The sequence below is a fragment of the Sarcophilus harrisii genome, chromosome 1, assembly GCF_902635505.1.
Source record: "Sarcophilus harrisii chromosome 1, mSarHar1.11, whole genome shotgun sequence".
In the NCBI taxonomy this organism is placed as follows: Eukaryota; Metazoa; Chordata; class Mammalia; order Dasyuromorphia; family Dasyuridae; genus Sarcophilus; species Sarcophilus harrisii.
Window position 1 is genome coordinate 70,239,708 of NC_045426.1, and position 144,179 is coordinate 70,383,886.

Below are 144,179 nucleotides of genomic sequence, written 5' to 3' on the forward strand. Positions count from 1 at the left end.
ACCAATATTTAGCAGCTTTCACTTTAAAGGATCAGAGGGCCCAGAATTTGATATTCCAAAAAAAAAAAAAAAAAAAAGAATTTAGATTACAGCAAAGAATCAACAACCCAGCAAAATTAAGCATTGTCTTTCAGGGTAATACATATACAAAAATATCGATTTCTTAGATTAACCAAAGAGGAAATAAATTACTTACATAGTCCCATTTTAGAAAAAGAAATTGAACAAGCTATTAATCAACTCCCCTTAGGAAAAGTCTCCAGGGCCAGATGGATTTATTTACATGTGAATTCTACAAAACAGTTAAAGAACAATTAATTCCAATACTATGCAAACTATTTGGAAAAATAGGGAAAGAAGGAGTCCTACCAATTCCTTTTATGACACATATGATGCTGATACCTAAGTTAGGGAGGGTCAAAACAGAGAAAGAAAATTATAGACCAATTTCTCTAATAAATATTGATGCAAAAATCTTAAATAAAATACTAGCAAAAAGATTACAGAAAATTATCATCAAGATAATACACCATGAACAGGTAGGATTTATGCCAGAAATGCAGGGCTGGTTTGATATTAGGGAAACTATTAGCCTAATGGAGTATATCAATAACCAAACTAACAAAAGTCATATGATTATCTCAATAGATACAGAAAAAAAAAATTAGACAGCATCAAATACCCATTCCTATTAAAAACACTAGTATAGGAATAAATGGAGTTTTCCTTAAAATAAACAATAGCATTTATTTAAAACCATCAGCAAGCATCATCTGTAATAGAGACAAACTAGAACCATTTTCAATAAGATCAGGAATGAAAAAAGGTTGCCCACTATCATCATTACTACTCAATATTGTATTAGAAATGTTAGCTTTGGAAATAAGAGAAGAAAAAGAGATTAAAAGAATTAGAGTAGCTAATGAGGAAATCAAATCATCACTCTATGCATTTGGTATACTTAGAGAATCCTAGTGAATCAACTAAAAAAACAACTAGAACAATTCACAACTTTAGCAAAGTGACAGGATAAAAAATAAATCCACATAATGATCAGCATTTTTAGACATAACTAACAAAGTCCAGCAGCAAGAGATAAAAAGAAATAATCCATTTAAAATAACCATAGATAACATAAAATACTTGGGAATCTATCTGCAAAGGCAAAGTCAGAAACTATATGAACATAATTACAAAATACTTCCTATGAAACTACTACTTTATAATATAGTTTATTTTTTCAATAATTCCCTTGAAATTATTGACTTTTTGTATTTCAAGATGAATTTTGTTATTTTTTTCTAGATCTATACATTAATTTAAGTAGTATTGTCATTTTTATTACAGTACTTTGGCCTATCAATGAGCACTTGATTTTTTTCCAATTGATTAGATCTGATTTTATTTTCATAGGAAGTAGTTTTTTTGTACAAACAAAACCAATACAGACAAGATTAGAAGGGAAACAATAAACTGGGAAAATATTTACCAAAAAAAAAGCCTCATTTCTAAAATATATAGAGAATTGACTATATATATATATATATATATATATATATATATATAAAATATAGAGAGAATTTATAAGAATTCAAAGCTTTCTCCAATTGATATATGGTCAAAGGATATGAAAAGGCAATTTTCAGAGGAAGAAATTAAAACCATTTCTAGTCATTTGAAAAGGTCTGATCACTCTTGATCAGGAAATTGCAAATTAAGACAATTCTGAGGTACCACTGTACACTTCTCAGATTGGCTCAGATGACAAGAAAAGATAATGATGAATGTTTGAGGGTATGTTGGAAAACTGGGACACTGATACATTGTTGGTGGAATTGTGAATGGATCCAACCATTCTGGAGAGCAATTTGGAACTGTGCTCAAAAAGTTACAAACTGTATATACCCTTTGATCCTGAAGTGTTACTACTGGGCTTATATCCCAAAAAGATCTTAAAGGAGGGAAAGGGACCCACATGTGCAAAATTGGTTGTGGCAGCCCTTTTCATAGTGGCTAGAAACTGGTAACTGAATGGAAGGCCATCATTTAGCAAATGGCTGAATAAGTTATAGTATATGAATGGTATGGAATATTATTGTTCTGTAAGAAAACCAGCAGGATGATTTCAGAGAGGTCTGGAAGATTTACATGGACTGATGCTAAGTGAAATAAGCAGATCCAGATCATTTTACATGGTAACAGAAAAATTTTATGATGATCAATTCTGTGGGAAGTGGTTCTCTTCAACAATAAGATAATTCAGACCAGTTCCAATGGTCTTGTGATGCAGAGAGCTATTTTCGCCCACAGAGAGAGCTATGGAAACTGAGTGAGGATCACAACATAGTATTTTTACTCTTTTTATTATTTGCTTACGTTTTGTTTTCTTTTTCATTTTTTCCCTTTTTAATCTGATTTTTCTTGTACAGCATGATATTTATGAAAATATGTATAGAAGATTTGCACATGTTTAACATATATTTGGATTACTTGCCATGTAGGGGAGGAGGTGAAAGGAAGAGAGGGAAAAATTTAGAACACAGGATTTTGTAAAGGTGAATGTTGGAAATTATCCATGTATAAATTTTGAAAATAAAAGAAAAGTATTATTTCATTGTATTGGAATTATTCATTTTAATTGCCTTATTCAAAGTTTTGAACCCTGAAAAATACTAAATGAATTGTGTTCTTATGTTCATTTACTCATATTTAGATTAAGACTAAAAAAAATTTATTTTGCTTTAAAGTTTCTATTGAGAAAAATCATCTCATGTTCTTTTCTTTAATGGAGATCTTCTTGGCTCATACAACAAGTCAGTTAAGACTCATTGGTCAAAAGATATTGTGGAGTCTTTTTTCATGGATAGAAGCAGTTCCATCAAGGCTATTTGGAACAGAGCCAGACAGATAAAAGTTCCCAGGAAGTAACAAAAGTGAAAGAAGAATATAATGTATTAGGACCCTGGAAATATAAAGAATGCACAAGAGAAGGGTAAGTGTTTAAATTACATAAAAATCTATTCTGAAATTAAGAAGCAAAGCAATTTTTTTCTTCATGATTATTCAAAAGTTTTCCAAGAGCAGTTAGTCTATCTCTCTTCTTTGGATCTGTCATACTGTATTATACTTAATGTGTATGTATGTATGTAGCTATGCAAACTGCTCTATAAACTATGAATAAGTGACAACTTATCCAGAACTCAAATCAATTTTCTGAAATGCTTATTTATAGATCAATATTAATTATATGTTAGTCTGTACCAGTTAAGAGTACAGACATCTATGAATAACTATTGCAAGACAAAGGAAAATAAGTTAAAATAATAAGATAATTAATATGTGATTAGAATGACCTTGCAAATTCTCAAGAAAGAATGGAACCATAGCAGAATGTTCCTAAATAGCTTAAAACAGAAATAAGACTTGTAAAGGAAGAATTTTTGATGTGGATATGGAAATAATTGGCAGAATAGAAATAAACTTGCATTATGGCAGCATGTCTCACCAAAGGAACCAGAGAAAATAACAGATTGGTGATGCAAATATACAGAAATGGAAGACAATCCAGAAGAGAAGCAAAAACATAGGAGCCAAGATTTCTGAGTATAAGGGGCAAATCGCTGAACTCTCTCAATATCCACCAGCTGTAGAGCCAGGGATAAACAGGGGAAGGAGATAATATCAAGAATCAATGAATAATAAAGGACAAAGAAAAAAAGGATTAAGAAAAGTATTGCATTTGTCAATGAGAGAGTCATGATAAGAGCAGCAGCAATTTTGGGAGCTCACAGCCCAGAAATGATGAGAGGTTTGGATGACTGTTCAGAAAGAAATTATGGCAGATCTTTGTAAGTCCTGAGTGCTGCTGCCACTGATTGCCAAAACTTGTCCATACACAGTTCTGAGTCACATTTCCAGCACAGAGAGAAGCACTTGTGCTCAGTCACAAATAAGTAGGAGCTATGGTCTTAGTTTCAAAGTAAAAAAACAATTGAACTTGTGTTTGCCAAGAAGAGCACTACTAGTAGTTGTGACTATAAAGGAATAGGAACCTTTCCTGGGTGAAGACCTGAGTTCAGATCAGGTGAGCAGTGACAATACATCTTCCTGGGTCTCACCAAAGGTTTGCAGACTCTCAGATCTAACATTCAAAAAGACAACGCAAAAAAACCCAAGCTTAGAACAGCATTTCCCTAATCCCCAGGTGAATAAAGCCCAACTTTAACATAAATTTTGAAATCAAGAAATAGGTTGGATTCATAGGAAAACTATAGCAAACTTTTTTTTAATTGATACCATATTACTCAAAAACTAAGAACATATCATGCCAGATTCCATTTATGAGACAACTATTGGCTTAATAACTAAACCAGGATAGGAAAAGCATAAAACTATAAGCCAATATCATTAATCCATATCAATTAAAAATTTTTAAATAAAATTCTCAAAGTAGACTCCAACACATCCAAGAAATCATTCATCCTAACCAAACTGGACTTATATCAAGATTAAAGGAATGATTCAATATTTTTAAAAGTCAATTATCATACTTATAGTTTTAAAAATATATCTCAAATTCAGAATCTTAACAAGCTAGCTTATTTTTTCAATGCAATGAAATCCTTTTTTAGAGATTAGCATATACATCTACAAGAGGATATACTTGAAAATATGAAAAGAAATCAGATAATTGCTATAGTAATTTTTAATATAATACAGCATCATAGTCACCCACTTAACTAATAGGTGTCCAGAATATAATATAAGATTATGATATTTATTAGTTAGCTAGCAAAAAAAAAAAGATGTTAAATTAAATAGTAGTACCCAGACTGTCCTGATTTAAAAATGCAGATTGGATGAAATAAATTTAAAATTTTCTAAATGATTACATTCACTTGTCATCAGCCATAGCCATCACTCAGAGAAGGGTTGGTCACTAAGAACAAAATTGTGAAATTAGGTTGGAAAGGCAGATTAGAATTAGATTGCCATAGGCTTTGAATTTCATGAAAAAAATGGCAATTTGGGGATAGGAGTATTGACAGTGAAGAACTCCCTACATGTTTTTGGATGAGGATGTAATTTAATCATACCCACATAGTATGAACATTATTTTAGGAAACATGTAAAGGGTGACTCAGGGAAAGAGAAACTAGAGGCTATGAAACCAATTAAAATTACAAGACAATTATCTAAATGAGAAATAATGAGGATACAACTCAGGAGCTAGCAGTGCAAGTAGAAAGGATCATAGCAAGGTAAAAAAAAATTTCAAAAGGAATTTACAGAACATGACAAATGATTGCTTGGATTTAATGGGAGGGGAGAGAAAATTCAAGGATGATACTAAGGTTTCAAAATTTAGTGATTTTGATGTCACCAAAATTAATAGGAAAATTAAAATAGGCATTTTTTGAGGGAAGAGATACCTTAGATTCAGATATGTTCAATTTGAGGTTTTTATGGGATGACTAGGTAGAAATGCCTACAAAACTGTTGAGCATGCAGAACTGGAAATATTTGAGAGTCATCCAAATAGAAGGGATAATGAAAGATATAGGAATAAATGAAATTGACAATTGAGACAATGTAAATAAAGGAAAAAGGCAACTCAAGAGAGAACCTTGGGAATCAAAAATAGAGGGGAGAAAGAAAAATAGAAGGGAGAAAGAAGACTAAAAGGAAGCAGTTAAGGAGGAGAACTCAAAGCACCATGGGAATAAACAGAGAAAGGAGATAATATCAAGAATCAATAGAATAATAAAGAACAAGGAAAAAGAGGATTAAGAAAAGTATAACATTTGTTAATGAGCAGGTCACTGGAAATTTTGGTAAGAGCAGGTCTAGTAGAATAATGTTGATGGAAGCTGTCTTGCAAGGAGTTAAGTAATTTGTATGGAGGTTTGTTAGGAATTTACAAATTTCAACTAAAATAAATCAAGCAAATTATTTAATATCTGGAGAAAATGGTGAACTCCTGATAGTTTGGTAGCCTTGTTTTGTAGCTAATTAAAAACAATGGAGCTGAGGCAACAAAAAAAAATATTAAATCTAAAAAAGTTGAGAAGCAGAGAAATAGGAGATTTTTTAATCTGATAAATAGGACAAAATTAAATACTCTGTGCTCCAGAAACATTATGCATCTGAGGATAATTTACCCTGAGACTGACTTCATGATTAGTATGTAACTCCTAATCTGGAACCTCCACACCATCAGAAATCTCAGCCAAGGCTGCTCATTTTCCTATTCTTCTTATCAGCTGTCTTACTCCCATATTGGTATAACCCAGTTCCCTTATTCTTTTCTGCCTTCCCTCTTAGCCCACTAGAGTGCAAGCTTTTTGAAAGTCCAGACCATCTTTTGTTCTTGTTTTCTATTCCCAATATTTGTCATTGTGCCTGAAACATAAGTGCTTGATCTCTTATGTTCTATCATGTCTATCGACAAATCTACCTCACTACATCTTATTGACTTAACTATCCAACTTTCTACTTATGTACCATCTATCTATTGGTCATTTTATACAAATCATGGGAGAAATTAAAGCACTATAATATGTTAATACTTATATTTTAAGAAGTTGAAATGGAAGGTGTGGAGTAAAGAACAAAAAGGAATATTATCCCCAAAATTATTTTGAAGTTGTTTTTCACATCTACTCCTTTCATTCTCTTTCTTTTCTTCCCTTCCTTTTTCTTGTTCTCTCCTTTCGCTCTCATCTTCTCAGAATCATCATTAATCAAGGTTGTCTATTTGAATTAGGGGATAAGAATTAAAGAAAAATTTTTATGTAAATATTACATATTTTCTCCATTCCCATTTTAAGAATCAGATGCATGTTTTCAGGATTCCTGGAAGATTCTGCATAAATTATACCATATCTAGAACCATATGCTTTGGCTGAGAAGTCAACAGTTTGATGAGGACTTCAAGCTGCTTTGATGCCTGATAAAGATCAGACTGTTTGCAAAGAAGGAGTTGTAGCTGCCAAGCATACTTATGTACCTTATGTTCATATTAGTGACAAAAGAAAATTTGGTGTGTTCCAATACATTGAAATGTGACCAACAATTAAATCCAGCAGATGAGACAGCCTGCTGCTACCCTTATTATAATTTGAAAGTTAAAGAATGTTAGAAGGAATCTCAATAATAATAACATAACCCAATTCCCTCATTTTGTAGATGAAGAAATTGAGACTACAAAATAAAAGTGGCATTCCTAAGGTTACACATGAAGTTAGTGACTGAAATAGGATTCAAACTCAATTCTTCAAAATCTATACATTTTTTTGTGAATCTCATATGAGATTTCACTGGGCTGACACTGGAAAGGTTATAAGTTCCATGTTCCAAACATAGTTTTCTACAAATGGTGCAACTGAAAAAAAAAGAAAAAAAAAGTTAGCACAAGGATCTGAATTCAAATTCCAACTCTTTAATTTACTACATTGTGCAAATCAACTTACCTCTCTGGACTGTGCTTTCTTCATATGAAAAAAGAGGGTGTTAGGTCAAATAGTTTTTAAGTCCCTTCAACCTCTAATCCTGTGAAATATATTTTGATTGGCATCCTTTGTATCACCACTTTTTTATTTTTATTTTTCCACTTAATTGTATTTTTTCCCTAGTTACACATCAATATAGTTTTTACATTTATTTTTGTAAAGTTTTGAGTTTCAATTTTTTCTCTCTCACTCCCTTCCTTCCCAACTCCCCAAGACAGCAAGCAATCTGATATAGGTTATATACATATGATAATTTTAAGCATATTTCCATTAGTTGCATTGTGAAAGAAATATCAGCACTAAAGGGAAAAACCACAATAAAAAGTGAAAATAAAATGCTTTGACCTGCATTCAGTTTCCATAATTCTCTCCCTGAATATGGATGGCCTTTCCCCACCCCAAGTCTATTGGAATTGTTTTGGATCATTGTATTGGTGAGAAGAACTAAACCTATCATAGTTGATCATCATAGTCTTGCTATAACTGTTCTTCTGGTTCTGCTAACTTCATTCAACATCAGTTCATATAAATATTTTCTGGGTTTTTTTCTGAAATCACCCTGTTCATCTATTCTAAAAGAAAAATAGTTTCCCATTCATTCATGTACTACAACTTATTTTTTTATCTATTTCCCAAATAATGTACATTCAATTCCTTGCTCCCACAAAAAGCTTACAATTAAGAGTCACTTCCAATATTAATTTCTTTTTACCTTCACCAGAATCCCCCTGGCAACTGTACCTCAATACCCAATTAGTTAATAGAATAAAAACATTCTAATACCAAAAGGAAATAAGCATCTATCCATGACACAACTGCTTGCTATAGCCTAATCTCTCCTTTTAGGTACATAACTCTCAAAATTTCCTGAAGAAAAGTTTTATTTGTAATTATGTTCTTTTCCCCAAAACTAAAAACACAAAGTACATGATACCATATCATTTCAGGAGGGAACCTAGTACTGCATGATTTTGACAGACAGAAAGAAAATGAAAAGAAGTTTAGGATATGGAGTCATGTCCAGAAACTGCAGATCCACATAGGAATTTCTGGTCAATCAGTGGAAATATGAATAGCCTGAATATTTATGTTAAAAGGTGGAAACTTTAGGGAAGGAAAAGCAGAAAATGGCAGAGTAAGACTCAAATGGGAGAAAGGGCACAAAAAGAATAGGTGACTAAAATCAGATTTTTTTCCTTCTCTTTTATCTATGTCTTTTTGGTTGTATCAAATGCCTTAGATCAAAAGTATCAAACTGGTGGCCAAGCCATCTATAGCCATCCCAGTGTGTCAAGAAGCAGATTAAATTGTAATTGGGAAATAATTAGCAAAATAAATAAATATAAAGTATAGATAATGTTAATTTGTGGTTTTCTAAATCAACATACCACCTGCCAGGATCTAATTATATTTGAGTTTAATACCACTGACTTGGAAAACACTACTACATTTCAAAGACACTTAGCCCTCTCTTCCCTCAATATTCTTGAGTCTTTTGCTGTTTGATGGCATATTTACTTTCACTTCACCTTTACCAATTGGTTCCTCTCTTCCATCTCTAGGGGCATACTTAAAAGTATAGAGGGACCAGAAAAGAGGGAAGGCTTTAGGAAGCATAAGGTCACAGCAAGAAAACTACTAAGAAGGACTCTTTTCTCCTCAGCTTCAATTGCTATCATGACTATTGTTCAAAGACTGTATTACAATGATATGTTTATTGTTAAGATTATGAAGGGGAAAAGATTAATGAATTGGGCTTGCAACTAAAAAAACTAAAAAAAGACCAAATTAAAAACCCCCAATCAAATACTAAATTTGAAATTCTAAAATTAAAAGGAGAAATTAAAAATATTGAAAGTAAAAAAACTATTGAACTAATTAATAAAACTAAGAGTTGGTTCTATGAAAAAGCCAATAAAATAGATAAGCCTTTGGTAAATCTGATTAGAAAAAGGAGAGAGGAAAATGAAATTAGTAGTCTTAAAAATGAAAAGGGAGAACTTTCCACCAATGAAGAGGAAATTAGAGAAATAATAAGGAGTTATTTTGCTTAACTTTATACCAATAAATTTGATAACCTAAGTGAAATGGATGACTACCTCCAAAAATATAGACTTCCCAGACTAACAGAGGAGGAAGTAAATTGCTTGAATAGTCCCATTTCAGAAAAAGAAATAGAACAGGCAATTAAACAACTCCCTAAGAAAAAATCCCCAGGACCAGATGGATTTACATGTGAATTTTACCAAACATTTAAAGAACAATTGGCCCCAATGCTATATAAATTATTTGATAAAATAGGGAATGAAGGAGTCCTACCAAATTCCTTCTATGACACAGACATGGTACTGATACCTAAACCAGGTAGGCTGAAAACAGAGAAAGAAAATTATAGACCAATCTCCCTAATGAATATTGATGCTAAAATCTTAAATAAGATATTAGCAAAAAGACTACAGAAAATCATCTCCAAGATAATACACTATGATCAAGTAGGATTTATACCAGGAATGCAGGGCTGGTTCAATATTAGGAAAACTATCAATATAATTGGCCATGTTAATAACCAAATTAACAAAAACCATATGATCATCTCAATAGATGCAGAAAAAGCATTTGATAAAATCCAACATCCATTCCTATTAAAAACACTTGAGAGTATAGGAATAAATGGACTTTTCCTTAAAATAATCAGCAGCATCTATTTAAAACCATCAGTAAGCATCATATGTAATGGAGACAAACTGCAACCATTCCCAATAAGATCTGGAGTGAAACAAGGTTGCCCACTATCACCGTTACTATTTAATATTGTATTAGAAACGCTAGCTATAGCAATAAGAGCTGAGAAAGAGATTAAAGGAATAAGAATAGGCAATGAGGAAGCCAAATTATCACTCTTTGCCGATGACATGATGGTATACTTAGAGAACCCCAGAGATTCTGCTAAAAAGTTATTAGAAATAATCCACAACTTTAGCAAAGTTGCTGGTTATAAAATAAACCCACATAAGTCATCAGCATTCTTATATATCACTAACAAAATCCAACAGTCAGAGTTACAAAGAGAAATTCCATTTAAAGTAACTACTGATAATATAAAATATTTAGGAATCTATCTGCCAAGGGAAAATCAGAAACTTTATGAGCAAAATTACAGACCACTTTTCACACAAATTAAGTCTGATCTAACCAATTGGAAAAATATTAAATGCTCTTGGATAGGGCGAGCAAATATAATAAAGATGACAATATTACCTAAACTAATCTATTTATTTAGCGCTATACCAATCAGACTCCCAAAGAACTCTTTTAATGACCTAGAAAAAATAACAACAAAGTTCATATGGAAAAACAAATGGTCAAGAATTTCAAGGGAATTAATAAAAAAAAAAATCAAATGAAGGTGGCTTAGCTGTACCAGATCTAAAATTATATTATAGAGCAGCAGTTACCAAAACTATTTGGTATTGGCTAAGGAATAGATTAGTTGATCAGTGGAATAGATTAGGTTCAAGGGATAAAACAGTCAACAAATATAGCAACCTAGTCTTTGACAAACCCAAAGATCCCAGCTTTTGGGATAAGAACTTACTGTTTGATAAAAATTGCTGGGAAAATTGGAAACTAATATGGCAGAAACTAGGCATTGATCCATACTTAACGCCGTACACCAAGATAAGGTCAAAATGGGTTCATGACCTAGGCATAAAGAATGAAATTATTAATAAATTAGAGGAACATAGGATAGTTTACCTCTCAGACCTGTGGAAGGGGAAGGTCTTTATGACCAAAGCAGAACTAGAGATCATTACTGATCACAAAATAGAAAATTTCGATTATACCAAACTGAAAAGTTTTTGTACAAACAAAACTAATGCAGACAAGATTAGAAGGGAAGCAATAAACTGGGAAAATATTTTTACAGTCAAAGGTTCTGATAAAGGCCTCATTTCCAAAATATATAGAGAATTAACTCTAATTTATAAAAAATCAAGCCATTCTCCAATTGAAAAATGGTCAAAGGATATGAACAGACAATTCTCAGATGAAGAAATTGAAACTATTTCTAGTCATATGAAAAGATGCTCCAAGTCATTATTAATCAGAGAAATGCAAATTAAGACAACTCTAAGATACCACTACACACCTGTCAGATTGGCTAAGATGACAGGAAAAAATAATGATGATTGTTGGAGGGGATGCGGGAAAACTGGGACATTGATGCATTGTTGGTGGAGTTGTGAACGAATCCAACCATTTTGGAGAGTAGTTTGGAACTATGCTCAAAAAGTTATCAAACTGTGCATACCCTTTGATCCAGCAGTGTTACTACTGGGATTATATCCCAAAGAGATTATAAAGAAGGGAAAGGGACCTGTATGTGCACGAATGTTTGTGGCAGCCCTTTTTGTAGTGGCTAGAAACTGGAAACTGAATGGATGTCCATCAGTTGGAGAATGGCTGAATAAATTGTGGTATATGAAAATTATGGAATATTACTGTTCTGTAAGAAATGACCAACAGGATGATTTCAGAAAGGCCTGGAGAGACTTACACGAACTGATGCTGAGTGAAATGAGCAGGACCAGGAGATCATTATATACTTCAACAACAATACTAGATGATGACCAGTTCTGATGGATCAGGCCATCCTCAGCAACGAGATCAACCAAATCATTTCCAATGGAGCAGTAATGAACTGAACCAGCTATGCCCAGAAAAAGAACTCTGGGAGATGACTAAAAACCATTACATTGAATTCCCAATCCCTATATTTATTCACACTTGCATTTTTGATTTCCTTCACAAGCTAATTGTACAATATTTCAGAGTCTGATTCTTTTTGTACAGCAAAATAACGTTTTGGTCATGTATACTTATTGTGTATCTAATTTATATTTTAATATATTTAACATCTACTGGTCATCCTGCCATCTAGGGGAGGGGGTGGGGGGGTAAGAGGTGAAAAATTGGAACAAGAGGTTTGGCAATTGTTAATGCTGTAAAGTTACCCATGCATATATCCTGTAAATAAAAGGCTATTAAATAAAAAATTAAAAAAAATAATAAAAAAAAAGATTATGAAGGGGAATTTCAAACTATCTATAAAGTGTGCTCAACTAAGCAAATTTAAATTCTATTGCCAGTTATGTGACCAAAGGTCACCAGTCCTCAGACATTGAGATGCTCAGTAGAATATTTCAACTTTTGTCAAAATTAAATAGGGTTATTGTTTTTTTCCTGAAAGTTTATGAGGCACTAACAATAACAACAACAACCTCAGCACTTTAGAGAAGAGATAGATAGATAGTATATTCTCTCATATTCTGAGGGAAGATCTATTTTTTTCAACAGAAAAGCAATATTTTTTAACCTTAAGGACAATCTCATCTTTGAGGGAGCATTATAAATTGACCCCTTTTTACAAGATGAAGTAATCAACTATTAATTATTCAAAGAATTTAATGATCCACAAAATCTGTTACATTTCCAAGTATGTTTCTACTTAAACATATGTAAATGATAGAAGCAGTAGTATGTAAACCAGCACTTAATTTCAAGTTACAATATATTTCAAATTTTTTCAAAACCAAAAGTATTAAGGGAATCATTCCTGAAGTAATATATTCTTTATCTAATATTTTGCTTATATCTTAAAGAGTTTTAGGAAAAGGAATATATTTTATGACTTTTTCCCTTAGAAATAGCTGATAGTTTTTGAAAAAATCAAGACTACAAAATGAGTTTAAATTCATTTCATTTTAAAACAACTGGCAGTAGCTCCTTAAAATGTTTTTTATTAACTTTAGCACTAATTTTATTAAATACTAAAAAAGTGAACAAGATTGCTACCATACTTAAATATCATTTATGTATGTTATGAAAATAAGAATTCTCAAAACATACATAACTGCTGAAGAAAAAACACTATTATTAGAAAATTATTACAAACCTACATAATTAAAATTTTAAATGATCAAATGTTTGCATAGATACATATTTCTTAAATATTTAAAATGTCAAAATTATCTCAAATCTTATGTTAAGCAATTTGTTATATTTTCTGGATAATGATTCATCTTAATAAGATCTATTAACAGTGGATATAACAATTTAAAATGTATTATGCAAAATGACTCTCTGTTAATTCTAAACACTACCAATTCTATGTGTGGTGGCAGCTTTATCACTAGAATTTTTACTTTTAGTTTTTTTGCTTCTAGAGTAAATGGCACAAAGATTTTGTGGATATTTGGATATTGAAAGGATAGGGCCAAGATAAAATTTCATCTAGTATAAGTATAGTATAATATAGTATAGTAAAAGACCTAGTAGGTCAGTTTGCCAGGGTAACTGAGATTCTAGGAGGATCTAAGTTCAAATCCTGCCTCTGAAAATTACTAGATTTATGATCCTAAACAAGTTATTTAACCTTCCCAGTACCTATCTGGAAACAACTCCAGAAATGTGGGAAGAAACAAAATTTCTATGGAAATTACATGTAAGGGAAATGGACCCTTCAACATAGCCTTGATTTCCAGCTTGCATTTTTACAGTTTGAGGAATTTCCCATTCAGTGAAACCTTGACACCTCTCTCTCTCTCTCTCTCTCTCTCTCTCTCTCTCTCTCTGTCTCTGTCTCTCTTTCTCTCTGTCTTTCTCTTTGTCTCGTAGTTTCTTTCTCTGTATCTCTTTCTCTGTCTCTCTCTTCTCTCCCTCTTTTTTCTGTCTCTGTCTTCTCTTTGTCTCTGTCTCTCTCTTCTCTGTTTGTCTCTTTCTTTGTGTGTGTGTGTGTGTGTCTCTCAGAGTCTATTATTCTAAATTATATACCTTCTCTGGCTTCTTTTTGCTATTGTTTGCATAAATGGTTTTACTCATCCTTCAGTATTTGTAATGCTCTGCAGTGTACTAGGATTTGATGTAAATGTGTCAAAATCTAAATTGTAAGCTAAAGTCTACTTTCTATCATTTAAAGGATAGTGACCAGGAAAGTTAAAGTCTTTGTTTGGAACCTAAAAATTATGTCCCTGAATCAACAATATTTAGAGTATCATAAATATAATTTTAGTCTGGTGATCTTTTCCCTGCTCTCCTCAAGGCAGGAATAATAGTCATTCTTGGAGAAGGGAGATAAGATTCTAGAGATATTTATGAATGCTTCCTATTAAGCCTCCTATCCATGTAAATATCAACATGGACACACACATTGTGTATATGTAATGAGATTTGTAAACCTTAAAATACAATATAAATGTTATCTATTAATATTATTCTCACAATTCACCACCCAGAGCAATAACTTAGGTAAGACAAGTAGGGATTTATTATAGGATACTAAAATTTAGAGCATGGTGATGAATTCATTTGATCAAATTTCTTTCTGCATTTCTGAATGACCTACAGAGAAGCATAGCATAAGATAAAGTTGGACGGGATGTGAGGGGTCTACTTTTCATTTTAAATGTGCTACTTTTCCTTGAGGTATGTGGAGTCCAACCAACCACAGATTATCTGGTTTGTCTTTTTGCCATTCAGTGATTTTTTTAAAACTTTTGATCAACTATTTGAGACTAAATTTCCTTGTAAAGATTTAGTGTAGAGACTGAGGCTTCATTTATAAGGTCCAGCTCTACAAATTCACTTATCATATTTCTCCCAGGCCCACAATGCTACTAACATCACCTCAAATGACAACACAATTATCCAGCAAATTAGCAGCTATTTATCTCTTCAACTGGCACATTTAATAATTGTGACCTTATAAAGGAAGTAAAGACACAATTCTTTCCCCAAGAAGCAAATGGGGACCCCTGATATTCTTCAGTTTTACAGGGCAATAGAAGTGAGTCCCAGGAGCATTTCACAGTTTGTAGAAAGTAAGCTGGTAGTTCCTATCCATCAAAGGCATTCTTTGACTTGATGATTAGCCTGGATTTGAAATTTAATCAATCCTCTTTGAAAAAAGGATCTCAAAGTCTAGAAATCAATTTCCTGGTGGTCCTTCAGAATCCTGTGGAGTAGTTTGAAGATCTACTATCTGGTTATGTTATGTGACACGTGAGCTGAGAGAAAGAGAGAGAGACACACACAGACAGACAGACAGAGAGACAGAGACAGAGATGGAGACAGAGAAATAGAGGGATAGAGACAAAGAAAGAGATTCAGAGAGGGAAAGACAGAGACAGGGAGAAAGAGGAAAGAGACAGAGACAGAGAGAACTTTTTAAGTCTCTATTGAAAATTATTTATTTTGGATTCTACTGATGCCAGTGGAGTGTTCAGCAGTTTTGGAATGCTTTAGAAGAGAATACTTTATTAATGATTTATCAGTTGGAATAAAAGCTATAAATATTTAATGGTCTTTAAATGAAATACAGTTAAAACATCACAGTTTTCTTCTTCATTGTTAAGCTGCCACTGACATGGATTGGAACCTGGTTGACAGTTTCTTCCATTGGGCTTGCTTGCTGTGTGACTGCCTCAGAGGACCCATCATTTCTCCTCACAATGAATGGCTTCAGCAGTAGGCACAAACATTCTTGGTAATAAAACAGTTTAAAGAGGAACAAACATTTCACTTTATGAGGACAAATGTCTCTTAGGATACGATCATTTCAACTCAGTGACTGAGGAAAAGAAGGGTAGTTTTCCTTTAGTTAAACTAACAAACATTTCATATATCAACTGTCTTTTTGTGTGCTATCAAAGGTGGAAGCAGTAGTAGTCATGGTGATTCAGAAAGATAGGACTTGATCATGATGGCGACTGAACTGGGCAGGTGACCTCAGTGAACTATGTATTCATTCCTCTGTCACCTTTGCCCCTTCTCCTTTGGTTCTTGAAGGCCATCATCCTCTGCTTTTCTTTACACCTCCTTCCCCATACCCTTCTTATTTTATCATGTCTTTCTTCCTCCCAGATTCCATTTCCGCACCATTTCATTGGATCATGCAATAGAACCATAGATTTGAGGATGAAAGGCTGAGATTATTTAATCCACACTTTTATTTCATATATGAGGGAAAATCTCTTTCATCCCAGCTCATCATGTGTCTTTTTTTAGACTTTTAAGAGTCTTCAAAACAATCAATAGCATTTGAATCCATTCAGCTCTCTCGCATCTTTTACTTCTAATAACTGCTAGTCTTGATCCTGTGCTGCTAATATTCTTATCATTGCTTGTTTGGAAAGTATGGACCGCATGCTTTTCAAACCTGCAAATGCCATGAAGCTAGAAGGAATAACTAGCATTTTAGAGGACAGAGTCAAAATTTAAATAATAATAAAGTAATAATATTCTCACAGATTAAAATATTCTGAATCTAATGAAACAGAATCAAACAGAAAATCCTTGCTTTTTTTCCCCCTTCCATGGCAAGCTAGTTAAGGAAAAGAGACTAGTGAGTCAGAACCAATTCATTATCAATAGGGAATGTCTGGTGTTGTAAAATTACACTCCCCAATGCAGATTAGAAATTCTCATAATTTATAACCTTAAAGAATTTCCTAGAAAGGCACTGAAATATTAAGTGCCTAATGTCACAGTTATTATATGGAAGGGACTTGAACACAAGTCTTTCTAATTGCAAAAATGGACTTCTACTCATAAGCCACACCACCTCTGATTGAATCTTGTGTACATGGTAAAACTGTTGAATTGAACTGAATTCTGATTTTCTTTTCTGTTTTCTTTTTCTTCTTACTTTGTTCTTTTAACCTTTTAAAATCTTTAAAAATATGCATTAGGTGGTATTTTGAAATAACTTTTCAAAGTTCAATCTAATTTTTTTTTCTTCTGAAACAACTAACATGCCTCAAAGTTGAGAAGCAGAGATTTAAAAGAAGGACTAAATGCCAGGGCACATCACCATCCCCTGAACCTCTGGGGGAAAAAAATCACAAGGAAGTAGAAAAAGGAACCAATTTAACATATAGAGTATATTTTTAAGGTTGGAAATATAAATATCTGAAGTAGATGGCATAGTTTGGCTATATCCCTAGAAAAATTAGTTTGACACCTTCCCTCCCCCCCCCAAAAAAAAAAAGAATTTCCTCTATTTCCTTATTTAATTTTTTCATAAAATGATCACAGAATTTAAAACAAAAAGAATCCCCAAAAGATCATTTGTTATAGTGCCTTGCCTTTAAACTAATTCATTACTAGAGATATTAACATTTATTTGAATTTATATTTAAATTATTATATACAATCAAAATGTGTGTCCAAATTTTCATTTTTATGCATTTCTTATTGGGATAGAGAGGAATGCACAACCATGTGCCCTCATAAAAGCTTTTCCTTAAATGGGTGGCATTCTTTAAAGTATGATTTACTTTGTAATTATGAATCCATTTGTTTCACTTAACATACTAAAGTGAGTCTCCTCTAAGCACATGCTAATAGTTAGCTTTAAAAAATGCAGCAATAATCTATTTAATAAACCCAAGTGGCTGATAAAGCTGACAGTAATTTCTTGGAAAGGATAACAAGAATAATCAGCTTGGCAAAGTCAGTCACGTATCTTTTAGAAGTGGGAGTGGGGAGGGATGCCATGATAAGCCTGAGTGGAATGAACATTTTGTTTCATTTGCATGATGCCAAAAGCCTAGCATATGCATTCTCTGGGATGATTTGAATCTTATGAAAATGACTGTCATCCCAATAATTGAAATGGAGCTCATTATGATTCATTAAGTTTGGTCTTGCTTCAAGGAGACAGACAGTTGTCAGAGATAACATGATCAAACCACCACCCAGTGCAAGACAGAGAAGCCATCAGGCTAAAAATGGACCATTTGCTTTGGGTTTAAAAAAAAAAAAAAAAAAGCAAGAAACTGGATCCCTGGACCAAAGTCTACTGTCTCCAAGAGGCTAGAACTAGAATAGTTGATGAAACTCACTAACAGGAATATTTAGGCTTAATGTAAACTGCCTCAGGAGGTAAGGGAATTAGGTCATTAAATAAGCCAGATGGCTACTTGTCAGAGATTTTGATGGAGGGTGAGATATTCCTGTTCAAATAGAGATTGGATTAAAGGACCACTAAATTCCCTTTGAACTGTGAAATTCTATGATATGATCCTGCAGACTCTCCCTCATGTCTGGAATTCTCTCCTTCCTCATCTCTATTGCCTGCTTCTCTTACCTCTTTTAAGTCTCAACTAAAAACCCTTTTTCAAGAAATCTTTCCTCCTTTAATGCTGGTGTCTTTTCCCACCGAGAATATTTCTATATAACTATACACAATGTATCATGCATGTTTGTATGTGAATGTATGGGTATGCATATAATATATAAAAAATATGTGTACATGCATATATATATGCACATATGTATATATGCATGCATATGTATATATATATAATATATATATAAAATGTGTGTATAGACCCTATTTGTATTTTTCTGTTTCCATGTCTCCCCTATCCCCAATGAACCATGAGAAGGCAGCACTGTTAAAGCCTTTCTTGTATACTGATCACTTAGCACAATGTTTAGCACATGGTAAGTGCTTAATAAATGCTCAATAATTTATGTATTCATATTAGTTTACTTTCTGTTGTCCTTGGACAAGTTACTTAATAAAAAGGAATTTAATCAGTGGGTTTCAGTTTTCTCATCAACAAAATGAGGGGATTGAATATGATTTCCAAAATCTGTTTTAACTCTAGCTCCTAAGGAAATTCTGTGTGAATTTCACCTATTTTGTTGAATGTCCATTTTTCCACTGAAAGATAATGCTTAATTTTGCTGAAAAGTTGATTCTTAGCTGCAATCCAAGTTACTTTATCCTTCAGAATATGATAATATAGGTCCTTAGATCCTTTAAAGTGGAAGTTGTTTGGTCTTGGGTTCTTGTGGGTCCTTGATATTTGAATTGTTTCTTTCTGGCTGCTTGAAATATTTTCTCCTTGATCTGATAATTCTGAAATTTAGCAACAATAATCCTTGGAGTTCTCATTCTGAGGTCTCTTTCAGGAGGTTATTGGTGAATTCTTTCAATAGATATTTTACCCTCTGGTTCTAGCACATCAGAGCATTTTTCCTTGATGATTTCTTAAAATGATTTCTTTTCTAGGCTTTTTTTTTTCCAGCATGGTTTTCAGGGAGTCCAATAATTTTTTGATTGTCTTTCCTAGATCTATTCCCAGGTCAGTTTTTTTTTTTTTTTTTTCCAATGAGGTATTTTACATTTTCTTCTATTTTCTTTTCTTTTCTTTTGGTTCTGTTTGACTGATTCTTGATATCCCATTGACTCATTCACTTCTATTTCTTCAATTCTGATTTTTAGTGAATTATTTTCTGCAGTTAGCTTTTGTATCCCCTTTTGTGCTCGGCCAGTTGAAGTTTTAAATGAGTTGTTTTGTTCATTTTTTTTTCCTTATCACAAATCTGTTTTTCCATGAGTTAGTTTCTTTTTTCCATTTCATCAAATCAAATTTCTCTGAATCTATTTTAAAGGAGTTTTCTTCATATAATTTTTGTGTTTAGTTTTCCAAACTATTCTACAAAGATCTCATTTCCTTTCCCATTTTTCTTTTAACTCTATTTTATGATCCTTTTTGAATTCTTCCACAAAAGCCTTATGAGATGGAGAACAACTCTTATCTCCTTTTTGGGCTTCATCTGGAGATGATTTGCCTTAGTGTCCTCAAGGTTTGTAGTCTGTTCTTCTCTGTCTCCATAAAAGCTATCTAAAGTCAGAATTATTTTTGCATTTTTGCTCATTTTTAAAAGTTGAGGTCTACTCTTAGGGCAAAGGGGAGATTGTCCCAAGCTTCCACTGCAGGTGACAGTAGATTCATGCTGCCCTGGGGCCAATGCCACTAATCTGTGCTACATGAGTGTAGCCAAGTTCTGAATTATTCTGGGGTTCAGGGGCTCACAATTTGCTTTCTGTAGATGTGTTGGAGGTATTCCAGCTAGTCTTCTGATCCACTGGTTTCTGAACCAGGACAGAGTAGCCAACACTGCCATATTTTGGCTAAGAGCCTCCTGGTAGATTCCCCTTGTACACAGGCTACACCACCCTGAGACCTTGAGCTTGACCTACCTGTACAGGGTCACCCCCCATCTTTTCCTCCCCCCCACCCCAGCCTCCCCCTGATTGAAACAAACCTTTTCTGGAGTTCTTTTAAAATACCTTTGCTGAAAATTATTACACTTCAAAATTTTGTGTGTTCTGAAACTCTAAAACCAATTCAGAGCCTTGATCTGGTGTTGATCTGAGGGAAGCCAGAAAAAAACAGACAAATAAAGCATATGAACAGATAATTTCCTGATGAAGCAAACTATTTCTAGCCATATGAAAAGGTGCTCCAAATCATTACTGATCAGAGAAATGCAAATTAAGATAACTCTGAGATACCACTACACACCTCTCAGATTGGCTAAGATGACAGAAAAAGATAATTATGAATGTTGGAGGGGATGTGGAAAAAATGGGACACTGATATATTGTTGGTGGAATTGTGAACAGATTCAACCATTCTGGAGAGCAATTTGGAACTATGCTCAAAAAGCTATTAAACTGTGCATACCCTTTGATCCAGAAGTGTTATTATTGGGCTTATATCCCAAAGAGATCTTAAAGAAGGGAAAGGGGTCCATATGTGCAAAAATGTTTGTGACAGCTATTTGTGTAGTGGCTAAAAACTGGAAATTGAATGGATGCCCATCAAATGAAGAATGACTGAATAAATTGTGGTATATGAATGTTATGAAATATTATTGTTCTGTAAGAAATGACCAGCAGAATGATTTCAGAAAGGCTTGGAGAGATTTACATGAACTGATGCTAAGTGAAATGAACAGAACAAGGAGATCATCATAAACTTCAACAACAATACTACATAATAAACAATTCTGATGGACATGGCTCTTTTCAACAATGAGATAATCCAAACCAGTTCAAATTGTTCAGTAATAAAGAGAATCAGCTATACCCAGAGAGGAAATTATGGGAAATGAGTATGGACCAGAACATAGCATTTCCACTCTTTCTGTTATTGTTTGCTTGCATTTTTGTTTTCCTTCTCAGACTTTTTTTTACCTTCTTTATAGATCTGATTTTTCTTGTGCAGCAAGATAACTGTATAAATATGTATACATATATTGTATTTAAGGTATACTTTAACATATTTAATATGAATTAGACTACCTGCCATCTAGGGAAGGGGATAGAGGGAAGGAGGGGAAAAGTTGGAATAGAAAGTTCTGCAAGGGTCAGTGTTGAAAAATTACACATTCACATGTTTTGTAAATAAAAAGCCATAATAAAATAAAAAGAAAAAAAAAAAAAAAGAAAACTTCAAAGACCTGTTTGCTCTCTGCCATCTCAGCTCTGTCCCAAAATTTCTGTATGTAAATATTTTATTTCTATATCTAGATTCTGTCTATGTGTGTATTTATGTATACATATACATATATATATAGTATAGATAAATACTAGATAAATTGATAAAACTATAAATAGAAGATAGAAGGTCAACAGAATTTTTTTAACAGTAATATTTTAGGGGTAACTTCTGTGTGAAGTTGAAATGCAGTAGCTAGATAACTATGGATCTAGACAAAAACCTTCAAGAATCTCCCTTCTCAACTTCTGGTAGAGTTTTGTTCTGATCTTTTTTAAAAATCATTTAATCATTTATTTAATATTTTTCCCAAGCTATATTCAAAACAATTTTTTTACATGTGTTTTTAAGATTTTTAAGTGCTAGGTTCTCTCCCTTATCCCCACCCATTATCCCCACAATTAAGAAACCATATGTGAAGTTATGCAAAACATTTCCAAAAAAGCTAAGTTGTGAAAGAAAACATAGATCTCCCATCCTATTGAAAATAAAAACCCTCAAGAAAAAAAAATTAAGTTAAAAATAAAGAGAGAGATAGAGAAAGTAACAATGTTATGCAGACAATGACTTGCTTCTCTGGATTTTTATCATAAGTCCTTCAGACTAGGTGTGGATGGTTGTACTACTGAGAATAACAAAAACAAAGTCATGTACAACTAGTCATCTGAGAACATTGCTATGACTTTGTACACAGTATATTTCAATTTGTTCATGAAGGGCTTTCCAGGTTTTGCTTTGTTTTATTTCCTGAGAGCATCCTACTCATCATTTTTCAAAGAATAATAATATTCCATCAGAGAAAATTGCTTCAATTTTTTTTATAATTTTTGTAAATTACTATTACTTTTGCTAATTGAATTCCTCCCATTTATTTTCTCTCTCCTTTCACCCTGTTCCTCCTCAAAAAGTGTTTTGCTACTGACCACTCCCTCCCCCAATATGCCCTCTCTTTTATTACCTTCCCTCCCTTCCCATATCCCATTCAGCTTCTATTTTCTTGCAGGGTAAGAGAGATTTTTATATGCCTCTTGTTATTTATGTTATTTCATATTTGAGCCAATTCTAATGAGAGTTAGGTTGACTCATTTGCCCTCTCATTCCTTTCCTCCCCTCCACTGTAAAAGCTCTTTCTTGCCCCTTTTTTATGGCGGATAATTTGTATCATTTCACTTCTCCCTTTCTCTTTCTCCCAGTACATTCCTCTCTCACCCCTTATATTCATCATTTTTTTAAAAAGTTATCATCCCTTCATGTTCAACTCACACCCATACCATCTATACACATGCCTTCTAACTGCCATAATAATGAGAACATTCTAATGAGCTACAAGTATCATCCTCCCATGTAGAAATGTAAACAGATAAACCTTATTAAGCCCCTTTTCCAGAGTCCTGCAATTGAAAATCAGATTTTCCATTTAACTCTGATCTTTTCATCACAAACACTTGAAAATCTTCTGTTTCATTGAATAGCCTTCTTTTCCTTTGAAGGATTATATTCAGTTTTGCTGGGCAAGGGATTCTTGGTTGCAATCTTATCTCTCATGCTTTCTGGAATATCATGTTCCAAACCCTCCAGTCCTTTAATGTAGACTGTTAAATCTTGTGTTATGCTGACTGTGACTTCACTATACTTAAACTCTTACTTTCTGGATGCTTGCAATGCTTTCTCCTTGACCTGGGAGTTCCAGAATTTGGCTGTAATATTCTTGTTTGTTTGTTTTTTTTGTTTGTTTTGTTTTGTTCTGGAATCTCTTTCAGGAGGTGATTAATGGATTCTTTCAATTTCTACTTTACTCTCTGGTTCCAGAATATTAGGACAGTTTTCTTTGATAATTTCTTGAAAGACAATGCCCAGACTCTTTCTTTTTATCACAACTTTTAGGTAGACCAATAAATTTTAAAGTATCTCCTGGATCTAATTTCCAGGTCAGTTGTTTTTTCCAATGAAATAGTTCACATGTTTTTTCTATTTTCTTTTCTTTTCTTTTCTTTTTTGGGGGGAAGGGGTTGCTTATGTGTCTTGATTAAAGTTATTAGCTTCCAGTTGCTCAATTCTATTTTTTAAGGAATATATTTTCCTCAGTGAGCTTCTGTACCTCCTTTCTCAATTGTCCAGTTTTGCTTTTTAAGGCATTCTTCTCATTAGGTTTTATTTTTTAAATGTTCTTTTGCATCTCTTTCAATTCTTGTCTTAATTTTTCCTCTTTTTGAGCTCTTCCATAGCCTGAGCTCAAGTCTTATTTTTCTTTTTAATATAGGAGCTTTGATGTTGTTGTTTTCTGAGTGTGTTTTGGTCCTTCTTGTCACCATAATAACTTTCAATAGTCAGAAACTTTTTTTTTGCTGTCTGCTCATTTTTCTAGCCTATTACTGTGATTTTACTCTTTGTTAAACTAGGGTTCTGTTCTCAGAGTGGAAGGTATATCCTTCCCAAGCTTCAGGGGTTTTGTGCAGCCGTTTTTAGAAATCCTTCTGACCATAAGCACTTTTTTTTCTGCCCTGAAACTGTTAGGTGTGTCTCTGCTGTAAGATGTAATGTATAGTTGTAAGATCTAGTGTACTGCACCTGTCAGATTGGCTAAGATGACAGGAAAAAATAATGATGAATGTTGGAGGGGATGCAGGAAAACTGGGACACTGATGCATTGTTGATGTAGTTGTGAACGAATCCAACTATTCTGGAGGGCAATCTGGAATTATGCCCAAAAAGTTATCAAACTGTGCATACCCTTTGATCCATCACTACTGGGCTTATACCCCAAGGAGATACTAAAAAAGGGAAAGGGACCTGTATGTGCCAAAATGTTTGTGGCAGCCCTGTTTGTAATGGCTAAAAACTAGAAAATGAATGGATGCCCATCAACTGGAGAATGGTTGGGTAAATTGTGGTATATGAATGTTATAGAAGATTATTGTTCTGTAAGAAATGATCAACAGGATGAATACAGAGAGGCTTGGAGAGACTTACATGAATTGATGCTAAGTGAAATGAGCAGAACCAGGAGATCATTATATACTCCAACAACGATACTGTATGAAGATGTATTCTGATGGAAGTGGATTTTTTTGACAAAGAGACCTAATTTAGTCTCAATTGATCAATGATGGACAGAAGCAGCTACACCCAAAGAAAGAACACTGGGAAATGAATGTAAACTGTTTGCATTTTTGTTTTTCTTTCCAGGTTATGTTTACCTTCTGAATCCAATTCTCCCTGTGCAACAAGTGAACTGTTTGGTTCTTCACACATATATTGTATCTAGGCTATACTGTGACATATTCAACATATATAGGACTGTTTGCCATCTAGGGGAGGGGGTGGAGGAAGAGAGGGGAAAAATCGGAACAAAAGTGAGTGCAAGGGATAATGTTGTAAAAAATTACCCTGGCATGGGTTCTGTCAATAAAAAGTTATTATAATATTTTTAAATAAATAAATAAAAGAAATCATATATGATGTAAAAGGGGAAAAATAAGATCTAGTGTGCTGGCTGAGGTTGGAGCTCAGCTGATGGAAGGTGTGCTGATTTCCACCCCATTGTTACAGACCCTCTCCACTGACTTTCCTATCCCTCATTGCTGTCCCTGGGCTAAAAGGTCCAAAAGCCTCCCACACTGCTGCTGGTTCAGACGTCCCACCTTGTTGATGCTGGATTCTGGACTGGAGCTGGGTCCAGCTTGTGCTTGGATTGCACACTGGGCTCTGGTTCCACAGACCTTTTATGCTGACCTTCTAGGTCCTCTTTGGTCTTTGGGATGAGAGGTCTGGAAAACCACCAGTACTGCCCCTGAGTCAGAGGTTGGGCCCAGGTAGGGCTGGAGCTGGAAGCAAAGCTGTATTGGCATGTCCTGACTCAGAATTCCCACCCTGGAGTCACAGATTTTTTTCTGTTGAGCTTCTGAGTTGCCTTCTGTTGGAAAATGTTCTACTTTTTTGGGGGTATTCTGGTGCTCTAAAATTTGGAGCAGTTTCAGGGAGAGGTTAGGTGAGTGCCTGCCTTTTTTCTGCTATCTTGGCTCCACCCTCCGCCCTGATCTTTTTGATAAAAAAATTTATAGGAACAAGAATCAAGAATAACAAAGAAGCTGAAATAATGGTAGGTGGGAAGTTCCCAGTATTAGCAGGGAATCCCAAACCAGAATATGATAAAGCAGAGAGAGAAGTGACTTTATCCCTACCATCATGAACACCATCACAACCAACATCATTGTGATCCTTCCTTCTTTTTGGAGAAGAAACTTGTTCTTCCTTGAAACATATTTACCTTCCTTTAAAAGATTTTTTGACTAGAAAGAATAGCTATGAGAGAACTCCTCCACCTCACCCTTGCCTGAAGGTAGGAGGTCTATAGGTATTATACATATATTGTCTATATTTTCAAACTTTTTCAATACTTCAATAAATTTCAATTTCAATAAAAAATCAGTTGTGGTCATTCTTCCCCTTTTTTCTTTGTATTTTATTTTATTCTTTTAAAATATTATTTCAGATTGCTCTCACGGGGGCAAAGGAGGATGTTGTAAAAAAAAAACTATTATAATATTAAAAAAACCAAAAGACATTTTATAATAATCAATTTTAAAAGTTTATGATTTTTTTTCTTAAATTAGCAAATTTAATTTAAAAAAATAACTACTGTTGGCCAATATAATCGCTAAACTTTTTGAGCGGGGGGAGGAAGTGGCAGAGAGAAAACCTGAGAGGGAATATTAATTATTGGGATTTATTTCTACAAAATTGAACTTGGAGCGTTTAGAGTGAACTTTCAGTCTGGAGAGATTCAAAGAGGCAAGGATTAGGAGAAATATAATCCAAGTAGTCCAAGTCACATGTGAGTGTTAGACACATAATTAGCAACAGTCTTTTTTTTTTCTCCTTTGCCCTGAAAGCCTTCACTAAGCTTGAAAGAGAAAGCCGAGTGCTTCTGAAGGGGCTGCTCGGGAAACCCCAGTAACAAGAATGAAGGGAAAGTTAATTGTATTAGCATACTCAATGGGTCTCTGACTCAGTCAATGGCTGATAACTGATAGCTCAGTCTAATTATCTGGACAATGTTACCAAGTAGTTATATCATTAGATTTTAATCTCCTAACCCCAAGATGTTGGAAGTGCTTAATAAGACACCACAGACACATCTACATCATAATATAAGGCTAGTTTACTAAAAGTTAACTGCTGTGATTTATTAGCAATGCTGAACTCCAGAGGGAAACTTTGTGATTCCTATCAGAATTATAACAGAGGTGATATGCTCACAATGTAACACATTGTGATGTAACACAATGTAACAAACACATTATCTTGTAGCATAGGATAAACCCTTCTTTTTCTTACCTAACACTTATACACAGTGGTGTTTTCCCATTGGCTCATAGGTGGAAGGATGTTGTATGTGCATGTGGTGAGAGACAGACCCCATGTCATTGGCAGGATGGCCACAGCTGAGATGAATTTCTGGTATCCTGCCCAGAAAATAGAGGCTTCATAATACTTGCCTGTCTATTGTAAAAACTCCTATGACTCTATTTCTGACAAGCCTATAATCACAAGATAATGTGCAATGTGTGGCCTTCCATGCAAGACGATGGCACTATTATTGACTTATTAAGTGACATCTCTTGTGGTCTCTATAGGCATATATATATATGATGCATTAGGAGGAAGGAGAGACTCTACAGCTGCCTAAGAAAAACACAAGGCTGGTGTGAGATGGAGCAGGACAGGTAGCATGTCTGGAAAAGAAAAAATGGGAATAAAAAGAGGTTGAGAGCATAGGATGATGATGAAGAATGAGCTGGAGAAGGATGAAGGAAGGTACCATTATATCTTTCATTTATGCCTTTTCTCTTTTCTCTACTCACAATCACTAACCTTTTATAAGCACTTTTTACCTCATCTCTGCAATATTTCACTAGCTTTCTGGTGGGACTTTCTGTCCTATTCTCTTCCCAGTCTAATCCATCCTGCACTCAGCTGCCAAGGTGATTTTACAAAAGTGCAGATCTGACATATCAGCTTCCTACTTGATATTAATAACAATAATAATTATAATAGCTAACATTTACATAGTGCTAACCAGGTACCAAGAATTGTGGTAAGCACTTTACAATTATTATATTATTTGATCTTCACAACAATTCTAGAAGGTGTTATTCTAGGTAGGTACTATTATTATCCCCATTTTACAAATGAAAAAATTTTGACAAGCACAGATTTCAACTTGCCTAGTGTCACATAACTACTGAGTCTCTGGCATCACATTTGAACTCAGGTCTTCCTCACTTATGACCTCATATTCTAGCTGTTCCAGGAGAATGTTAGCTTTTGAAGATAGAGACTATGGGTTTGTTTTTCCTTTTTTTTTTTTTTTTTTTATCCCCATCACTTAGCCTGGAATGTGGTATGTACTTAATATTTAGTCACTAGATGATTAATCTTGATGTTCAGCAGAATCAATCAGTCAATTAAGCACTTCTGTTCTGGGCATTTTCCTAATCAATGGGGATGAAACAATCTCAACTCTGAAAGAACACAAAGTCTAATGGGAAGAAGATAAGAACATATATAAGTATATATCACTGGAGGTGGTGGTATTTTTAGTACTGCTGCTGTTATTCCTTCTCCAGTTCATTTTACAGATGAGGAAAATGAGGTAAACAGGGTTAAGTGACTTGCCCAGGGTCACACAGCTAATAAGTACCTGGAGGCTGGATTTGAATTCAGGTTTTCCTGACTCCAGGAGTCCAGAAACACCTTCTCTGGAGGGATTAAGCCTCAGGCTTCCAGAAACAGAATTAGATAAGCAAGAAGAGAATAGTTGGGAAAGGAAGGACTTAAAACCTTTGACTTTTGAATGATCCAGTATTAGGTCATCTATGATCCACAGAATCCTTGGGCCCTATAATATGCTTACTGTTGTAATCCAATTTGAGCCAAAATGCTAATAATGTTCCTTATCTTCTAACACTCCACCAAGATTCTCATAGGCTCTCAATCTAAGAATAATCTGAAATGGAGACAGACATTCAAGGTTTCTATATTTCTAGGGAAATATAGGGTTCTTTCTCTATAATAGGGAATATCTCCTAATTCCACCCCAGATTATGCCTAAATCAAAACATGATGTGAGAATATTTTATAGACCATGTAGTTTAAATGACTCAGTCTCACTGATGAAGCTGAAGCCCACAAGGAGGAAATGGCCACAGAATATATATATTCATGGTAGAGGACCCAAACTCAGACTTTCTCACTCCAAGTTGAGAGCTTTTTCCAAGCTTCCTTTGATTTATCAAACATGGGATAGAATTGAATCAGCCTCAAAAACAAAGCCACACTTCATGCTGACTGAACTGAATCAGGTCCAGCTCTACCTCTAGCCACTGGTAAGAAGGAATGAGAGATCAAAGCTTTTGGATATTTTCATTTGAAAAGCAAAAGATTCCATAGGATTTTTTACATGCCCACTTTTGCCTAAAGCAGGACTAACAAGTCAAGTTTCATCCATATCCTGGAGGATCCTGTTTATATAATTCTGAACTCATATGCACTAATGTTGTGGGATTTTTTGTTTTTGTTTTTTGATAAGCACATCCCTGACTAACAAAAATAGATACGTGATTAATGCCGACTGTACCTCTGCAGATGTTCTCTTACTGATATTTATTCCCACTCTTTGCAAAGCTTCCTAAACAGGCATTAGTTGTTCCTTGTCTTTGGAGTTGTAAAATCCCTTTACAAGCAATAGTTATCTTGATAATATTAATCCCTAATAAGCAACAAATGTTCTTCAAAAATAATGCAAAAATACCACAAGACAGGAGTCAGATTAGGGGAAAGACACTGTCACAAAACTGGGTTAAAGTTGCTTCCATTCTATTGAAAATCCAGAGCTTCAGAAATGCAATCCCATTAAATCCATAAAGCTGGTATTAGGCACCTACTATGGACCAGGCACTGGAGAATTATAAAGAAAAAAATGAAATAATTCCTCCATTCAAGCATTTTGCATTCTACTGGGAAAATACATGTAAAAAAAAATCCATTCTGTACATATAGATGTCAAGATTTGATCATTGTAAAAATTTACCCATGAGGAAACTCCCTTCTCCAATACAAATCAGCACATCCTCTGTACATCTTAGCTTAATGAATTTCCTGGAACAGTGAAAGGTTAAGTTACATTCCCAAGATCTAATAGGAAGCATGAGCCAGTGGTAATATACAATTTTATATCCCATTGGGCATAGTTCCAAATTATTTTCTAGAATGGTTGAAATAGTTCACAATTCCACTAACAATGCATTAGTAGGGGTATTTTTCCATATCTACTCCATCATTTATAATTTTCTACTACATTGTTTCTTGATAAAAATCTAGAAATGGAAATGGAGATGGAGATGGAGTCTTGACAGACTAGAAAATTAGATAGACAAACCTAGATGTTTGAAGGAGAAAGATAGATAAGAGAGTGAATAAAGATACACATCCACATTTGACCAGTCACACCTTTCTGGGAATCAGTTTTATCATTTATTTGTAAAATTAAGGGGTAGAATTGGATGACCATTAAGGCCCCTCTCATCTCTAGAACTACTGTTCTATGGTCCCAACTTCCTTGGATTATTGCACATCATCCATCCAAATTGACCTCCTTGAAGTTTCTCCTGTCAGATGCATTCCCTTTAAAAATAAATTTAAGTATTGATTGTCTCCCTTAGGTATCTAGTTACAAAGATACAACACTAAGCATCAAATTCTTAATTACAGGCTAATCTAATTAATACATTGATTATTAATTACCCAGAAACTTTGTATCTTGGGCTTTTTATTTATCTAGAGGAAGGAACAAGGAAGGAAGGAAGGAAGGAAGGAAGGAAGGAAGGAAATATACTTTAACTAAGATTTTATTGATTCAAGTATTTTTACATAACAATGTCTGCTTTGTAGATCAGGAGCTTTTCTTAACAAATGTCATACTTTCTGAGATTCCCTGGGCATTAAGGAGTTACTTGTCTAGGATCATGGAGCCAATATATGTCAGTGGCATAAGAAATAGAGTACTGAGGGACAGCTAGATGACACAGTGGATAGAGCACCAGCCCTGAAATCAGGACAGACTTAAGTTTGAATCCAGCCATAGACACTTCACACTTACTAGTTGTGTGACCCTGAGCAACTCATTTAACCCCAAGTGCCCCACAAAAAAAAAAAAAAAATTAAAAAGGAATATAGAGCCGCACTGAGACTCAGAAAAATCCAAGGTCAAATACTCCTTCTGACACACATATACAAATGGTGTATGGTGACATAGAAACAGAGATAGAAATGGTGATAGATGTATGTGTGTATCACTCTTTGGGGAGTGAGGGGAAAGATGAATAAGTAGAACAGAGTCATTACCAAAAATGGTGTATGAACTTTGAAAGCATTCTAAGAGACAGAGATGGCTGTCAAGCATAGAGAATGCATTGTTATATATGAGGAATAGCAAGTAAGGCAAGTTAAATGCAAAGATAGTGTGTCTGTTGGGGGTAGGGGAATGAATTGCACTGAGTCTGGAAAAGTAGGCTCAAAAGATTGTAGTTAGAAATTGAATGGATCTTAGAAATCATCTTATTCAATATTTCATTTTACAGATGAAGAAACTAAGGCCCAAATAAGTATGATGATTGGTCCAAAGTTACAAGGCATTGAAGGAGAATAACATTATGTGCATGCCAACTGTAATAAAAGTATAATAAAAATAGAAGTGCCTGGGGTCTGCCTTATATGACTGTTCTAAAGCCAGGTCTTCTGAATTAAAGGCCAATTCTCTTTTCACTATACTGTGCTTACTTCTAAAGCTGAAGCCAAATTTTAAAGGATTTTGAATAGTTAACTGTGAAATTTGTATTTGATACTAAGAGCAATTGTGATGGTCCCTGATCAGGGAATTGATGTTGTCAGACTTTTGTTTGGGGAAAATTATTTTGGCAGGTACATAGAGCAGAAGTGTCAAGCTTACAGCCCTGCTGGCCAATACTCCTGAGTAGTGGGAACCAGATTAAAATGTAATTGGAAAATATTTGACAAAATATAATAGAACAGATAATGTTAATGCATGGTTTTCTAAGTTAAGATATAGCTGGTGGGTTTGATTATATATGATTCAGTGGTCTTTGTTTCTATTTGATGTAGTGGGTGACTTCAAGAGGACCTCTACTGAAAGGAGTAAGACAAATTAGCAGGTGATGAGTGTCTGAAAATTTTTTCCTTCCTTTTTTCCTTTCATTCTTTCTTTTCCTCCTTCCCTCTTTCCTTCCTTTCTTCCCTCCCTCCTTCCCTCCTTTTCTCCTTTCCTTCTTCCTTCTTTCCTCTATCCTTCCTTCTTTCCTTCTTCCTTCCTTCCCTCCCTCCCTCCTTCCCTCTCTGTTTCTCTCTCTCCCTTTGTCTCCTCCTCTCTTTCTTTCTCTCTCTTTCTCTCTCTCTCTCTCTCTCTCTCTCTCTCTCTCTCTCTCTCTCTCTCTCTCTCTCTCACACACACACACACACACACACACACACACACACAGTTTCCTTGTACAAAATTATTACTAATATGGAAATGTTTTACCTAATTGCACATGTATAACCCATATGAGAGATGTTTGCCCATGCTTGCCCAACCCATGCCTGTCATCTCAGGGAAGGGAAGGAAAGGAAGGAAAGGGTACTATTTGGAATGCAAAATGGTTTTTTGTTTGTTTTAAGAATTGCTTTAAAATGTACTTTGGGAAAAACAAAATGGTATTTTTAAAAGAGATAAAATAATGGATGTGAGTTATATTGAGGAAGTAAAGTTGATAAAGCCTTGTAGATAGTTGTAAATAGGAGGAGTGGTAAAAGATTGGGAAGAGTTAAGGAGAAAAAGAAGTACTGAGACCTGAGATTCTTGCCAAGTGTTACAATTGTACTCCAAGTTTGAATTAAGTTTGAAAACTGGGGCATCATCAAGCAGAATAAAATAGTGACTGTATGACCCAAGTCAAAGAAATTCTGAGGGAAAAAAAAACTGAAAGAAACTGGCAAATTAGACCACCAGTACAGTTATCAGAGCAAAGAAAAGAGCTAAAGATGGGCTAGATCTGGGATAGACTTTGCTTTATGCAAAATCAGCCTATACATGTCTGTAACAATTGTTCTACTTTTTAGAAGTTTAAAGACAAGAAAGTTCTAGTCCACATAGAAGTAAATGCTAGAATTAATTTTCTTTCTGTTATTTTACAGATGATTACTTCATCAGGATAAAGAACAACAGCATACTATGTTATCAACAACCCTAATTTGGCAGAGGTGAAGATATCATTGATTGTACTTTTTAATTGTGTACATTTTTCCTTTCTTTGTATCTCTCTGAGTGCTTGCCATACTTCACTGTTCACATAGTAGGCATAGTTTTGAATGTTCTAAGAATGTTCTTTCTTTTTTCCTTTCTCTCTCTCTTTCTTTCTTTTTTCTTCCTATTTTTCCTTCTTTCCTTCCTTTCTTTCTTTCTTCCTTCCTTCCTTCCTTCCTTCCTTCCTTCCTTTTTATCTTTTCTTCTATATTATGGCTTTTGAAGGACCCTTTAAGCCCTATGAATTCCTGAAATTTCTACCTCTTGTGTGCTTTTGCTGAGATTCAAAAATAAGCTCTGGAATATGGTTGTTTTCATTGTTTGGTGTTTCCTTTTTTTCCTTTTTCCTCCAACAGCAAATGATGTTATATACCTCCTACTGCTAGCAATCTTTAACTCTTCACCAAGCTGTGTTTTAATCCAGGAATGATAGTGTATGTCTGTGATTCCTGATGGTACAGAAGCTAAAGCTGTTAGATTGTTTTAGCTCAGGGGTTCAGAACTAAAAAAGGGTTAAACCTGATTTAGTATCCACACTAAGCCTGGCACCATTATGGTCGGTGTGGGAGAAAGGAGGAGTGTATAAGGCTGCCTAAGAAGGCTTAAACCGGTCCAGGTTAAAAAGAAAGCATCCCAAAGCTCTCATACTTCCCAGTAGTAGGAAAAGTCCCATGAAGTGGCCACTATACTTCTCTCTTGTATGAGAAAGGTAGATATAATCTCAAAATAATAATCATCATCATATTGATGATGGTGATGACTGTATAGTGAGTTATGACCATAATTATTATTGTTGTAAATAAATAAATTCTATTTAGCATAAAACAAACAAAATAAAACAATGGCAGCATGGATGTGAGCTACACAGCATTGTATACACTGCATACACTTGTCTTCTGAGAAGTAATACATAACCCAACAAAATGAAAAGCCTGGAAGTAATAAAATATTATGTTTGAATATCTTTTGCCTGGACCAATAGTTAACAGAAATCTAATGACTTGGACAAGAAAAATTAAATGTAAGACCTGGTTCCTTCAATTTTGGAGACTTATTTTTTTAAAAACATCGTTCTCAAGTACATATCAGCAATGATTTGTAAACCTTAGCTAGCGTCTCTTAGCATGTCATATTTATGAACAATCTAAATCTCATATTTGAGTGAAAAGAATAATAGTTTTAGAATCAGACATTCTAGGTCTCAGTCTCAATAACACTACTTAGCCCTTTATCATTTTCACTGTCACCCCAGCTTCATTGGGATTCATTTTCATTATATACACAATAAAGAGTTTGGATTTTTAAGTCTGTTTGACTATAATCCCATGTCATTAGATTTGCAGAGGTAGCTAGGGAAGATAATGGCAAATCACTGTAGTTCTTTGCCAAGAAAATGTTAAATAGGATCACAAAGAGCTGGAAATGATTGAAACAACTCAACAACAAAAACAACATTTCCAGGAAGCAGCTAAATGGTGCTGTGGATGGAGCATCTGGAGTCAGAAGGACTTAAGTTCAAAATCAGCTTCAGACACTTAACACTTCCTAGCTGTATGTCCCTAAGCAAGTTACTTAACTTTGATTGCCTCACCAAAAACAAACAAATGTTTCCGGAAGTAAACAATTTATGCTAAGCTAGTTTTTTATCCAGGTGTAGATTTGCAGATCAAATAATACCTCGACATATTTTGGGCACTCAAGAAATCAGTAAAACTTGCAAATAATGTCAGGTACATTATGGCATTAGTAGATTTAGCAAACTCTCAGTCATGTTTAAGCAATCTATTTAAGATTAGCTTATATCAAAGACATTCTGAGGACATGTACTCCCCACCAATTCTGCCCCAGCAGACATGATCCTTATAATGGCCAATCAAATTCTAAAAGACACAATTGAATTTCACATTTTGTCCTATGACATTTCAAATTTCAGGCTCTTTTTTTTTTCCCTTTTGGTTTGTTTTTATTTTCTACTGTGTCCTCAAAATTGGAGATATTCCTAGTTTCACATATATTTTTTCCATTCTATTCAGATTAATTAGTATTCATTAATGTCTCCTACATTCTAGGTAGGTGCTGAGGTTACAAAGACAAAATTAAAACAAACTGTCACAGGCTTACTTTCTATTGAGGTATACAACATATAGAGAGATAAATAAACACAAGATAATTTGAGATGTAGATAGCACTAATGATTAGGAAAATCAGGGAAAGCTTTCTGAAGAAGGTAATGTCTGAGCTGTTTTGAAGAAATCCAGGAATTGAAACTGACAGAGATATAGAAAATGTACATTTTAGTCTGCAGGTAGGGACGAGGTGGGGAGGTTATATAAATATAAAGACAATAAATGTAATGTCAAGGACAGAGAGATAATAGTTCAGTTCAGCTAAAATACAGTTTGTGATATAGGGTATCAAAATAAGAAATATGGCTAAAAAAGATGGTCAGACTATCTTGTTTTTAAAATGATAGCTTTACAGACTTTTTTGCACTTTATCTTTCTGCATTGCAGGGGTGAGACACCTGGTACGCCACAGTTTGGAAAATTTATATAAAATATTTTGCCATTGCTTTCTTTCTAAAGAAGATCTGATTTTTTTTTTCTTTTATGGTTATTTACAATACCTTCTTGTAAAATTTGGGTGAGTATTTGATCTTTGGCTCTGAGTTGTCTGTTGACCTTCATCTTCAATTTTCATTTCCACCAAACTCCCAAAACATTTCCATTTAATTTCTTATGCCAAGCCACACTTTGTTAAACCCTGATGGGGAAAGTTGTGATGTGGAAGGGAAAACTGTATCTTATCGTGGTTGGATATTCAGAGGTAGGTGTCATCTCCATAGAAACAATAATTGAACATATGAAAGTTAAAAAGAGCATCGAGTAAGGAAGTGCAAAGAGAGAATAGAAGATGGGAGAAGGATAGGATCGAGACCTGAAAGATACCTATAATAATGGAGGAATTAGATAATGATACAAAGATGGCTAAGAAGAATTCATACAGGTAGGAGAGAGGGGTCATAGAAGTCAATAGAAGAAAGGAGATATAGAAGGCAAAGGTAGTCAACAGTACCAAAATCTGCAGAAAAACTTACAAAGATAAGAGAACTAAAAGAAAGTCATGAAATTCAGCAGTCTTAATACAGTCAGTAACATTTGAAAAAGAAGTTTGTAAGAATAAGTTAGATTGATAATAGATTATAAGAGGTCAAGAAACAAGTCAAGGATGAGGAAGTGAAAAAAATTGGTCCATAACCTTGATAGTAGGAGGAGTGAGACATCTTATATAATTTTAGTTCTTAAACACACCTTTCTGACTCATCTAGTGTATAGAAGAGGAAGGAGGAGAGAGAGAGAAAGGAAAAGGGAAGGAGAGGAGGAGAAGGAAATAAAGAAAGGGAAAGAGACAGAGAGATGGAGGGGGGGAAGAAGAGAGAAAGATAAAGAGGAAGAAAGAGGAAAGGGAGAGGGAGAAGAAAAGGAGTGGAAGAGAGAGATGGAGAGAGAGAGAAAGGGAGATGGGAAAAAAGGAAAAGGAAAGGGCCAAGGATAAAGAGAGGGAAAGGAAGAGGGACTGAGAGGAGGAGAGAGAAAGGGAGAAGAAAAGAAGAGGGAGAGGAAAAAAGAGAGGAAGAGGCCAGAGAGAGGGAGAGGAAGACAGAGAGGAGAGGGAGAGGGAGAGGGAGAGGAAGAGGGAGAGGGAGAGGGAGAGGAAGAAGGAGAGGGAGAGGGAGAGGAAAAAGGGAGAGAGAGAGAGAGAGAGAGAGAGAGAGAGAGAAAGAAAGAGAGAGAGAGAGAAAGAGAGAGAGAAAGAAAGAGAGAGAGAGAATAAAAGAGTGATTTGGACCAAAGGTACCAATGACTGTAGGTGGTAGCAGGTGTGCACTTCAAGTAGACAGCACAGAAATATACTTATTAAATGAATTGAAGTATTCTGTCAACTTTTAGTGTTCAAAACCTTTCTGACATTGCCTTAAGCATGTTATGATTTCCCGTGGAGGGAACAAATAACAGCTTGCCTTCTTGAGAGCAAAGAACAAACTTTATTTGAGTAAACCCATTTGGTTTATAGCTCTCTGCTCTCCAGGAAACAAGCTGCTCTTCTTTTCCTTGGAGAAAGCTTAGAACTTGATAGGTGAGATGTCAGGGATAATTAGCCAAAATGGCAGTTTAAGGCCCAACAGAAAGAGAAAAGGAGAGAAGGAAATATTTTGAATTATACCTGGCAGAAATATTTGCTCATGCCAGCATTGCTAAAGTTTTATCCTTCCTGTGGAGTGGAAAATAACACCCATAAATTATGTATGGATAACACTATTACAGTAATAAGCTTAGTCTAGTTTGTATTGCTAAACAAGAAATAAACAAAAGTTAGTTTGGGATGGAAGAGAGAAAAGTTCCATGAAACTCAACAATTTCTGAGTAGTCAATATATATGTGTATGTGTGTGTGTGTGTGTGTGTGTGTGTGTGTTATTAGGGAAATGTATGATAGGAAGAAAAGATGTATTGATCCTGCAACAGGGTGCAGATAAACAATCTTTATGCTACAGAAGGATATTTGTGAAATCAAGAAAAAGACAGAAAAGCCTTTAGATAAATATGAGATTTATTCTGTGAGTAGAGTACAAGTCACACAGAACGGGCAACCATGGAATTGATATCTACATCATTGGAGAGATCATCCAAATCTACGAAATTCACAGATCTCTTTAAATACATCAAATAAAATGAAACATTTTATTAAAGCATCCATAAGAAGACCTTTTGGGGTCAACTATGAAACTTGTGATTCAGCCAAATCATATGTGGATGTTTTTTGTTTTTTTTCTCCTGGAACGAACACAGAACATTGGGCAAGAAAAATCAACAGACAGCTGTGTGATACCATTTTTATCTGTAATGAATATGGAGGAAATCCCATTTCAAATGGTTCTGATTCCAAAAGTTGAACATTTGGCTTGAGTATTGAATCCCATTTTGATCTACATTTCTTTTAACAGACACCTTGAGTTGTATTTGAAACAACTGCAATGACAGAAATTTGTAACCATTCCCTGTTCTTTAACAATGTGAGCATTTAAAGTAGCTACAATTAATGTGATCATTAGGGATGGGAGCAAAAAGTGAATATTTGCACTGGGCCAAATCTATGTTTTAAGCAGCAAGCAATTAGCAAAAGGAAATTGGTAGTCTCACATGATTCTAATTAGACACACGCTTAGAATCAGCAACAAGGTAAGGAGGAACCTTAGGTCTCATTAATGAGTGGGAAAGCCGTTGTGAATTTCTGAAGTCTGGGAATCAGCCAGTGTCTGAGTATTATAAAAAGTTAATCTTCCACATCTCTCAATGACTTTGACAATGGTAGTTTGGTTTCAATCATTTGAAAAATAATCCTGAGATGACTGACAAGGTGACTTACTGAAAAGACCTCCTAAAGCAGACACATTTATGTAATAAAAATCATTTCGTTAATGAACTTTTTTTTTTTAAAGCCATAGTGGCTAGAAATGACTGTGTCCTTCTCTGTCAGAGTCAAAAACAAAGACAGGGCAAAAATAAATGAGCTTCAAAATTGTCCAAACACTAAAAAAGACTTTAGGGCTGATTCTCTTGAAATGGGGCCAAGCACACATGTTTGTATTGAAGACAGAGTGGTAATATTCTTTGGCAGAAAGAAATAAACTCCAATAAACAGACCTAAATCTGATTCATATCTAAAAGGAGCAATACAAAGAGTAAATTTCTTATGAAAGATTGTCATTCCAGCTAAAATAAATATTTCCATAATGTGGAAAATGGGAAACAGAAGAGAATAATCTCATTTCTCTTTTAAAAAAAAAAAGTTTATCTTTTTGAATCCCTGAACTTTGATAGGATAGACACTTTTTATTGTATTGTCATATAATTATAATAAAATCCATTATTTGTTAAGTACATCCTTTGTTATGATTAACTCATTGATGGAGTACCAGTTTGTCAAATATTTTATTCCATTGTTTAAATGTCACTATAGATAGATATGTAAAATTTACCCTTGACTATTTCTGAATGAACATTTCACTAGGCTTTCTTAGCTTCATTCAGTGATTCCCAGTCCTGTGCCTAAATCCTTACTGCAACACACCAATTCACTCAGCAGCAACATAGAAGGAAATGGACTGGGCAAAGAAGGCAGGGATGAAAAAGTACCCTTATGTATAACTAGATAGTGCAGCCTATACTAATGCTCTTCCTAACTTACCTTACAGTTAAATTCCTTTGTTGTTGCTGTTTGTTATTGCTATTGATTCATCTTAGTTATGTCCAACTTTTCGTGAGCACTTTTGGTTTTCTTGGCAGAAATATAAGAGTGGTTCCCATTTCCTTCTCCAACTCATTTTACATTTCAGGAAACTAAGGCAAACGGGATTAGATGGCTTGCAGGATCACACAACTAGTATATAAAACTGGATTTGAAATCAAAGATAAGCCTTCCTGACTCCAAGCCTAGCACTATCTATTGTACCACCCGGCTGCCCCAAACTCCATGTACTTTGGTTCAATTATTTCTCCTTTCCTCCCTCTATTCTGTAACCTTCATTGACCTAATCATAGATTCTAAGAAAAGGCAGACTTTCTTCTTCTAATATATCTTCAGAATCATTGCAAATGATTGAGCCAATTTTAAATCATTAATATATAGTGTATATAATTATTTAATGACTCATTCCTTCTTGAATAAGCATTTATAGGGTATCTAAAGTGGGCCCCAGACCAAACAGGTTTTAAAAAAAGAATGACTCTAATTGATAAATAGTCAAAGAATATAAACGGACAATTTTCAGATGAAGAAATTAAAACAATTTCTAGTCATATAAAAAATGCTGTAAATCACTATTAATTAGAGAAATGCATATTAAGACAATTCTGAGGTATCACTACAATCCTCTCAGATTGACTAAGATGACTGGAAAATAATAATTATAAAAGTTAGAGGGGATGTGGGAAAATTGAGACATTAATAAATTGTTGGTACAGTTGTGAATTAATCCAACCATTCTGGAGAGCAATTTGGAACTATGCCCAAAATACTACCAAAATGTGCATATCCTTTGATACAACAGTGTTTCTATTGGGTTTGTATCCTAAAGAGATCATAAAAAAGGGAAAAATGACCCATATGTGCAAAAATATTTGTAGCAACCCTTTTTGTAGTGAAGGAACTGGAAACTGAGTGGATGCCCATCAATTGGAGAATGACTAAGTTATGGTATATGGATGTTATGGAATATTATTTTTCTGTAAGAAACAATCAGCAGAATGATTTCAGAGAGGCCTGGAAGGACTTACAGGAATTGATGCTGAGTGAAGTGAGTAGAACCAGGGGAACATTGTACATAACAACAAAAATTATGTGATGAGCAAGCCTGATGAATGTGACTTTTTTCAACAATGAGGTGATTCAGGCCAATTCCAATTTGTGATGGAAAGAGCCATCTGCATCCAAGAAAGAGGATTGCAGACCTCTGAGGGTAGATCACCACATAGTATTTCCACCTTTTTGTTGTTTTCTTGCTTTTTTTTGTTTTTGTTTTTCTTTCTCATTTTTCCCTTTTTGATCTTTCTTGTACAGCATGATAAATATAGAAATATGCATAGAAGATTTGTACATGTTTAACATATATCAGATTGCTTGCTATCTAGATGAAGGGACTGGGGAAAAGGGAGGGAGAAAAACTTGGAACACAAGGTTTTGCAAGGATGGATCTTGAAAACTATATTTGCATGTATTTTGAAAACAAAAAGCTATTTAAAAAAAGAAAGAAGAATAAATGAAAAAAATATTTAAGTACTTAAATGCTCAAAGCATTGTGCTAAGTGATAGAAATACAAATTGAAAAGCAATACAGTTCCAGCTCTCAAGAAACTCACATTCTTAATAGAGGAAAGCATACCTACAGGAAATGTCAACTTCAAGTCAAATAAAAAGGCCCACACACTGATCCTTAGAATATAGAGAAAATGATAGCCTCTTTCTTGAGGAACTATAATTTAACAGGGAGACAATATTGACATTAAATACACAACTAGAAAACAAAATTAGATTTACAATAATGGAATCTAAACTGTATTCATAAGTGCTGAAGTAATGGGAGTGGACCGATATGCTAAAAAAGGCATTGGATTACAAGCAGAATAACAATATTGTTGTACAAGCTTTACCACTAAGTAATCATATAGGTTGGGAAAAGACAACTTCTTTGAGCCTCAGTTTCCTTATCAGTATAGTGAGGATAATCATACATGTTATTCCTACTTTATAATCCTGATGTGAGAATCAATTGAGATAATATATATTAAAGTGCAAATGTACAAGACCAATATATGGGAAATGTATTAATATTTTATTAATATCAATTATGAGAAGTAATACAATATAATAAAAAGAAAATTTCCCTCAAAGTCTGATTTAATTCCTCACTGAAAATATTCTATACCAATTAAATCACAATTTCCTGTCCAATGCATATATGTGTGTCTGTGTATATACACATTCTTATCTACCTATACATACATATGTGTATATATGTATATTCCATTATTTTGTGTTGATAGATATATTCAATCTATAAATAATCCATTCTTATTATTCCTCTATTTTGTATTATATCCATATATGTATGTGTGTGTGTGTGTGTATACACAGACACACATGTCTGTGTTTTAGAGAGATACACATCATAATACAAAATAGTGGGACAATAATAATGGATTTAGCATCACAAGAGAAGCTGAAAGTGGCTGATGGTGCCAGAGCTAAATAGTAGAAAAGGAGGAGCAGTGATATATCTTTAGTTTCAGGGTGAGCTAGGTGCTTACTATTCCATTGAACTACCAGGGACAGAACAGAAAAGTAGTCTCAGAGCTGGTATCAATCACAAAGTAGTTGGAAATTTCAATGGATATAGTGAAGGGATGGGCATTGAATTAGACTTTAATTCTAAGTTCTATTTTTAGTGCTGTTTTGTTTGTGACAAAATAAACTTTAAAAATTGAGTGAGAAGATCTTGGGACCAAGGAGTATACACAATGTAGAATATCTCAATGGCCAAAACTCAGGCTTGCAATCTAGGAATGACTATGTCACTGAGCTACCAGGTCCCAGCTGTTCTTAGGGCCTTGATCTGAGAAAAAACTTTGTGGGAGGATATTATTGGAGGAGGTAATATGGTGATCTAAATCAAAGCATCTCTTACCAGCCAGGAAAGATCAGTCATGAAGCTAAAAAGACATATTTTGTTTTATGAAATACATCTGAATGATAGATTCTTGAACTCTTCCAAATTCCTTTTGGGATGAGATTCTTCTAAAATAGCAAGGGAAAGAAACTACAGTGACCCAAGGTGATAAAGAGCAGGAGGAAATCATGACTGGAATTGACGTTTTCTTGACAGAAATTCTCTTGAAATGTTTGAGATTTAAGGCAATTCATAAAGGAGGCGAGGGACACAGATCAGTGGAGGGGAAAGAGGAGACACTTGAAGTTGGAGAACAGAATGAGTAATTGTTCAAAGGAAGAAATGAAGAAGATATTAACTGTGAAATTATATGAAGGATTGAATGACTGAGCCAAAAGGAACTATGTTGGGAATAATGAGATGCAGGTGGATAGCAATGGGATAGCCACTTAATGAACAGCCTCTAACCCAAGACAGGTATTTCATCTAGTTGTGAGAGGATATAAAGAGACACTATAGGTTTCCAGTAGGGCAATGATAAAGTGAAAACGGTTTGTGAAAAAGATGATCCTAGCAGCTGCATGACTATAAGTCAGCATGTGGCTCTATAGGATAAGCCAACTTAAGACATCTTTCCAAGTGAGAATAAGGCAAGCAACAATCATTTCCTTTTGAGACCTAAGGAGCCGAGTTATTTTTGGAAACAAACTTGCATTCTCTTTGACAATTGGTTTCTCATTGAAATATGATCATTCTTTGAAGTTGTACTTGGAGAGAAAATATAGCGTGCGCTATGCTCAGCAGAGAAAATATACGGTGTTGGCTGATACACTAATCTCATTTTCTATGCACATGATATTTCACTGAACTAACAAAGCTATGCACAAAATCTCAAGAAATTCAGTTTAGGAAAGTAGATTAGATAGAGCCAAAGCAAAGCTAAAAATTATATCTTCCTTGAGGAAGAAATTCTTTTCAGATATAAAGAGACCTGTGGAATGAACTAAATGGTTCAGTTTTACTATTGTGAACAAACTGGTGAGAAGAAAATGAAGCTGTTCAAGTATAATCTTCTCTTTGCTAGTTAGATTTTCATCACAAAAACTGACAATGATTTTATTCAGATGAGTAATTTGTATAAAATACTAAAATGGAATTTAATTTGTTCTATTCTTAAAACATCAACTCTGTTCTCTTTTATATTAGAGTGTATATAATTTCACTGACACAGCAAGTGTTGAGCACTAAGGTTAGCTGGTTTGGAGGTAGCCTTTGGCCCAGCCATTTCCCAGAAAGTGTCAGGAGGCAGATGTCTGAGTCCAGGAATATTGAAGGACCTTTGCTAATAAAGAATGCCAGCATTGGTTGTGCTACAGAGGTGTAACCCTAGGTGAGAAGAAACCATTACATGCTAAGTGAGTGCAGAAGCAGTGGGCAGGAATGCTGCTGCCTGCAGGCACTTATAAGAAGGTGGAGTTCTTAGTCTTGGGTTCCAGACCACAGAAAAGGATGGAATTCATTGATCTTCTCTTTCTCTATTTTATGCAAGCATCTAGAGATATAATATTTTCCCTAAGAATTTCTTTGTCTGCATCCCATAAATTTTGATATGTTGTCTCATTACTGTCATTCTCTTGGATGAAATTATCAATTGTGACTAATTTGTTGTTTTAACCACTAATTTCTTTAGGATTAAATTATTAGTCTCCAATTAAGTTTTGGTCTATTTTTCCCTGGTCCTTTATTACATTTGATTTTTATTGCATCATGATCTGAAAAAGGTACATTTACTATTTCTGCCTTTGTGCATTTGATGGGAAAATAAAATAATAAACTGAAAAAAGAATTGGGGAAAAGTAGGAGTCTGAAGGCAGAAGGAAAGCAATAAACATGCAGATATTGAAGTGTAATGAGGCAGTGAAGATGAAAGAGAGGGCAATATGCTACAGAAGATAGCATGGGCTGGAATCAGAATACATGAAGAAGGGTTTGTCTTGGGGAAGAATAGGTTTACCTATTCAAGAGAGGCAGGTATATAGAGGAGATAATAGGAAAAGACATATATGTTATAAGATAAGGAAGAAGAGAGAAGAGGGACCAAGAGAATCCTCTCAGTATGGGATCAATTTTTTAGAATAGTATAAGATTTTGAGTAGAGATTATAAATGGATCTAAGATCCCAGTGAGGACAAAGAACAGAATTAATCATTTAAAAACTAAAATAATAAAACATTATAAGATAAAGAAAATTTAGATTTCATAAACATGTGAGTGGAATACAGGTGGCTAAGGGCAAGATCAAGGTTACATGTCCATCTCTGTGTGTAGTTACAGTGAGGTAGAGGAGCAGGTCAATGGAAATTATTAAATTGTGGAATTGGGTGAAAGAATAACTGGAAAAGGAAGAAATTTAATTAAGATAAACAAATTAGCAGGCTATTGAAATTGTTGTTGTTGTTGTTGTCTTTTGTTCTTGAAGAAGACCATGACATCAGGGAGGTGACAACATGACATGTAAGTCATTGGATTTAAGTGAAGGAGGCCTGTGCAAGGTCACCTGTCTCCCTTTCCTCTCCAGAGCCATCTTGGTTCAGTGGCAAGATATAGATCAGGACAATTTGAGATGGCCCTGGAAGCAATGGGAGACCTTGGCCTTTTTAAGATATTCAACAGGTCTCTGTTTCACTGATTAAGTGATTCTGTGATTGAGGCTAGGTAGCCACTGAGGCAAAGAATCTCATCATTCACCTAGTCCAAAAACAAACAAAACTAAATAAATAAACAAATCTGGGAAGAAAAGACCTCAAGGTTTTTGGCCAAAGGAGAAATGACTGCTATTTAATCTTAGTCAATTAGGACTGAAACAATAAGGCATATAAACATATATAAATGATTTTAAAAATAATTTTTACTAATAACATCAATTTGTAATAAGCCATCAGTGAAATATAAGAATTGTACCTACAATTTTACTAGGGATTTATTTATGATTTATTAATTTATTATTATTAATTTTCCTAGATAAGGAAATTTCCTTCACCTGTTCAAGGCAGCATCTTAGAGAAATGAAATGTGCTTTTTAAAAATAAGTTTAAGGTTTACAACATACCTCACACTAATCTTATGAGGTTGATTGTGTTTGCATTATTTTCCTCATTTTAGAGATTTAAAGATCTAAAGCTCAGATCTGTTCAGTAACTCACTGAGGAGCACACAAATACCCAGTGTCAAGGCAAGGATTTGAATTCAGTTGTCTCCTTGTGTTCCCACTTTACCACGTGGAAATGACTAGATTGCTAACAACCCAGGTTTTAGTGAGTGCAAAAAGATAAAAAGAACATGTTGAAGATGTGAGTAAATGTGTTAACTATGGAACAAGCCTCTTGGAGAGCACAATGGAAGGAATCTATATAGAGTGTGGGAGGGGACATGGAAGGTGAGAAGCAATAATTGAGGGGAATGAGAGTAAAGGAATAAGCAGTAAGGAAAAGAGTAATGGAGTTTGGAAAATAACTATCAAGAGTTCATAATCATCAGGGCCTTTTTATGTCCACACCTTAGATAAATTGGTAGCATGCTAGTCATTGAGTAATGAATCCAGACAGATGGAGTTTCGGTGACTGGAAACAAGTTAGCTGAGAATGATTAAGATAATATGAGTGAGTGCTTCATGTAACATCTAGTCGGAGGGAGAGACCATCATTATCTCCTAGTTTGTGTCCATATTATCTAGAAGAATGGGATTTGAAGAGTCTGGTATAGGGGTAACAGGGAATTGTATATTAGGAAGATATAGCTAACAGCAAGCAATAGTATACATTGGAGTAGCCAGACATGAAGATTAGAAGCAGAAAGAGCAATTAGAAGTCTGTCAAAGTAGCCCAAGAATGAATACACAAGGACCTGAGTAAGAGACACTGACATCATTTCAGTTCAACAAGATGTAGTTAATTCCTACTTGGTATAAGGGTAGAGAGAGTGTGACATAGTAAATAAGGAAAAAGTCTTCAAATGATAAATATCTGGACTCAGTTTCTGTCTTTGCCACATACTGATTGTATGCCTGTATGGTGTCACAGGTAACTCTATTAAGACTATAAGTTAGAGAAGATTTTCAAGTCTACATTGATTGAGTCTTTTCCTGGAAGTTTGTTATATCAATGAAGGTGACTGAGAGAATAGTAGACCCTTCAAAAGAAATGGGGCAATTTGGATGAGAAGCAGATTTGAATAAGTGGAATAAGTAGAAAAGATGATCAGTTCTGTTTTCAACATTAAAACCCTTTAATTATCATCAAATAGCACCAAGACTCAGATAATATGAATATGAGCACTTCCTTTGGTTTCACACACTTATTTGTTATTATCTTCCTCTTTTTTTCATTACATCCTTATATTTCTGTTTAATGCCTTAAATCCATATAAATATGATTGACATAAAGAGTTAATCCACTTAACTTGCCCAATTCCTTCTTTTCCTGTCCCAAGCAATATTTGGTTTCTAAACTTTTTGGATAATTATTTTTAACTTTTTACTTTCCTTTGACTGTAGACACAAGATAAATGTCTGTATGTACTGATCAAAGATATGTCAACAGTCAAATTTTAAGATCTTTTATGTAGTTCAGTCCTATCTTATATATTACATTGAAAACAATGATAGTGAGTGACACTAATGCACACAAAAAGACATGATATGATGGAGTGACTTTAGAATGACAGATTCAATCAAGAAGACTTGGATTCAAAGCCTGCATCTAATACAAGTTGGCTCTGCTGCCCTGGGCAAGTTATATGTAACCTCTCAGTCACATAGGCAACTCTCTAAAACTGTTACTTATAAAACCAGTGCAGATTGGTATCAGTAGAAAAAAAATTCTTCATTGGGAATTACCTGTATCACTGAACAATAGGTCTGATTTGCATATGCAAAGTATCACATGAATATGAACAGTGAGTGAAACATCTATATGTGAATAGGACATAGACTACTGAACTGGGAATCAGGAGATTTGAGTTCTGGAACCTATCAACAAAGACAAGTAAATTAGTGTCTCGAAATCTCAGTTTTCTTATTTGTATAAAAGTATAATCATCCTTAACCTATATAATTTGTTATATTTATAATAAATTTTTATATTTATTTATTATATATATTTATATATTGTATTACATATAATATATAGTATTTATAAATCATTATAAGAAAATTGTAAAAAATGAAGAATTATGAAAATGCTGCATTATTATTTTCATTACAATTACTATTACTACAATTAGTATATGTGGTTAGGTGTTTGTGCATTATTGACTGCGCAAAAAATTACTGATGCATTAAGAATTAGACAAATAATTATATAGCAATGCCATACAGTTTAAATAATTGCCATTTTGTACATCCTAAATTTTAAAATGCTATTTTAAGCACAAAGCTCCTAGAATAAGATTTTTTTTTCATTTATTCCTGCTTTGATACAATTTAAACTTCAGATAGTTTGGCAATTAATCTGTTTATAAGAAACATTTATTCATATATTAAAATTTATAATTTTATACATATATATATAATTCATGCAAAGTTGATCTCTTTGAAAAAAGGTACACTAAGTCACAAATAGCTAATTTCAGCCCATTTACTTCTCAATATTGCCATACATTTCTAATAGAAGATCTAAAAGCAACTTTGTATTATTTGTACTGTACCATAATTAATTGTTGTAATAATAGCCAACATTTACATGGCATTTTAATATATTTACATATATTCTTTTATGTAAGGTAGGTGCTATTAGTATCTCTATTTTACAGATGAGGAAATTGATACCAAAAGAGGATAAATCCCAGAAGTTAAATTATATATTTAAAGTGAGTCTGAGGCAAGATCAGAACTAGGGTCTTTCTGATTCAAAATCCAGCACTTTACCTAAAGCTACATTTTGGCTAAATAAACAGAAACCCTGAGGGTCTTCCCCTTTCATATTTATTTATTTGGGTTTGTTTGGGTTAGTTTTCTTTGACTTCATTAAAGAAGCCATTCTTTGCTTCAATTGTTACCAAACCTTGTTCACTAACAGGATATGAACATCAGTCAAACTGAAAGCTGTTGAAGACCTTAGCTTAAAAAGACCAAGGCCTCCCACTGCATCCAGGGCCATCTCCATTATATATGACCACTGGACCCATATGTCTCTGAAGGGGAAAATAAGGCAGGTGACTTTGCACAGACTTCCCTTATGTAAATCCAATTTACTTGCAAGTCATGGCAACACCTCCCACATGCCATGGTCTCCATATCTAGGCACTTAACCATAAACTTCTAGCACAGTTTTTATTTTCTGATCAGCATGGCTTATTGTAATGTCAAAGTAATCTGCTCACTTAATTCCCAAACAGAACTATACCAGACCACAACCGTACCTCCAGCTCAGCTGCAATCAAAACTCCAGTGGATATGGCTTCAGGAGCCCATTTCTGTTAACTCTGACAGCTGAAAAGGCCAGAGAATTCATCACTGTTAATGCAAAAACCAGACCATTAGAGGAGAGCAAGTTGAGAAGTCTCCTGAGTGCCTTGAAGAAAAACAAAAACAAAAAAAAAGCAAATATATTTGAAGCCTGAAGTGGAGCTGAAATCGATAGACTTGAACTGACGGTGCAAGGTTATTCATTCACTTGAAACCATTTGAAAACTGAGCTACTTGCTCAGTCTGAGTTCAGAATAGCTCATGTATTGTAAAATTGAAAGGTCAAAGCTTTAAGTTTTCTCAGGAAGCTGACCTGTATGTGACACATAAGCCTGTAAAGTGAACTGGTTTGTTTTTGGTTTCGGTTATTATTTTTTTTTTTTTACTGCATTATGTGTTTTGCATCAGTGATTCAGAAGAGTTTATCTTTTCTCTGTATCATCCAGAGAAATACACTCTTAGTAGTGGGGGGAAATGAGTTTCTTTTCAAGTGACCTGTGTCCTCCAGAGTTCACATTCAATGACACAAGAAATACCATTTCAGATCTTATTACCATATGAAGGTCTAAGAAAGAATCACTTATCTTGAAGTAATGGTTTCAATTACACCATTTTAGAGTTCTATTTTCTATTAGTATAACATCGTCCCCTCAAGACAAAACAAATCTGCATTATTATATAAAGAAATGGAGATACAGGGAAATTTTAAGAACTCACCCAAAGTCATACAGCTATTTAGTGACAGAACCACAATAGAGGCCTTCCTGATTTCCAGTCCACTGTTCTCATTACCTATGAGCATTATACACTTTTAATTCCTTTTTAATTCCTTGCCAGAGTGGTGATATTTTATACTGCCAATACTTTTAGTTCTTCAACAACATAGAAAAAACTAAGCTTAGCACCCCCCCCCAAAAAAAAAGGTCTTTCTTATGACTGATTAGAAATTCAATAAAGTTTGCTCCCAGTAAATTCCATTTGATATTTAAATATGCAAAAGACGCTCTTATAGGAAAGTTTTTGTAAAATACAAGCATTTTACCAAGAACTCTAAAAATTCACTGATGAAGTCAGGTAAAGATTTTTATTCACTATCTTGTAAGAACAAGTGTCCCTGAAACAGGTAACATCCCTTAAAGCGCCCATATCTTTTTGTACTCCATCCCAAAATGCAAGTCCCTCTTTTGATTCCTGATTGGCTGGGTACTTTAATTGGTATAGCCTATCCAGAGCACTTAGTTCTCCCACATGAGTTTGAGTCCCCACCCCTAATTATATCTCCACATATAGCTCTATATTTATAAATATATATAGATATATACATATTATATCTATATTTAGTATATCTCTATTTTTATCATCAATAAACATAAAAGAAAATATGATCTTTTATTCTTTCAACCTTCCAACCAATTAATTCACATCCATGCTATGGCATCACCTTCCTGATGTCATAGTCCTCTTCAAGAATGAAAGGCAAACAACAATATAACTGTAAAGATGTCATGAAGCTAGAGAACAGTGTTTTAAATACACATTTGTTCTATTCTCATAACTTAATCAAGACTGTCTTCTATGTATGTAGAAATTATTCTAGGAAATTACTGTGATGATGGGAAAATAGACAAATAGCTTAGTAATTATTAATATCTTCCAAGTCACTTCGTAATACAGTTAATAATAAGGTCTAAGATCTTTGTTGGCTTGTTTGTGTGTATGTTTTTAAGCTTTTGGTATCTTTCCCTATTTTAGATACTATAAGATTCAAACCCTCAAAATCATGTCACTTCCACCTCTGTGGATATTTAAACAAATTCAGCTGCTTCTCCCATCTCTGCTCTTTTAAATGTCATTTCTTCTTCCTCATGAAGCATATGTGGGCCTGATAGTAATAGATATATAGGTTAAAAAAAAATTAACAATTGGTTCTCTTAAAAAAAAAAAAAACATACACAAGACAGACCTTTAGGTTTAATCTGAATTATTAGCATTTTCTCAATCATTTTCTTAAGAATAGACAATCACCAATATAATATATCAAGCACTAATTTGTAGTGTTTAATCATTCCTAAAGTATAAATGTTCACATTGAAATTTTAACAAGTGGTTTTATTAAAGTTGGTTGTCACAGACTCCTTATAGGACAGTTATACTGCAATGGCTACATATTGATTGAAAAATTGTTCTGATGCAAAAATCTTTATGTCTTTTGCATTTCTTGCCTATTCATTGGTCTTTCCCTTTCATTTTTAATTGACCTGGTGGTGGTGCTGTTTAATTGTTGCTCTCACTAGGTTTTCTGTAACTTGAATTTTTTCCCCTTATGGCTTCTTAGTGTTTTATGAGGCAATACTCTAAATAGTTCTCCACCATTCTCCACAGTAACGATTTTACAAACAGATAGTCTAAACTAATATTGCCCTTGGCTAACATATCTCTCCCCTAAACAAAGAGGTCAGTTGTTTGCTGGTTGATGTTGTTTGTAAGTGTTTTTCGTTTTTCCCTTGGCAGTTACTTTGAAGTCTTAGGCCATCCTTAGGACATGATGATAGTCTGTTTTTATGTCTGTTAATTTATTCCTTTCCCTCCTTTGTATTATCACTAGTTTGTTTAAATAGTTTAGTTAGGAGTGTTCTTTTTATTTCTTTGTGTTTTTCTCTGATAGCTGTTTTTTATCATATGCAGTAGTTTTACTATATACAGAGAAGTCATTGAGAACTTTCATTTTTGTGATCAGCTATTTCCTGTCTATTTAAATTCAACTGATTTCATTTTTGTGCTGTTTTTGTTTTGGATATGTGTTTTGGTTTGCTTTTTTGATTGGTTGGTTCTTGTCCTTCATTTTGAAAGAGGAACAAAATAACATCACTATGTTACAGTCTAGTTACTATGTGTTTGATTGTGGTTGATCAGACCAATATAATGGTCTTTGCCACAGGTCAGACCCAAATATTCCCTATGAACATTTGAGGTGGAGTCTCTAATTATAGGAATCTCTCATTTTTCTGAGACAATTAAATTATGCTTTGCTCATAAAGCATAGCACCTTCTCTGATGAGGGCACACCATGCTGGGTGATCCTATGCCAGCGTCTCTTATGTCATACAATCTATTTTAAAGTTTTTAAGAGAACGTGAAGGTGTCCTTGCATCACTTCTTCTGACTCCTTTTGAGTGCTTGTCCTGTGTGACTTTTCCATAAAATAGTCTTTTTGGCAAGTGTATGTTTGGCACTTGAACAATGTGGCCAGCCCAACAAAGTTGTGCTCTCTTCAGTAGAGTTGCAAGGCTTGGCAATTTAGTTTAAGAAAGGACTTTAGGGTTTGGTATCTTCTCCTACCAAGTGATCTTCAGAATCTTCCTGAGACAATTCAATTCAAATGGAAGCAATTCAGTTTCCTGGCCTGGTGCTGCTATACTGTCAAGTTTCACAGGCATACAACAATGAGGTCAGAACAACAGCTTCATAGACCTGCAGTTTGATAATCAGTCTAATATCTCTCCTCTCCCACACTTTTCTTTGGAGCTTCCCAAACACTTAGCTACCTCCAGCAATATGTGTGTCAATCTCATCAACGTGGATATCTCTGAAAGTATACTGCCAAGGTAACTGAATTTATCCACAGCACTCAGAACTTAGTACTTACTGTGTCTGACATTTACTGATTCTTCTCAAAGAAAGTATTCATGATGTATGACTTTGTAGATTCCATATAATAAGCCTTGGTTGTCCCATTTTCTTTCAAACCTAAACCATATTTTTAAATTTTTTAAATATCTTTTCCTGTGCTTACCTTAATTTTAAATGACCAAACATATTTGTTGATTTAATATTTCAAGTTCTTTATGGAATTTTTCTACCTTTTTTGAAAATAAAAAATTTTGCCATGAGCACCACTGTAATGGGCTGAGGTTTGAGCTGATGCACTGAGGTCCCAAGTACATGAGGCTAGATAGTAATTGGGCTATACTCTATTAATATACATGATTGGATAAAGAATGGTCCCTGCCCACTGCAAGTCCTGATGTATTGTATAGGAAATGGCGATTTTGGTGGGTGGAGGCAGAGAGAGAGGGAAGAAGACAAGCTGGGAGAGATTGGGCTGGGTTCGAGACTCCGAGCTGCTGGTTGTGTGGCTGCTGGTCGAGCTAGCTTCTTGACTCAGCTGCACACATTGCTATCGCCGATTCTCTTCCACCTCTGATCCTTCTTCACTGAGAATAAAGACTGACGATTTTCCCCTAACCTGAATTCCTGTCTCGTGCTGATCTTAAAATACACGATCTTCACACACCACAATACATGGTGACCAAAAATCTTGTGACATGATGTTTCTCATTTTCCTGGGACATAACAAAAACTCCAACAATCCTTTTGTTTGAGTCTTCAAGGACAATCTGTTAGACATTCTTCCATTTAACTATAATTTAACTTTTTTCCCCTATTTTTGTTTATTTTAGGTATATAGATATATTAAGAAGTAAATCTCAAGATATGATTAAGAGACTGGCCCCCTCATGGAAGGTAAAGAGAATCAGTATAGAATTTGTAATTTTCCGAATTTTTGTTAAATCAGGCCCCCACAAGTTAGTTGTTCTGCTTGAATCTTTCTTGTTGACTTTGACTAGTCCCAGTGCAACAGTTCTTGCTTTATCGCCAATTCTTATCTTTTAGATTTGCTTTTATTATCACCTAAGTTCATGAGTATGACAAAAAGAAGGTGAGAAAATTGAAACACTAAAGCACTCTAGGTAGAGTTGTGAAGTAGTTCAACCATTCTGGAGAAGAATTTGGAACTATGGCCAAAGAGCTATTCAATTTTGATATATACTTTTTGATCCATCGATACCACTACTAATTTTGTATTGCAAAGAGATCAAAAATAATATGAGGATTGAGGAAGGAGGACCTAATTATACAAAAATATTTATAGCAGTTTATCTTATAGTGGGAAAAATTAGAAATTGAGGGGATATCCATCACTTGGAAAATGGATGAACAAATTGTGGCATATGACTATAATGGAATAGTGTTATACAATAAGAAATAGTGAACATGTGGATTTCAGAGAAATCTGGAAAGACTTATATAAACAGATGCAAAATGAAATAAGCAGAACCAGGAGAACAGTATATGATCACAGCTATATTGCACGATGATCAGCTGTGAATTACTTCACTATTATCAGTGATACATTCATCTAAGACAATTAATTCCAAAGGACTCATGATGAAACATGTTAACCACATCCAGATAAAGAACTTATGCAATCTGTACATAATCTTAATTATTTTTTCACTTTCTGTATTTTATTTTGTTGTGCCAGTTTCTTTTTGTTGTCCTTCCCTAAATTGTTCTGCCTCAGTTTCCCTAAATTGTTTTGCCTTGGTTTCCCTGAATTGTTCTGCCTCAATATCCCTGGTGCAAACACCCCTTCCTGACTATTAGGACTGATATAACTTAGGACTGGCTACTCTAGGGTCATAAACTGTAAATGTTTAATCTCAGATAAGGGGGAGTTAAGACATCCTGGCTCCTAGGTCCTCCTAAATTATCAAGAATTTATGGTCTTACCCCCAACTTATCAGAATCAAATTGATGGTGCCTTCCTGGAAATTCCCACGCTCACCAATGTTCGGACTCCACCCCTTGCCTTTTTCTCCCCTGATCTCTAGAGCCATATAAAAATCATTGGAATCTCACATTTGATACTGAATTCTTTGAGATGAAAGTCCAATTCAGCCCTGGGGGGAAGAAATGGAATCTGATCTGGCTCCCACAAAATCTCTCTCACTCAGAAACTCAAATGAAATACTAAAAACTCTCTAATCTCTGTCTTGCCTCAGTTTCTCCAGCTATATTTTGGAGGTCCCAGCAAGATATGAGAGCAGGATTAGAGATTAGAAACCTTTGGATCTCTGCCTTGGGTCTTGGGATGGCTGAGGTCTGGGCTTTTTGTTTGGAAAGACTGGCCCTCTGGATTGCTCCAGAGTTTCTGGAAAGAGATCAGTTTTCAATCCTGATGAGACTCATTGTGGACACCTTCATTTGGTCAAAGGAGAGTCTGTTTTAAAATCCCCACAAGGTAAGTAATTTTCTGTCTGTTCTGTGCTAGCCTTTGGGTCCCAGAAAAATAAGACTCTGATAGGCTTAATAATCTGGAGGTAAGAGCTGGAAGCAGGCATGGTACCATTAGTTTTGAGTGTCTTTTAAGATATAGCTGATCTAAATATTCTTCCAACAATAAATCTGGCTCGGTGTTCTGGCACCATATGGTTCTGAGTCTGGTTCTGGGTGCCTCCAAGCACAATCATGGTTCTGGGTATTTTTTATAAGTGGGCATTCTCTGTGAAGGCATTCTCCAAACTGGAGTTTGGAAACCTATTTTAAAAAGGCCTCCGTTTGAATTTCTGAGGGAAGAGTTTGTATGTGTTGAATGTCTTGGCAGTCTATGTTTGTGGTTTGTCTGTTTGTTGATTGAAGAGCTCTGTTAAGTAGTAAGAACAATGATTAAGAAATTTGGGAATTGGTCATTTCAATGTTGCAAGTGTGTTTAGCATAAAAAACTGCTTGTGGTTTCTAACTTCTTAAGATATTTGCACTAATTTGAAAGTAAAGGAACAGGAAAAAGTTTAGCTACCTTAAATTCTGGCAGAAAAGCCTACTAATTGGAGTAAAGGGAAAAGAACAATAAAACCTTACCTGATTCAAATTCAAGCTTTGCCTGGGCTAGGGAAAGATAAGAGAGACAAAGAAGTTGACGCTAATTGCTTTGGGGTGGGGGGGTGGGAGAAGGGGAAGGAACTCAAGCAGGACAACTGGTAATTCAATTTGAGTGCAACATGTGATTAGGAATTTTGGGAACTTAGTTTATTTTAAAGCAGTACTATGATTCTGAAATTGTGGAAAATAATTTTACTGTTTCCTTGCATATACTAGATTTATTCTGAGTATAAGATCTTAAGAATTTGTTTGAATATTGAAATCTATACTACTGAAGAGAAAAACTTTTGTAAAGCTGTATTTGATTTGCTTCAATTTAGGAAAGCTGAGTGAGGGTCGGAAAGCATTATTTAAAGGGCCTCTGAAAATGATAGGTTTTTTTTTTTTCCTTAGGCCTTTTGAAGATATTCCTTTTATGGATAATGTAAAATTTGGGGTTTTTCTATGTATTGGGTATTTTACAACAAAATGATATGTATAATGTTCACTTATGAAACATCTTCTTAGATATGAAAGATAATTGTGTGAACTTTCTGGGACAAATTTCTTACTGTTATCAATATAAGATCATAGTAAATATCTGTTTAGGATTTATCTGAAACTTTGGTTAAGGGGATCTGTTATTAGAAGTAAAATTTCTTGGGCCTTTAGCTAATACTATTTGGGAGTTTTAAAAGCTCCACCTTCTGAACGTTATTGGAAGATTTACCTGGAATAAAACTGAGTTAAGGTTATTTTATCCTGTATGCTGTATGTGCTGAACTATTAACACAATTCAATTATGTAATACTTTACTTTCCAATATGATTATATGTAATCATTATATCCTAAATACTTGGGCAAATGAGTATTTAGCTGGGTCAAATACTGGATATTTGTGTCTGCAGATATTCAGGGCTTTTTTTTTAATAACTTTTTATTGCCAGAACCCATGCCAGGGTGATTTTGTACAACAATATCCCTTGCACTCACTTCTGCTCCGATTTTTTCCCTCCCTCCCTCCACCCCTTCCCTAAGATGGCAAGCAGTCCTATACATGTTAAAGAGGTTACAGTATATCTTAGATACAATATATGCATGCAGAACTGAACAGTTCTCTTATTGCTCAGGGAGAATTGGATTCAGAAGGTATAAATAACCCGGGAGGAAAAACAAAAATGCAAGCAGTTTACATTCATTTCCTAGTGTTCTTTCTTTGGGTGTAGCTGCTTCTGTCCATCCTTGATCACTTAAAACTAAGTTAGATCTTCTCTTTGTCGAAGAAATCCATTTCCATCAGAATACATCCTCATACAGTATCGTCGTTTGTGGTATATAATTATCTCCTGGTTCGGTTCATTTCACTCAGCATCAGTTCATGTAAATCTCACCAAGCCTCTCTGTATTCAAGATATTCAGGTTTTTAAAGGTTTCTAAATAATGACAGAACAATTACCAAGTGGTCTGTGAGACCTAACTGCTGTTTTGTTTATTGGGATTATAGCCGTTTGAGGCAAATTTGTTTCTTAAATGGCAAACTGCTATCCAGTTTATACTGGGCTCTTCACATCTTGTAGCAGTCCTTGCAAACCAATCTTTCTATCTCATACTATTCTAACCTCTATTTTTTGGATTTGTTGTTAGATTTTGGTCAAGTTACAACTATATACAACTGGGACCTGGATCAACTCATTGAATGCTTTCAGCACACCGCACCCATCTCCCTCCCTGGACTGAGGGTCAAGCTCTTCACCCACCCTCAGCAGGAAGCAGCTCCTAATGTACTTTGGACTTTGATATGGGGAAACTGAAAAGTGGTTGATGAATGACTATTAAACTCTGGCTGGGTCACCTATTACTGTGTGTTTAAGATTTGGGATGGAAAATGTTAAAATTGGATAGCTGTTTCTGTTCAAGATGTTCCCTTCAAAACATGTAATTTCTTTTTTTTTTTTTTTTCTTGATTTCAAGTCTAGATTTTTTTTATTTAATAGCCTTTTATTTACAGGATATATACATGGGTAACTTTACAGCATTAACAATTGCCAAACCTCTTGTTCCAATTTTTCACCTCTTACCACCCCCACCCCCTCCCCTAGATGGCAGGATGACCAGTAGATGTTAAATATATTAAAATATAAATTAGATACACAATAAGTATACATGACCAAAACGTTATTTTGCTGTACAAAAAGAATCAGACTCTGAAATATTGTACAATTAGCTTGTGAAGGAAATCAAAAATGCAGGTGTGCATAAATATAGGGATTGGGAATTCAATATAATGGTTTAGTCATCTCCCAGAGTTCTTTTTCTGGGCATAGCTGGTTCAGTTCATTACTGCTCCATTGGAAATGATTTGGTTGATCTCGTTGCTGAGGATGGCCTGGTCCATCAGAACTGGTCATCATATAGTATTGTTGTTGAAGTATATAATGATCTCCTGGTCCTGCTCATTTCCTCAGCATCAGTTCGTTAAGTCTCTCAGGCCTTTCTGAAATTATCCTGTTGGTCATTTCTTACAGAACAGTAATATTCCATAATTTTCATATACCACAATTTATTCAGCCATTCTCCAACTGATGGACATCCATTCAGTTTCAGTTTTAGCCACTACAAAAGGGCTGCCACAAACATTCGTGCACATACAGGTCCCTTTCCTTCTTTATAATCTCTTTGGGATATAATCCAGTAGTAACACTACTTTGGATCAAAGGTATGCACAGTTTGATAACTTTTTGAGCATAGTTCAAACTACTCACCAAATGGTTGGATTCGTTCACAACTCCACCAACAATGCATCAATGTCCCAGTTTTCCCGCATCCCCTCCAACAATCATCATTATTTTTTCCTGTAATCTTAGCCAATCTGACAGGTGTGTAGTGGTATCATAGAGTTGTCTTAATTTGCATTTCTCTGATTAATAATGACTTGGAGCATCTTTTCATATGACTAGAAATAGTTTCCATTTCTTCATCTGAGAATTGTCTGTTCATATCCTTTGACCATTTTCAATTGGAGAATGGCGATTTTTATAAATTAGAGTTAATTCTCTATATATTTTGGAAATGGGCCTTTATCAGACAACTTTGACTGTAAAATATTTTCCCAGTTTATTGCTTCCCTTCTAATCCAGTCTGCATTAGTTTTGTTTGTACAAAACTTTTCAGTTTGGTATAATCGAAATTTTCTATTTGTGATCAGTAATGATCTCTAGTTCTGCTTGGTCATAAAAGACCTTCCCTGCCACAGGTCTGAGAGGTAAACTATCCTATGTTCCTCTAATTTATTAATATTTCATTCTTTATGCCTAGGTCATGAACCCATTTGACCTTATCTTGGTGTACAGCGTTAAGTATGGATCAATGCCTAGTTTCTGCCATATGTTTCAATTTTCCCAGCAATTTTATCAAACAGTAAGTTCTTATCCCAAAACCTGGGATCTTTGGGTTTGTCAAAGACTAGGTTGCTATATTTGTTGACTATTTTATCCTTGAACCTAATCTATTCCACTGATCAACTAATCTATTCCTCATCCAATACAAAATAGTTTTGGTAACTGCTCTCTATAATATAATTTTAGATCTGGTACAGCTAAAGCCACCTTCATTTGATTTTTTTCATTATTCCTGAAATTCTTGACCTTTTGTTTTCCATATGAACTTTGTTGTTATTTTCTAGGTCATTAAAATAGTTTTGGGAGTCTGATTGGTATAGCGCTAAATAAATAGATTAGTTTAGGTAATATTGTCATCTTTATTATATTTGCTCACCCTATCCAATAGCATTTAATATTTTTCCAATTGGTTAGATCAGACTTAATTTGTGTGAAAAGTGGTCTGTAATTTTGCTCATAAAGTTTCTGATTTTCCCTTGGCAGATAGATTCCTAAATATTTTATATTATCAATAGTTACTTTAAATGGAATTTCTCTTTGTAACTCTGACTGTTGGATTTTGTTAGTGATATATAAGAATCTGATGACTTATGTGGGTTTATTTATAACCAGCAACTTTGCTAAAGTTGTGGATTATTTCTAATAACTTTTTAGCAGAATCTCTGGGGTTCTCTAAGTATACCATCATGTCATCGGCAAAGAGTGATAATTTGGTTTCCTCATTGCCTATTCTTATTCCTTTAATCTCTTTCTCAGCTCTTATTGCTATAGCTAGCGTTTCTAATACAATATTAAATAGTAACGGTGATAGTGGGCAACCTTGTTTCACTCTGGATCTTATTGGGAATGGTTGCAGTTTGTCTCCATTACATATGATGCTTACTGATGGTTTTAAATAGATGCTGCTGATTATTTTAAGGAAAAGTCCATTTATCCGTATACTCTCAAGTGTTTTTAATAGGAATGGATGTTGGATTTTATCAAATGCTTTTTCTGCATCTATTGAGATGATCATATGGTTTTGTTAATTTGGTTATTAACATGGCCAATTATATGATAGTTTTCTAATATTGAACCAGCCCTGCATTCCTGGTATAAATCCTACTTGATCATAGTGTATTATCTTGGAGATGATTTTCTGTAGTTTTTGCTAATATCTTATTTAAGATTTTGCATCAATATTCATAGGAGATTGGTCTATAATTTTCTTTCTCTGTTTTCCAGCCTACCTGGTTTAGGTATCAGTACCATGTCTGTGTCATAGAAGGAATTTGGTAGGACTCCTTCATTCCCTATTTTATCAAATAATTTATTGGGGCCAATTTATTGGGGCCAATTGGGGCTGAATAAGCATTGGGGCCAATTGTTCTTTAAATGTTTGGTAAAATTCACATGTAAATCCATCTGGTCCTGGGGATTTTTTCGTAGGGAGTTGTTTAATTGCCTGTTCTATTTCTTTTTCTGAAATGGGACTATTCAACAATTTACTTCCTCCTCTGTTAGGTTAGGAAGTCTATATTTTTTGGAGGTAGTCATCCATTTCACTTAGGTTATCAAATTTATTGGCATAAAGTTGAGCAAATAACTCCTTATTATTTCTCTAATTTCCTCTTCATTGGTGGAAAGTTCTCCTTTTCATTTTAAGACTACTAATTTCATTTCCTCCCTCCTTTTTCTAATCAGATTTACCAAAGACTTATCTATTTTATTGGCTTTTCATAGAACCAACTCTTAGTTTTATTAATTAGTTCAATAGTTTTTACTTTCAATATTTTTAATTTCTCCTTTTAATTTTAAATTTCCAATTTAGTATTTGATTGGGGGTTTTAATTTGGTCTTTTTAGTTTTTTAGTTGCAAGCTAATTCATTAATCTTTTCTTTCTCTGTTTTATTCAAGTAAGCCTCTAAGGATATAAAATTCCCTCTTATTACCGCTTTGGCTGCATCCACAAATTTTGGTATGATGTCTCATCATTGTCATTATCTTGAGTGAATTATTAATTGTATCTATAATTTGCTCTTCACCCAATCATTCTTTCAGATGAGATTGTTTAGTTTCAATTACTTTTGGTCTATTTCCCCCTAACTTTTTGTTGAATGTAGTTTTATTGCATCATGATCTGAAAAAGCATTTACTATTTCTGCTTTCTTGCATTTAATTTTGAGGTCTTTATGTCCTAATATATGGTCAATTTTTGAATAGGTTCCATGAACTGCTGAGAAGAAAGTATATTCCTTTCTATCTCCATTCACTTTTCTCCAAAGATCCAACATACCTAATTTTTCTAATATTCTATTTGCTTCTTTAATTTCTTTCTTATTTGTTTTGTGGTTTGATTTGTTTAATTCTGAGAGTGCAAGGTTGAGATCTCCTACTATTAGAGTTTTGTTGTCTATTTCTTCTTGCAACTCTCTTAACTTCTCCTTTAGGAAGTTGGATGCCATACCACTTGGTGCATATATGTTTAATATTGATATTGCTTCGTTGTTTATGCTGCCCTTTAGCAGGATGTAGTTTCCTTCCTTATCTCTTTTAATTAGATCAATTTTTTACTTTTGCTTGATCTGAGATAAGGATGGCTACCCCTGCTTTTCTGACTTCACCTGAAGCATAATAGATTTTGCTCCAGCCTTTTACCTTTACTCTATATGTATCTCCCTGCTTTAAATGTGTTTCTTGTAAACAACATATTGTAGGGTTCTGACTTTTGATTCAGTCTGCTATCTGCCTCCTCTTTATGGGGGAGTTCATCCCATTCACATTTACAGTTAGAATTACTAAATCTGTTTCCTGCCATCCTAATAACCCCAGATTGTGCTTTACTTATTCTTGCCTCCACCAGCCTCTTTCCCCTTTTAAACTTATGTACCCCTCTTGTCACGATACTTATCCTCTTTATAATCCTTCCCTCCCCCTTTCAGTCATTCACTTCCTTCCCTTATTACTCTTTTCTTTTCCTTTTCCTCTCCCCGTTTTAATGGGGTGAGAAAATTTTCTCTAAAACAAATGTCAATTATTTTTCTTTGAGCCAACTCTGATGAGAGTAAGATTCACACTGTTCCTCCCCTCTCTAAATTCCCTCAGATATGATAAGTTTCTTTTGCCTCTTTGTGGGATGTGGTTTCCCTCTTTTTATCCCTCCTTCCCACCTTATTCTGCCATCATCCCTTTTCCATATCTACTTTCCTTTTTTATGTTATATCAGTACAATCAAATTATACATGTATTCTTTTTGTATATCCACAACAGAAATACAATTCTCAAGAGTTATTTTACCTTTTCTGCATCTCTTGAGGTTCTATGGTTGGAGATCAAATTTTTGTTTAGTTCTGGTTTTCTTCAGAAACAAATGGAATTCATTTGTTTCATTATATCCATCTTCTTCCTGGAGAAAATGCTCAGCAAGCTGGGTAATTTATTCTTGGCTGCATCCCAAGTTCTTGTGCCTTTCGAATATCATATTCCAGGCCCTTCTTTCCTTTAATGTAGGCAGCCAGATCTTGGGTGATCCTTATTGTGGCACCTTGGTATTTAAATTGTTTTTTTTGCTGCTTGTAAAATTTTTTCCTTAATCTGATAGTTCTGAAATTTTGCCACAATATTCCTTGGGGGTTTTATTTTAGGGTTTCTTTCAGAAGGTGTTCGATGAATTCTTTCAATGCCTATTTTACCTTCTGATTGTATTACATCTGGCAGTTCTCTTTGATGATTTCTTGTAAAATAGTATCTAGGCTCTTTTTTCATCATAGTTTTCGGAAAGTCCAATAATCCTCAGATTATCTCTCCTAGATCTATTTTCCAAGTCTGTCGTTTTGCAAGTAGATAATTCATGGTTTTTCAGTTTGGCATTTTTTGTTTTGCTTTACTGATTCTTGCTGTCTCAATGATCATTAGTTTCTATTTGTTCAGTTCTAATTTTTAAAGAATTATTTTCTTCATTAGCTTTTTTACTTCTTTTGTATGTTTATGTCAATTGGTTTTTAAATGTATTGTTTTGGTCTGTGAATTTTTCCATTTCACTAATTTTTTTAGTGAATTATTTTCTTTTTCCAATTCACAGATCCTACTTTCTTGCGTGTTCTTTGTCTTTTCCAATTCACAGATCCTACTTTTTTGCGAGTTCTTTGTCTTTTCCAATTCACAAATCCTACTTTCTAGTGAATTCTTTATTTTTTCCAATTCACAATTCTTACTTTCCTGAGATTTTTTTACTTTGTCCAATTCACAAATTTTGTTTCCCTGCACTTCCTGGAATTTTTAACTTTTTCAATTCATATTTCAGGAAGTTGTTGCTCTCTTATGAGCTTCTCTTTCCTTTCCCCATTTATCTTCTAACTCTCTTTTTGAGACTTTTAATGGTCTCTTCTTGAGAGCATCATGTAAAGGAGGACAGTCTGATGCATTTTTGTTGTTTGAGGTCTCTTCAGGTTTGCTGACCTGCTCTTTTTCTGCATAGAAGCTGTCGATCGTTCTTTTCATCTTTTTATTCATGTTTTAAAGCCTTTAGGGTAGGTCTCCTAGGCAAGGGGGTTACCAGCTTCCTCTGCAGAGCAGGGAATGTAAACCGATTTCCGGCTCTGAGGTATGGGAGTGCTCTGAGTGAGAGTTTTCCCTTCCCCCAACAGGAAGTGGATTCAGCACTGGCCGAGCTATCAAAGTGCCCAGTAGGGCTGAGTGGGTTAGCGATTGCCCTCGGCTAGAGACTAAGGGGTGAAAGTGTCACTGCCCCAGGCCGGAGCCTCTTGTGGGACTGTGAGTATTAGCAGCTGACCGCAGACCGCAGACTGCCCCAAACTCTGCCCCAGTGTCTCTGCCCAATGCAAATCGGCCCTGGAAAAGCTCTATGGCCCCAAGCCGAGCCCCCCACTGTGCAGATTGGAGGCTAACCCGGGCTGCGTCCTCCTGCCGTGCAGGATCACAGCTGCCCCAAGGAAAAGCCCCGTACTGCGGGTTGGGGCTGCCAGCTTGTGCTGAGATCTGTGCTTTCACTTTGGTTTTGAGACTCTCCTCGGAACCTAATTTCTCTCCCTGTCTGCGCTGATCTCCCCCCTGGCCCCGGAACCAACCTTTTTTGGCAAGAATGCAGATTTTCTTCGGCCGGTGAGTTTTTCTACTTCTTATCTTTACGAATTGTAGCAGTCAAGACTATTTTTGAGGCTCGATATAATATTGATAAAGAGGGTAAGAGAAGAGCTTAGAAAGTCGCGTGTGTCTTCTCTGCCATCTTGGCTCCCCCCCCCCCCCAAAAACATGTAATTTCTTTAGAAAACCCCTACTGTACTAGTCTGTTATGTATAGGAACTTTAATTTACTCTCAGGACTTATATGTGGGATGGTTACTTGACAATTTATTTACTTCTCCTTGGATGATTTCTTTGGTAAAGACAAAAGGTGAGGAAAAAAGATAAGGAACCAGGGAAACTGGTGGATTTTTCTCAAACTTCCTGAAAGAATGGGAACTTCTCTAGTTCTGTAATGCCAGCTCCTTTATTAATATTTTGGTATTCTCAAAGGACATTGCAGTTTGGTATCAGGCCTCTAGTTTGGGGTTTGCCTGCCTTGATGGTCTGTGTGCATACTGTAATAACTTTCTGTACACTAGTAGCACCACCTGTCTGTTCTGAGGGGGAACAGGTGGATCTACTACAAGATTCACCCTTCTCCCTTGGAGCTTCTGACTGCCCTGGGGTGCCCCTCCTAGGATGGGCAAGATGACTGTCTTGAGCCCTGCTACTCCTTCTATAAGCAGAGGCTGAGTTAAGTGCACAATGATTGCAGACTACCTAACTCACAGTGAACTGTCCATCTCAAGCTGGATTCCCTGGCTGAGATGGTGCTCCAGAACTGCAGAGGACATGACATGTTTGCTACAGGGAGAGCCTTTGTACTTCTGTTAACTCTGGGGTTATCAGGGAGAGACTAATCCTTGAATAGGTCCTTGCATTTTTCTAATTTTATTTTGGTTTATCTGCTCCAAATAGGGTTGGCCAAAATTATGGTGCTAAAACCTTCTGGGTTTCTAGGAGAAGGTGATTCAATGATTTGAATATTCAGAAGAGAGGGTATGGAATGTTGTGCCACAATTTCAATTGTTCTGCTTCAGATTCCCTAAATTGTCCTGCCTTAGTTTCCCTAAATTGTTCTGCCTCAGTCCCCCTGGTTGCAACTCCCTTCCTGACTAATAGGATTGATATAACTTAGGACTGGCTACTCTAGGGTCATAAACTATAAACGTTTAATCACAGATAAAGGGGAGTTCAGACATGCTGGCTCCTAAGTACTCCTAATTTATCAAGAATTTATGATCCTACCCTTATCCTATTGGACCCAAATTTGATGGTCCCTTCCTGGAAATTCCCAACCTCACCAGTGTTCAGACTCCATGCTTTACCGTTGTCTCCCCTGATCTCTAGAGCCACATAAAAATCATTGGAATCTCATATTCAATGCAGAATTCTTTGAAATGAAAGTCCAATTCAGCCCTGGGGATAGAAATGGATTCTGATCTTCCTCTCTCTCCCCTCCCCGCCCCCCAGAAAATCTTTCCCTCTCAGAAACTCAAATAAAATATTAAAAACACTCTAATCTCTATCTTGCCTCAGTTTCTCCAGCATTACAGTTGCATTGTTTTTTTTTTTTTAATTGGGGGAATCTGTGTCTTCTTTTACAACATGATTTAGTAATATATTTTGCATGACTGAACATGAATAACATGTTGGAAATTGCTTACTGTCTCAGGAAAGGGGGAAGTGAGGGAAAGAAAAAAATTGAGACAAAAAAATTTTAAAGGAATGTTTAAAATTGTCTTTACATGTAATTGAGGAAAAATAAAATATTGTTTAAAAAGTATACCTCTTAATTTTCTACCAAAAAAAAAGTGATTTCAAAGACCATTTAATCTGGTTCATGTATAAACAACTTTCCCTTCTACACCTTACCTTGCAAGTGGTGATTTAGCTTTTGTCTGAGGACTTCCTTTGAGGAAAAGTATCAGTAATCAGATAAAAAAAATATTAAGCCCCCATAATATTCTAGGAACTATGTTAAGACCTGAAGATATAAAAAAGCGAAAGCTAAGTCCCATTCTCACATTCTAAAGGTAGAGAAAACATAAAACAACTGAGTACAATTAAAATATATGCAGAGCAGATAGAAGGAAATATGAGAGCAAAAGGCATAAAGATGTAAGAAAGAACTAGGACAAACCCCCTGGGGTAGGAAAGATTTGAACCCATTTTACTTTTGTATAGTTCTACTTGTTAAGAAGATGGATCAGTGAATAGAGCACTGGGCCTGGAATCAGGAAGACTTGAATTCAAACCTCTTCAGACACAATGAAGCAGTATGATCCTGAGGAAATCCCTTAAGCTCTATTTGCCTTAATCCATGAAGAAGGAAATGGCAAACTTTTGCAGTATCTTTGCAAGAAAAGCTCACAATCTGGTCCACAAGGCCACAGAGAGCCCGGACATGACTAAATGATTGAACAACAGAAATTATAAAGTTGTTCCTTATTTAAAAAAAAATAAAGTTGAATAGTTCTTTAAAATTTCAACTCACTGCTCTTAGTTCTGATCTTGAAGGTCAAACACTCTTCCATCTGACAGCCCTTCAAACACTTGAAAATGGCTCTCATTTCCTTCCAAGTCTTTTCTTCTTCAACCTTGTCATCTGTAGTACCTTCAACCAGTCCTCATACAGCATTGACTTTGAGTGATGAATTATACTTGACTGCTGCCTGACAAAACCAGCAATCTGGACATGGCATTCTGCATATTAAATGTAAATACCTGTAAAATGTCTTGCAAAAATATCATATGAACTACTGAAATGAGTGCATAGGCAAAGTTGGTCTAGTTTTTTTTTCTAAATATCTAATTGGTATGTGCTTTAATAACCCATAATTCATCAAGCACCAAGAAAATGTTTTATATAATTGATTAATTTTCACAACAATAAAGGTCAACATCCACAGAGTTTAAAGTACCTAAAGGCACTCAGCTAATTAAGCTTCAGGAAATACAAGAGGAATGCATTCTTTTCTTATGTGTCAAAATGTCTACTTTGAACTTTATAACAAATGAGAAACAATTGATGACTTTGCCACCAAAAAACAATAAAAATTGTGTCAAATACTCCATATATCACATTCACATAAAATGGAAGAAACCCATGTAAACATAAACTAAGATTTATGTGTAATTAGCATTCTACTTTTTATTCTAGAATCATTTCCCAAAGGAGCCAATTTATGTTCATTTTATTCCAACACCTGTATTAAATAAAGATTTGGGGTTGTTGTTTGGTTCCTTTTTTCTTATAACTAGGCCTAAAGGAATGAAGAATTTTCATTTAACACATCTTAATTAGCATTTGCTGCATAGTCTATAGTAGTCTGCAGCAAAGTGGACTGAAGAGGAGTATATTATTATTTAAAGGGATTTGAGGAACCATTAACTAATTAAACTTATTTTGCTTGACTTTAGAAAGCAAACTAAGAAAAATATGTGGAAGGTGGAAAGAGACCAATTGTGGTTCTAAGTAAAGAAAAACTTCCAAAAAACAACAAAAAATTTGTGATTACAAAAGTAGAATGGGTGCCTTGGGAGGTTAAGGTCACCTTGTACACTTCCAAACTAGAAATGAGAACAACTTTAGAGGTGATTCCTGATTAGGGTTGGACCCCTCCTAACTAAAGATTCTTAGTCCAGTAACTACAAATATTAAAGTTTACTATATAGCCAAGGATCTGTCAAGTCATGAGGATTACTAATTGTTCTTAGTTAAGTAATGATTCAACAACAAAGAAACCATTTGAAAATCATTTAAGCTCCCATTGGATTAGTCAGCCAATATGAAGTCCATACTATGCCCTAGGCATTCTCTGAAGATACAAAAAGAGGCAAAAAACAATCCTTGCTCTTGAAGAACTTGAATTCTGATAAGGAAAACAATAAAAAATAACTCTGAACAATTTGTTATTATGTGTGTATGTACACACACATATATATGGTGATTGTGCTTGTAAATTTTTTAAGAGTTTCTTCTTTCTTAAAATAAAATTTGATGCATTTTACAATTGGGGAATAATTAAAAGGGAATATTCAACCTTTTATTTCATCAACTTGAAGAAATTCCCATATAGTATCCTCTTCCAATAGTTTTAGGGAGCTTCCTGTGGTATTGAAAGGTTAAATGACTAGTCTGTTATTCCATAGCTATTAAATGTCAGGGTCAAGAATCAGGCAGATCTTTCTGATAGAAAGATCCTCTATTAACTTTGCTAGACTTCCTTCTACAATCTATCATTTTACATTTAATATTTGTTACCACCTTGTAAGATTCCATTGTTAGTAGCAATGAGTCCTAGTTTGAAGTATTTAGCAAATAACATAATGTGATTTTAAAAAGATAAATGGGAAATGAGCCATATTAACAACTGTGCCTCTATAAAGTGGTGTGACATTGGCTAAGTCAATTAACTGCTTTAAGCCTTCCATTCTTTATAAAAAGGATAGGTTTGAGTAAATAAATACTCTTTTGATCCATTTGAGGTTCAAAATTTCATGAGCTTACAACTCAAATGGAGCTGATGAATTAATTCACTAATCATAAAGAAATTCCATTACAAAAATAAATTGACAAACAAACATCATAGAAATTGGCCTGGAGGGTAATGTCCAGAATTGCTGCATTTAGAGAAGAAAGAAATGTAAGTATTTGTGTCACCTATACCTTAATAAGTGAAATTTTACTTACATAAATCTTTTTTTTTTATAAAAGATCTCTTTTCTAGGCAAGATAGTCTATTGAGACATCCTTTTGAACTTTAAGCAACTTCCCAAGTCTCAGAAGAATATATAGGAATAGTTAAATGGAGAAAGGCTTTCATTAAGAACTTGTGCCAAAGAATACAGCAGCAGATTGTTTTTAACTGCAAAGAAACTTCTCCAGGACATATTTGGCTTCCTCTGTTTCTTGAAGTTGCTCTCTGGTAGTGTTACAACCTGCCGTCTTTATCTACATCTTGCCAATGGATCCAGATGGCTCTGAAAGGGAAAATGAGGCAGGTGACCTTGCCCAGCCCTCCCTCCCTCACTTAAATCCAATTCACTTGCATGTCATGGCATCACCTCTATGATGTCATGGTCCTCTTGGAGAAAGGACAAGCAACAACAATAACCTGATATACACAATGCTATAATCAACAACATGCTGAATAAGCATTATTCCACTATAACAAACCACATAGCTTTCCTTTCTTGTTTTTTAAAATTAGGTTAATTAGTCCACAGGGCATATTCACAATATTGTTGCCCAAAATAGTTTAATTCTGTTACCTATAAAAAGGATTTTTTTTAAAAGTATGTGTACTTTTGTAGAATTGTTTCATTGTCTTTGAAAGTTAGTTCCTTATCTGAAATCAGTACTAAGATCACCTTCTGAAGTTAATTCTTCCATTATTGTGTCTTCATTAGTTTCTGTGTATTCAGTGAAGCAGTAATCCAATAAATCTCTTTGTGCAGATTGTCCTCCCTCAGGACTTGTCTTTAGGAATCTCACAATGTTGATAGAACAGAAAATGCCTGTATGGTCTCCTTTGCCTTTTCTTGACACAGTGCAACATTCTTTGATGTCAGTTGATCTGATTCTCATTTTCTTATGTGGAAGACAAGAATACTGAAAGTGTCATATTCTTTCTGGCCTTTATAATATCTAAAGTAATTTCCCAGAAGTCAGTGCTGATGAACTGACCATTTACCAAAACAAGATTTATTCTAAAAATAGCTATCCTGTCTTTTAGCCATTGATGCATTTTTAGGTTTTACATCTGTGATTTAACTATAACTTTGACTTTTTTTCTTTTAATCTAGACTGCATGATTTCATCAATGAGGTGAACTCCTGATGTGAAAACTCCCTTAACAGATGTATATCATCAACTCTATCCACTACCACCATTTGTCTTCTAAGGCCAAATTTACTTTGTTAAAGTTTGTTAGAACTTAAATTCAAATATCTTTTACTAGATCTGGCCTGCTAGTTGCTGTTCTAAATTTTTATAATTCAATTGATTTCAAATTGACAAATTATTAAGCAGTATTACAAGGTACTAGAAGATATACAAAATTAAATAATGCATGTTCTGTGACCAATCAAAGCTTATAATTTACTTAACCAGAAAGGAATGAAAGATGTTAAATTTGTTCTGCTTTGAAATTGTCAATTATTCCCTGATTTATTTATGCAAATTTGGGCTTTGGTTTGAGCAATCACACAAAATGGGCAGCAATAGAGAATAGGTTCAATTACAGAATAGAATCAATTATTAAATGATACTGGATAAATTTAATTTCTTCATTTCAGAATTATCAGCTTCTGAAACTGATTTTCACCATTAGCCCTCAGGAAGTTAGATTTCCTCTTGAATTCTAATTTCATAAGAAGAATATTTGGAAGGGAAGGACTCCAGTTTGATGTATGCACAGGGAAGTGACCATTGGGCATGTGCTAAAGTCTTTTTTTCCCCGCACTTCCCTCCACCACCACCCCAAGCTGGAGTCATCAGATTCCATGATACCCATTGTTCTAAACTATATCTTTCAAATCAGTGTACCAAAGGGATTTTAAATAGAAAGAGAACCAAGATTGAAATCAGAAGAACCAAGTTTAAAGACAAATTACTTTTGTATGATCATGGACAAATCATGGACAATTCCCTCAATATATTTTTGTAGGCAAAATATAAACTTTGAAGTATTATTTAAATGTGGATTAGTGTCTTTATATGTTTAAGGCTAACCATAATAACAACAATCTTAACAAAGAGTTATTGGGAAGTAGAGCCAAAATAGAGGAATAAAAGCAGAAACTCACTGAAGTTTTCTCCCAACCTCTCCAAATATCTTCAAATAATGAAGCTAAATGAATTTTACAGCACCAAACTCACAAAAAGATGGAGTGGAACAATTTTCTAGTTGAAAACAATTTGGAAGGTCAGCAGGAAAGGTCTGTTGCATGAAATGGGACTAGAGTGCAGTCACAGCACAAGTCCTGCCAGCACAGTCCCAGCCCCAGCAAACCAAGGGTGGATCTTGGGGCCCCTGAATCAGCAGCAACAGTAGCAGAAGCAATCCACAAACCTCAGAGAGAAGCTGATCTCTCAGCCCCATAGACATCAAGGGTGATCGGTGATCAGGAAAGGCACATTAGTTTGTGAAGGGAGCCCAAGCAAACCAGGAGCCACTGAATCAACAATCCTGGCAGCAGCAATAGCAGCAGAGGCTACAGGACCAGCAAAAGCATGGGGATGGAGAAATGGCTTCCAGAGCTCTCAATCCATAGATTCAGGTTGCAGTGCTGTATCACAGTACAGGTCCCTAGAAGGATCTGAGAAAAGAGTTGGACAAAATTCCAGAATCTTGAGACATCACACTCTTCACCCTGGAAACAAAGCCCTATTTTAACAAAAAGCCTGGAAATAGGCTGGAAAAGATTAAAGAACAGAAAAAGATTCTCATCATAGATAATTACTATGGTGACAAGGAAAATCAAAGCACAGAAGAAGATAACAAACTCAAAACTCTTACATAATAAGAATTGGTCTCAGGTCATGGAAGAGTAAAAGGGATTTTGAAACTCAAGTAATAGAGGTAGAGGAAAAATGGGGAAGAGAAATGAAGAGTGATGCAAAAGGAAATACAAAAAGCTAACAAGGAGGAGAATGCTTTAAAATGCAAAATTGGTCACATAGGAAAGGAGGTACAAAAGATCATTGAGGAAAATAATTCCTTAAAAATTAGAATTGAGCAAATGGAAGCTAATGACTTCATGAGAAATGAAGATACAATAAAACAAAATGAAAAAAATTAAAATACAGAAAACAATGTGAAATACCTGGTAAAATAACTTTCCTGGAAAACAAATCCAGGAGAGATAACTTAAAAGTTATTGGTTTACCTGAAAGCCATGATCAAAAAAAAAAAAAAAAGCCTAGACATTATCTTTCAAAAAATTGACAAGGAAAACTATCCTGACATACTAGAACCAGAGAGTAACATAGAAATTGAAAGAATTCACCAACCACCTCCTGAAAGAGATCCCACAATAAAAACTTCCAGGAATATTATAACTAAATTTTGGAACTCCCAGATCAAGGAAAAAATATTTCCCTTCAACAGATAGGAATTTGGATAATTGAGATTTTCTTGGGTGTGACTAGTAAATGTTCTTTTGAATTTCTCCATCCCATAAGGACTAATCAAGTCAAGCAGCTAATGATAACATAAAATCCAATACCATATTACAACTTCATAAAATAATATACAGCTGCCTAAGCTTTGTCCCAGCAAAATATATAAAATAATTATCTTCCAAGAAAAGTGCATCAATCTATTAATCACTTTCTAATAACCTGTGCATAGAAATATTACTGAGATATCTGAAATTAGACACAAAAGGAAAAGACATTTATTAAAAATATCAATGAGATAACAATGGCTATATGATTGTTTAGCATAAGAAATGGTATTCTTGGATCAGTATAGAATGAATCATTTCCTTTGAGTTCCTGGATCATCATTTTCCCTGATCTGCAGTGGTTTCTGAATTATTTTCTTCTTAATGAAGTTTCTATTGCTAATGATGTCAGTACATTGTCATTTCTAAAGACTATCTCAGAGAGGAAAACTATGAGGAAAAACACTTGCCAGAATGATCATGAATATATAAGCATTTTGTATTGTAGCATCTGAAAAGATACTTAAGTCCTCAACAAATCAATGAATCTCAAATTTGGTACGAGGGTCCTTAAAGGATCTCAAAGAATCTGAAATATACCAGAGTATATGACGAACTAACTTTCTATGATAAAAAAAAAATGTTGTGTAGGGAAAAAACAAGTGATATATTTGGAAATAAATGGGATTTTAAAGTGTAGTATTTTCACCTTTTTGTTATTGTTTGCATCTATTTGGAAAAATAAAATATTATTTTTTTAAAAAAACAGAAATAAAAGATCTTAAAAACAAAAAAAATATCAATGACACATATGTCTATTATATGAATATATATATGCATATATACAAAGGTATGTATTTTGTCTGTGTGTTTGTTTCACCCCTGGAAAACAATTTTGTTTGGACAAATCTGATGATCGTTTGCTAATGAAAGGGGCATAGAATGGTCAATAGAGTACTAAAAACCATTCATTTAGATTTTACATATAACTCTTATCATGGGCAAATCATTTAATCCCTCCAAGCTTCAAGTAGTTTTTTTTAAATTTATAAAATGAGGATAATAATAAATGTCATATCAAGAAATACTCTTGCTGACAGAGATATCTATCTGATCTTTGAAGTTAAGGTAGTCTTATAAAAGAACATATGGACAAAGATTATACACATCTAGAGAAAGGACTGATAAACAGATGTATGCAATGAATAATGTGTGTGTGTGTGTGTAATAGTAGCTTTCCAGGGGAAAGAGTAAAAAAGGGGGGAAAGGAATATCCCATAATTTTATTATATAAAAGCAATAATAAGTTGTACATAATAGATTTGCAGTTTCATTGTAATCATCTTTTTATCATATTATGTTATGGAAATGCTTGCTTTATTCCATAATTTTAAAAAAAATTAAAGGAAGAAAATTAGGTGCTATAAAATGGAGAAGTCAATATAATCATGTAGTTTGAAGCCTAATAGAATCCTGAATTTAGGACTAAAAGAAACCTTGGAGGTCATCAAGTCCAAGTCATTTATTTTAAATATAATGAAAGAGTTGTAGAGAAGATAAGTGATTTGCTCAGGGTCACACAATTAGTAAATTATCTTAGAATTCAAAGCCAGATCTTTCTGACTCCAAGTCCAACACTCTTCACTTTACCTCACTCTCTAGTTAACCAGTCAAGCATCAGCATTCATTAAGGAGTTAGTATGGGCCAAATACTGGTTGCTAATTTAACAAATTTGGGAAATACATAGAAACAGAAAGTGACTTTATAAAGACTTTTATATAGGTAGTAGCTAGAAGCATCCTCTTCCCAAAATTATAAACCAGGTTGCTCTAGGAAAAACTTCACCATGTTGACAGTATTTCTTAGAACTACATCCCCTAAAACTATATTATAGTTCAGCAGCCTCCACCAATTTGTTTTATACAGCTAGAGTTCACAATTCAAAAGACAGGCAATTAATGATACATCATAATAATAAAAGTAGCAACAAAATATGTCTCCTGTAATTTGGGGACAAACTTACCTACAAATACATAAAGCATCTTTTGAAAGAATGGACACATATACAGGTGCATTTATGAATTCATATGGTATAATGATTGATTTTTTTTTTAAAAAGGAAAAGAATCATGAAAAGGGAGCAGTGGCATGAAGACAGAGATGTAATAAAATAGCAACCTACAAAAGAAAAAAAAAAAATGAGTGTACACTAAAAAGAACATATGCAAGGAAGCACCTATATAAAGAAATATGCATTTTGGTAGAAATAATAATAATGGCAATAAAATAATAGCTTTAATATAATCTTTAAGATTTACAAGCATTTTACAAATATTATTTAATTATATTCTCACCACAGCCTTGAAAGATATGTGCTATTATTATCATCCCCATTTTGCATAAGAAGAAACTGACTCAGAGGCTATATGCCTTATCTGGACTGTAAAGTTAAATGAGTGTCTGAGGCTGGATTTGAACTCAAGGTTTTGTGATTCCAGTCCAGTATTCTCTCCATTATGCTACTTAGGCATGTGTGTGCTGCTCAACTATAGTTTATACCTGTGCAAGCTTATATTTCAGTTCAAATCTTTGAATATCTGTTCAGTACCCAATAACTACCAAATAGCCCTAGAATTCTAATTTAACTCTGTCACTATCCTTTTCTTAAAATAAGCATATCAGAGAACTAGCTAGAGTCTGCAAAATTAAGCTTCAAATATCAACTACAGGTCCTAATTGGCTACTTTCCTATTTTACCTGGTATAGATCTTTTACTTTCTGCCATCTGTTCTTTGATGTGTAAATCATTAGCTTTCCCTATCCACCCTGAAATTCTTTTGTACCCATCCTGCTTATGTAACCAGAACCATTCTAATGTAGCTTAAAATTGATGCTCATACTCAGGGCTCACTAACCCCTTTTGCATGTAAAGTATAGTCTGCACTCAGTGGAGCAAAGTGAAGGCTCTGTGTTGCTGATTGTGGGACTGGCAGCAGAACCTAATCAACAGATACTAAGACAGCTTTTCTCTCAAAATCTAACAGTTACATGCTTTCTCCCCTCAGTGGTCCAGAGCCAACCATCCCATGCCATGTGGCTTATAGACTTCTATATCAGAAGAGGTTGCTGAAGATAGTAAAAATAAGAAAAACTGAAAATATTGGTGCACAGGGTAGTGGAAGATCAGGGAAAGAAGAAGGGCACTGACTCAATTTACCTACTTTCAGGCATTCAGAGTCAGAATTTCCACTGTATATGTTGCTAGACTTCCATCAGCTGCTCATCTTCCATTTGTACCATTCTCTGCCCCTCCTATCTTCATGTCTTCTGCAGAAACATGACATCACTCTGTTCCCCCCTTCCAAAAAACAAAAAGGTTTTGCTCAGATAAAAAAAAGTTTTTAGCAATGCCTTTAATCCCAGATACTCACCCAGATACATCCCAGAACCTACAGTGCTACAGTAGCCAGAAACAAAGTATTACAATTACTTCAGAACTACTAAAGGGAAAATTTGATGGGATAATGTTCTAAGGAATACATAAAACACTGTATAATCAGTCCCTATTGAATTGTAAATGATTCATATGTCAGTTTATTGCTTCAGGGGCTTCAAAAGCAAAAGGTGTCATTATACTTCAATACTAACTGCTTTAAAAAAAAAAAAAAAAAAAAGCCTGTTTGATGCCAAAGGTTCTATAGCAACATATTTGTTATAAGCAAATTTACCAAAATTGAATATGAATGAATAATTGGTAGAAACTTTAATGAGTAAAGCCATGGACTTCAACAGCTACTTAGAAACAAATCCATACTGTTCACTTTGGACAAATTGACATATGTTATACCTTCACAGACAGGTGGGGAGAACCAAACTCACCTACGAGTTATTATATAATTTATTCACCTAAACATGCTATGTATTCAGGACTGGATTGTATTTTAACTTTATGAATTTAAGTGAGTTCAATTATATCAGCCAAGAAAAGAATAAAGACAAATTCAGGCCATGCTCAGGGTTACAGCAAGCTTTCCCAAAATATAAAGGATAATAAGGAAGCAGACTGGAGGTTGAGTAGTTTAATTTTCTTAGATGATAGTAGTGGGAAAGCTGACATTAACAATTACTGATTACATTCAACATAGATAATCAAAACGGATTCAGAAAAACATTGTTTGAAATGCTTTTAAACCCACAGTTAGAGGAAAGGATATAACTTTCCTTCAGCAGTGATTTAAAAAAAGACTTTTAAAAGGAAAAGTAAATCTACGGATAAACATATATGATTCTGATAAAGGTGAAGATACTATAATATTATCTGAGCATCTTTCCCAGACAAGATTCCTCCAGATTCAAGGTACTCTGTCAGTCCATATCTATGCCGGCCATACCTCAAAAGCCTATATTGCCGCTTTTCTTTTTTCTAGATGATTGATGTGCCTAATTTAGTTCCAATCAAATGCATTTAAATAAATACTAAAGTAAGAAAAAAAATACAATACACCGCCATGTCCATTAAGACAGAAAACATTCTCCCACAAATATCTATACCAATAGTTGGAAGAAAATACACATATAAGGGACTTGTATATGTTTAAGGAATATATGTGGCAAAAGCATGTGTATGTGAAGGGCATACTCACAAAGGTACATGTACAAAGGGAACATGTAAAGCTAGAAACTTGTAGAGAAGGGATTTCCATTCCTCTGATGATACAGGATCAATATTGTCTTCTGGTGATGTCATTGCTCTCCTCCCACTTATTGATCCTGCTTCCTGCTGACCTGAAATAATACAAAGTTCTTCAAAGTGTGAAATCTTTAATGGGCTCATGTGGCCCTGCTTGACAAAGTTCCACTGCTCTTGTGGTAATTGTTAGCTTCCTCCTGGCCCAGCTCCTCTGGACACTCATTTATGGAGTTTCTGTTTTCGCTCTTTAGCTAGAGTCCACAGATGAAGTGCTGATTCCTTCCTATAACAGGAAGAGTAACTCTATCATATTTCAATTAGGATCCTATATGCCTATAGCTCTTTTAGAAAAGCCAGGACCTCACACTTTAGTCAGAAGACTAAGGAAAAACCTTGCTAGTTTTTATTCCCATAAAGGGTCTTAGTTCTTAGAGCGTGTCTATAATAGCTGTTTTCCCTTTTTAAAAGAGCATACTTATTCTTAGAGCTGAGTTCTTGGGAACACAGAAGAGCTCTCAATTAAAAGGTGCCTGAAATATTTAAGACACTTTTTTAAACCTTCACCTCTTATGCACAAAGTGAAGTATTTCTTTCTGATTTAGGGTCAGAAAGTCCATGCAATTCCCTGATTATTCCCTTTAGCAAGGATTATTAACCTGAAATGTGTACGTGTTTTAAAATAATTTGATAAATCTATTTTATAATAATAGGTATTCTTGGTAATTTTAATTTTATTTTTAAAACATTATTATGAGAGTGAATCTATATATTTTACCAGGTTGTCAAAGGAGTCTATGACAAACAAAAGGTTAGAAACATTTATCTATATCTTTTAAAGGGGATCTACCAAAGAAACCCCCAAGAACTGATTTCTGTCTGACCCACTACAGTTTCTTTAAAAAAATATTTTCTGGATCTGAGATTTTTATCAGATTTTGAAACTTTTAGTGTGAATATTCATTTACTCATACAAATTGAAAATTAAACATCATAATACCAATACAAAGTCAATATGGCAAAGAGATCAAATTAAAAAAAAAAAAAAAAAAAAGGAAAAGACCTCTATGATCAAAAGAAAATTATAGCAGCTCTTTTTTTGTAGTGGCAAAGAATTTGAAAATTTGGATGTGCCTGTCAATTAGAAAACATATGAACAAATTACAATATATAAATGTTGTTAGTTCATCCTTTAATTTTAAAGACCAATGATATCACAGTGAGATGGGTGATGAACTGATTTGCACATGCATTAGATTTAAATGAGGCAGAGTTATACAATGTCATCAATCTCACTCTCTTCCAGAGTCATTAAAGGCCAGTAACAGGACAAAAGTCAAGATGACTGCCTAGAAATAGCCTAGGATAAAGTGTTTTTGACATTTGACCAAGGTCTCAGCACTCCATAGTGCCTGATTGAGCCACCCTCATGACCTCATGGAATAAATTGCTCTCATCCAATGAGAAAGTCTTCACATGCTTCGTGTAGACACCCCCCTAACTCACTGATGGGTTTGAGGCTTGTCAGTTACCTTTTACTTGGTTTAGTATATCTGGTGAAACAGTTTTAGTGAGGTATAGCCATTGTGTAAGCAAATACTCTTACCTGTGTTTCCAAGAATATGTGAATATACTAGAATACTATTTACTGTGAGAAATGATGAAAGAAATTGCTTCAGAGAAAACTGGGAAGAATTTTACAATGTGATGCAGAATAAAATGAGAAGAAATAGGAGAATAATTTATATAAGAATACACAATCTTATTAAAAGAATTCTGAATTGCTAAAAATAAAATAAAATTTAAAAATTGATCAGTACAATGATGAACCATGATTCCATGAAATCTATAATTAAACTAACTTCATGAAGCATACTTTCTGACAGAGAACAATAAAAGATAAATAGGTAGATATACATCCACATATACATAGATGTGTGGGTATGTGTGTGAGAGTATTTGAACATGGTCAATGTGGAAAACTGCTTTATTTGATAGTTCATAGTTGTCGTAGGGACTTTTTTTTCATTTCTTTTTATTCCAATGGAGAAGAAGAAGAGCAAGAAAAAAAAATAGATTTCTATTTATCGAAATAAATCATATTAATGGAAAACTGGCTTATAAATTGTAGTCCTGAGAATTAGCTTCAGCATTGAGAAGTTAAGAGATTTGGCCATAATTACACAGTATATAACAAAGATGGTATTTGAAGCTATGTCTTCTTGACTCCAAAGTTAGCCCTCTATCTTATTTCCCTATATTGCATCTTTTAAAAGTCTTAAAACTCGAGGTTTGTCCCAAACAAATTAATCTCAGCAAGAGCCAAAAACTAAACATAGAGTGTCAAGGTCATTGTTTTCCTCTGGCCTAGCCCCTCTTCTGCCTTTATTAGGATTATATGGTCAGTAAAAGTTACTCTACAAAGGCAAATTGCACATGTTAGAATACCAATTCCAGCATCTAGAAGCCAGAAAGTTTGTAGAAAATTAGGTAAAGAAGCAACTAAGATTTACTCAAAGCAAATATTGTAAGGAAAAGACAATTACATTTGCAACAGAATTTTCAAGAAAGAGGAAGAAAATATAGAATAATCTATTAGTAAGACCAGTGTCTAAAAAAACCAATCTATACTAAACTTGTTCCAAAGGATTAGATTCAATAGAATGGTTGCAAAGTAATATGTTTTATCATGCTCTTCAGACCTTCCTTTTATAAAAGGTTAAAAAATTCATAGGATTTCACTTAGCTAGAACCTATTTGACCTTCACACACAGTTTCTAAAAACCACAACAACAAAATGAAGTAAAGAAGCAACTATAAATTCTCAGGAATAACATGGCATCTAAATTGCATAGGTTTGCTAAAGAATTTTTTCTTTTTTACTTTTTAAATCCAAAGTATAATTAATAATCAATTATTAAGATTCTTTAGTACAAATGAGATAGTAACTATCATTAGGCCAGTGGTCACAATAATCATTCTAAGAATATTTACATAGTGCTTTAAGTGCTTTAAATACACATTAACCACACTAAATGCATTATTCCATTTGTTGCATATGCAGTCTTAAGCACATCTGACAGAAATCTTTTAAAATATCATTATAACAATATGAAAACTTGACTCATGATATGAAATTGCTTCCTCACTTACAAAAAGAAGTCACTTTTGTGGTGCCATAAAAACCAAATGCTTTCATCAAATTTATATTCCTAAAACATGGATCTGACCATTTCACTCTCCTATTTAAAAATCTTTGGTGTTCGTCTATTGCCTTGAAATAATTCAATTCAATTCAAAAAACATTTGCACAACAAACAAAGCACTTATGATTAAGGATTCAGCCAAACTCTAGAGATACAAAAAGAAGAATGAAATAGTACCTGTATTCCAAGAGTTTGCTTAATTTTTCTAGGAAAGGGTGAGGGTGCTGCGATGTGGTAGGAAAACACAAGGTATATACAGATGATAGATAGATAGGTAGATAGATAGATAGATAGATAGATAGATAGATGATAGATGGAAGATTGAAAGGTATAGGTATAGATATATAGATAATAGATAATAGATACATAGATACATAGATAGATAGATAGATAGATACAGAGAAAGAGAGTGTGTGTGGGTGAGTGGGGATCAAGGGTAAATACCAAATAAGGAAATTTGAAAAGGACTCAATTTAGAGGGATCATTTGAACTGAGCCCTTAAGGAAGGTAGGTATTCTAAGAGGTGGAAGTAAAGAAAAATGAAAGTAAAGAAAAGGGGATATTCTAGAGATGAAAACAAACTGCTAAAGTAGATGAGCCACTTCTAGTATAGAATAAAAAAAAAATCTTTAGTTTGCTATAAAGGTCTTCAATGATTAAGTTCCTATTTTTCTGATTATATTTCACATTATTCTTTTTACCCTATGTTTCATAATAAATTAAAAAGGTGTATGTGGAGGGATATTAAAATTTGGACCAAAAAACAAATAGAAGAGATCTCACAACTATAGCTAAGGAGTGCAACCTTTTTTTTTTAAAGTATTTTATTTTTCCAAATATATGCAAAGATAGTTTTCAGCATTCACCTTTACAAAACCTTATGTTTCAAATTTTTCTCCCTTCCCTCCTTTCCCCTTCCTAAGACAACAAACAATCCAATGTAGGTTAAACATGTGCAATTCTTCTAAATATAAATTTTCAAATTCATCATGCTATGTAAGAAAAATCAGATCAAAGGTGAAAAAAAAAAAGCAAACAAGCAACAACAAAGGTGAAAATACTGTGTTTTGATCCACATTCAGTCTTTTTTTTCCCCCTGAGGCAATTGGGGTTAAGTGACTTATCCAGGATCACACAACCAGGAAGGGTTAAGTGTCTAAGGGCCAGATGTGAACTCCGGTCCTCCTTACTTCAGGCCTGATGCTCTATCCACTACACCAACTAGCTACGCCCACATTCAGTCTTGAAGAGTAAATTCTTAACCAAAGAAGAGATAGAATTACAAATAACAATGCAAATTTCATTGCTGAAAAATTTAAGCTTTTGTATTAACATAAGAAGGAAATGTGTCAACTGGAAGGAGAAATCGTTACATCAAGCATTTCTAACAAGTTTGTTATACAAGATATATAGGAAATTAGCAGAGATGTAGAGCAACAAAAACCAATACTCAAAGGATAAATGATGAAAGTGTATAAAGTTGTTTTCTTTTAATTGTTTAGGACTGGTCTCCTAATTAGGCCCAATTTAGAAAAGAAGTGTTATTCACAATCCTGGGAACCATTTTGAACAGCATGGAAACTTTGACTGGATCCATTTCTAACCTGAGCTATTTTTCCTCTTTTTGGACAAACTAGAACCCACTCCAATCCCAAGAAATGCATCATACTAATCCTGAAATTAAGGACTTATGTAGCCCACTGCTATGCAGGACTTCTAACCTTAAAAAATTTACCAACTTCAATTTTGTCATCACTGATATTTTCAAAAGAAGATTTACAAACAATTTATAATTAAATGAAAATTTTCTCCAAATAATTTAAGATGATAGAAATGTTAGCCAAAACAACTGTGTTTATAGACACTAAGTGGACAAAGATTATAAAAAAAAGGAATAATCCATTTTAAAGAAACTGAAAAGAAAAGCACATTGATACATTGTTGGTAAAGCAATGGATCTATGAAATTATGTCAAGAGAATAACTAAAATTTTCATATCTTTTGACCTATAGATAGCATTGCTAGGTACATATTCCAAAAATGTCAGTGATAGAAAAATTTCATATATACCAAAATATTGTAGCAAAGCACTGGAAACAAAATAGATACCTATAAATTAAGGCTAAATAAATTTTGGTACATAAATGTAATGGAATGTTTTCTTACTATATGAAATGACAAAACAAAAGATGTAGAGAAACAAGGAAAAATTACTATTACCTAATACAAAGGGAAGTAAGCAGAACCACTAAAACAATATGTACATTGATTACAATGATATAACAGCAACAAGAACAAAACCAAAACTGATTGCTGTGAAATTATTATAACCAACCTTAGCTCCAAAGAAGAAATATAAGGCAGCTCCTATTCCATTCCTTAGAGAGGGAGGGGATCATATCTGTGGAACACCAGAGACTCATAGTTCTAAAGCTTGGAAGTGACCTTAAAGAGCATTTTGTCCGATTCTCTCATTTTCAAAATGTGGAAGCCAAAGTTCAGATAGATTAAGAGACTTGCCTAAGATCACATAAGCAGAGTCAAAGACAGGCTTTGAATTAAAATTGTTTGTTTTTGGAATCAAGATTGTTTCTTTTTTCCTTTTTTCCCCCCTTTATTGTTCCAAACTTTGATGGAGGTAGGTAGTTGATTTTTCTTTTTTTTTCTCTTAAATCTCTATTTTAAGAGATGATTCACTGAAGAGGAGAGGAGTAAATATTGAGGAATGAAGGTGATATAAAAACAAAATATTAATAGGCAAACATAATACACATTAATTATATGTCATATAGAGCATTGTAACATGATATAACATTAATATAATGGTTTTTTTGCATCATTAAATAATGAATTTAAATTTTCTGTGAGGTGTCTGGAATTAAAATGACTTGCCTAGAGTCGCACAGTTAGTAAATGTTAAATGTCTGAGGCCAAATTTTAACTCAGGTCCTCTTAATTTCAGGGCCAGCATTCAATACATTATGCCATCTAGCTACCCTTAATATTATATATTAAATATATTCCTGTCCTTGATTCAATCCCTATTCTAAATTAGCTGGACTATTAGTTGTTCCTGTACATAATGCTTTACCTCCCATATCTGTACCTTTGTATAAAGTGTCTTTAATCTGAAATGTACCCTTTCTCACCTCTACCTCTTAGAAGTCTGCATTTCTTTTAGAATACAAACCATTTCCTTCACAAGGACTTTCCTGAATCTCCTGATTGTTAGGTTTCAGTCCACCCTGAAATTACATTATAACCACATGTATTTGCATGCCTGTGTTTTCCACAACAGAAACTAAGCTCTTCAAAGACAAAATTCTTTAAATTTTGCTTCTGTGTCATTGGTGCCTGATACAGTACATACCTCACACCTAAGTAGTACTTATAAGTGACAAAGTCACACATTGACTTGAACTAAAATAAAAATGGTCATCTATAGCTGAGGAAATAAACCACTGTGCTTTACAAAAAAATACTAATATGAACAATTCAGAGAGTAATTGAAAGGCTTGGAGGAACGGAGTCCAAGAAATTTGAAACAGGCAAATGACATTCACAATAACTACAATAATTACAATAATGTTAACTACACACACACACACACACACACACACACACAGAGTCAAACCTAGTTTATTTTCAATGGCTAAACTTGATTCTGAAGAAAAAATGATATATCTCTCCCTTTAGATAAAGAAGAGGGAAAAAACGTTGGCTTAGTAATCCATGTCCATTTTGCAGGTTTATTTTGCTCACTCAATTTACTTTCTTACTTTTGTTATATTTATTTATTCATTATAATGTTTGGAATAAAACAAGAATTTCTATAACAAAAGATAATTTTACATGAAACTACAAATCTATTGCATACAACTTGCTATTCCTTGCTAGTCATGTAAATTTCTTTATTTTAACTTTTTTTTTCTTCCATTCCCACCCCCTGTCCTAGAGATAGCTACTAGAGAAAGTACCAAGATACAAATAAATACATAGATAGACTGATAAATAGATAGCTGCATAGAGAGAGCTGATAGGTAGGTAGGTAGGTAGGTAGATATAGATAGATAGATAGATAAACATATTTATTTATTTAGCAATTCTTCCCCTAAAAGCATATAGTACTTTTCTTCATATTTCTTTTATAATTAATATGAATATTTATAAAACAAAAAGACTTATAGACTTAAAAGCAATTTTTAAAAAACAATATACAATGTTCTCTTTGTTCTGCTCATTTTACTTTTCATTATTTTAGACAAGTCTTTCAATATATTTCTAAGATCATTAAGCTCATCATTTTTATAGCACAGTAGCATTTCATCCCAATCATATTTTCCAATTCACAATTTCAATCCACAGTATTTTCCAATTGATGGGCATTCTTGTAATTTTTAGTTTTTTGACACCACAAAAAGAATTGCTACAAACATTTTAGAACATATTTGGGTCTTTTTCTTTTTTCCTAATCATATTTGGAATTAGAAGTAGTAGTAGTCTATGAAAAAAATATATAAAAATTATCATCAAAGAGATATATTATTGGAAAATTAAGTATATTGGTAAAATAGTAATGCTGAAGAATAATCAATGGAATGGCAACCCAAATAGAGTATAGGGTATATAGGTACCTGCAAAATAGGTAATGGTTTTATCCCCGTTTTACAATTGAAGAAACTTAAGCAAATAGAAGTAAAGTGAGTTGCCTAGGATCATACTGCTAATAAGTGGATTTGAAGCAGGATTTGAATTCAGGTTGTTCTGATTCCAGGTCCTTCCAGGTCCAGTGCTCTATCCATTATGCCAGCTAGCTAATTACATAGGAGGGTTCAATAATAAGCAGGGTGGGAAAAAGGAAAGATTAAGGAGGAATGACTGAGGTAAAAGAAAAAATTAAAAGCTTTCAATAAAACTTTCTAAAAAAATGGACAAAGTAATACAATTGGAGAATATATTAATTTCGACCAAATTGGATTTATCATCAAAAGACATTTGGCAGATAATGTAAGAACTTTAAATTTAATGCATCTCTGTAAATTGCACAAATTGCCCATGGTAACATTAGAATTAGCTGCCAAAAAAGCTTTTGTTCACCTAGAAGGAACATTCATAGAATCATAGCATTTCAGAGTTGGAAGAGACCTTAGGGACTATTTAATCCAATGCTTTCCTTTTACAGAGGAGAAAACTGAATCCAAGGTAGGTGAAGTAAAATGTGCAAGTTCACAGTTTATTATCAGCATAATTAGGACTAGAAGACATGTCTCAATTCCCAAACCAGTGCTTTTTCCAAACACCACTATTAGGGATGGAATGCAATTTGTAGAAACTTTCTCTGGGTAATTAATGTTCATTATAAGAAATCTAAAGCATGTGTAAAAATAAATAAACAGATTACTGGAGTTTTCAGTGAAGAAGACAAAGTTGGCCCCTCTATTCACTCCTTTTAATTTGATCTATAAAAACTCCAGCAGTTGCCATGAGAAACCATCTCAAATTACAAAGTATAAAAAGCAGTTATGCTTCATATATTATTTGAAAATGATGTGAAAATTCACTTATCAAATTTATTTAAAGAACTGACAAGTCTTACAAATATTCTAACTACTTACCAGTATAAATGAAGAATTGGACTTGAAAATTAAGACCACTACATCAACACATATACCGATGAATCTGTAAACCTACTTTGGTTAATTTCTATATAATCAACATTAAAACCAGTGATAAATACTTGGAATTTAGTGGAAATAAATATCTTTGCTTCTATCTCTAATCTGATCACAATTATACCATATTTTTTTTTTTTTTAGAATTTAAACAATTCACTTTGACAATTTCTCCAAATGTCATGGCTGGCAAGATTTCAGATAATTATGATACATAAGCCATTGTTAGAGAATGCTATGGGTACTTGTCAAACTTCTTGTTCTTTTCAGTAAGTATATAAAGTATAATTACTTTTATATATACTTAATCAGGTTTTATAAAAGAATAGTAAAACATATACAGAGACATATTTATCTCAAAAGTAATAAATCTTTCCATCTATATCCCCCTCCACTAAAGTAGAAACTTATTCATACTGGCTTCTACTGCTTAGATGAAATATACAATAATGTCAGGTGCTTATTAAGCAACAGACTCCTATTGGTATGGGGAAAGGGTGGGATGGACTACTCTCACAATCTGTACTGCAGAGGAGTGGAATTCTCATTCATTTATTCTGTATCAGTACCCTACTCTATTTGGTACTTGGGATTTTGATACAATCTTACTTAATTGGCATCTTTTTAGACTATAGGATACTTACAAAATATAACCTATAAAGATACTGAAAGATAAAGCAAGGTGATCAAGCATTATATTATATATGTATATATGTATTAAAATATGTGTACCATATATATATATATATATATATATATATATATATAAATCCTGACTTCAATAAATGATGAGATTTGTACTAAATATAAAAATCTCTAAGTTATGGGAACCTGTTCTGTATTTTGTTTTTATTCTTTCTGGTACATTACATGAAGTAATTATGTCTATTAAAATATATAAAGTTATCAGCAATTGTTTTACTGCTATTGTGCATTCAAATTCTAGCAAATAAGTTTACTCTTGAAAGTAAAACTGGACACTCCTATGTTTCTAGCTTCTCACCATCACAATAAAAGAAGGATTGAATTGTTTTAGCAGTCAATTATTCCTTTCTCTCATTAAATATATGATCTTTACAGAAAATTTTAAATTAGGGCTAATTGTTCTGTTGTGTACACTTGGGATGTTATATCTTATTTTTTTTGTTTGCTTTGTTTGTTATTTCTACTTACTTTTTTTCCCATATGTATATAAAGATAGTTTTCGATATTCACTTTTGTAAGATTTTTAAGTTCTAAATATTTTTCCTCTTTCTTCCCACCTCCCCAAGATAACAAGCAATCTGATAAAGGTTAAACATGTACATTCATCTTAAACATATTTCCATGTTAAGTCATGTTGCAAAAGAAACATCAAAACAAAAGGGAAAAAACATGAGAAAGGAAAAAAAAACAAAAGTAAGAATAATAGTATGCTTTGAAGGTAAAAATACTATGCTTCAATATGCATTCAGTCTCCTTTGTTCTCTCTTTGGATGCGCAGATGACATTTTCTATCCAAATTTATTGAAATCATTTTGGATCACCACATTGCTGAAAATAACAAAGTCTGTCATAGTTGATCATCATACAGTCTTGCTATTACTACATTAATTGTTTTCCTGGTTTCACTTATTTCGCTCAGCTTCAGTATATGTAAATCTTTCCAGGCTTTTCTGAAATCAGCCTGCTCAACATTCCCTACAGAACAAAAGTATTCCATTGCATTCAAATAGCACAATTTTTCCAGCTATTCTCCAACTGATGGGCATAAGATGTTATGTCTAACCTAGAAAGCCAACAGAGTTACTGGGAATCTCTGGGAATCCAAGGAAACCTTAAGCATAGTCAAGGTGTGGGATTAGGAAAGGAGCATAAAATAAGGAGAGAGAAGTGAAAGGGAGAGAGAAAGGACAATGGTGATACAGACTAACCAAGAAAGAAAGAGTAGGGGGAAGTGTCTTTGAAGAGGATTGTGTACACTTCGCTCAGTCTTAATTACTGAATGGGCTCAGTCTCAGTCAAACTGATACCTTTTAAAAAAACTTACCTTAAAAAGGTCAAGGTCTCTTATTTCACCCAGGACTACCTCTAGTAATATTTATCTATATCTTGCCACTGAACCTAGATGGCTCTAGAGGGGAAAGTGAGGCAGGTGATCTTGCACAACCCTTCTTTACTTAAATCCAATTCATTTGCATGTCATGCATAACCTCTGTGATGTCATAGCCCTCTTTAAGAACAAAAGACAAACTAACAGCTTCAGGGACACATACTTTCTTCTGCAAGCAAAGAGAACTGAACTAAAGATTAAAGAGTACTTATAATTTTAGAAGTATCTCAATGTCCAAAGTAAAAAAAAAAAAAAAAGTTTTAAGGTAGAGTTGGTCTGGAATCACTGTTATATGGGCAACTCTTTGATATCCTTCTATCTCACAGGGATAGCTCCCTCATCTGACATTTCAAAAGAGTTATCATAGGATCTTTTTTTTTTTCTCTTTCCTCTGAATCCACTGTCCCAAGCCCCTCCAAGTCTTCCATTTCTATATCAAATATCTTGTATCAATGACAGGTGCAATCCAATGGCAACGCATAGTCATAACTGTGGCAAAGAGGCAGCATCGTGAAACAACCATATTCAAGGAGGTCTTGCTTCAAGTTCCTCATCTGATGCAAAAGTTGTTTGACTATGGTCTAGCTACTTAGATAACTCAGGCTCTCTAAGAATATAGGTGCTTCAGTGAGCATTGGTAAAGGAAGTTTCCTTACTAGATGTTATTTAAATCAATGAAATTGTAGGGCTGGTTTAAAAAAAAAACCTTAAATTTTTGCTAAGTAAAATATCTAAGTTCTTTAAGCCAAAGGTGGTATTACAAGTTATATACCACATGGATATAAAAGAAATGTATTTTATAAACCAAAGTATTTACAAAGTAGTGTTTTTTTGTGGCAGATGGTAACAAAATAGATGTCCATTGACTGGGGAGGGCTAAACAAATTGTAATATGTGAATGCAATAGAATATTACTGTGGATTTACTTTATATTGTGCTACTCACTTTGCAAAAATTATTGCTTTAACTAACTTTTTCAGTTAAGTCTTTGAGGTTTCCAAGTATATTGTCACATCATCTGCAAAATAAGAGTTATTACCTCATTCTTTATTCTGATTCCTTCTATTTCTTTTTCTTCTCTTATTACTATTGTGAGGATTTCTAATACAATATTGAATAATACTGATGAAGGATAACTTCAATTACATTAAAATTAAAATTTTCTGCAAACAAAACAACTGTAAAAATAGTACTGTGCCATAAGAAATTATGTATATTAAGAATACAGAGAGGATGAAAAGATCTTTATGACCCAATAAAAAGAAATCAGAATTAGGAATGCCAATATACAAATTGACTTCAATGATGTAAATATAAAAAGTTGTGTTTGGCTAAAAGAGGTAAGTTGGAATCATGTTCACATGCTCCAACAGTCAGCTGTCATTGACTATACATTTCAATATGTATCTTTTATTTTCCAATGTTCCTATAGTCTTTAAGGATCTTAGTAAGGGATATTTAGCACTCTTGTAGTCCAAGTATTCGTTAATTTGAGCCACATATTTGAATCCAAGAACCCTAAGGTTCTTCAAGACCATTTTACTTTTTCTGTTATTTCATTAGCTGCCACTACCAAATAATTCATCTATAACTTGGCAGGTTATTAATGATGAGCTATTTTATATTTAGCTAATCTTCTATGGAGTATTATATATATATATATATATATATATTACTTTTTTCTTGTCACTGATATCTTTGAGGTAAATGACTTGTAAATGGAATCCTCATTTGAAAGTTAGTGAAATTTAATGAGCTTTCTTATATCATTTCAAATTGTTTTCCAGTAAAAAAAGAAAACAACAAATAGATTTTGGTCCTCCATCTGTAGCCTTGTTTGATAGACAGACATATACAAACACACACACACACACAGAAAGAGACAAAGTGAGAGATAGAGAGAAGAGACAGAGAGAGAAAAAGACAAGAGAAACAGAGACAGAGACAAAGACAGAGAGCTGAGAACTTCATACGAGAAGTCTAATTTTTTTTTTTAATTTTTCTTTTATGGGGCATTTATAGTACCTTTTTGTGAAATTTTGGTTAAGGATTTGGTCATAAGTTCTGTGTTTTTTGCTTGCCTTTATGTGTTGTCTTCAGCTTTCAAAAAACTCCCCAAAATTTTCCTTTTAATTTCTTAAGCTGACCTCTGATACATCAACAACTCACTGGAGAAAGTCATATTACAGAATGGATAACTGTACATAAGACCCTGCTCAAAATATACATCTTTCAGGATTATCTAAAAATATAAATATTTCCAGGGAAGCTTCATGATAATATGGGACACAAAATCAATATTTTCAATAGTCTTCAATAATCTATGTGAACTAAGTCTCAATCTTATATGTACAAATAATCTATGTGAGCAAAGTCTCAATCTTATATGTACAAATGTTTGTTTACATGTTCAGTTTTTAAAAGTAGAACAAACCTTTTCTGTATCACATGAAGTCCTTATCCTACTGTGTTTTGACTTGGCATGAGAGGGTGGTCTAGTATTCCTCTGCCTAACTTGTGTGGTTGAAGTATATATTCAAAAGATTCAGCTCTTTGCTTCCAAAGGTTATATATAAAGATTCATAGCCAGGAATCATGACAGTATGTTTGTAGGCAAATTATAAAGATAAGTTGTTAATTTTTCTGGACTTTCATAACATTTCATATTTCAACATCTGTTTACAACAGGGCTGAATAATCAGAGAGCAAGAATTCCCATGATGTTTTAAGGCTGATAGGAATGGATTTTGTTAGAATTATGCTCTATGCTTTTTAATCTCTCACTAAAAGGGGGAAAAATCTTGCTATAAAGAATCAGAGAGAGGAACACCATTTAATAATCTAATGATTAGATATGGATGACCAAATATTATGAATATCCTGATAAAATGGAACTACAAACTACAGATTGGGGGAAGTGGGCAGAGAGAGGGTTGTATTGAATATACTTGAAATAAATGCTCCCTCATCTAGAGCTTAGAAATATTTTTTACTACACAGATATTATTAATGTATTAATATTTGTAGTGAATGCATTTGACCTATGATAGTATTTCAAATAAGCCAGAACTCATTTTTAAGGAGCACACTTTCCATTAGAAGGTGGTTAAGTGGCTAAAATTGTATTGATTTGAGACTTTTATGGATCTTTTTATCATGAAGTGATAGAAGAAAGAAATTCAAATCTTTCTGTACAAGATCTCTACAACTGAACCCTTCCATTTTTTTCCACAGCTACTCCCCATTATCTTAGATTTCTCTACACTTTGACTATTTTAATATATTCTGTCCTCTAAAAAAAAAAAACATAAACTAGCATTTACCATATCCCTGATCTAAATGTCTTCAATTTTTTATTATAATAGCAACAATAATTTCACTCTATCAAATTCTAACCTCTTTAGTCACATTCAAGATGGTCCCTGATCTGGTTTTCACCTATCTATCTCTTTGAGGGAGAGGGAATACACAATGCCATTTAGTTTCCTTATCTGTAAAAAGAATTAGATAGTGTCTGAGGTCCTTTACAGCTCCAGATCTGTGATTCCATTGTTCCCATATTCTCTAATCTAACTTTTCTTAAAATTACCACCAGGTTACCAGAGGGTCAATTATGACTTCCTTTTCACTACACTGGTCTTGTTAATCAATAGACTGTTGCTTATAATTTTTCCAATTTAGTAGAATTTGCCAAAACTGGAACTTTGGGGGAACATCCTCAATATCCCAAAGCCATTTCCACCTTGCAATGAAGTATTCTAAGAGGACTTTAGGAGAAAGTGAATACTCCAATGCAACTATGGTTCTAAAATTGTGAGTACTCCCTTTAATAATACAGATCCAACCTATCCATGCAGTTTAATTCTTCATTAGTCCAGTCTTCATGGTTAATCCCTTCTCTGAGTTCTTAGAGCATTTTAGCCATTCCTTTGATGCAGAGTTCACACTAACATGTACATATACACATATATACATATATCTATATCTATCTACATATTATATGTGTGCATATATATATATTTGCATACATATATAAATGTTGATACTTGTAAATACTTCTGATTTTATACATGTTCTTTCCTCCTGTCCTATGATGGTCAAAAACTTTAATGAACTGCTATAACCAAAAAACACATTACTTGAAAGCTAACCTTCAAATTACAAGTGTCTCTGTCCTTAGCAAGGACAGACATAGAAACCATTACCACTCTCACAATTCAAACAATGTGTAACTTTTCTAGGTCCAGGGAAAGTTTGCCCTTTGCTAGTTTATCTTTTTAAAAATATATTTATAATATTGAGCCAACTAGATGGTGCAGTAGATAGAGCACCAGTCCTGAAGTCAGGAGGACCTGAGTTCAAATCTGATCTCAGACACTTAACACTTTCTAGTTATGTGACCCTGGGCAAGTCACTTAACCCCAATTGCCTCCACAAATATATATATAATATCTTAATATAAATTCTTTTTCTTCTAAATATTTCCATGTCTCTTTGAAATCATGTTTTTTCCCTAATTTCCTATAATTCTATGATCTTTCATTACAGTCACATAATCCAGTCTGGGAAGAAGAAATTGAATAAGTTATACATGAATTCCCAAGGGAAAAGCAAAAATCTGAGAAAAAATGGATTCACAAATGAATTCTAAAAAACATTAAAAACATTCTAACAAGCATTAAAAACATCAATTCCAATGCTAAATAAACTATTTGCAAAAATTAAAAAAGGGATTTTACCAAATTTCTTATCTGATACAATTGTGATCTTGGTACACAAATTAGGGGAAATCAAAACAGAAAAAAAAATTATAGATCAATAATCTTAATGAATATTGTTGCAAAAATGTTCAATAAAATATAAGAGGCAAATAGATTAGGGACAGTGGAAAGAGTGCTGGACCTGGAGTCAGAAAGACCTGGTTTCAAATCCAGCCTCTGAGATTACTAGCAGTGTGATCCTGTGCGTAGAGTCATTTAACCTGTCTACTTCAGTTTCCTTATCTGTAAAATGGGAGTAACAGATTTGTTGTGAGGATCAAGTAAAATAATAATTTTAAATTGCTTAGCATACATGCTGGTATATACATCAACATCATAATTAATAAAGAATCTAAAACAATATATCACAAATATATACTATGATCTGGCTGGGATTAACTATAAATACAGAATTAATTAATATTAGAAAGATTAATTATCTATATTGATAAAAACAATAAAAATATAACTACATTAAAATATATAAAACATTTCTGCTCAAAAAAACACTAAATGCTATAGGAATAAATGAATTTTTCCTTAATATGAAAAATAGCATATATTTAAAACAAAGAATCAGTATTATATTTTGTAGAAATAAACTAGAATGCTTTCCACTAAAATTAAGAGGAAAACAAGGATGTCCACTGTCAATATTTCTATCTGACTTGAAACTGGAATTGTAGGCTACAGATATAAAATTTAAAAAAAAAAAAGAAGTTAAGGGAATACCCATAGGAGGAGGAGGAGCAGAAGAAGAAGGAGTGGGGCTGAGGAGGAAGAAAGGAAAGGGAGGAGGAGGAGGAGGAAGAGAGGAGAAACAAACAAAATGGTTGCTTTTTGCAGATGATATGATGGAGTATTTTTAAAAATATAGAGAAATCAACAAAAACATTCAATGAAATAATAATTTCCTCAATGTTGCAGGATGTCAAATAAATTCTGCTTATCCTTTGAGGATTTAGAAAAAGAATTACAGTGAGATTTCAGTGCAAGAGTCAGCTATATAATTTTAAGTTTTATACACATTCTGTCATGTCAACTTGAGTTCATAATACTTTAGATATAGACAGTATTTTTTCTGTAGTGCTGGCAACTAACACAGTGTATTACACATAGTAGGTGCGTAATAAAATTACATTATTAATGAAGTAGTGGTGATGATCATAATTATGGTGACATAGAGCAGGCTATAATAGACTCCATATGAAGTGGAGTTCTTAAGACAGGCTTAAAAAAGGATTCTATTCAATTGTCAGTTTATTTGTTAATAAGCACTCTGAGTTTATTTTACTATGATTATAGTATTTAGCATAATCTAGTATTTAGATTTAGTATGATTAATATGATTTATTTTAGTAGGAATCCATGCATTTTAAGATCACTTTGGCATCTGCATAAAAGATAGACTCAATTGGGAAGAGACTTAAGGCAGCCAGAACCTTGAAGACTATTTCAGTGCAATTATTTCTTCCATATTATTGGGATTACAAGTATAATGCCCCTATGATCTGGAAAATCTGTGTAAAAAATTTTGGCCCTCCTTTCATACCAAAGTCTGAATTTTTTTCTTTTTTTATGAGATATTTATAATACTTTAATATATAATTTATTGATATTTTCAGTACATTTATTTTATGCATTTCTGAGTTTTTAAACTTCTTCTGAATCATTTGCTGGCTTTTGCATGTGATCTGTGGCTTCCACAAACTTCAAAAAAAATCCCTTTTCATTTCCTACACAGTCTGTGATATATCAAAATTACAATGGGGAAAGTCTTGATATGGAAAGAATAACTATATTTCCAGGAGATGATAAGAATCTATGTAGAAGTGGTAGTTTGTGGGGATGGGAGGAAGGGGAACTAGAAAATGCCAAGGTAAAAATGACAAACTTTGAATAGAGATAGGATATGTAGGCAATTGTGAGAAATCCAAGATAACATTGAGTTTTCTAGCCTTAGGAGGAGGATAGTACCCTTGATAGCAATAGAAAAAATGGGAAGAAGGTAGAGTTTTTGCAGGTAAGGAGAATGATATCTTTTTAGATATAAACTTCAGATACTGATAGGATATCAACTCAAGATACCCCAAAAAGTGGTTGGTAGTAGAAAACTGAAACTCAGGAAAAGATTATTTAAATATATAAACCTAGAATTATCTATTTAGAGATGATAATTGAAACAATGGAAACTCATCCGCAAGGATGATAATACTGATGTAAAAGAGAGATAAACCAAGGACAGAGCCACTACAGTTAGTGGCCTTGATTTGGATGAAGGTCCTGCTAAGAAGACGGAGAAAGAGAGGTCAAACAGATAGAAGGTAAAGAGATCAGTATCACAGAAATCTAAAAGTGACAGAGTATCCAGGAGGAAAGAATGGTGAGTAGCATCAAAGACTACAAAAAGGCTGAGAAAGGGAATGGAGAAATTGCTCATTGCCATGAGCAAAAACTGTTGATAGCTATATATAGCTATCTATCTATCTATCTATAAATAGATATATAGCTAACATCTTGGAATGTTGGTGGATGGTGAAACTTTAAGACATGCTATGAAAAAATGTTTATAGAAGAAAAAACTTTCTTAAAAAGAAATAATTTTGCCTTAAGAATAAAATTATATTATATTTATAAAAGTTGCCATTATATGTCATGAGTTATATATAGATAGACTGACGTGTGTGTGTGTGTGTGTGTATGTCTGATTTTTCTTACACAGAATAATAAATATGGAAATATGTTTAAAAGAATTGCATATAATTTAATTTATATCAGATTACTTGCTGCTTGGGGAGAGAGAGGTAAAAGAAGGAGGTAAAAATACTTAGAAAACAAAGTCTTACAAAAATGAATATTGAGAAAGAGAAAGAAAGTAAGGGGGGAGAATGTAGGGGAAAGAGAGAGAGAGTGGAGAGCAAGAGTGTTAAGCTTTCCAAAGCCCTTTACAATATAATCATCTTTGATCAACAAAACAACCCTTTTCAGCAGGTGCTGATAAATAAAATGAGTCTGATACACATCTAATAAATCTGATAAATCTGAGGTAGGTTTTGAACTTAAAGATTTTCTGTACACTCTCCATTATACCATCTAGCTGCCAAAGCACAAATTTATGTTGTCCAGAGATGTTGACATAAAACAGCATAGGCTTGGAATTGGGAAGACTAATTTTCATGAATTCAAATACAGCCTAGACATTTACTAGCTATGTCACTCTGGACAAGTCATTTAATCAGCTTTTTCATCCATAAAATGAGCTCAAGAAGACAATGGCAAATCACTCCAACATCTTTTGTCAAGAAAACTCCACATGATGGAATATTAATTTTCTATAAGAAATGATGAACAAGCTAATTTCATAAAAACCTAGATTGATTTACATTAACTGATGCTAAGTGAAGTAAGAAGAACTAAGGGAACATAGTACACAGTAACAACAAAATTACATGATGATGAACTGTGATAGACTTGGTTTTTTTCAACTTCATTGTGATTTGTAATGGGCTGAGGTTTGAATTGATGCACTGAGGTCCCAAGTACGTGAGACTAAATAGTAATTGGGCTATACTCTATTAATATACATGATTGGATAAAAAATGGTCCCTGTCCACTCTCTGTGCAAGTCTTGATGTGTTGTATAGGAAATGACGATTTTGGTGGGTGTAGACAGAGAGACAGGAAGAGAAGCTGGGAGAGATTGAGCCTGGGTTCCATACTCCTAGCTGCTGGTCATGTGGCTGCTGGTCTAGCTAGCTTCTTGACTCAGCTACACACATTGCTATTGCCCATTCTCTTCGACCTCCGATCTTTCTTCACTGAGAATAAGACTGATGATTTTCCCCTAACCTGAATTCCTGACTCTGGCTGATTTTAAAATACGCGGTCTTCACAGTAATTCAAGGCAATTCCAACAGACTTGTAATGGAAAGTGTCTTCTACATCCAGAGAAAGAATTATGGAGACTGAATGTGGAACAAAGCATAGTATTTTCACCGTTGTTGTTATTGTTTGTTTGCTTGTTTTTCTTTCATCTTTTGATCTGATTTTTCTTGGGCAACATGATGAATATAAAATATATTTAAAAGAATTGCACATGTTTAACATATCAAATTGCTTGCTATTTGGGGAAAGGAGTTGAAGGAGAAGGTGAAGAAAAATTTGGAACACAGAGTTTTGCAAAAGTGAATTTGAAAATTATCTTTGCAAGTATTTTAAAAAAATACTATTAAAGAAAAGAAAACTTCAGATGACTTGCTTCTTCTCCATAATGCAATGAATTGAGGCAATTCCAATAGACTTAGGATAGAAAATATCATCCCAAGAAAGAAATATGGAAATTAAATATGGAACGAAGTATAATATCTTTACCTGTTTGTTTTCTTTCTTGTGTTTTTTTTTCCATTTTGGTATAACATGATAAATATAGAAACATTTTTAAAAGAATTCCACATAACGTAACCTATATCAAATAACTTGCTGTCTTGGGCAGGGGTTAGGGAGAAAAATTTGGAACTCAAAATATTACAAAAATGAATGTTGAAAACTATCTTTACACATATTTGGAAAAATAAAATAACCAAGCCCTCTTTCATCTACATCCCATCATCCAACATTAAATAATGACTATTATAACATCTTATTTTCATATAAGATTGTACTATAGACAAAAGACTTCAATTGATTGTTACAAGAACTCAGAAAAAATGAGGAACAGATTTTGTTTTCCCACTTTACAGATGAAAAAACTAAGGTGGTAATGTACTTTTTGAGCATGAGGACCACAACTTAAGACTTCTTTTTTTTTTCTCAAATTACATATCAAGAATTTTGATAACAAAGCATTTGCCCAATAAATTATCTTTGATTACTGCTCTATCAACACAGGGGATAACTTCATTTGAGAACTTTTTTTGGAAATGTAACTTTTCAGTTAACATTTTTGACTAATGAAAAAAAAAATCTAAGTAGGAATAATATAGCCTCTATCTGTTCCTTAAATTGAATGCCATCTACAAATATCTCTAATTTTCTTTCCATTATTACTTTATGGCAAGATCATGTATGAACCATTGACTTAACAAGGTTGAATTCAGTGAAACAGCTTTATCACTACCAGCGCACATGGTTCTAAGAGTTATGAGCACTCTAAAATTAGCAGTGTCTGTTATTTACAGTAAGTGACTCATCACTCTTAATGGCTTTTTTTTTAGCGCCATTGTCCACATAATTTCTCAGGAAAAACCCAGATAATTCTCTAAGATTCTTTCTATTTTTAGTGTCATTTCTACTATAACAAATGAAAACAATGACTCCAGAACCATCTTTGCTTTTCCAGATAGTATAGCTCCCCTCTGCTCATTTCATTTTCCCCTCTTTTATTCTCTACATCTCCACCAATTGTAGCCATACACATTGATATAACATTTTTCTTCCCATTTACTCAAAAGGGAAAATCAATCAACCAGTATTTATTAAACATCTACTGTTAGCCAGCTACTATGCTAAATGTTAGGAAAATAAAAAGATCCTAACATCCCTATCTTTATTTCTATAGCATTTTCATGCATTATTTCACTTGATTCTCCCAATAACTACAAATCATTCAACAATAAAGCAAAAATTATCATCCCTATTTTAGGGATGAAAAAATTATGACCTTAGTGTTTAAGTCACTTACTCCAAGATCAAAAAGCAATCAAGTAGGAAAAGTGATGTTTAAACTCATTGTTTTAAATTATTTTGTAAATCACAAAATGTTTCTGAATCTTAGGATTTTTATATGTAAATCAAAATGACTGAAAGCTAGTAGTGGTTAAAACACTAATCAGCTCTAAGTGCTGATTCCTAGGTGTCTTCTCCACATAGGAATGTATAGAGTCTATCCAGTCTGTTACAGAACTCAACCAGAACTCAGTCAAAGTCAAAATTGTCCTTTTGCAGCTAGGTTGTGATTGGTTATTATCTCTTGAGCATCATTGACTGAAGCATTGAAGTGGGTTAAAGACGATCAAGGGGAGAGTAGGGGAAGGCTTGGGTGCAAATATACTTTTTATGACCTGTGTGAAGTGAGAATGAAGTGGCTGTTCAGAAAATCACATCAATGACTCATCAATGTGTGAAGGCAAAGCAAAAGAAAGGAAACAGAGGGAAAGGGAAAAGAGAAGAAACATTTTCACCTGTTATGTGTCAAACCCAATGCTAAGTGCTGGGTATATAAATACAGGGGGGAAAAAGACACATAAAATTGTATCTAAAAAGGGGAGACACATAAAAAGGAGCTGAAAAAAGTAATTGGCTTGGGTAAATGGATGCTGGCAAAGTCCAGGGAGTCCAAAGCACAGTCTAGAGGAGAATTAAAGCTTTTGCTCATCTCTCAAATACAGATAGTTCATCTGTAAAATATATGGCATCAAGATATAAATTTAGAGATGAGAAATTGGGAGCCACTGGAGTTTTTTGAGTTAGGAAATGACAAGAGTAGATCCATGCTTGAGAAATATCAAAGTGAGAGCTGCTTGGATAGTGGACTGGAAAAGGAAAAGGATCGAGACATGTATAAATTTAGAAATGAGAAATTGGGAGTCACTGGAGTTTTTTGAGTTAGGAAATGACAAGAGTAGATCCATGCTTGAGAAATATCAAAATGGGAGCTGCTTGGATAGTGAACTGGAAAAGGAAGAGGATAGAGACATGTACACCAATTAGAAGCCTACTGTAATAATCCATAGAAGCGGCAATAAAAATATAGATGATGGGGAATTTTATTTTATTCTTTTAACTTCTAGCTTTCTACTTTACAATTTCTTCAGCAAGCATCATTTTCACAACTAAAACATTGTGGCATTAAAATATACTGAGTATAAAATGCAATATGTCTCCTAGTATGTGTTCTTAAAAACTTGCACATCGACAATATTTTAAAGAATTGAATCAGACTTCAAATACCATTCTCTTGGGAAGTATTTTACCTCTTTTAAAACAACATTATATATTGAAATATGTCACTGTGAATATAGTTTTTTTTTCCAAACTCCACATCCTTAAATGAATCTAAACACTAAGGGAGATCAGTTCATGAATATCTACTACCAGGCAAAAGCAATTGTTAGAATAGTGTCAGTTTTATGAAAATAATTTTTTTCACTACAGAAATAATGGGAAAACTTGCACTTTTCTACTTGTACTATTCACATATCAAATAATGGTTTAACCATTCTAAAAGAATATTTCATCTGCTATACTACTAAATTTCAAAGTTTTATTGATAATAATAACTGGCATTTATATGCATTGAAGATTTGCAAATGTTTTACATACATTATCTCATTTGATTCCCAACACAACACAACAAAGTACTGTACTACTGGTATTACTATCCCCATTTAACAAATAAAGAAACAAAGACTGAGATGGGTTTGGTACTTCATGTTATTTTCACAGCTAGTAACATTCAGGGGCAAGACTTCTCTGGGGTATCTTCTAATTCCAAGTTCAGATTATTTTCCATAATACAATATAGCTTGCTGAATGCTGACCTTCTATTGTGCCCTCTAGAACTACTTCTATGTTGTTGACAAACCACTTTTCATATTACGACTTTTCCTCTCACAAACCTCATTTTATTTCAATCCAACCCAGTTATTTTGATAAAGTCTCAGTGTCTTTCCAACCCAATTCTACCAACATAGATCAGTGCCTTTTCCCTAACTTTCAATTTTGGTCTTTTGTTAAAGAGTATAAAGATAAACTTAAAGATAAATTGCATAATGGATAGAGCACTGGACCTGCAGTCAAAAAGAGCCAAATTCAGATCCAACCTCATACAATAGCTGTATAACCCTAGGAGGGTCATTTACCTCTGCCTTCCTCACTTCTCTCCTCTACAAAATAGTAGTAAAAATAATGACACATACCTCCTGGATTGTTCTTAATTTAAAATAAGATTGTATTTGTAAATTGTTACAAATATTAACATAAAATGTTGCTATTATTATTAATATAATCACTGAGTTCTAGACTTTTAATAATCTTTCAAGAACCCCTTATTTGTCCTTATGTCCTTACAAAATAATGCTAAATCCCTTACTTGTTCATGTTCATGTTCCAGTTCCAGTTCTCAGACAAAACTCAATATAAAAAAGGTCTGAGCTGGTCTCCTTCAGAGAAGATTCTACCTGGATTCAATCCATGATACTGAGGATTTCTTTTATACTCAGCACACTACAATTGGTGGGGTCTCCCTTGACTATTAGAAATAGGAATGTTTCCTATCATTTTAACAAATTATTTTTGCTACTGTGCTGCTCTATTCTGCTATAAAACATCCCATCGGCCCCAAACCTCTATTGTCTACACCACTGTATCCAGGACAAGAAACTGTTATTGTTGTTCATTTGCTTAAGTTATATCTTCATGACCCCATTTAGCGTTTTGTTATAGGATTGGTCTGCCATTTCCTTCTCTAGTTCATCTTGCAGATGAGGAAACTGAGGCTAATAAGGTTAAGTCACTTGTCCAGGTTCATAGAGTTAGTAAAAGTCTGAGCCTGGATTTGAACTCAAGATGAGTCTTCCTGACTCCAGGTCCAGTACTCTATTCTAGTAGAACTGATCTAGAAATAAGAAGCCCATTCTTCAATAATTATTTTCATTTGAGATCCACTTAACTGAAACTTCTCTCCAAACTAACCAATTAATAGTTCAATTTTATTTCCTTTTTTTCTTAACTTTTTCCTTTTGACTTTTTTTTTTCATAATATTGTGCTTTCTGGTTCTCTACCTCTCTGGTTATTCCTTTTTAGTGTGCTTGGATATTTAATTTTTTATGATCCATCCCTCCTTGTGTGCATATACCTAGGGCTCTATTTGCAAGGACATCTCCAGGAGAAATTCTTTCAGGGTCCAGATGGATTTTTGTTTTTGTTTTTATATTCTCAACACAGAGCTGTGGAAAACAGCAGGGCATTAATAATACTTGTTGAATTGAATTTCACTTGTTTCTTACTCTGATATCTGATGAACTTCTAGTGTTAAATTCTTGGCCCATGATGAATTATTCTCTTTTAGTCTGAATTTCACTGAGACAAAACAGGGTAATTTAATTTCATTGTAACCTAACTTTTGGCCAGAAACCTAACCATTGACTACTAATCAATACCCGGCAGAAACCCACAGAATGGAAGACAATGAAATAAAGAATCCAGAGCAAACTATTCAGAGACTCACATGTTTATAATGCTAAGCAAATATTTTCTATTAATAAATGACATTGATTCTATTAAAAGTCAGCACCTGACATTGTTTATCCAAGCCCTGACATTTTATGGCTGAACACAGTGCCTGTAATTCAGTTGTTTACATTTATATTTTGATTACTTTATAATTATACAGGAATCATTTCTGTCAGGACTAAGCCAGCAAGATTCCCAGAAATTAGAGATGGAGTGGAGAGCTAGATTTATCAGTTGAATTTTCAAGTAGTCAGTTAAGATATGCCAGTGTATGCTACTTAATCAATTCTGTGTCCTGATTTGGGTCACTGCTAGAGGACTATAACTAACATGGGGTGATTGACACATTGCTCCAATGTACTGGCATTTAGAGGGATTTAAAGCATTTTTAGATACAAGTGAGTTTCACATCTGATTAGGAAGAATAATCAATTAAGATAGAAAAATAACAGATTATAGCTTTTTTACCCTTTTGCCCCAACATCTGTATTGGAAGGTGAATTTCTCAGGAATGTGGTCTAATTGCATCTTCCCTTATATAGAGTTATCTCCCAAACAGTGAACTTATGTCTTCTTAGAGATAATACCACCTTCTCTTTCCTTAAATGAATTGAAAACAACTTATATGCTGCTTGCTTCACATTTAAAAATGACTAATTACTGTTCAGATTCTTGTTGAACTTTAAATGTTATATTTCTAGATCACCCTTAAAGTAAAATTCAACAAACATCCATTAGTACCACTCTTCTAAAATTGATGCTGCCATCAGAATCAGACCAATTACACAAAACAGACTGGGCAAATTTCCATAAAGTAAGTGAATAGATAGCATTCCAAGGATCATCTGTGTCTTCCTTTCTATCCTTCTAATGAACTAACTTTGTTCCACTATTTTACAGTATAGATTACCTAAGAATACTTTATGGGAATCACAAATTATCACCTGAAAAATAGGGATTAGAATCTGAACTCTTCCTTTCTGATTTCTACCTACTGTCTTTAAAGATGAAGCTTTCTTATTCTTCATAAAAATAAGTTTTTATTGGCTATTGTTTCCTTGTTTTCCTCCTAAAAAGTTGATAAAATAGTCCTAAATTTGTGTACTCTTCAAACATATCATATATAATGTCTATAATACTTAAAATAACTTACAATGTAATATTACTTAAACACTTTATTAAGCTTTGGAAGAGTTTCATATGCACTCAGTCATATAGCTCTAAGAAAGATTGAGATCTCATTCCCTTAATATATACATGGAACATCAGCATTTGCATTTTATGACTTCTGTGATATTATAATTTCTCTTTTGTCAATTTACTTAGAGTTTAGGCAGAGGCATCAAGGAAAAGCAGAAAAAAAGAACTTTATCTCCAGTAAGAGGACCTGAGTGCCTGGTTCTATTACCTACTACTTCATTTAAAAATAATTTTTTTTTAATCTACTATTTTAAAGAACTTATTTATCACCGTGGGCTTGAGTTTCCTCATTTGTAAATGTGGGTATTTAACTAGCTGGTCTCTGAGAGCCCTTCAGCTCTAATTCTATGATCCTTGAACCATTATAGACTGATGTCTCTCCATTGTTTCTATACAGTCAGCTAGATAGTATAATGGAAAGAGTTCTAGGCCTGACCCGACTCTATCAGGGAAACTTGACTTTAATCCTGTTTCAGATGCTTTTAAGATATGAGACCCTAAACACACAACTTTCTAACTACCCCACAGAAGCTCTCTGATGACATTTACAACTTGAGTTTTTCAACCTCAGTCTCCTCATCTGCAAATTGCAGAAACTGCAAATAACAGTGAAATGTATGAGAATCATGGTTCATAGTTTGAAAGAATTCAAAGAGATTCTCTTAATCTCACAAAAGAGTTTATGCCACAGCTATTGTAATGCTGGAGAAACTGAGGCAAGATAAAGATTAGAGAGTTATTAATATTTTATGTGAAAGGGAGAGATTTACTGGGACCAAATGGATTCATGGTTTGGTCCCAGGGCTGAATGAGACTATTGTCTCCAAGAATCCATCAAAGTTGTGTTCTTAATGACATATATACACGTGGCTCAGATAAAGGGGGTAGGACTGAGACAGGATGGAGTCAGGGTGCTAAGAGCAGGAACTGGATGCTGACAGGGTGGTGGGAGGCACTAGACAGGCATCTTGATAAGATGGTATCTGATATTCTCATAGATTAGGATGGGGAGAGGCATTCTTATATTCTAAAATATAAGATCTTTTATCCTTATCAAATATTCTGATGATTAAAAGGGAGGGGTGGTTTTGCAGGATTGAGAAAAAATATTGAGGCAGAACAATTCAGGGACAATTTAGGGAAACTGAGTCAGGATACCAAAAGAGAACTGTAGCACATTAACAGGCTAGTCTTGAAAGGGAGTCAGCAATTCAAAATAGTATGGGAAAAGCCTTAGATACCAAAATTTGGGGGCTCAGCTAGCAGGTTAACAGCCTACATGGTTATAAAGTGTAAAAGAGAGACAATAAAAGAGCCAGGACTTCTTTTCATCCAGGTAAGAAAACAGCATGTCTTTGGGAAAGGTCAATCAGATAGAATGGATTTTTTTTTTGCATGATATGTGTGAAGAATACACAAATTTAGGACTAGTCTATCAACTTTTTAGTTGTAAGGAAACAATAGCCAATAAAAAGGAGCAACAGATAAGAAGTTTTATTGCTCCACATTCCTTAGATAGATATGCAGTTTTGGGTAGATTCTCAACTCTGACCCATAATCTCCCTCCTTTCTATCTTTTGGACAGAGGAAATTCTGGGGAAAGGGCTGGGGATCCATCAACAGCACTTATAGGGTGCTGTTGTGAGGACCAAATGAGACAACATATATAAAGCACTATATAAATTCTACTTATCATTAGTTGTCTTAGACTTTTTATTAAATCTTCTATGAAGGATCCCACAACATGACAAATCCCCCTCTGATTCAGTTTAATATTTCACAGATATCAGTAGGACAATTAGTTCTCTGCTCATGTCACATGATTGGTCTACAACTATCTCCAACTGCCATTGTTCTTTGGATCACCTGCAAAGACTACAATTATCATAAAATTATCATAAAAATAATAATACCAAAAATTCATATATATATATATATATATATATATATCACTTTAAAATTTGCAAAGTTCTTTACATGAATCATCTCTCTTTTACAATAATCTAGTAACACTGATGCTATTGTTAGACTTGGCTCAAGGTTTGGGAAACTTGAATCTCAAGAAAGTTAAGTGACTTCCTTATGATCACACAACTAAGAAATGACAGAGGCAAGACTCATACTAACCTCTCCCTGACTCCAAAGTCGTCAGTTTATCTACTGAATTAAGTAGTTGCCAGGAGTTAGAAAGAAGCCTCTGAAGAAGGTAAGATGGGTGGGGAGGAAGGAGCAATAATGATGGACTTTAAATAACAAATTTGCCTTTGTCATAATTTCATCAAGACTTCACTCAGACAATAGATTTTGTATGTATTACCAATATTATATCCATTGTTCTGTATGTATTACCAGTGTTATATCCATTGTTCACTGCCACAGCCACCACCCCCAAACCAATTTCTATGGTGAGGTTATTAAACTTTAGCTAAGTCTTAAGTGAGACAATTCCTTCCTTCCTGTAAGGATTCTGTTATACAGTCAAGTCAGCTGATAAGAAAGGGTTAATTGATTGTTTCTTCTGGACTAACTTTGGCTTGTGCCTGTGTTGAATGTCCTGTTTAGTTCTCATTATGGAATGACAAATATGTATGCACAAGTGAAAAGGATAATGATACCAGAGATTAGTGCTTGTCAGGACCAGTTAATCATAATCCAAAGCAATAGACAAAATGGGAAACCTAAGTGGATAGAGCCTATAATGATATTAGCACAGATCACTCCTCCTATTCCAAAGTACCGCATGTCAATGATGTAAATAGACACTTGCTAAAGAACCTGAAAAATCAAATGCCAATCTCTTTAACTAGCTTGGATTGGTTCTGAGACATAAACACATTAGAAACTTACTGATCACTTCCAACCAATTTGAGGTGTGAAACATTTTAGGATCGTTCCCTTTCATTTCCTAATATTATGTTTATCATTGCAAGAGGGCCATAACAAACATAAGCTGACAAATGACCTAAAGACAACTGTATCTGTTGTTACTCCCTCCCCCCCCTTCTTGGATGTTAGTCTGCCTTTCTCTTTCTAGATTCCTAAAATCATATTCTCATCCATTTCCTGAGGGCTCTTTCTCCCCAGGGAGGCTATTTATCAAGTCATTTTCTTGGTCCTTAAGGCCATCATGAAAGCAGTTTACGAGTAGTTTCTCACATTTCCCTGATAGCCTTTATGCCTTAGGTATAAGGGATAGACATACCTCATACCTAAGATACTCTCCATCCTTACCCCCAATTCTTGAAACCCCGAGTTTCAGATTTAGCTTGTCATTTGTATGTTGTCCACTAAAACACTAAAATTTGAGCTCTTTGAGGGTAGGGATAGGAAGAGAAAAGTAATAAGCATTTATTTACCATATCCCAGGCACTGGGCGAAGGACATTATATTGTCTCATATAGCCTCATAACATCCATGAATCCCACATACCCACCTCAGTTACTAATGCCTTCCCCTTCCAAGTAACATTGTATCTTCTTAAATGGTTATTACATATACTTAATGTATGCTTGATCTATACCTTTATAATCATTGGAACTGTGTAACTCTGTACTTAACTATGTCTACCTCAGTTTCCTCATCTGTAAAATGAGGTGGAGAAGGAATAGCAAACCACTCCAGTGTCTTTGCCAAGAAAACCCCATAACAAAGAGTCAAACATGGCTGAAAACAACAGAGCAACAATTGTGCTATGTAGCAAGGATACAGATTTTAAGCACCTACTCTGTGCTATGTAGGCAGATGGTACAGTGCAAAGTTTCTTAAACTGTGGGTCATGACCCATATCGGTTCACATAACTGAATGTGGAGATCACGAAAAACTTGACAACAGTAAAAGGTATCAAATATTCCACCAAGATTTAATTCTTTATGTAAATAAACAAACATATCATCTCATTAGTATGAAAATTTGTTTTCAACTTTAATAAATGGTAAAATTATGTGTGTATCCAAGAATTGTTTTAAAATAAATTTCTATGATGTATTACAAATAAATATTTAGTTTGTGTTCCTATATCTCTAGGATAGCATTAAAAATTTCTCAGGCAAAATGGAGTCATGAATGGAAAAAATTTAAGAAACCCTGGGGTAGTAGACAAAGTCTGAAGTCAGGAGGGGGTGAGAAAGGAGTACATTTATGGCATGGAAGCCAACCCAGCATAATTACAGAGAAACAACATAAAGCAGTTTGTGTAAAGAACAGAAAGAAAATCAGTTTGGCTGAATATTAGAGGAGACATAACATAAATGAAGGCAAGTCAATTTGTTAAATCAGGACTTGATTTAATGATTCACTGATATTTTAAAAAGAAATGGAGATAATTTTAATAATACAGATTTTACTGTCCTGCTGATATTTCCTCAGATTTTCAAGTGGTGAAACATTATCAGTATACACCTTAAAAAAGTTTATACTTTTTAACAACAATAAGGAGTATGATTTTAGAGAGGCCTGGAGAGACTTACATGAACAGATGCTAAGTGAAATGAGCAGAACCAGGAGATCATTGCACATGATAACATCAATATTATACAATGATCAATTCTGATGAGCATGACTCTTTCCAACAATGAGATGACTGAGGCCAATTCCAATGATCTTGTGATGAAGAGAGCCATCTACACCCAGAGAGAGGACTCTGGGAATTGAATGTGGATCACAATATTCTCACTCTTTTTGTTGTTGATTATTTGGATTTTGTTTTCTTACTCATTTTCTGTCCCTTTTGATCTGATTTTTCTTGTGCAGCAAGAGAATTATATAAATATATTTACATATATTGGATTTAACATGTATTTTAACATGTATAATATAAAAAAAAGGTTTATGCTATTTGAGTCCAGGACAAAATTCAGACCATATTATTTTAAGAATTTAAAATTAATGTGCATGGTAAAAATATAAACTCATTAGAATTAGAAAGGAACTTATGGACAAGCTGAATGGAAAGGAGGAAATATTTTTATGATCAACAGCTAGGTATAAACAACAGCAAAATCTAGAATCTAGAAAGATGAGTTGAAATCCAACCTCAGCCACTTATTAATTATATGATCGTGGACAAATCACTTAATTTCTGTCTGCCTCAGTTTACTAATCTGACAAAATTAGGATATGAATGACACATACCTCCCAAGGTTGTTATTAGGATGAAATTTGAAATTTTTTGAAAAGCACTTTGCAAACTTAAAATATTATAGAAATGGTAGCTGTTAATTATTTAAAACAGTAAGGGACTTCAGATATCACAAAACTATTCATTATATGATGAACCTGAGGTTCAGAGAAGTTACATCGCATACCCAAAGTCTTACAGATAATAAGTTTCATAGACAAGATTAGAAGCCAAATCTAATTGACTGCAAGTCTAACATAATTCACCAAACCACACTGTCTCTTGAATTCACTGAAACAGGGTGCCATGAGTTTTGAGATTCAGTAGTCCTTGGGAAAGGAAGAAATACCAAAGAAACACAGCTCTTGTCAAACATGACTCTGAGTACTGGGTCTGGACTAGCTCAGAAGGCATTAATTATTGATGAACAAATTTCTGGTCCAAAGGAGTTTAGAGGTGAACTCTGAAGCACTGTTTCCCAGGCAATGTTTAAAATCCCAAGTCAGTCTTTAAAAAGTATCTGTCTAGTTTCCAAAGATAGAAAGAACAGAAACTACCTTTAAACATAATTAGAAATTCAGTTCCCTTGGTGTGTTTAGTTCTGTGGCCAGATTCTGACACTGTAACTCCCCTCTGTCCCATCCCCTCAGGTCTAGTTATAGCCCAAACTTCCATTAGATTGCTTATTTGCATCCCTCAGAATGGTTTAGATAAAAGCAGAATGTCTTAAACTGTTGAAGGAGAAACAACTCTGAATATAGTTCAGTGACAGCTGGATGAGTTTCTAAAAAAAGTGATTTTACTTATTTTAGAAACTGATTTACATGATTGTGTTTAGGTTCACCACTCATTTGACTATGTTTATCTGATAAAAGTTCCTTGGAACTGATCCATTCTTTGTACTTGAATCCCAAGTACCCAGTGTCCAGTATAGAGAAGGTAATTAATAAATGCTCATTGATTAACAGAAAAGTTTATGGTATAGCAGGCATTGAGGTAAGTATACTCCATACAAAGAAAACTCCTTTGGTTGCTTTTGGATGGAAAAAACAAACAAACTCTACAAAGGGAGATGAAGAAAGTCACCTCTAAGAGAAGCCTCATGCTCCAAAATGATATATGACTTGATTGGGAAGAGGAAACTCTCAGATTTTGCCTTGATAATACTAAAGAGATCAGTATCTCAGGGGACCATGGTCACAGAAAAACAACCTGGACCTAGCCCTTCATTGGCAAATTATTATAAATCAAGTCATGTGCAATGGATTGGTTCTGAAGAAAGGTAAATAGATATTTGATGATCATCAGAGAAGGAAGGCTTTCCTGATCAGTAATATCTTAAGTATAAGTCTGTTCTGCAATATTGGAGTTAAATAAACCCTTCTCTAATATTGCAATGACACATTCCACAGGCAGCAAAATAGGCCTAGAACTGGAAGGAATCTGTTTTTTGTTTTGTTTTGTTTTTTGTTTTTTTGCTTATTTGTTTTTGCTGAGGCAATTGGGGTTAAGTGACTTGCCCAGGGTCACACAGTTAGGAGGTATTAAGTGTCTTGAGATTAGATTTGAAGTCAGGTCTTCCTGACTTTAGGGCTGGCACTCTTTGCAGACTGGAAGGAATCTTAAAGATCATTCAATCCAACTCTCATTTTTATATTTGAGGAAACTGAGACTGTGACTTATGTAAGGTAACAGAGGTATTAAAGCAAGGTTCTTCTTAATGTATATGATATCTTCTTAGTAACAAATCTAAATGACTATCATTAGACCATGTTCTGTTCTGGATTTTTAGTTTGTTTTTCCCCTCGTATAAAGAGAGACAGAAACAGAAAAGAAAGACAGACAGACAGAGAGACAGAGAGACGCACACAGAGAGACAGAGAGAGAGAGAGAGAGAGAGAGAGAGAGAGAGAGAGAGAGAGAGAGAGAAAGAGAAAGAGAGAGGAAAGAAGTGAGGGTGGTAGGGAGGGAGAAGATCTTTTCTGTCCCAATACCATCCCTTTACTCTTTTTCCATTCTACTATACTTATTCCTATTAGAAAAAAAAACAAAAACCTTATGGATCAAAATGGTATTGTAACCAAATCTTTGAACTTAAAGATTAAATCCAAGACTCTGAAAACAGAAATGTTTTTATGCTTTGTCTGAAACATAGTAAGAACTCAAGAAATATTTGTTAACTGAGAGATCAATTGAAGTCAAAGGACCAGTGTTATGAGTCAGAACTTGAAACAAGGTACTAAGTGGAATTGAGGAGACAATGGTTAAATTTAGTTTAGCATTGATTTAATCCTACAAGAAATAATGGTTTCCTAGTGATAGAATGATATACTTAGTGTGGAGCATATAAGCTAGGAACCTTAGCCAAGATTGACATTCAGAGAGAAGGCAAAGGACTAGCTGCAGGAGTTCAAGCTCTTGGAACTAAGGAGAGAGATAGGCCTCTAGAAAGCTAACCAGGCCCCAGGAAAGTAGACAAGAGACTTTGAAAGAGATGATAAAGGATTTGGACTTTAACACCTGGCTGTACTTGTGGTGATTACTGAACTGAAAGGAAGACTGATCAAAGAGACCCAAGAAAACCTCAACAGAGCACATTACAGACCTCTGAGCTCTTGCTATGATGTTTAATATCAACATGTCTGGGTGATCTCAATCAAGTCGTTTCACCTTTATAAGCCTCAGTTTCCTAAAATTGGAACAATATAACTCCCTCTACCAACATCACAGGATTAATTTGCATTTTAGAAACATTAAAGATAAAGCACTTTGTTAATGGTAAAGGCTAAGAGACGGTGGAGAGAGTTGTCTTCAGAATCAGGAAGAACTTATTTCAAGTTCTACTTTTGACACATACTGTCTGTATGATTCTGGGCAAATCAGTTGACTTCTCATTCACCCCAATAAATGCTTAAAGGCTATAAATTGCCAAGCATATGTGGATCTGAACTGGTCAAAGGAGTGTCCTCACCAGTAGCTTCCCAATCAATCAAAAAGCAACTATTAAGTTCTTATCGTATGCCTAGCTCTAGGGTAAACACTGTATTGCAAAAAAAGGGTTCACATTCTAATGGGTACAGATAACTAGGTATAGCATACAAACATATTGAGAGAGTAGATTTGAAATGATCTCAGAGAGGGAGCTAGAGCTAGAAGCTAAAGTGATCAGGAAAGGTCTCCTGCAAAAGATGGGATTTGAGGGGAAACTTAAAAAGAAGTCATACAAACTAAAGGGTAGATAAGAAGGGGAAGTATTCCAGATAAAAACACCCATTGCAAAGGTAGACATGGGAGATGGAACATTCTCTGTGAAGTTGACATGAAATCAAAGTCCAAAGTTCAAAAAGTAAATTATAAATGTGAGCCAAAAAGATATATGCATTTTAGTGGGAGTTGATTTTATTGTCTGAGTTACCAAACAAGATAAATTCTAAATTTACAAATGTATTTCTGTATCTATCTTCATGCATATGTGCACATACATATAAAATTAAGGACAGAAGAATAAATGATTGCATTCATATTTGAAGTCTAACAATGCATCCTTTCTGAAATTAACATTATTTCTTAACAATGGTATTGTTACCATCAATACCCTAGAAAATAATGCTAATAATCACAAAAATAAATGTTTCTGCAATAAGGATAATCCATTCCCAAATAAGAGTTGGGCAAATGACTCAGCCCCATTTTTAGTTTTCCACTTTCTTTATTCAAAAACATCTTTTATTCATTGAGATAAGCAGTACTTCTCAACTTTACATCTGTATAAAGTAAAAACCTCATTTTATTCACCTCTATGAAAAGCTTTAAAACAAAAAGGAGGGGGACAAGTAAGAAAGAAATCATAAAACATATTTAAATGCTACCGGATATCAGTTTTGGAGGAAACACAACAATCATTCAGTCAATATCCAGCTGTTTTGGGTTTGTTTCTTTGTATGACAAAGTTAACCAACTCTGCATGGTGCCTTCTAGAAGAGAGGGAAAAAAGAAATGGATGATTCACCAAATCTCTCACCTTTCAGGCAGATGTATTCACACTACATGGATATTGTTCTTGCAAATATAAATTATAGGATTGCATACTTGGACTTTTTTATGCATAGAATTTGTTTTGAGAAGCACTAGGTAAGAATGCTGGCTTTGGCATCAGAAAAATCGTGTATGTATATATATATATATATATATATATATTTATATTTATATATATACCTCCCAACTCTAAAACATCTGTCTGTGTGAATCCTAGTGATTCATTTAACATCTCTATGCTACAGGCAACTCCTTAAAGTCACAGGTGAAGCTTACAGCTGGTAAACAGTTCCTACAGAAGACATTCCCCATGCCACCAAAATCTTAGATCTTTCATCCATCTGTCTATCTGTACAACGTTGTTTTAAAAATTCATTTAGCACAACAAAGGTCAATGGTTCACAAGGAATAAAATAACAACACGAAATAAAATTCGGAAATAGCATGTCCATGTTTTATTTTAGTTACAGCCATCCTATTGAGAGACAATACAATCACTGGGCCAAGCATTTGCCAAACTTAAACTGAATGATAATCACATTAGTCCTGAGAACTCTAGTTTTTTATTTATGCTTTTCATATTTTGAAAAACAAAATCTCTAAAAATAATCCAAATCATTACATCTTAATGATGGTACTAAACTGTCCTTTTCTTTGTAGGGATACGAAAAAGATATGGTCTTGCCACTAGTAGTATTTGCTCTGTGGGAGAGAAGCTGAAATAACATTCTGAACGCAAATAGACTGCAAATGATTTAGGCCTTTTGAAAATAACTCTCTTGTTATTGATTCACTTTGGGTATAAAAGCCTGCTGGATGGATTGAAAGCTAGGCCTGAGCACATGTAGCCACGCCAGAACAGAATCCTATTCAAGGAGCATGAGTTTTTTAAGAAATGTCAGCTAGGGAGGGTAAATGGGAAGAAGTACCCACTGGCTATATATTCTTCAATTTTGTTTCAGCCTTTAAAGAGGCATTCAATCTAACCTAAATATACCCTCTCTCATTTATAGTTGAAGATTTTGCAAAGGATAAAATCATTACTGTATAAAGTGGAGATCACACAGCAAAGGAAATGAGAAAATTTTCCAGCAAAACCAGCAAAGCTTCTGATAGAAACAGCACATACACATCATTTTCTGGTCTCCCAACCTGCAACAGCTCCACTGTAACTAATTTGCTTATTGGTGAAGTGGGGTGAAGTATGTGTATATCTTTTCACATATATTCAATGCAATATACTAATATTGAGAATGACTTAGGTGAGGGATGGAGAATCCATAAAGGTATAATTATTTCCATGAAAGGAAAATGCATATGTACTGAGAATATACATGTACATACACACATATGGAGAGAAAGAGAGAATAGTAAAAGATCCATTTAGGCATACTTTTGTATTACTATCCTGGGCTGGGGTATATATGAATAATGATAACTAATATCTGTAGTGCTTTAAGTTTCACAAGGGTCATTACAAATGTTATTTCATTTTATCTTCAGAACAATCTTAGAAGGAAGAGGTTATTATCATCCTCATTTCATAATAAGGACACTGAGATAAATAGCAGTTAAGCAGCTCTCCCAGAGTCACACAGCTAAGGAGTTTCTAAAGCTGGATTTCACTTCAGGTCTTTGTGACTCCAGGTCTGGCACTCTATCCACTGTGCCATCTAGTATAGTGACTTAATAAAGCTGTTCTTTATTTTATTGGACAATCTAATGAAAGAGACAAGAAACACATATGTACAAATAAGCTATAATCAAGTTGAAAAAAACAACAGAGGAAAGTCTCTAGAATTAAGATAGATTAGGGAAGGTTTGTTGTAGAAAATGGGGCCTTCGTTGGGTCTTGGAAGAAACCAGGGAAACCCAAGACAGAGATGAAGAGGAAGAGCATTGAGGCATGAAGGACAGCCAGAGATAATGTTCAGAACCATAAGATGAAGTGTCTTGTTCATAGAGCAGTACAATGTTACTAAATAATAGAGAATACAAAATGCAGCAAGGTATAAGAAACCTGGAAAAGCAGGAAGAAAACAGATTATAATGAGCTTTGAATACCAAACAGAGGATTTTATATTTATTCCTGACAGTAACAACAGTGGATTTTATGAAATAGAGGGATAAAATGGCCAAACCTGTGTTTTAGGAAGATTAATTTGACAGCTAAATTGAAAATGCATTAAAAAGAGAAATAATCAAGGCAAGGAAACCAAATAACAGATCACTGAAATAAATTAAAAGTAAGATGATGAAGGACTGAACCAGGGTGGTTGTAGTCTTTGAAGAAAGGAAAAGTAGATGTAAAAGATGTAAAAAGGTAGAAATAAAAGGATTTGATTACTGATTAGACTTGAGAAGTAAGAGAGAATGAAGAGTCCAGACTGATTTGGATTGCAAGTCTGGGGAGATAGCTATACTATCAGTAGTAATTATTGTTGTTGTTTGTCCTCTGTTTTTGAAGAGGACTGGTATTATCAGGAAGCCCTCACCCCAAAGGTATTAGTCCTCTCTTAGCATCCTATATACTTCTTCACTACTAATAGGTAAATTGAGAAAAGGACAGGCCTCTGGAGGAAAGAAAACAAGTTCTGCCAGAAGAACATTATATGTAATAACACAATATTATGAAAACCATTAACTGTGAAAGACAGCTACTCCGTTCCAGTCAATGATCCAAGACAGCTCCAAAGGACCCATATTGAAATTGCTAGCTACCTGCAGAGAGAACTGATAAACTTTGATTGCTGATTGAAACATTTTTTAAGAATTAAGAGTGGTAGATCAATGGAATTGGTTAGATACACATGGCACAATAATCAATGCCTATAGTAATATGGGATTTGATAAATTCTCAAACTCCAGCTTTTGGAATGAGAACTTACTATTTCACAAAAAAAAAAAAAAATGGTAGGAAAACTGGAAAGTAATATGTCATAAATTCAACATAGACCTACATCTCACACCCCAAACCAAAATAAAGGTCAAAATGGGTACATGGTCCAGGCATAAAAGGTGATGCCATAAGCAAATTAGGAAAGCAAGGGATAATTTACCTAAGAGATTTTGGGGAAAAGGAGGAGTTTATGAAGAACTAGAGAACATTATATAAGGAAAAATGGACAACTTTCATTACATTAAGTTAAAAAGATTTTGCACAAACAAAACCAACAGAAACAAGATTAAAAGGGAAGCACAAAGCTGGGGGGGGGGGGGGGGGCGGATATTTTACAACCAGTCTTTCTGATAAAAGGTCTCATTTCTAAAATATATAAACAACTGTGTCAAATTTATAAGAATATAAGTAATTCTTCAATTGATAAATGGTAAAAGGATATGAACTACATTCAGATGATGAAATTAAAGCCATCTATAGTCACATGAAAAAATGCTCTAAATCACTATTGATTAGAGAAATTCAACCTAAAATAACTCTGAGGTACCATCTCTCTTAGCTTGGCTGACAGAAAAAAAGATAAATGTTGGAGGGGTTGTGGGAAAATTGGGACAATAATGCATTGTTGGTGGAGTTGTGAAATGATCCAATAATTCTGGAAAGCAATCTGCAGTGCCATTTATTGGATCTGTACCACCAAGGAAATCTTAAAGGAGAGAAAAGGACCCACATGTGCAAATATGTTTGTAGCAGATAATTTTTTTGGTAGCAAAGAATTGGAAAATGAGTAAATGCCCATCAATTGGGGAATGGATAAATAAATTGTGGTAACAGAATATTATTGTTCTATTAAAAATGATGAGCAAACTGATTTTAAAAAGACCTGGAAAGATTTACATGAACTGATGCTGAGTGAAATAAGCAGAACTAGGAATATACTGTACAAAATAACAGCAAGAATGTGTGATGATCAATTATGAAAGACTTGGTTCTTCTCAGTGGTTCAGTGATGCAAGGAAAAGCCCAATAGACTTTTGATAGAAAATGTCATCTACATTCAGAAAAACAACTATGGAGATTGAATGTAAATCAACATATACTATGTTCATTTCTTTTTTTCTGTTTTTTTTTCTCTCCCATGATTTTTCTCTTTTATTCTGATTTTTCTCTCCCAACATGATTCATAAAGTAATATGTATTTAAAATAAGTAAAAGAAGGGGGGGAAAGAAAGTTACATGTTCGATTTATTATATATTTAAAAGATTTGTATTTTGTATTTGTATAAAAAAATTGTATTGATGCAATCATCACATTTTACTTTTTATGTGGTCTTATTTTGTTTAATGTTTGTCAAATTCAAAACAAAAAAGTGAGGAAAAGGAACACAGGTGTTTAAAATTGAAGATTCATTCCATTCTGCTTTTTAGGTGGAGCTTTCATTGGGTAGGCACTGGTAGGATTAATTAGTTCCAGAGGGGATCCACTGAACTCTGAACTTCCATTGCTCTACTGAGTAGATGTTAGTTTATTTTTTTTACATCTATTGCTATAAATTGTTTGGATCTAATAGAATTAATGAAAATGAATTTGTACTTTACAATTTAAAAAAGCTTTCTGCTTTGACAATGTATCCACTCTGCCTTCAAAAAAAATAGGAAAAAATATATATTTTTTTCATTTTTCTTATTGTTCTTACTTTTTATCTTTTGTTTTATTTTTGCAACATAGTTAACATGGAACAAACTTTAGCACGACTTCATTTGCAGAAATGATATATTGCTTACCATTGGACACTCAAAATTTTTTTAAATGCACATTAAAAATAAATGATGTCTCAGAAGTTGGGGAGGATAATGAGTTCCATTTTGGACATATTCAATTTAATATGTTTATAAGATATTCAGTTGAAGATTTCTAAAGGCAGTTGAAAGATGCATTCACTGGAAGTCAAAAGTAATAATAAAATTGAACAGGTGGAAGTGGAGTTTAGAGGAGAAAAGAGATAGAAAAAACCCTTCCCTTATTTTAAGCAATTTCCTCTCAGCCCTGAGCTCCTTTCCCCAAAACGTGGCCTGTCATTGACCTGTGATTCCAAACTGGTTCCTCTCCATCCAATCACAAGACAACAAGATCAATATATTATTGGTCTTTATTCAATGATCAAATCATTTTATTCCTCCTAAATGACTAAATAGTTGTTTCCGATTAGATTAAACTTCTTATTGATTCAATCTAATTGTTTTGGCTTTATATTATGGTATTAATTGAGGTGACAGAGGAAAACACCACTCGTATCAGCTATTTCTTGATTTCTTAAGACTAGAAAATACTACCATTTCTACCTGGTAGGAGTAATTCACAGATGCTATTTTTCTCTTAATTAAAATATTTGATTGTCACCATAACATTCTCCCACCTCTCTGCCCCTCAAAATCCAATCCATCCTCTAAGGACTATTCAAACACTATCTAAACCAAAAATCTCCCTAATCAACACTCATATATTTTCTTTCTTTAAATTCTTACACAACATTATATAATCTATATGGTGGAAACTGTTTTATATAATTTATGCATGTGTTTTTCCCCCTACCATTTCATAAGTTTTTTGAGTCAAATAGAAGACTATAAATAGCAATTGTTTCTGTTCTGGCCAGAGTACCTGATAGCCTTTCCCTCCCAGTTTAATTTTTTTTCTGTTTGAGTAGGCAATCTAGATTATCTTTTGCCTCTTTGTTACTTACTGTTGAATCACTAAATCAAACAAACTGAGACCTGAGAAAGACATTAGTTTAAAAGGGTTAAGATCTCTCATTGCATCTGGGGTTATCTCCCATTATCCTGAACTATGTCTTGTCATGGGACTCCAGATGACCTTGGAGGAAGGAGGGAGGATAATGACTCCAAATACCTCTGTAGCTCTTAAATCCACTTTACTTGTAAGTCAACACATTACTTTCTGGATGTCATTAGTCCTCTTTGAGAATGGAAAAGCAACAACAAAAAAAATTTTTATGCACTTGCATCTCCTAGAGCAGTCAACATGGTGCTAAGTATATTGATACCATAATATTAATAACAATAGTTAAAACTTCTACAATTCTTTACAATTTGAAAAATATTAACTATATTAGCTTGCATCATTCTCCAAATTTTCAATTCAACAGGTATTTAGAGTTTAAGATTAAACGTTTGTTCAATCAATTAATAAGCTAATCTAAATTTAGAAAGTTTTGCAAAGTACATTAATCCAACTGGTATTCCCTCATAAGACTTTTTATACTTGGACCTTCAAGGATATCTAGCTCTCTGAAGCTATTAGGTTAAACAATTTTAAACTCTCCTTCACTATATATAAAAGTTAGAATAAGTCATTTGGAACTTCTACTTACATGAAACTATTATGCTCTAAAGCTAGAGATAGAAACAAGTGGAATCGTTTCAGGCTTTAGAAATTTATAATTACAGGTGAACAGCCATTATATAATTAGAGCAGCCATTACAATTGAAAAGTACAATTTGAGCATAATACATGTGAATAGTTCAATATTCTGTCAGATTTTTTTATATGGATTACAATGTGTCTAAATTCAAATGAAAATTTATACAATCTGACTTAGATTTTTTTGGTTTCTGTTTGTACTTTTTTTTTATGCATAGTTGTTCTCCTTTTCCAACCCCACCTAATCCCAAATCTCTATGTCTATAAATAAAAAAGTTCATGTAAAATAATTGTCATTTGGGGGAAGTGAAAAGATTCACTGTTATTCCTGACATCTTTGGTTGTTTCATCTAATTCCCACAAGAGCTGAAGCATTTTAAGACAATGTAAGGAATTATCCACAATTCAATAATCCTTGTTGATGCCAGCTCCAGATCCTCCTTTCTAATAGCAAGGACAGTTGTCATGAGAAAAAAAAAAAAAAAAAAAAACAATCCCAGGGATAGGGATTGAACAGGGATTGATTCTGTGCTTTCATTGTCTTTGTACTATTTCAAGTAGCTAAACTCTTAGATGAGTTTAGTAGCTCAGAGGAAGTTCAAACCCGGTACCAGAAATGGGGAGGAAACCCACAAACTCCTGAAATGGAATTATTGTTAGTAGGGAAGAGAAGCTTTCTCATCCCACATTATCTAATGTTGTTTTGGGGTGAAGCTACCACATCAATATAAAATTTCCATATGCAGCAGGAAGCAGAGATCTATACTCCACATAGACACAGAAAGACTATCACTGGTAGGAAGAAGCAATTTCTTAGGAACTAGACCTCTGGCAGCAGAATAGGAAGACCCATGTAGATTCAAAAGAGATCTAACTTTGTCAATTTACAATCAGGTAACAGATAGGAAAAGATCCTGAGAGCCCAAGAGAGCTACTGTACCCAGGTTAGAACTGCTTGAAAGTTCTGTAAAAAGAGAAAAGCTATCAGATTTACCATAGTTGTGAGTGGTTTGAGTTACATGTATCCCTCATTACCAGTGTACTCCTTATTTATGCCCACTCTTCCCTTAGACACTGGATGTATTTGTGAAAGAATTTACCCCAGAATTAGGGGAGAGGGCAGGAAATGTTTTTATGTCAATCTCAGTAAATACTTTTGCCAGTAATTATTTTTACTGTAAGATGTTTCATAGGGACCACAATGGTGGGAGTCTAAAAGCTATAGATTTAGAAGTAGGCACCCAAGGCAGCAACCTGTCTTCTAGAACTCAATCTTTAAGAGTGAATACAGGAAACAAAGTATTCCCAAGAAAGCTTGACATTTACATATTATCTCCCTTGATAAAATAGAAGATCCCTAATGACAGAAACTTTTTTTTCTTTGAATTCACAGTGTCTAGAATAATGAATATACATGGTGTATACCTAATATACACTTATTAAAGTATTGATTAAAGTGCTTTCCCTGAGTCATCATTCTTTTTAGTACCTCTTCTACAAACTTATACTAATTCATGATATAGAATTTTTATGTGTGCCTTATCCTTTTACTATATTGTAAGCATTCTGGAGTCAGAAATAATTGGAGTTTTTCATTTTTTTACTCCCAACATCAATTATTGTTCCTTGAACAAAATATATAATTTAGCAGGGATATAACAAATATATGTTAAATTGAATTAAATTAAAAGACAAACTGTATTGCAAATATATATAGAACATTCATGTGTAAATATAACAGACTTATCATACTTCCTATCAAAAGTGTGAATTAATGTTGTATGGTCATACTTTAAATCATATACTTCTTATACAATGCATTTTATTCACACCTGATTTTGTCTCCCTCTCCCCCCCTCAAGTTGGAGATTATATCAACTAGGCAAAATGCCATCATTAAAGAAATACTTTCAAGATATGTGCAATCATCATATATAAATAACTCTGGTGCAAATTAACTGAATCATTCATAAAGGATCCATGCCAAGTGATATTATCTGATCTTACATTCCTAACAGGTTTAGTTCATTTCTAGTTTTTGAACTGACAGCTATGTAGAACACTTAGATGTTTATTAAAATTATGTCAGTATAAAAGCAAAACTCTCAAATGGAAAAGGGAAAATTCAGTTTGTTATTCCCATGTCCTTTCTATACCAAACATATCTAGATTACTGTCTTAGAAACAAAGCAGGTACTTGATTAATTAAAATATTCACATTTCAGCAACTGACATTTATTAAGTGCCTAGTATGTATAAGGAACTGCACTAAATGTTGGGCATCAACCTGACCTCAAGAAGCTTATAGTCTAAGATGCTGGCTGCTTTGTAAATAATCATGAAGAATTCAAATGTGATCAAAAGGCATAGTAATACTAAAAGAAGGATGCATCTAGTTGAATTAATTGCTCCCAAATGAAAAGTCTTAGAGATTTTTAATGGCCTATAAACTCAATTTCCATCAGCAATGTTACATCACAATACAAAGGATGCATGGGAGCCAAGAGAGAATATACATGTGAGAAAATGCATGAGGAGGCTTTGTAAAAGGTAGGACCTAAAACAAGGAGATAGAAGGTGGTCAGAAAATATAATTGCAGATACATACAATATAAGAGATTTTGTGGAATTGTAATCCATGGAACAGGTAAATTGATAGACAAGATTAGGAAGAGAGAGGGAAGAATCAAAGATGATATGACAATTATTGACAGGGGAGATTATAAAATGGTGATATAACAGATCAATAGTGAAATACAAATGGATTTGGGTATGAGATAATGTTAAATTTGAAATGTCAATGAGGTATCTAGATGGTGAAGTCCAGTAGTCAGTTGACTGGAGTATGAAGTCAGAATCTCAGCTCTAACATCCATTCTATGTGAGGCATCTGGGTGATACCAGGTTGGAAGCCAAAAAGTTCAGAATTCACCTACATTCAGATCTTGACTCTGACTCCTACTAGCTCTGTGACCATGCACAAATCACTTCTCTACATGGAAGTTCAGTTTTCCTCCTTTGTAAAATGCAGGCAATAAAGGACCTACTTAATAGGGTTTCTTTGTGGATCAAATCAGATGAGAATTGTGACACATTTAGGAAACTTTAGGGTGTTTTATTAATGCTTGCTATATTATCATTACTCTCTGTGAAACTACTGTAAGATGGGATCACAGCTTTAGAGTTGGATAAAAAGACCTTAAAGATTATTAAGTCACAGAATGACAGGATTATACATTCAAGAGATTTTCAGAGTTGGAATAGACTTCAGTAACCATTTTGTCCAAGCCATTCCTAAAAAAGAATATCCTCTATAACTTGCTCATTTTAGATATAAGGAAACAGATCCAGAGAGCAATGACTTGCCCTAAATCATGGAGATAGTAACAGAACCAGATCCTCTGAGTACAGATCCACTTTTTTTCTACTACATCTCTCAGAACTTGAGTTTATTTTTGTTGCTGTAGAATCAATTAGTTGTGACCCCATTTGGGGTTTTCTTGGCAAAGACACTGGAATGGGTTGCCATTTCATCCTTCAACTCATTTTACTCATCTCTAAAAGATGAATAATATTTACTTGCACCATTATCACTATTAACTGTGAGAAAAGTATATTGTAGACTAGAATAGTGTGGAAATATCAATTATTTTATTTAACTATTATTTAGAGATAGAAACTTTTTCATTTCCTTTGGATATTCCCAGATCCAAAAATCAGTGCTTTCTACATAGGAGGCACTTAATAAGTGCTTAGTTATTTGGGGTGTTTTGAATTGTTATATACTATATCCCTCCAGTCAATGAGGTGAGATTGTCATATGTAATTATATGCTTTCTTATGCTCTATGTTATTCTTCAGCATCATAAAATACATGTCATGGCTCTAGAGATTTTTCTTTCCTAGATGGTGTGTCTTTTTGCAGCTCACTGGTTATATAGCAAAGCAAATTCTACAAAAGCAACTTATAAGAGTTCCAGAGGTCCAAGGATGACATTGAAATGTGATCAATATAAAGCTTAATCTTCCATTACATGGCCATTTAAATGGGAAAAAATATTCACCAGTATTCTCAACATCTTGAACTCCCTGCCAGGATATAACATAACATTTTCTTCTAAACAGAAAACAAATAACAGGAAACAATTCAAATGAGCATGCATGAGGTTATCTTAAATTTAACTAACCAACCAAAGTGAACAACCAAACCTGATCTTTATTTGTGGGCCAATGTAGATTTAAGGAATGTCAAAGAGGTAGAAGCTGATGAAGCAAATGATCAACATCATTGATCTCAGGGGGCATAATGCCTAGAATAAGTTGAGAAAGCTGCTAAATGGAGGGATCCAATTCCCTTATACAGATGTTCCCAAGTGCTAATTTGAATTCAGAATATGAAGGAATAGCCAATCAATCACTTTGGGTGAAATATTGAATATTTGATGGGGACTTGGTAGAGTGAATTAAGTTTGAGGTCTAGAGTCAGGCAGACTCATTTTTCTGAGGTCAAATCTGCCCTTAGACACTTACTATGTGACCTGAAACAAGTCATTTCATTGTGTTTGCCTCAGTATCTTCATCTGTAAAATAAGCTGGAGAAGGAATGGCAAACTATTTCAGTATCTTTGCCAAATGGGATCATGAAGAGTCAGATATCACTGAAAAACAATTGAACTGAAAGCCTGAAAAGACTGAAAGTCTTTCGAAAGACTGAAGCTTTGCTAACTGTGAAGGGCTTTGAATTCTAAGTTGTTTGTGTTTTATGTTGAAGACAATAGGGTACCAATAGAAATAAAACAAAAAGATCTCTTCTTTCAAATGATTATTTTGGTAATGTGTGGAGGATGGATAGAAATGAAAAGACTCTGACCTGGGAGACCAAATAGGGGGTTGCTACAATGTTCCATCTAACCTCACGTGAAGAGTAATGAAGAGTGAACTAGGGCTATAACTGTGAATGTATAATAGGAGTTTTGAAATGTAGTATCCCTGAGGGATAACCAAGAAGCCATAGTCATTGGATCACAAAATACATAAGAGGAGGGAGAAGACAGGAAAGTTAGTGGGGGAAGGACAGACTATGAAGGATTTTAAATGTCAAACTTTATGTTTGATGCTGGAGGTGATATTGAGACAAGGGAGTTAACTGTCTAACTGTGTGAAATTGAGGTGGGGGAGGATTGGGAAAGAAGGACAATCAAATGTGTACTTTTGGAAGATTACTTTGGTGACTAAAAAATGGATTAAATGGATGAATAAAAGACAGATATAGTGGGAAGACACTTTAGATAGAAAAACCAAGCAGCAAGTCATTGCAATAGTCAAGACATGAATTTGAGGTGAAGATGACATATATCAGGGTGGTGGAAGTGATAGAGGAGAAAAAGGGAGTAAATATTAGAGATATTACAAAAGTAAAATCATCATGTCTTGGCAAAATATTGGCTATGATGAGTGGGGAGGTAAGGGGAAAAAAGCAAATAAGGATGATATATAGGTTGGAAATTTAGGTGTCTAGAAGGATAGTGAAAAGAATTATTACTATAGACCTCTAATTGTGCTTTCTGTTTCTAAGCTTTTCCATGCTGTAATACATCCTCCATGCAACTGTTGAAGTGATTTTCTTAAAACATAAGTTTGACTATGTTACTTTCCTATTCAATATGTAATAGGGTCTCCCTATTATCACTAGATTAATTTTTTTGTAATTTAAAGTTCCTCATAATCTGTCCCTTTACCTATGGTGACACTTCTTTATATAAAAATCTATTTTTTTCATATACCCTACATAGGCCAGTCATATTGGCTGAGTGGCTGATTCTAACATAAGACACTCAATCTCCAATTTCCATCCCTTTCATTTTCTATCCCCTATGCTTGAAATCTTTTCCCTCTTCCACTCCAGCACTTAGAATGTCTGGCTTCCTTTTTCTAGTGGCAAGGAACTTGAAACTGAGTGGATGCCCATAAGTTGGAGAATGGCTGAATAAGTTATGTATGGTATATGGATGTTATGGAATATTATTGTTCTGGAAAGTTATTATTCATTAAAGAAATGATCAGCAGAATGATTACAGACAGACTCATATGAACTGATGCTAAGGTAATAGAACTAAGATTACATTATAATCCACTATGATGGACTTGGTTCTTTTCAACATTAAGGTGATTCAGGTTAATTCCAATAATCTCATGAGAACAGAATCATCTGTATCCAGAAAGAGGACTGTGGGAACTGAATGTGGAATATTTTAACCTTTTTTGTTGCTTGCTTGCTTTTTGTTTTCTCATTTTTTTTCTTTTTGATATGATTTTTCTTGTACACCATGATAATTGTGGAAATATGTACAGAAGAATTGCACATGTTTAACATATATTGAATTACTTGCTCTCTAGGGGAGGGAGAAAAAATTTGGAACACAAGGTATTGCAAGGGTTAATCTTGAAAACTATCTTTACATATATTTTGAAAATAAAAAGCTATTATTAAAAAAAAGTCTCAGAGCTATTAGAGATTTTAAAAGAATCAGAGACAACAGGGAACTGTGGGCTCCACATTCAGTGGAAATTCCACACTAAAGGATGAAAAAAAAAATGAAGTCCTGTGCTTTCTGTACCTCAGTTAAATCTTTGTTCAACATACATTCTGTCTCAAGTTATTCTGTCTTAATATGACAGATATGCTGTGACACTTATACCAGGAAGAGCCAAAACAGAGAAAGAAAATTATAGACCAATTTCCGTAATGGATTTTGAGACAAAAATCTTAAGTAAAATATTAGCAAATAGATTAGAGCAATTTGTCACCAGAATAATACTTTATGACCAAGTGGGATTTATACCAGAAATGTAAGGTTGTTTCAATATGAGGATAGCTATCAGTGTAATTGATCATATTAGTAATAAAACCAACAGAAATTATACCATTATTTCAATAGAAACAGAAAAATCATTTCACAAAATGTAGTACCCATTTCTAATAAAATCACTAGAGAGCATGGACATAAATGGAGTTTTTCTTAAAAGAATAAGCAGCATCTATCTAAAACCATCAGCAAGAATAAATTGTGGTATATGAATATTATGGAATATTACTGTTCTGTAAGAAATGACCAACAGGATAATTTCAGAAAGGCCTGGAGAGACCTACACGAACTAATGCTGAGTGAAATGAGCAGGACCAGGAGATCATTATATACTTCAACAACAATACTATATGATGACCAGTTCTGATGGACCAGGCCATCCTCAGCAACGAGATCAACCAAATCATTTCTAATGGAGCAGTAATGAACTGAACTAGCTATGCTCAGAAAAAGAACTCTGGGAGATGACTAAAAACCATTACATTGAATTCCCAATCCCTATATTTATGCACACCTGCATTTTTGATTTCCTTCACAAGCTAATTGTACAATATTTCAGAGTCTGATTCTTTTTGTACAGCAAAATAACGTTTTGGTCATGTATACTTATTGTGTATCTAATTTATATTTTAATATATTTAACATCTACTGGTCATCCTGCCATCTAGGGGAGGGGGTGGAGGGGTAAGAGGTGAAAAATTGGAACAAGAGGTTTGGCAATTGTTAATGCTGTAAAGTTACCCATGCATATATCCTGTAAATAAAAGGCTATGAAATTAAAAAAATAAATAAATAAAGTATATTAGCTACTCAAAAAAAATAAAAAAAAAATAAAAAAATAAAACCATCAGCAAGCATTATATGCAATAGGGATAAACTAGAAGCATTCCCAGTAAGATCAGGTATGAAATAAGGATGCTCATTATCACCACAAGTATTTAATATTGTGGTAGAAATGATAGCATTAGCAATAAAAGAAGAAAAATAAATTGAAAGAATTAGTGTAGACAATGAGAAAACAAAACTATCAGATCTTTCACTAAGGGAAGAATTTATAACTAAATAAGAAATAAACATTATGAAAAAAAAATGTTAGATTCCTTCAAGACTCAACTCAAATGCCACCTCTGCAAGAGGCTTTCCTGGATCCCTCAGTTGCTACTGCCTCTCCCTCTGGGCTTATCTTGCCTCTTCACTTTGTATATAATCTATTTGGAAGTGAACTTGTAGAAGACTCAGAAGAGAGTGAAAGAAAAGAACCTGAAAGCATGAAAGCTGGGTAGTTTTTTTTTTTTTCTAGAACTTTAGAAGAATGAGAGACAAAAAGGAAAGCAGGAAAGGATAGTAGGATCTAGTACAGTTTTGTTTTTATTTTCTTTCTAGATACAGAAAATATAATTGTGTTATCAAGGAAAGAAGTAGTAAAAAAAATACATTAAAGTTAGAGAAAAAGTGAAATAATAATAATTATTATGAGAGAAGTCTCTATGAGAAAAGATAGATGAGATTGAGAATGGATGTAGAAAAATTAGCCTTAACATGAAAAGAGTTAGCTTTCACAAAAACTTTAATGAAGGAGATAATAGATAATAGCGATGTCACAGGAATGTGAGATTAAAAAAAAATGGTGAAGTGAGAGTTCTCGGGCAAATAGACTTAAATATTGGGGATGAATTATGATGCAAAAAAAGATTGAAGACTGGCTGCTATGTGAGACTTGAGTAGTAGGAGAGAGAATCTGATAAGAAGTAGAAGTATTGACTTGTTACTGTAAAGGTCCAATGAGATACACAAATTTGTAGTAGACATCACATGAGTAGAAATGAAAACAGCAGATGGTGGGAATAATACATGATTGGAATTTATGTACAGGAGAAGAGGGCAAGATATGTCCAATGAATGGTTGACTCTATTCACCAACAAATAAGGACTGGAAAAGTTAGAAGTTAGGATTGAGGTGATAGCCTGGGAAATTATTCAGGAGTAGAGGGACTGGAAGCCATGGTGATTTCAAAGAATAGATCACAGAAAACAGAATGTTAAAAGATTATGATAGAAGAAAGGGATTTCATAATTCACAAACATCTTAAATGATTCATAAGATCATCTAGGAAGTCTTATGATGTCTCAGAGTTGTGATTACAAACACTAATCCTTATTCTGTTGAACTGTAGAATTCAATTAAATGGAGATCATTGGTTAGTATCATGCCAGATAAAATAATTTTTTACTATACTTGATTTTAAAGATCACCTGAACCTTGAGGTATCCTCTAATTCAAATGTATCTAATAATTGGCATAATAATATGTAGAACTGTTAATACAGTCAGCATTTGAGCTTTCAGAAAGGCAAAAAAAAAAAAAAAAATCCTTCCAAAATAATTTTAAAATAATACTTTCCTTTGGAAAACAAGCCTATGCAAACCTTAGAAAAATGTGTTGTTTTCTAAAACTAGATATTTTATAACTAAGTAGGTGGTCTAGGAACCAAGAAATTTTACATTAAAAAATATGCTTCATATTCTCTGTCATACATTTGATACACAGTCTTTTAAGATTTGTCTCTAGAATTCACAAAAGCCATATTTAGTTTTACATGTATAGAGTGCTTTTATTATCAGGTGTATACAATTTAGTCTGCAACTTGGAGCTCATTCAAAGTATGTGAGTTCAAGTCATGTGGAAAATAGATGATCTTGAAATTCTTCCAAAAGCCTTTTTGTCACTTGTTTCTCATACAGTCAGGCCCATGGTTGGCTTTGAAAATTACATTGGTATTACTGCCTGGTGAGCTCAGCCCATTGTGCCTGAGCTATAGTAGTTCCTGTCTCCTGTTATTGTGTCAGCTCTCTGACAAGGAAGGAAAAGGGAACCTGACTGCAGCATAGGGAGTAAACCAAACTCAGACTATTCCCATCAAGCTGAGGGAGTAAAGTGGACTCTAGAGACTGAACATCATTACCTTTCCAGGGGAGCAGCAGGAAACGTGTCTGGATATCCTATTTCTGAAAGACATTTTAGTGAGATATTATAAAGAAAATCCCTGTGAGTGACTTTTAAGAGAAAATATTAGAAGTAACAAGGGCTGTACTTCACCCAGGGAGTAGTACCTACTCCTCTTGTTTTATAAAAGAAGAAAGTAGAGTCCCCAAAAGTGACTACCTGGTTTGAGATTACACAGTTTGGGAGCGTGGATGTCAAGATTAAGCCCCAGGTTTTTCAGTCCTCAATTTATTAGTATTTCTACTTGTGTCAGATTTCTTATGGAAATCTGATAGATGTCTCATGAATTAGAAAGGATAGGTTTAAGAAAGGCAAATGCATCCAAGTATATTTAATATAGATTCATTCCCACAGCATCTTTTCCTCATTTAAGTATTGGCCGTTTGACAAAGAAAGAAATGGAGCAAGTTTTTGAAGCAGTGGATTTTTGTCTCACTGCCCACATAGTTAGAAATGAGTTTTAAAGCAATTTTATTTTTACAGTTTTAAGTAAAAAACAAAATTTTGGTGTCACCTACATGACAGGTTTCAAACAACAGTTTGAAATTTAAAGGGAAATAAAGCTAAAATGGGGAAGTTAGTAATTTATATCTGTTAATGTACCTCAAATAATTTCAAAACTAAAAATACTCTCCACACAGTATTTACATTAGGGGATAAGGACAAACTAGATGCATAATCAAAGTTCTAGAAAGAGTAGAGGAACCAAAGTCATCATGCCTAAAGGAAACACTCTACTTGGGAAACAAAAGAATTATACCAACCAGGAGTCGTGAATTAACCCTATATGGCTTATGATTATCTACCACAATATCTCCTATATCTTATGTATACTTACAGGTGAATGTATCCCAGATTTTTTTAGGGAAATGTTTTATAACAACTGTTTTTATAACATCATAAGGGTCACGTTGTTAGGGTTGGGAAGGGGACACCCCAAAAGTCCCATATTAGTATTTGAGGTGTCTCAAAAGAATTTGCAGGCTTGAGTCCATTTCCTAGTCAAGGGACAAAGTTTAGTGAAAGTAATATATGCATTACAAAGCATACTGAATTCTAAGGGAATCCAGTAAAGAAAGTGAAGCAAGGAGATACACTTGTACAGCTTTAATCATAGATACGTTAATTCTATGACTCAAGGGTTAGGGAGTCTGTCATTGGCATGTTAATTCTACAGCCCAAGGATGGAGCTAGGGAGTAATCTCCACATGAATTAAGGGTGGTCTCCAAAATCTGATTATCACAGACCAGATCATCAGTCAGCAATGAACTGAGAAATAGTCTATTCAAAATCAGATAGATTGGGAGAAGGAGTTTCCTGAGTCAGACTCCAAAACCAAAAGTTTTAGGGTTTCATATTATATCAAAGTCATTTTCTGGTTGAATAGCCAGTATATATCAAAGAAAGAACTTGAACCCAGGTATTTCTGACTGAGAAAAAGCCCTTAGGCTCCTTTTTCCATGGGCAAATATAGTAACTCAAATGCAAACTCATTGCAAACTTACAATGATAATCTTTTGCTTTAAAAAAAAGAGAGAACAAAAGGAGAAGGAAAAGAAGTGGGAAATAGAGTAGAACAGAAAGGAGGATGAATAGAAGAAGAAAAAGAAGATGATGATGATGATGATAAAGAAGATAGAAGGAAAAAGAAGGAAAAGGGAGGAAGGAAGGAAGGGAGGGAAGGGAAGGGGAGAGAGGAAGAAAAGAAAAAAATAACATTTTTCTACCATACTCATTGCCTAAATGAAGATTTTCCTAGTACCATTATTTTTTTCAGAATCTGGGGAGAAAGGGTTTATATAAACAAACAATTTTTCCATATAGAAGATTTGCCCTAAAGGATTTGTTTCCCACAGAAACAGTTTTGATGTGGCTAGATTAATAAGTACCAAAACGAATGTTGAATAAAGTGTTTTATTCTTGCAAATACTACCTTCCTTCAAAATAGGAAGAAGTATTTTTTTTTAATTAGGGGGCCTGATTTTAATGCAAATGGGAATTTACTAGAAACTTGAGTTAAGCAGAATGAAATCAGAAAACAGAGGACTTTGTTATAGAGTGCTAGCAAAGAAAACTCTAGATTAGGGCTTATTTATTTTCATTAATTCAAGTCAGATATACTATGACTTTTGCTGATTTTCAGCCCCCAGTGGTTTCTCTAATATCAAGTTCTCCCCAAGAGGAAATTCCTTCTACCAATAAAACTCTACAATTGAAATATGTCCTCTCCTTTTTCTATTATCTCACTTGGTTGTCTCATCAGCTCCCAAGAGTATAATTATCATCTTTAGGCTAGTCTAGTCTCAAATATACATATCCAGCTCTGACCTTTCTCCTGAATAAAATAAAATATGACTAATTGCCTTTTGAACCTTTTGAATCAGATATTCCATAGGCATTTCAAACAACATATCCAAAATAGAACACATCTCCACACTCCACTACCACTACCACCATTCCCTCCCAAAAAATGCTCCCCTCTTTGATATTCCTATGTTATTGTCAAAGTCATTGCCATCTTCTCAGTGACCCAGGCTTGTGGGCAACCCTGATCCTCAGCCTTTCATTCTTATTCACCCCACATCTAATCGATTGACAAATCTTGTAATTTCTACCTTCACCAGATATGTCCCCTTTTCTGTACTCATACAGCCACCAATCCACTTCAAACTTTCATTACCTTTTGTCTGGACTACTGCAATAAATTTTAAAGGAAAAATATCCTAAGCATTAAATAACCAAATAAAACCACCAAATAAAAAAAAAAGGTATTTCCAAAAATATAAAACAGAAAAAGATTATATTTGAAACTGCAGATCTCTATTATATATAATCTTCAAGTTGTTAGAAACAATATGCTGAACCCCCAAAAGAGTGAGGTGAATGAACAGACTCAAGATAAGTGAAACAGATTAAATTTTTAATATAAATCTGCAGGAAGTGGGTATACAAATTCCAGATGGATTCACACACAGCTAGTAGTTACACCCTGTAATCTCACTCTGACTTCTCTTCTCCACTCTCCTTCTCCTCCTTTTCAGAGTTTCCATTGGAGGAAAACTCTCTGAAGTCAATTATTTCATTACATTCCCACTACATATTCACCTTAATATGTTTCCATGTTTCCCCTCATTGTTATGTTGTCATCACATGTTTAAAAATGGTACTGACTCCTCAAGGGAGAAATTAATATGCATAAATATTATTAAGCATGCTCAATTGAAAATTTAGCTTGCCTAAATTTAGTTCCTTTTTTTCAAGAGGTGCTGACCTCAAAGGCTACGTGACATTCTTTTTTTTTACCTTGATGACTTTTATAAAACATTTATGTAAGACTCACCAGATATTAATTCCTATTTAACTTCATTTAATTAAACTTGGCTCAATATTATAACTGGTTATAATTTTTCAATAATGGAAATAAAACTTTACAAATATACTTTTATTTTTCACATAGTCTTTCCTTACTCCAATTACCTATGAAGGTGATTTTTCTAAGCATAGGATTGATCAGGTCAACCCAAACTCCCTATCCCCAGTCCCTACCTCCCAATCTTCTCCCTTCCCATCAATGAGCTTCAGTGGCTCTGTATTATAGTTAGAATGAAATAGAAATGCTTTTGTTTGGTGTTTCAAGTTCCTTATTATCTGGACCCTTAATACTTTTTCCTTTACTCCTCTCCCTGAACTCTACTATCCAGTAATGGTAGCATTCTTGGTATTCCTCAGAAAACATATTTCATTTCTTATTTTTATACATTAAACTGGTTATCCTGCTGCCAGACAAAAACAATTTAAATATCAAGTAGCAGCACATAGGATTACCAAGAATATGGCAGATTCTACAATAAAGGATCAGAGGGCATCTCGAATACCATATTCTAAAAGGCAAAGGACCTGGATTACAACCAAGAATTAACTACCCACAGAGACTAAGCATCATCTTTAAGGGGAAGTGATGGATCTTCAATGAAGTAAGAGACTTTCAATCATTTCTATTGAAAAAAACAGAACTAAACAGAAAATGTAATCTTCAGACACAGGACTCAAGAGAAGCACAGAAAGATAAACAAGAGGGGAAATATGTATTATTTAAAGATTAAATTGCTTGCATCCCTAGATGGGAAAATGATATCTGTAACTCTTGAAAACTGTATGTTACTGGAGCAGACAGAGGGAGGCTGATGCTGTGGACGGAGGATGTGGTTGTGAATGGAATCTAATGGGATAATATCAGAGAAAAATACATTAAGGGATAGAAAAAGGACTGTATTAGAAGAAGAGGAAAGGGGAAGTATAACAGCACAAATTAGATCACAGAAAGAGGCACAAAGACCTATTACAATAGAGGGAAAGAAGGGAGAAGGATAAGCATTGTCTTGGCTCAAAGAGAGAATAACTTAATCATTCAGTTGGGCAAAGAAATTTATCTAACCATAAGGGAAGGTAGAAACATTAGAAAAAACATTATGGAGGGGGTGATAGAAGATAAGGCAGTGGGTGAGATGGGTTTTAAAAAAACATTTCTAAGATAAAGGGGGGAGGAATGATAGAAAATAAGGTAGTGAGTGGGGATTGGTTAAAAAAAAAACCTACTAAGGACAGGGTGGAAAGAGAGAACAAAAGTATATATATGGAAGAAAATAAGATGAAAGGAAATATAGAGCTGGTAATCATAACCATGAATATAAATGGAATGAACTCTCCCATAACATGGAAGTAAATAGCAAATTAAAAAATAGAATCCTACAATATGTTGTTTACAAGAAATGCATTTGACACAGAGAGACATACAGAGTAAAGGTAAAAGGCTAGAACAGAATTTATTATGCTTCAGCTGAAGTAAAAAAAAAAAAAAAAGCAGGAATAGCAATTCTAATTTCAGATAAAACAAAAATAAAAATAGATCTAATTAAAAGAGAAAGTAGGAAAGTACATCTTAATAAAGAGTACTGTAAACTGTGAACTGAAATATATAATATGTATATTCACCAAGTGATAGAGCATACACATTCCTAGATATAGAGCCAGTTAAGGAAGAAATAGCAGCAAATCTATATTAATGAGGGACCTCAACCTTCCCCTCTCAGAATCAGACAAATTTAATCACAAAATGCACAGGAAAGAAACCAGGAAGATTAATAGAATGGTAGAAAACATAGATATGATAGATTTCTGGAGAAAATTGAATAAAGACAGAAAGCAATACATCTTTTTCTTGGCAGTACATGGCACCTACACAAAAATTGACTATGTATTAGGTTATAAAAACCTCACAATCAAATGCAGAAAGATAGAAATAAATGCTTCCTCTTTAGGGCACAATGCAATAATTCATTAAAGAGCCAGGAAAAGGGGAAAAAACTATTAGAAATTAAATACTAAAGAATGAGTGGGTCAAACAACAAATTGTAGAAACAATCCATAATTTCATCCAAGGAAAGGAAATTAGTGAGACAACATACCAAAACTTATGGGACACAGCCAAAGCAGTTCTTAGGGGAATTTTATATCTCTAAATAGCTACATGAATAAAGTAAAGAGGAGATCAATGAAATAGGTTATGCAACTTTACAAAAGATAGAGAAACAACAAATTTTAAACTTCCAATTAAATAACAAATTAGCAATTCTGAAACTCAAATGAAAGATTAATAAAGTTGAAACTAAGAAAACTATTGAACTAAATAAAATTGAGTTGGTTTTATGAAAAAAAAATATAAATCTTTGATTAAGTTTTTTCCACTAGATTTGGATGATTTTCTAAGATTCTCTAAATATATCACGAACAAAAGCAACAGAAACAAGATTAAAAGGGAAGTACAAAAGGTCAAGAATAGCAAGGGAACTAATGAAAAAAAAAATTCAAAGTATGATGACTTAGCAATTCCAGACCTAAAACTATATTATAAAGCAGCAGTTACCAAAATTATTTGTGACTGGTTAAGAAATACATTGGCAGATCAGTGAAATAGATTAGATACATATGATGCAATAATCAAAACCTATAGCAATCTAGTATTTGATAAACTCCAAAGTCCAGCTTCTGGGATAAGAAGTCACTATTTTACAAAAAATTGCTTGGAAAACTGGAAAATCAGAAACTAGGCATACACCTATATCTCACACCCTATTACAAAATAAGGTCAAAATTATGACATGATCTGGGCATAAATGGTGAAAACGTAAGCAAATTAAGATAGGAAGGGATAATATACCTATCAGGTCTTTGGAGAAGGGAGGAAAATATGACCAAAGAACAATTAGAATCATGAAATGCAAAATGGATAACTTTGATTACATTAAATTAAAAAGGTTTTGCATAAACAAAACCAACAGAACCAAGATTAAAAGGGAAATACAAAATTTGGGGGAAATGTTTACAATCAGTCTTTCTAATAAAGATCTCATTTCTAAAATATATAAAGAACTGTGTCAAGTTTATAAGAATATAAGTCATTCCCCATTTGATACATGGTCAAATGATATGGACAATTTTCATATGATGAAATTAAAGCCACCTATAGTCATATGAAAAAAATGCTCTAAATCACTATTGAGTAGAAAAATGCAAACTAAAATAACTCTGCAGTACCATTTCACACCTCTCAGCTTGGCTAAGATGATAAATGTTGGAGGGGATGTGGTAAATCTGGGACACTAATGCATTGTTGGTAGAGTTGTGAAATGATCCACCATTGTAGAGAACAATCTGGAACTATGCCCAAAGGGCTGTCAAACTGTGTGTACTCTTTGACCCACCCAGCAGTGCCATCACTGGATCTGTATCCCAAAGAAATCATAAAGGAGGGAAGAGGACATGTGCAAAATGTTTGTAGCAGCCCTTTTTGTGGTAACAAAAAATTGTAAAATGAGTCGATGCTCATCAATTGGGGAATGGCTGAATAAGCTGTGGTATATGAAAGTAATGGAATATTATTGTTCTATAGAAAATGAAGAATAAGCTGATTTTAGAGAGGCCTGGGAAGATTTATATGGACTGATGCTGAGCAAAACATGCAGATCCAGGAATATACTGTACACAATAACAGCAAGAATGTATGATGATTAACTATGAAAGACTTGGTTCTTCTCAGTGGTTCAAGTGATTCAATGCAATCCCAATAGATTTTGTGTAGAAAATGCCATCTGCATCCAGAAAAAGTATGGAGATTGAATGTAGATCAACACATGGTTTGTTCATTTCTTTTTTACTTTTTCCTCTCTCTCATGGTTTTTCCCTTTTATTCTGATTTTTCTTCCAACATGATTCATAAATCAATGTGTATTAAACATACATTTTTAAAAAAGAAAAAAAATGAACTAATTATCCCTCATTTGAAATTATCTGACCTCTCATACCTGCCTTTCCATTTCTCTGACTTTCAAATACCACCTTATGCTAGAAGCCTTTCCCACTCTCTCAAGTTGTTAATGGTTCCCCTTTTCAAAACACTATCCATCTAAGCCATGCCTCAGGTCACACAATCAGTGTGTGTCAGAAGCAGTACTAAAATCCAGGTCCTTCTATGCTCATGGGTTAACCTTTTTATCCTCTATATCAAGGCTTCTTAAACTTTTCCACTCCAAACCCCTTTTTACTCAAAAGAAACTTTTTATGACCTCAGGTATGTAGGAATATAAAATAGGTACACAAATTAAAAATGTTCTAATAATAAATCATAATTTCAAGACTCCCTACTACATTCAGTTATGAGACCCCATATGAGGTCATGAACCATAGTTTAAGAAGCTGGGCTCTACATGATAACTTCTGAATTAGATCAAATTTGTCAAAATGCCACATTTATTTCTGAAAGGGCAAATATCCTGTATCTGAGTTGTAGCATCTATCTGCCTGCTTTGTCTTTCCTTCCTATTAAGCATTTAAGAACAGAGGGCATGCTTACCTATGCCAAACACTATAAATTGTACAATTTTTATAAAAAGTTGATTTTTTGTTTTAGTTCCTGCTTTTCTATTAATCAAACCTAACAGATTTCTCCATTATAATTTTGAAAACCCTATCATCAATATAACCAACCACTTTGCCTTACTTAAAGAGGTTTTTTGTTTTTTTTTGTTTGTTTGTTTGTTTTTGTTTTTGTTTGTAGGGGCAAGGGAATTAATGGCTTTATTACCTCAAGCTTTACTTATAGAAAATTGACTCTTCATTAAACATTAGTGGAAGAGTTGTATTTGACCCAATATGTACCTCAAGTTTCTGGCTTGCTATCTTTTAAGCTAAGTGGGCTAGTATTTTTGTTTTCTTCTTAGAATATGAGATTTATATGCAGATGCCTCTTCAAGTGCTGGCAGGCAAATGACAATATGAAATCAATTTGTTTGTCTAAAATGTCATGCAAAACAGTGTCTATTGGATTTCTTTTTGTTTTCTCAGAAGTAATACATCCTTATTCATGCAATTTTGACTTGTATAACTGTGCTCTTTCTTTCAAAAATATAGCAAAGAGGAATGTGTTTATCTTAGTATCACATTCACATGGCACTGCTAAGGCACAAAATGCTAACTTTTGTGCCTCTCTATAATATATAACCTCTATAACCTCTTTTTTTCTATAATGATATCTCCTCCTCTACAGAACCCTGTGCCCAAGTTTATTTATAAGGATGACAAGACTTACAGAAACTCCTGTTCCTTATCTTCATCTCAGAGCTGGCTGCCAAACACTAGCATTTAATGGGCCCAGGGTTCTCAAATGATTTTAGTGGACACCTTTATGTAATATATTCCTTGTAATGTAGTCTAGTAGTTTTCCTTGAGGAAGCAGGATGGATTGTGGAAGGCAAAGGCCCTTCTCTTATTTATTCAAAATTTTTCATTTCAAAATCCCTCCCTTCACTCAACTTTCCATGAGCTATATTATATAAAAAGAGGGGACGTAGAAGAGGAGAAGCTATATGTTAGACTTAGCTCAAAACCTTAAGCAAAGCCATTTTGATGACTGAAAGATACTCAAAAGTCAGAGAAATCTTCCTAGTATATCACTATTATAATTGGAAAGTTACCTAAATAGTGAATTATAAGCTGACCTGCAATGACACTTTCTGAGTCAAAAACAACAGACAAAAGTCAATCTTCTAGCCACTGGAAAAGTTAAAACTCTCTTGAATACAAAAGAATAGGAAATAATATGGGTTGGATCAAAGGTCATAAGATGTAAATTATAGAACAATGGTCTTGAAGTCATGAGACAAAGGCTCTCACATGTTGATCAAATTAATTCATGTCTCAAAATACGTTTTCCAATCTGCAAAATATTTAATAATACCTGCACTATCACTATGCAGGATTGTCATAAAGAAAGCACTTAGCAAAATCTTGAGTGCTATAGAAATATGAATCAGTACTGTATCATAATGTCCTTATTGGGGGCAACCAGGAGGCATAGTAGATATAGTGTCAGGCCTGTAATCAAGATGACTTTTTGTTTCCCCACTTAATTTTTTTTTTATTTAATAGCCTTTTATTTACAGGTTATATGCATGGGTAACTTTACAGCATTAACAACTGCCAAACCTCTTGTTCCAATTTTTCACCTCTTACCCCCCACCCCCTCCCCCAGATGGCAGATGACCAGAAGATGTTTAATATATTAAAATATAAATTAGATACACAATAAGTATATATGACCAAACCGTTATTTTGCTGTACAAAAAGAATCAGACTCTGAAATATTGTACAATTAGCTTGTGAAGGAAATCAAAAATGCAGGTGGGCATAAATATAGGGATTGGGAATTCAATGTAATGGTTTTTAGTCATCACCCAGAGTTCTTTCTCTGGTGTGCTGAATCAAGTTCATTACTGCTCCATTGAACTATTTGGTTGATCTCCTTGCTGATGATGGCCAGGTCCATCAGAACTGGTCATCATATAGTATTGTTGTTAAGTATATAATGATCTCCTGGTCCTGCTCATTTCACTCAGCATCAGTTCGTGTAAGTCTCTCCAGGCCTTTCTGAAATCATCCTTTGGTCATTCTTCAGAACAATAATATTCCATAATATTCATATAGCACTATTTATTCAGCCATTCTCCAACTGATGGGCATCCATTCAGTTTCCAGTTTCTAGCCACTACAAAGAGGGCTGCCACAAACATACGTGCACATACAGGTCCCTTTCCCTTCTTTATAATCTCTTTGGGATATAATCCAGTAAGTAACACTGCTGGATCAAAGGGCATGCACAGTTTGATAACTTTTGAGCATAGTTCCAACTACTCTCCAAAATGGTTGGATTCGTTCAAACTCCACCAACAATGCATCAATGTCCCAAGTTTCCCCCATCCCCTCCAACAATCATCATTATTTTTTCCTGTCATCTTAGCCAATCTGACAGGTGTGTAGTGGTATCTTAGAGTTGTCTTAATTTGCATTTCTCTGATTAATAATGACTTGGAGCATCTTTTCATATGACTAGAAATAGTTTCTGAGAATTGTCTGTTCATATCCTTTGACCATTTTTCAATTGGAGAATGGCTGATTTTTATAAATTAGAGTAATTCTCTATATATTTTGGAAATGAGGCCTTTATCAGAACCTTTGACTGTAAAAATATTTTCCAGTTTATTGCTTCCCTTCTAATCCAGTCTGCATTAGTTTTGTTTGTACAAAAACTTTTCAGTTTGGTATAATCAAAATTTTCATTTTGTGATCATAATGATCTCTAGTTATTCTTTTCAAAGTCCTTCCCCTTCCACAGGTCTGAAAAAACTATCCTGTGTTCCTCTAATTTTAATAATTTCATTCTTTATCCTAGGTCATGAACCCATTTTGACCTTATCTTCTTACGGTGTTAATTGGATCAATCCTAGTTTCTGTCATATTATTTCAATTTTCCCACAATTTTATCAACAGTAAGTTCTTATCCAAAAGCTGGGGTCTTTGGGTTTTCAAAGACTAAGGTTGCTATTTTTTTGACTGTTTTATCCCTTAACAACCTATTCCTGATCAACTAATCTATTCCACCAATACCAAATGGTTTTGGCTTCTCTATAATATAGTTTTATATCTGGTATATCCCCTTTTTTTGATTTTTTCATTAATTCCTTGAAATTCTTGACCTTTTGTTTTTCCATATAATTTTTGTTTTCTAGGTCATTAAAATAGTTTTTGGGGATCTGATTGGTACAGCGCTAAATAAATAGATTAGTTTGGTAATATTGTCATCTTTATTATATTTCTCGCCCTTCCAAACATTTTATTTTTCAATTGGTTAGATCAGACTTAATTTGTGTGAAAATGGTCTGTAATTTTCTCATAAAGTTTCTGATTTCCCTGGCAGATGATACCTAAATATTTTAGATTATCAGTAGTTACTTTAAATGGAATTTCTCTTTGTAACTCTGACTGTTTGGTTTTTTGGGTGATATTAAAGAATCTGATGACTTTGTGGGATTTTATAACCACAACTTTGCTAAAGTTTGGATTATTTCTAATAACTTTTAGTAGAATCTCTGGGGTTCTCTAAGTTACCATCATGTCATCGGCAAAGGTGATAATTTGGTTACCTCATTGCCATTCTTATTCCTTTAACTCTTTCTCAGCTCTTTTTGCCAAAGCTAACTTTTAATACAATATTAAATAGTAACAGTGTAGTGGCAACCTTGTTTCCCCAGATCTTAAGGGAATGGTTGCAGTTTGTCTCCATTACATATCTGCTTTGATGGTTTAAATAGTTTCCTGATTATTTAAGGAAAATCCATTTATTCCTATCTCTCAAGTGTTTTTTAATAGGAATGGATTTGGTTTTGTCGAATGATTTTTTTCTGCATCTATTGAGATGATCTATGGTTTTGTTAATTTGGTTATTCATGGCCAATTATTTTGATGTTTTCTAATATTAACCAGCCCTGCATTCCTGGTATAAATCCTACTTGATCATGTGTATTATCCAGAATGTTTTCTTAGTCTTTTGCTAATTTATTTTGATTTTAGCATCAATATTCATTAGGGAGATTGGTCTTAAATTTTCTTTCTCTGTTTTCAACCTACCTGGTTTATATCAGGACCATGTCTGTGTCATAGAAGGAATTGGTGGACTCCTTCATTCCCATTTTATCAAATAATTTATATACATTGGCCAATTGTTCTTTTAAATGTTTGGTAAAATTCACATTAAATCCATCTGGTCCTGGGGATTTTTTCTTGGGAGTTGTTTAATTGCCTGTTCTATTTCTTTTTCTGAAATGGGTCTATTCAACAATTTACTTCCTCCTCTTTAGTCTGGGAAGTCTATATTTTTTGGAGGTGAACTCCATTTCACTTAGGTTATCAAATTTTTGGCTGTTGAGCAAAAAACTCATTTCTCTAATTTCCTCTTCATTTTTGGAAAGTTCTCCTTTTCATTTTAAGACCTAATTTCATTTCCCTCCTTTTTCTAATCAGATTTAAAACTTATCTGTTTTTTTGGCTTTTCATGAAAACTCTTAGTTTTATTAATTAGTTCAATGTTTTTCTTTCAATATTTTTAATTTCTCCTTTTAATTTTAAATTTAAATTTTATTTGATTGGGTTTTAATTTGGTTTTTTTTTTTTTAGTTGTAAAATTCATTAATCTTTTCTTTTTCTGTTTTATTCAAGTAACCTCTAAGGTTAAAATTCCCTCTTATTCTCTATGGTGCATCCCCTTTTTGGTATGACGTCTCATCATTTTCATTATCTTAGGAAATTAATTGTTTCTTTAATGGGCAGAGGGTTTGAGTTGATACTGAGGTCCCAAATACATGAGGGCTAAATATAATTGGACTATATTAATATACATGATTGGATAAAGAATTCCCTTTACTCTCTTTGCAAGTCCATGTGGATGGAAATGACTTGGGTGGGTGGGGCAGGAAACAGGAAGAAGCTGGGAGAATTGACCTTGGTTTTTCCTAGCTGCTGGTCTCGGCTGCGATTCTAGCTTCTTGATACTCAACATTGCTATCCCAATTTCTTCCACCTCTGATCCTTCTTCACTGAGAATAAAGACTGACGTTTTCCCCTAACCCAATTCCTGACTCCTGCTGTTTTTAAAATAACGGTCTTCACGTATCATAATTTGCTCTTCACCAATCATTCTTTAAGATGAGATTTTTTAGTTTCCAATTACTTTTTTCTTTCCCCTAACTTTTTTGTTGAATGTGTTTTTTATTTCTGATCGAAAAAAAGCATTTACTATTTCTGCTTTCTTGCATTTTTTGGGTCTTTATGTCCTAATATATGGTCAATTTTGAATGGTTCCATAACTGCTGGGAAATTACCTTTACTCCATTCAATTTTCTCCAAGATCTAACATACCTAATTTTTCTAATATTCTATTTACTTCTTTAATTTCTTTCTTATTTGTTTTGTGGTTTGATTTGTCTAATTCTGAATCAAAGGTTGGATCTCCCCATATTACAGTTTTGTTGTCTATTTCTTCTTAACTCTCTTAACTTCTCCTTCAGGAAGTTGGATGCCATGCCACTTGGTGCATATAGGTTTAATGTTGATATCGCTTCGTTCTTTATGCTACCCTTTAGCAGGATATAGTTTCCTTCCTTTTCTCTTTTAATTAGATCAATTTTTGCTTTTGCTCGATCTGAGATAAGGATGGCTACCTCTGCTTTTTTTATTTCACCTGAAGCATAATAGATTTTGCTCCAGCCTTTTACCTTTACTCTATATGTATCTCCCTGCTTTAAATGTGTTTCTTGTAAACAACATATTGTAGGGTTCTGACTTTTGATCCAGTCTGCTATCTGCCTCCTCTTTATGGGGGAGTTCATCCCATTCACATTTATGGTTAACCCCAGATTATGCTTTACTTTTTCTTGCGTCCCCCAACCTTCTTTCCCCTTTTTGAACTTATGTACCCCACTTGTATCATGATGCTTACCCTCTTTAGAATCCCTCCCTCCCCCCTTTGAATCTTTTCCCCTTCCCTTATTACTCTTTTTCTTTTCCCTTTTCCTCTCCCCCTTTTAATGAGGCAAGAGAGAATTTTCTCTAAAACAAATGTCAATTATTTTTTCTTTGAGCCAACTCTGATGAGAGTAAGATTCACACAATGTTCCTCCCCCTCTCTAAATTCCCTCAGATATAAGTTTCCTTTGCCTCTTTGTGGGATATGGTTTCCCTCTTTTTATCCCTCCTTCCCACCTTATTTTGCCATCATCTCTTTTCCATATCTACTTCCCTTTTTTATATCAGTAAAATCAAATTATACATGTATTCATTTTGTATATCCACAACAGAAATACAATTCTCAAGTGTTCTTTTTACCTTTTCTGCATCTCTTGACTTCTATGGTTGGAGATCAAATTTTTTGTTTAGTTCTGGTTTTTTCCTTAGAAACAAATGGAATTCATTTGTTTCATTAAATGTCCATCTTCTTCCCTGGAAGAAAATGCTCAGATTAGCTGGATAGTTTATTCTTGGCTGCATCCCAAGTTCTTTTGCCTTTTGGAATATCAGATTCCAGGCCCTTCGGTCCTTTAATGTGGAGGCAGCCAGATCTTGGGTGATCCTTATTGTGGCACCTCGGTATTTAAATTTTTTTTTGGCTGCTTGTAAAATTTTTTCCTTAATCTGATAGTTCTTAAATTTGACCACAATATTCCTTGGGGTTTTTATTTTAGGGTTTCTTTCAGAAGGTATTCGATGAATTCTTTCAATGTCTATTTTACCTTCTGATTCTATTACATCTGGGCAGTTCTCTTTGATGATTTCTTGTAAAATAGTATCTAGGCTCTTTTGTTCATCAGTTTTCGGAAAGTCCAATAATCCTCAGATTATCTCTCCTAGATCTATTTTTTAAGTCTGTCGTTTTTGCAAGTAGATAATTCATGGTTTTTCAGTTTGTCATTTTTTGTTTTGTGACTGATTCTTGCTGTCTCAATGAATCATTAGTTTCTATTGTTCAGTTCTAATTTTTAAAGAATTATTTTCTTCATTAGCTTTTTTACTTCTTTCTGTATATGTCCAATTGAGTTTTTAAATGTATTGTTTTGGTCTGTGGAATTTTTTCCATTTCACTAATTTTTTTTTTTTAGTGATTGTTTTCTTTTTCAATTCACAGATCCTACTTTCTTGCAGTTCTTTGTCTTTTCCAATTCACAAATCCTACTTTCTAGTGAATTCTTTATTTTTTCCAATTCACAATTTTTACTTTCCTGAGATTTTTTTACTTTTTCCAATTCATATTTCAGGAAGTTGTTGCTCTCTTGTAAGGCTTCTCTTTCCTTTCCCTATTTATCTTCTCTCTTTTGAGACTTTTAATGGTCTCTTCTATGAGAGCATCATGTAAAAGAGGACAGTCTGGTGCATGTTTGCTATTTGCTGTCTCTTCAGGTTTGCTGACCTGCTCTTTTTCTGCATAGAAGCTGTCGATCATTCTTTTCATCTTATTCATGTTTTAAAGCCTTTAGGGTATGTCTCCTAGGCAAGGGGGTTACCAGCTTCCTCTGCAGAACAGGAGAGATGTAAACTGGTTTCCAGCTCCGAGGTATGGGAGTGCTCTGAGTGAGAGTTTTCCCTTCCCCCAACAGGAGGTGGATTCAGCACTGGCCAAGCTATGGAACTGCCCAGTAGGGCTGTGTGGGTTAGCGATTGCCCTAGGCTAGAGACTAAGGGGTGAAAGTGCCACTGCCCCAGGCCAGAGCCTCTTGTGGGGCTGTGGGTATACGCAGTTGACCGTAAACCTCCGATTCTACAGGAAT

The 144,179-nt window shown here is 34.0% G+C and overlaps 2 long non-coding RNA genes across 3 annotated transcripts; both read right to left on the reverse strand.

The window, feature by feature from the left end:
• Positions 1–6,580: 6,580 nt before the first annotated feature.
• LOC116422037 lies at positions 6,581–71,402 on the reverse strand. Its single transcript, XR_004232636.1, has 4 exons — positions 71,162–71,402; positions 68,779–69,068; positions 66,580–66,788; positions 6,581–6,753 (listed from the first exon to the last, which is right to left on the reverse strand). It is a non-coding gene; the product is annotated as an uncharacterized LOC116422037 (long non-coding RNA).
• A 2,885-nt stretch (positions 71,403–74,287) lies between these two features.
• Positions 74,288–87,959, reverse strand: LOC116422926. 2 transcript variants are annotated; one of them, XR_004233427.1, is made up of 4 exons: positions 87,854–87,959; positions 76,902–77,043; positions 75,480–75,616; positions 74,288–74,436 (listed from the first exon to the last, which is right to left on the reverse strand). It is a non-coding gene; the product is annotated as an uncharacterized LOC116422926 (long non-coding RNA). The 2 variants fall into 2 exon arrangements; XR_004233433.1 differs by having other exon boundaries at positions 75,476–75,616.
• Positions 87,960–144,179: the final 56,220 nt, after the last annotated feature.